Raw genomic sequence first — 134,747 nt, 5'->3', positions numbered from 1 at the left:
CTATAGCTGGGGGAACCTGCAGCTCCTTTGCCAGGTCCCCAAGGTCCCCTCTCCAGGGAACTTTGCAACCTCCTCCTCCTCCTCTCCACCCCAGCAGGGATGGGGTGAAGCAGTTCTCCCCATGCCAAAAATCCCAGCCTGGCTCAGATCCACCCTGAGCATGGACCCCGCAGGGTGCTGCCCTGAACTGGCTCGCAGCTGGCTCCAGTGCTGCAGGAGCACCCTGAAAGGCCAGGGGACTTGGGCATGCTGCCTCCACCCTGGACATGCCAGTGGGATGGGAAGGGTCCATGAAGGTTCAAACCAGACCTCTTTTGTGCCCTGCTATGGGGCTGGTGGGCCTAACCAAGCCCTGCTGGAGGGTGGAGGGTCCTGGGTCCCACAGGGTCAGCTCTGCAGTCCCCATCCATAGAGGAGCTGTGGGCTCCAGGCTGCTGCAGGCTCCCATGCTCACCCACAGGCCACTGCTGCCATCACATACCAGGAGACTCCTGTCACTCCCTCCTCCTCACGTCCCTAGACAGGCAGTGCTCATCACCTTTGCACCCCTGCCCCCCATGGAGCTGTGCTCCTCTGGCACGGGGCTGCAAGCTGCACCCCCCATATCCATGGCTCTGCCTGTGTGAATGCTGCTCCACCGTGAGCCAGAGGGGTGCTGGGAACCCCTCCGCTCTCCCAAGCAGGACCTTCCCCCCCACAAAACCACCCTGCCTGTCCCTGTGCAGGCAGCAGAGGTTCAGGCTCTCACCTCCGGGCCCTGCGGGGCAGGATCACGGGAACGCCAGGCTGCGCCGCACGGACGCCCGGGGCAGGGAATTTGGGACAGCGCTGCCAGACGGGCTCAGACAGGACCAAAGAGCTGCTCATCTTCCCAGCCTGCTGTGGCAGGAAGCTGTCCCCCCACCAAACAAAGCCATGGAGCAGGCAGGCTGGCGTGTGGGGTCAGCCACCCAGCACCGCGGGCACCGGCAGCTCCGCGCTGCGGCGGCCAGATGCCACCGCCAGCAACTCGTGGTATCAACAACCATCCTTCCCCTCAACACACACAATCCTCCCCCCCACACACCCCGCCCCAAACACCCCAGGCTGTGGTTTCCCAACATTTCCTCTGATCTGAGCACGGGTTGCCACCAGACGAGCTGCCCCGCTCCCACGCCAGGCATCACCCCGCAGCGTGACCCAGCCGAGAGCGGTGCCGGCACAGCCGGTTCTAACGGGTTTGCCGGCCCTGCTCGGTCACACCGTGGTCAGCCAAGGGAAAGCAGTGGCTGGTAGTCCTCACTTTCTAGCAATAACCCCAATAACCTCCCCACTCCAGCCTCCAGCCGCGTTGCCACGGCGGGCCAGGCCGTGCAGGGGGCTCTGAGGAGTGAAGCCCACCAGCCCCGGCGCAGGATGTGATTCAGAACTTCCCCCTCGGTGCGTGCGAGTCAGCACCCAGCTGGAGCCGACCTGCTTGGGGAGGGGGGAAGCTCAGCTCTGGCCACTTCCCTAAATCTAGAGCACAGATCTAGCTGACACGGCAGCTGGGAGGGGAGGCTGGGGCCCCCCCCTCACATCCCTGGGTGTGTTTAACAGATGGGGAGATGAGGTGCTCAGGGATCTGGTTCAGCACAGGATGGGAACGGTTGGACTTGATGAGCTTAAAGGACTTTTCCAACCTTGTGATTCTGTGTGATTCTCACCCCACTATAGCCACCCTCCCCAGACTCCAGGGAGATCAGCCACCTTATCAGGCTATTGTTCAGTTGCAGGAAGCGGTTGGCCAAGATAAATTTGGAATCAAGATAAGAGCACCCACACTACAACCGTCCTCTCTCTGCACTGCATGGGTCCAACTCTGGGAGAGGTGGCACTCAAGACATCACAGTTATGGGGAGGAAGCATCGAGGGTCTTTATCTCTGGCTGGCCTGGATGCTTCTTGGTGCTAATTGCCCCGTTCCCCATCACCAACCCAGCAGGGATGGATGGGGTAATGGCACCAAGGACCCACGTCCAGGTCACACTGTCCCCTCAGAGGGGGACCCCCAACACCTGTGCTCCACTGTATTTTTTGACCCCAGGGTGCAATGCATGATGAGAGCCTGTTAATTCACACTGAGCTGGTGCCTCCTCCACATCCCCACAGGTTCCTCACTGGGTGCCAGCTGCCTTCCCCTGCTGCAGCTGTGAACCAAGCCTGTGGGGTGCCAAACCCCAGCGTCAGTGGTCCCGTGCCTGAGAGTCACCCACAGGGACTCACCCGTGGGGACAACCAAGAGCTGCCAGGCAAGTCCCCGGTAACCCCCTGGGCAAGCCCCTATTCTGCTCAGTCTCATTTCTGCTGCAGCATTAATTGACTCCACACCTGGCTCTGCCCTGACTTGATGCTACACCCATGCAGGGGGACACAGGGACCCCCCTGCAGCCCCTCCTCACCAAGGAGCCCAGGCTGTGAGTGCCCAGGCAGCTGCAGTATGGGCCACCGGGATGGGGACAGTGCCCAGGCCAGATGGGGACACTGTGGTGCCCCTTCCCCATCCAGGCTGAAGCTGGGGGATCCCAGAGCACTGCACCCCACTGTTCCTTGCATGTGGGGAACCCCAGTCCCTAGCTTGCTGCTGTGGGGGATGCTGACCCTCCCTCAGGAGCACCCCAGAAAGACAGCCCCTGTTCTGCCCCCTCCCCCCAGGGCACCCCTCAGGGTGTCCCCCCTCAGGGCACCCAATTCCTCACCCATCTCTCCACCTGGGGGTCCCCAGTCCCCACCCAGGGGCTGTTGCCCCCCTCCAAGTAGGGGGTCCAGGAAGGCTTCCCTGGGGCTAAACTCCACCCCAGAGAGGCAGCCCCGGGGCCGACCCACCCCCAAAGTCAGCACAGTGCAAAACAACACCCCTCTCCGCTCAGGACATCCTAAAAAAACACCCGTGGTCCCACTTTCCCCTTAGGGCATTCCAAAAAGGTGGCCTGGGGCTGATCCTGCACCCGAAAAGGCTCCCCCAGAGCTACCCATCTCCTCCCGGAGCACCCCAGAGAGGCACCCTTGGTTCCCCCACCCAGGTCACACCAGTCGGTTCCCCCATCTCCACCCAGGGCATCCCAGAGAGGCACCCTTGGTTCCCCCGCCCGGGTCACACCAGATGGTTCCCCCATCTCCACCCATCTCCACCCAGGGCATCCCAGAGAGGCTCCCCGGTTCCCCTCCCACCCACAGCATCCCAAGGGCTGCACCCCACCCCAGCAAGGCACCTCCGGCCTGATCCCCCCCCCTTCCAACTCAGAGCACCCCAAAGAGACACCCCATTCCAATCAGAACACCCCCCAAAACCACCCTCCGTCCCATCAGTCCCCCTCCCCATCCCCGGGCAGGCCAGAAACGAACCCATCCTCCACCCCACGACCCCTCCCCGGGGGGGGACACCCTAGAAAGCGCTTCCCCCCCCCTCCCAGAAGCAGCCAACCCCGCCGGGTCTGCCCCCGTACCCACCGGCGAGGTGCCAGGACTTCCTCCGCCCGTAGCGGCCGCAGCCGGTGGAGCGGTCGGTCTCGTAGCCCAGCAGCGGCGTGCAGAGCCCGTCGGCCACTTGCCCGGCCAGCAGCAGGGCTCCGGCCAGGCGGTGCCCGTAGCCCAGCACGGCGTGCAGGTACAGCAGCAGGTAGGTGAACCACAGCGAAGCGCACAGGTCGTTCAGGAAGTGTCCGGCCGCGAAACTCAGCCGCGACCGCAGCGGAAGCTCCGCGGTACCGGCACCCGCACCGCCGGGCAGGGGCTCCGCCATACCGCCCGGCCCGCAGTGCCCGGGACGGGGCGGAGCTGCCGAGCTGCCCGGCCCCGCCATCCCCGGTGCTTTCCCCCCCCCTCAACTCTCGCCTCCCTTTTTCTCCTGGCCGGCTCTCCCTCCCTCCTTCCCTCCCTCCCTCCTTCCCCCCCCCTCCCACGCCCCCGTCCCCTCCCCGCCGCGCCGGGGGAACGGGGATGCTCCGAGTGCTGCTCCTCGCCCCCGAGACCCCCTCCCGGAGCGGGGCGGGTGGGCCGGGGGATGGGGGTGAGGGTAGAGGGGCGCGGGGGTCCTGGTGGTGGGCACTGGAACCAGTGCGGGGGTGGGGGGAGGAGTGGGGTCACTGGGATGAGTACTGGGGTGACGGGCACCCCGCTTTGGGGGTTGTGGGGACACACTGGGGTGACTACTGTGGTCACGGGGCCCCCACTTGGGTGCGTGCTGGTGTTACTGGGGCTCTGGGCCGACTACTGGGGTCACAGGAGCCCCTGCTCGGGGTGACTGGGAGCAGTATGGGCGTATTGGGGTGACTGGGACCTCCTCTTCACTAGGCACCAGGGGGACTGGGACCAGTATGGGCAGTACTGGCATCACTGGGTGCAGTGGAGGGCAGTACTGGGGTCACAGAGGCTCTGGGCTGACCACCCCTTGGGCGGATGCTGGGGTCACTGGGAGCGCTGTGGGGGCGCTGAGGCGACTGGGGCTTCGTCTTGAGCAGGAACTGGAGCCACTGGAACCAGTATGGGCAGTGCCCGGGGTCACCGGGGCCGTGCTGCTGACCCCGGGTACGGCCCGTACTGGTTCCAGTACTGGGCTCCCTCGGAGGGACTGGGGGGTCACTGGGAGCATGGAGAGGCGGCTCGTGGCCGGTGGGCGGGCGCTGGGGCCGCTGGGAGCAGTCGGGCGGTACTGGGGTCACTGGGAGTGCTGGGGGGTGGCGAATGGGGTCACCGGACCGGCTCTGAGAACAGCACCGGGCGGGGGGGGGCACGCTGAGGCCTTTAGACACCCTTCTGGGGTCCCTGCCGGGACTCCCCCGCTCCGGACGCCGCCGGGGTGGGCGCTGAAGGGACCCCCCGAGGGGCCTCCTGGGGTGGGCCCCACTCCCGGCGTTGCCCCTTTAAGGCGCGACACTTCCTGATCCCGACGCCGGTCGCTGATTGGCCGAGCTCAACGTCGGCGAGCGCGCCGCGCCGGCCGGCCTCCCGCTCCCCTCCCTCCTCCCCGCCGCTTCACCCGTGACGGTTTTACCCCCATTGGCCGCGCGGCCAATCGGCGTCAGGCTGCGCTCGCGGCGGCTCGGAGGGAGCGGCCAATGGGAAGCGCCGAGGCCGATGCTAATTTGCATAATAATAGAGGGGGCGGGGCCGGGTGAGGAAGAGCGGCGGCAGCGCGCGGGGCGCCAGGGAAGCGGGGTCGGGGGATGGGGGGGCGGGGGGGGGGGGGGGGAAGGCGGGACGGGGGGCTGGGCTGGGGAGGACAAGGGGGGGGGGGGGAGGAGGAGCTGTCCCCTCGGGAAGAGCCCTTAGGGAGGGAGGGAGGGGGGGGCCGGCCGAGATGCCCCGTCCCGGAGCGGCCCCGTCCCGGAGCGGCCCCTTCCCGGTTCCCCCCGCCCCGGCCCTTCCCCCCGGTGCGGGTGCCAGCTCCGCTCTGTCCCACAGCGGTGCCGACCCGAGCCCCGCCGGACCCATGGCTCACAGCGCCAAGCAGCTGCCCGCCGGGATGCTGTAAGTGCCGCCCCCGCCCCGCCCCCGGCCCCCTCTGTGCCTCGTCGGTCTCTTCCCCCCCTTACCCCCCACCCCACACCGACAGCCCCGGGGTGGGGGGGGGGGGTCTGGAGGGATGCTCCCTGGGGTCCCCCCACCCCCTACTCCCGCCCGCTCAGCCCCTGCCGCCGCCTCGCCCCTCGGGGGCGGCACCTCGGAAGAGCAGCGGCCACCGTGCCGCCCCGACGGGCGGGTGAGGGGCGGCGGGTGCCGGAGCAGCCCGGCCGACGGAGACCGGGCTGAGAGGAGGGAATCCTGCCCCGAATAACTCTCCTAAGCATCCTTCGGAAGCCGGAGGCAGGGAGCCGCCGCTTGGTCCCTGGCCGGGCATCACCAGGAACGCGTCTCTCGGGGCGGGTGGAGCCTGAGGCCGCCTGTGCTTTGCGGGGGGAGAGGGGGGGGGGGGGGGGCGGGTTGTACCCCCGCAGGGCCCCCGTGCAGCACCAGCCGGTGTCCCCCAGGCCTCCCAGGAAGGGCTCCCGACAGATTAATTGCAAGGGTGGCTTTTTCTCCCCTTTCCTGGGACTTCTGCTCGGCCCTCTGCTTGTTCCTGTGTCTTGTGACTTGGACGGAACCCAAGTGAAGGCTGGAGCCCTTCGTGGCTCCCCCCATGCCGGGGGGCCCAGCCGCCCTCCGCCACGGCAGCCGGGCTCGCAGGGAGCGGGGGCTGCGTCAGGGCCTGATGGCTACAAGTGGGATGGGACGTGGGATGGAGCTGGCTGCAAAAGGGGCCAGGGAGGCTCAGGGAGCCCCAGGATGGGGCTGTGGGTGCTCAGCCAGGGGGCAGGGAGGCTCCTCCAAACTGGGTGCTGGACCTGAGTCCCCTGCTGAAAGGTGCTGGTCTGTAGGGATGAGGCAGCGAAGGCGGAGAGCGGGCGTTGGGGCTGCCAGCCCTGCTTTAGAGCCGCTCCGTGCGTCTCGGAGGCGGCTCAGCGAGTTCTGGGGGCAGAGCAGGCGGCAGGAACCTGATGGAGCAGTTGTGGCTGGATGCATCGAGCTGGCACTGGCACCCTGCTCTCGTCCTCAGCCTTGAGGCTTCTCCTTACCCCTGGCAGCGCTTCCAGGCAGTCCACACAGAGCCAGGATCTTCCTCTGCGGCTCCTCTTCCTCGCAGAGGAGGATCGACTGGTTTGTGCCGCTGGAGACTCCTCGCTGAGGCGTGGGCCTGAGCCCTGGTAGCACGCAGGGGTGTGACTGGCACTGTTACCTGCCCCAGGCACAGCACCGGCGGCTCCCAGCCCCCTTCTAAATGTCACTGAAAGTCCCTGGGCCTTGGGGCAGCTCTTGGGTGTCCCTGCTCCCCCACGGCTGGGCTCTGCTCACACCCCAGCACTCAGCCATGGCCTCCCCCTCGCAGAGGTTCCAGGGCTGGAAGTGGTTTTGGGGGGTGTTTGGGTAGGTTGGGAGGCTCGGGGATCAGGTGAGCGTGAGGCCACGCTGCCAGGGCAGCTTCCCAGCCCATCCTCTCTGGCTGCAGACATGCCACGGGCAAAGCTCAGCACGGAAACTTCCTGGTGGCCATCAAGCAGGAGAAGGGAGAGTCGGCACGGCCGAGCGGCGAGAAGCCCCACGGCGAGGAGGAGGTGAGCTCTGGTGCCCCCGGCCCTCCCCACGCAGTCCCTGGGAGAGGGGGCTGTATTGCCTGGCCTGGGGCTGTCCCACGAGCCTTGTCAGCCTGAGGAAAGGCCCAGACTTTCCCCCAAGGAATGGGGGGGGTCTGGGTGGGTCTGCGGGCTGCTCCCCTGTCGTGGTGATGTGCCAGGCATTGTGTGCTCTGACCCTTGTCCCTTTGCCTTCGTGGGGTGCCAGCCGGTGAAGAAGAGGGGCTGGCCCAAGGGCAAGAAGAGGAAGAAGATCCTTCCCAACGGCCCCAAAGCCCCCGTGACGGGCTACGTGCGTTTCCTGAATGAGCGGCGTGAGCAGATCCGCACGCAGCACCCTGACCTGCCCTTCCCAGAGATCACCAAGATGCTGGGGGCTGAGTGGAGCAAGCTGCAGCTCTCAGAGAAGCAGGTACCAGCCTCAGGAGAGGCTCCCCCAGGCTGGGCAGCGCCCTCCCGACCCCACACCACACACACCCCTTCGCTTGCTGCCTGCCTGCAGCTCCACAAAGGGAGCTTGGCCTGATACTGGGTGGGCTGGTGAGCAGGAGCTGGGCCTTGAGTAGTGGGGGGGTGGTCATCAGCACCCTGGGGAGCCTGGGGCTGGGCTGGGCTGAGGCCCCTCTGTGACCGTAGCGGTACCTGGACGAAGCAGAGCGGGAGAAACAGCAGTACATGAAGGAGCTGCGGGAGTACCAGCAGTCAGAGGCCTACAAGATGTGCACAGAGAAGATCCAGGAGAAGAAGATCAAGAAAGGTGTGTTGGGGGGAGCAGTGGCTGCCGGGACCTGGCCAAGAGCTGCCAGGACCGTGTGAGCGATGCTGCTCTGGCTCTGAGGGGTAACCTCCTCCTCCCTCTCCTCCAGAGGACGTGGGCTCCACAGCAGTGAACACCCTGCTGAACGGGCACCCGCACAAGGTAAGTGCTGGTTTCCTCATGCGTGGGGAAACTGAGGCACGTGTGACTCTGGGTTCGGCCAGGGGGCCAGGCTGGCTGCAGGTTTGGCTGAGGAAGACTCAGGGGTTGTGCTTTGAGGTGCCAACTTCCCATTGAGGCAGAGCCTGACACAGCAGGAGGCAGAGTGTGGCTGTCCTCTGCCCATCCTCCCTGCCTGCCCAGGCAGGGCTGCCCCCACCTTGTCCCAGTGCCTCCAGTCTGCTCAGCCCCAAGCAGATGGAGTCCCCTTTGGTGGGCTCAGCCCTGCCTGATCCATCCCCTGCTGACCCCCAGGCTGGCGAGGGCAGCGACACCTTCTCCACCTTTGATGTGCCCATCTTCACAGAGGAGTTCTTGGACCAAAACAAAGGTGAGGGGCTGGGCTGGGGGCTGCGGGCGCCGCAGCATCTTGGGGGGGCTGGCTGGATGTGGGGAGCGATGCCGCTGCAGGGCAAGGGACCAGGAGCCTCACCATCCCTGGGCAGATTGGACAGAGGGGCCAGATGCTGGCTGGAGCTTGGGGGTGGGTGCTGCTGAGCCTCTTGGGAGAGGCTGGGATGGGGAGGGGGCTTGGGTTTGGAGTGAGGGGAGGTGTCGGAAGGGCCACCCCTCCTGACGCTGCGTGATGCCGGCAGCCCGGGAAGCCGAGCTGCGGCGCCTGCGGAAGATGAACACGGAGTTTGAGGAGCAGAATGCCATCCTGCAGAAGCACACGGAGAGCATGAACTGCGCCAAGGAGAAGCTGGAGCAGGAGCTGGCCCAGGAGGAGAGGCAGACCCTGGCCTTGCAGCAGCAGCTCCAGTCTGTGCGGCAGGCCCTCACCGCCAGCTTCGCTTCCCTCCCCATCCCCGGTGAGTTCGGGACAGCTGTCGGGACCAGCCTGCGTCCTGGAGCACTTTGGGGGCTCTCTGAGGAGCCCAGGGCTGTGAGCACCAGTTGATTCCCCTGTAATAGAGTGGGGGGCAGGCTGGGAGCTGTCACACTCTTGGGCTGTAGCTGCAGCTCCATCCACAAGGCCGAGACCATCCCAAAGTGTGTTTCTGGGCTTGCACCCCTGTGGCCTCCCTCCTGCTGCGGGAGGTGGCCCTTCCCCAGGCTGGCTGGGGACTTGCTGGCCCTGCTAACTGGGCCACCACCTCCTAGGCACTGGGGAGACCCCGACGCTGAGCACTCTGGACTTCTACATGGCCAAACTGCACAGCGCCATCGAGAGCAACCCGCTGCAGCATGAGAAGCTGGTGGTCCGCATCAAGGAGATCCTGTCCCGGATAGCCAGGTGAGGCGGTCCCCACCCTGGGGCTGGCACCAAGGGGCTCTCCTGGCCCACCAAGTGCTGGGGACCTCTGGGTCAGCCCAGGCTGGGTGGGTGGTGGGAGCCCCCCCTGCCCTGCACTTCAGCTTTGCTTTCTTCCCGCTGCAGCGAACACTTGTGAAGAGGACCAGTCCCTCCCAGAGCCTGGGCTGGCTGGACCACAGCCCTGTCCCTTGGAGCCCACGCAAGGGACAGTCTCTGTTGATGGTCCAGCTGCTTCCCCCTCCACCCCACGCCCCTCGCTGGAGAAGTGACCTGGGACACCCCCCCCCCCCCCCCCCCCCGACAGCCCCGGGGGTGCCTGGGCCCCTCACCGGCACCATCTCCAAGGACCTTGAGCTTCTGGGGACCAAGCCAGGGGGACAGGGCAGGGGGGACCCTGCAGTGCTGGGTGAGGTGCTGAGCGGTGGCTGTGAGCTTCCCTGCTGCTGTCTGAGCTCCCCAGCTCCTGCGGCTTCACCTCACCTGTGCAGTGAGGCACCGAAGGCTGTCGGGGGGCGGATGAGGTCCCTGTGGGTCACTGGCCTGGAGGGAATCGGCCTCTTCCAGCCTGGCCCAGGGGCTGCCCTTAACCGTGGCCTGGCCAGTGCTGGGAGGCAGCCGGGTGCCCTGAACCCTGGGGGCTCAGTGCTGGTTGGCCCAGGGAGCCCCTTGGGCCCTGTTCTGCAGCGGGTGAGGCGATGGGCTTCCCTCCCCTGCCTCTTGCTTTATTTAATCTTCCCCTTTCCCCTCACTGCTCGCCCGTGGGTGCCTTCAGCCCTTTCCCATATCACCCTTCCTCTCACCTCTCCTTCCCCCGTGCCTCTGGGACCAGGCAGGGCAGCTCCAGCCCTCTGCACCAGGTAAAACACCTTCATGTTGGAGCTGGGCCCAACCCCCTTATCCTCACAGCCAGCAGCCCCCAGGGCTGGCGTGTGGACTCTGGGGTCCCACCTCCCTGCCCAAGCCCATCCTGCATTGTGGGACCACCGTGACGGCAGCCCTGGGCTGGCTGTGCTGGGGTCGGCCGCCCCGCACTGCCCGTCACTAATCTCAGGCTGTGTAATTAGAGAGTGTCTTATTTTCTTACTAGCACTACATTGATCTGTGGCCCCTGGTTTAACCCGGGGCTGGTGTACGACCCCCCATCTCTCGCCTGCAAGGTCCGTGCTCTGTAGCTGAGTCTCCTGGTTGGCATCTCCCCGTGGCCTCTTGGCTTGGGATGGAGGGGGGAGTCAATAAATAGGGGGCAAATAAAATGTGGGACGAATAACCAGCCTTGGGCTCTGGGTGTTTGTGCTTGGAGGTGGCTCTGGAACAGCTCCCAGGGCTTTGTGGGGGTGGAGCGAGGGTGGGTGATGGCCCTGAACTCCTTGCTGCAGCCCCCAGCCCCAGCTTGGAGGGGGGTGGGGGTGGGGGGGGGTGGCCCTATCCCATGTGGCAGAGCTCACTCGATCCCAGGGGGTGACCTGTGCTGCCAGATCGAGTTCCCAGGCCCGGGGGTCACCTTACAGCCGAGCTGGGAGCCAGCACCCATCTATAATTCAGCAGCGCCGGCGGTGGGATGCGGCGGGCGGGCAGGCGCGGCAGGCAGGCGCAGGAGGCCAGCCCCATGGAGAATGGCGTGGGGCAGGAGCCAGGGACCCCCGAGCTGCCAGCTGCTGAGGGTGGTGTGGCCCCTCGGCCCCCCCGTGCCCGCCCTCGGCTGGTGTTTCACACCCAGCTGGCCCACGGTAGCCCCACGGGGCGCATCGAGGGCTTCACCAACGTCAAGGAGCTCTACGCCAAAATCGCTGAGGTCTTCAGCATCTCCCCCACCGAGGTGAGGGGGCTGCTGGGGCTTGGGGAGGGAGACTTTGCACCCAAAGAGGCGGGGGGGGCATTGGCCCTGTGGCCCCAGCTGTGGCCAGGCCTTCTATGAGCTGCCTGATGATGCATCCCCCAAAATGACCCAGAGAAGGGGGTTTTACCGTGTCCCGGGGGGGAGTGGTTGGGTGACCCTGTGCCAGTTCCCCCCACCCCATTCCCTGGTGGGCGAGCAGGGAGCTGGGGCTGATGGTGACTGCTGAGGGGGGGGATGGTTCATGGTGATGGAGCAGCACTCGGTCCCTGGCAGCCTGGGGGCTCCCCAACCCCCTTTGCTCTGGCCACATCCACCCACAGCTGATGCCCCTCACTGCCCACCCCCCTGCCCCAGGGCATCCCCAGCCCCTGACCACAGGGCTCCCTGGGGCAGATCCTCTTTTGCACGCTGAACACACACAAAGTAGACATGCAGAAGCTGCTGGGGGGGCAGATTGGCCTGGAGGACTTCATCTTCGCCCACGTCCGCGGCGAGACGAAGGAGGTGGAGGTGACCAAGACGGAGGATGCGCTCGGCCTCACCATCACGGACAACGGGGCCGGCTACGCCTTCATCAAGGTGAACCCCCTTCCCCCTGGAGCCACGATGGGGCCAGGGGCTGTGACCCCCCCTGCACAGTGATAATCCCACCCATGGGACCTTCCCCAGCTCCCCCACCCCCAGGTTTAACCTGGCCCTGGGGGGCTCCCCTGCCAGAGTGCAGTTTGGGGGGGCCACCCCCCTGCTCTCCCCTTTCCCCCCCCAGCCTGACCTGGTTGCTAAAGGCCAATGGCCCACTGAGGTGGAGTGTACAGGGTGGGAGAGGGGTGTGGGTCTGTCTGTCCTTCCCATGGTGCCACCCTGGTGTTGGGGGGGGGGTGTGTGTGTCCCATCCCCAGAGAATCAAGGAGGGGAGCATCATCAACCGCATCCAGACGGTGTGTGTGGGTGACAGCATCGAGGCCATCAACGACCACACCATCGTGGGCTGCCGGCACTACGAGGTGGCCCGGATGCTGCGGGAGCTGCCCCGGGCTCAGCCCTTCACCCTCCGCCTGGTGCAGCCCAAAAAGGCCTTTGGTGAGTCGGTGGGATCCCCCTGCTTTGCCCTGGGGGTGGGGGGTACCCTGGGATAAGTATGGAGAGACTGGTTCCCTGTGCCCCCCATGCCCTGCAGTCCCCTCCTCAAGGACTGGGTGCCCCCCCAGAGCCCAACACCCCTGGGTGTCCACCCATCCTGTGCGTGCCCTAGGGCACCCCTGCATCACACCCACCTGTGTGTGCATTCCTGGGGAGAGACACAGCCCCCCCACCCAGCTTGTGCTCCCCATGGGGGTCCCTCACACCCACGCTACCCGTGAGCCCCCCCCACCATGTGCTGGGACATGTGTGGACTGAGGCTGGGTGATGTCTGGGGTGGTGGGCAGTGAGGGGGGGCAGGTGCTGGGTGCTACCTTGTCCCCCCCACCCTGGGGTGCAGACATGATCGGGCAGAGGACGCGGAGCAGCAAGTCCCCGGGCGAGGGCAGAGTGACCAGCGGGAAGGAGACGCTGCGGCTGCGGGCGCAGGGCACAGCCACGCTGGAGGAGGGGGTAAGACACCCCCCCCACCACCCCAAGACCCCCACCCTGAGCCCACAGGCACTCGCACTGTGCCAGGGATGGGGATAAGCACCCTGATGCCCCCGGGTCACCCTGCACTGTGGCTCTACTGGGTGCAGATCTGTGGGCACAGCTCCATGCGAGGGGTCCCTGGGCTGTGCCCCCACCCCCTGGCACACACCCCTCTAGCTCTCTCATCCCCAGCCCAGCCCCTTTGAGGAAGAAGCTGCCCGTCGGGTGGACGACCTGCTGGAGAGCTACATGGGCATCCGAGACAGCGAGCTGGGTGAGATGGGGACCCCCAGGGAGCGTGGGAGGGGGTGACCATCCCGGTCCCCCACCCCTGGCTCACCCTGTCTCTCCTCCTCCCCAGCCTCAACCATGGTGGAGGCAGCGAAGGAGAGTCCCAGCGTGGCCCAGCTCGCCCGTGGCCTGGACTCGGTGCTGGGCGAGTTTGCCCTCCCCCAGGAGTTCGTGGCCGAGGTGTGGGCGGCCGTCTGCCACCCCAAGGGAGGGCAGGAGTAGCTGGTGGGGGGTGGCTGCCCTTGCGTGCGTCCCCTTTCCCACATCCCCACCCCACCTGGGGCTGGTGATGCTGGTGAGGGGTCCCCATCCTGCTCCCACCCACTCCCGTGGGGGTTGGGGGTGGGTGGGTGGGTAACAACAGCAGGGCACCCAGACCCTCTCCCCCACCCCCTCCTCACGCACCCCCCAAACATGGTGGGAAGTGGTCGTGGCTCATTAAAGCAGAGACCAGAGAAGAAGGGCTGGTGCTTCATCTGGCAACAGACCTGGGGGCCCCACCCCAGCCCCCCCGGTGCTCACCCCAGCAGGCACAGAGCTGCACAAGCTGTTTTATTGGGGTCACTCAGATGGGGGGGAGAAGGGGGAGGACCACTCAGATGGGGATGCCACCCCCTCAGGTACTGGGTTTGGGGGGGGGGGTCGTGGGGAGCCCATGAATGCAGGTGATGGGGACAACCAGTTAACCGGGGTGGGGGGTGTCCCTGGGGGGGGGGGGGGTCTCTACTGCAGGACGGAGTCGGCGGTGAGCTTGCGGTGCAGGGAGGTGTTGAGGACGGGGTAGAGGGAGACGATGGAGGGCCGGGGGCGCAGGCTGGGGTAGATGCGCTGCAGCACGGCCCGGCGGAAGAGGATGTAGACCCAGGGGTCCAGGATCTGGTTCCAGGTGACCATGCGGATGTAGATGAGCAGCATCTTCTGCGTCTCTGGGAGCAGCATCTGGGTCTGGCCGCTGGCTGGCAGCTGCTGCAGGACTGTCTGGACAATGAAGATCTGGGAGGGGGGGAGGAGGGCAAGGTGTCAGTGGGGAAAGGGGGGGGGGTCCCTGAGGTGGGGGGGGTCAAGGCTGGGTGTCAAGCCTGTCGGAGTGGGGTCCCAGGCTGGTTTGGGGCACTGGGGAGCAGCTGCTCTGCCTGTGAGTGGGGCTGAGCCCGAGCCCATCACCCAGGTACCAACCCAGAGCGGTGGCAGGGGGCCACCAAAAGCAGGGGTGGGGCATGGTGGGGGAAGCACACCAAGACCTGGGACCTCACCTGGAGCAGCATGAGTGGAGGGGACACACTAAGACCCAGGAGGGACATGGAAGGCGGGGGGGGGGGGCACCAACACCCAAAGCCTCACCAGAAGCATGGGAGGGAAACCCACCAAGACCCAGGTCCTCACCAGAAGCGGCATCCAGCAGATGGTGGCGATGAACATGATGCCCACAAGCTGCACCATCATCTCCACCTCGCTGTCCCGGCGCCGCTGCACCGACTCCCGGTTGTGGTAGACGCGGCAGAGCGTCACCACGCTCACCGTGTTGAAGACGAAGGAGAGCAGCACGGAGAAGATGCCCAGCAGGGCGAAGAGCAGGCAGAAGACGACGTTGCCGGTGTCAGGCAGGAGGGTGAGGAAGCACCAGGAGCCGGGGTACTGCAGCGTGTACCGCCCCAGCCCCAGCACCGGCAGCAGCCCCAGCAGGCAGGAGAAGCCCCACACCAGCCCCACGATGGACCAGGCGCGGCGCTTGGAGATGCTGGTGGAGCGGGAGAAGGGGTGGTTGATGCCAAAGAACCTCTCGCCGGCCATGGTGGCCCCCAGCAGCAGCGGGCACTGCCCGAAGAAGACCATGGAGAAGCCGAGGAAGTTGCAGAGGTGGCAGCTGGGGTCCACCTTGGCCCACGTGAACTTGATGAAGTGGTAGGGGATGATGACCGAGGCCGTCACCAGCAGCCCCGTGAAGTCCGTGATCACCAGCCCGCAGAGGAAGACGAGGAAGGAGGAGCGGGTCCGGCTGGACAGCTTGCGGGAGGAGCTGAGCAGGACGCAGAGGGCGAAGAGGTTGGAGCAGAGGCCGATGAGGCCGAAGGCCGTGGAGAACCAGGGCGAGGTGATACTGGTCTGGGTCTGGTTGTGGCCACCGCTGGCATTGAACGCCCCGAAGCACGTGTCCGGCTGGCCGACTGCGCTGCTGTTGGGGGTCTCCATGTCCCCCAGTCCCATCCCGCTCCCTCCAGCAGCCTCAGGTGCCCTCCTGGCTCAGCTCCATGGCCCGTGCTGGTGCCGGCACCGCTCCTGGGGGCACAAGGAGGGGGGGGTTAAGGCCAGTGCCTCAGGGCCAAGCCCGCTTACCACCCAGCCTGAGCCCGCAGCCGTGGGGCACCGCGCAGCCAGGGAGGGGGACGCTGCACCAGACCCCCGGCACGCGCCGTGCTACTGCCACTCCGGGCGCCGAGGGCCCCAGCGCCACAGCTGGATGGGATTAACCGTCCCCGGCTGCGAGCCACGTGGAGCTGGTGCCACGAGGCTGAGATCCAGCGTGCTGGGTGTTTGCACAAGTGCTGGACTGACAGCTCAGCTCCTCGGCGACACGGCCAGAGACCCCATGGCACATCCACTCTCTGACACAGCTGGAGGGACCTGGCTGGGATGGGCAGGCACAGGGTGGCTGCATCGGGGCCTGATCCTGACCACCCATCCCTGGGATTTCCCCTCCACAACCCCAGCTCGATGGAGAAAGGTCCTGTTGCCACAGCGTGGTGGGGAAACTGAGGCAGGGGAGATGGGAAGCCATGGGCCATGCCCTGGGCATCGGCACTGCGGCCAAGCCACCGCTGTGGGGGACACAGCTGACCTGCACATGTCACATCCCTGTCTCCCCACTCCGGCCTCACTGCAGCTGGAGTCAGGGGCTCGTCACCAGGACGTTGGCCCAGGGGCTGTGGTGCATGGGGACAGCTGCGGTCATGGGCAGCGCTGCTGGGCGATGACCGGGGCGCAGGGAAAGGCATCCGGGATCTGGGAAGCCAGAGAGCTGCTGGTTCCAGCCTTAATTAGTCCTGGTTGCAAATGGGGTGATGTGGGGTGGGGCAGAGTCATGGCGACAGTGGAGACCAGACCCCCCCCCACCGTAGGGACCAGACTGGACCAGTCCCCCTCTCCCCCAGGACCTGTTTCTCCAGGCTGTGGCTGTCCCAGCTGCTCTTCCCCAACCCAGTGGCTCCATCAGGATACCCAGCTGCATCCTGACCCACCGACCTCCAGCCATGGGGGTCCCGGCACCTCCCCCTCGTGCAGGGTGCACTGCCACCTGCCCTCCATCCCCATCCCCAAGAGAAACCTTAAACCAACCCCAGCCAGTGCCAAAACCAGCAGCTGGTCCTGTGCCTATCCCCACTCTGCCCCCATGTCCCTGTGCCAGGTCCAGCAACCTGGCACCCCCAAGGACCACCCCCCAGGACCACCCCCTTCCCGGTCCCCAGCCACAGGGCTGGGAAGGGCTGTGCACACCCAGGCACACGCCAATCCCACAGCCCATCCCGGCGCTGGGATGGGGCCAAGCATTGCAACATCCCCTTCCAAGGCCACATCCAGCGGGTGCAGGCACCCATCCGGCACGGCAGCACCCCTGCCCTCACCCATCACCAGCTGCACCACGGGTCCTGCAGCCGCTGGGGAGCAGGGAATGGGGTGGATTTGGGGGAACATCCCGATTCCCATGGTGGTCCCAGTGCCGAGGGGGTGGTGACGCAGTGCCAGGGCGTGCAGGCAGCCCTGGCTTTTTCCATGAGACACGAGCCAAAACGTGTCACCGCCTGTCCTGCCCGGTCCCCAAGGGGTGGAGGTGGTGGCCTCAGAGGCGTCAGGTCCCTTGAGACAAGCCCTCAGAGATGGTTTCAGGTCCCCGAGAAAGCCTCTCCCACATCCCCTGGGATTTCCCACCCTGGGAGGTGGCAAATAACCTCCCAACACCCTCCCCCCGCAGTGACGCTAGGTGGGTGCCACGAGGTCCCACTCCAGCTGTCCCATGCCATGTGCCTGCCCACACTCTTGGGGTGCTGCTCCCAAGCACGTGCCCCCTCCCCCCACCTTGGGGGTGGGGGTTCCCTGAACTCCCTCCTGCCTGGCTGGGGATGGAGCCCAGGGGGTGATGCTGCCCTGCCATCCCCATCTTCCCTGGGGACTTGTGGCCATGGGATGCTCTGGCTGCTCTGGGTTTGGTGCGGCAGGATCCACTCCCCTCCTCATAGTGAGACCCTGAGGAAGGGTCTCCCCATGGTGTCCCCACGGCCTGGCAAGGATGCCACAGCCCTGACAGCTCCACACATCCCAAACCCACTGTCAACCACATCCCCTCCCCTCCTGCCCCTGGCCTGTGGCCACGACCCAGACCCTTGTTGCCAGCAGGGCTGGGGACAGGGGAGGCTCTGCCCCAGGACCACCTGTGATGCTGGGGTGGGTTTGGGGGGGCTGAGCAGCTGGGTGCCGCCCTGCACAGAGCTGCCTTGGCCGGCCAGCCTGGGACCATGCAGCACTTAGAGGGAATCAAATATTAAAGAGGGGCCACTTAGCGCCAGCAAGGCTGGGAACACGCCGAACCCCACGCGCCAGAGCAAAGCCCAGGCACTTATGGAAAGGGTTTCATGTGGGGGCTAAGGAATGAGCCCTTGCCATCTCCCCATCACAAGCAGCCACCAAGGAGGATGTGTGTGGGGGTCAGCAGGTCCTGTGGAGGAGAGACACACCCCCCCCACACCCCCCCAAAGTCTGGTGCCAGGCCCCACCAGCCCCGTGCACTTGGGTTTGGGATTATTTGATCCCAGGGAGGTCCTGTGGGAGCGAAGGGTTTGGCAAAGGGTGTTGGGGTAAAAGCCCAGCAGAGGGGAGCTGTCTCCAAGACAGGCTGCTGGAGAGGATGGGTGTAGGTGCTAATGGGGTTCTTGGCACCTCAGGAGCCCCTGGGTCAGTGTCACACCACGCATGCACCACAGGCTGTCCTGCCTCAGCTGGGCACTGCTTCCTGCCCTGGCCACATCCGAGGTTAGTGAGGGACAGGCAGGAGGCTAATGGGGAGCATGGGAGGCTGCTCCTTATCAGCACAGCTCCCATCCCAGACCATTGGTTCCTCAGGCTTCCTAGGGCAGGGCTGGGCATGGGGCTGGTGGGCTCAGGCTGGAGGGGCAGAGCTGGGGAAGGAGGTTTGCTGGGCAGTGGGACACCACATACTTGCAGAGGGACCCCCAAACCGGGCAGCAGCAACTGCCCCTGCACCCACAGACTCCTTGGGCCTGGACTCTGCTTCCTGAGACATGGTGCTCGGGCACAGGGTGGCTGTGCAGAAGATGCTGCAGGGTGTTTGCCCCTTCTGTGTTTTGTCCCTCCTGTGTCCAGTCCTGTCTCTTTGCTTGCTGGACCTCTCCAGGGACAGACCTGTCCCACCTCGTCCTGGAAGGACTCTGCAGCATCCCTTCTGCCTCTCCAGTCTGATGTCCCTTGTGCAGGTCCCCAAGGTGGGGAGTCACCACGGGATGCTGTTGGGTGAAGCTGACTCTGACAGGGGTGGACATGGCATGGTCCCACCGCTAACTGTCCCCCCAGGCAGGGGGTCTCTGGGCAACAGATCAGCTCAAGACCATCAGCTGGGACAGAAAACAGAATGGCCTGCCATGGGGACGGGGACCTGGCAGGGCCCCAGTGTGTCCCCCCAGACCCACAACCATCCCTGACCTTCTGGCCTGGCCTGGAGTAGGGATATCCATGGGACACCCAGGACACTCGTGATGCCAGCACAGACAGTCCCTGCCAGATATAGTGGCTGTTCCTGCTTCAGCTGATGGCAGGGTCCCCAACCCACTCATCTTCAGAGCTCCTCTGTGCAGGGCAGGAGGAGGCTGCCCGGGCCCCTTTGGGTGCTGGGACCAGGGCTTTGTGTCCCCCATGGACGGGGTGGGGGGCAGCCGGGGCTCCCCCGGCCCCAACATCGCGGCATCTCAAGGGCTGTGAAGCTGCCGCTGGACCGCCCAGTCCCGCTGCCCAAAATAGACCGGGTCCTGGTCCTTTCCCGGCCCTTTCCCGGCGCCCAGCACGGCGGAGCCGGCAGCACTTTGCCGGGAGGGCAGCGGCGGCGGCTGCGCTGGCAAAGCCGCTCCGAGGGGCAGGGGCGGCCCCGGCGGGGGATGCCCCGAGACTGAATCCCGGTGCCCGGGACGCCCGAGCCAGGGGACAGACAGCCGGGGAGCAGCGGGGGCACCACGTCCTCTGTCCCCCCCCTTCCTCCCCCGCCGTGTTATCGCTTTCCGCCCCCAGAAACGCAGCTGCTACCCGGGGCTCTGGGCGATCCGGGCGGCTGAACGAGCCCTTACAGCCCCGGCACAGCCCCGCCGCCCTCGCAGCCGCCCCGGCCAAGCCCCGCAAGTTTGTCCGTCTGTCCCAGCCGCTCCATCCGTCCATCCCAGGCTCGGTCGCGCTGCGGGCTGCCTGTCCATCCCCCTCCGTCCGTCCATCCCAGCCTTATGGGCTTTGTTCTCAGCCCCTCCGGCCGCTACACCCTCCCCCCCCCACCCACCCCGAGCATCCCCCGGCCCCCCCATCAGCGCCTCCCTCCCCCATCCCCCGCCGCCCCGGGCTGTACCTCGCTGCCGGCAGGACCCCACCCGGCTCCGCTCGGCTCGGCTCAGCCCCGCTCTGCCGAGCCCGGCCCCGCGGGAGGGCGGGGGGGGGGTGTGTATGTGTGCGGGGGGGGGGGGAAGGGCCGGGCTCGCAGCGCCCCCCCGGCTCCGCCCCGCGCCCCCCGGAACTGGGTCCGGATCCGGCCCCGCTCCGCTCCCCGCCCCCGCCGCAAGACGGGGCTCCCCGGCCGAGCTGCTCAGCCCGGTCTCGTCCCCATCACCCACTTCCCCGCCTGGGGCCGCCCGCGCCGGGCTGCGCCCCCAACCCCCGGCGGCGGCGGCATCCCCCGGCCGCGGCCCCGCTGGACTCGAGAGGCTTCGAAGGCGCCGCGTCCCCCCCGGGCTCACCTGTCCCCGCGGGCTGTGCGGGATGGCGCGGAGACACGCCGGCCCCGCGCCGCCCGGGCTATATTTAGCGGGGCCCGGCTCTTATCCGTGTTACTCATTTGTTTACCCGGGACGGATTCCTGCGTTTGGAGGGGGGGGTCAGTCCCGCCGCCGTCCCAGCGGGACACTCAGTCAGCCTGGCACCGCAGCCGGGCCTCCTCTGCCAGGCGATGGCGGGGGTGGAGGGGGGCCCTGCACCCCCCCCCTCCAGCGGGCCCTGCGACCTGGGAATGGGGAAGCAGCGGCTCCTGAAGGAGGGGAGGGCCGAGGTGCCACGCAGATGTGAGCGGGTGTCCCCCCATCCCCCAGGTCCCCCCCACAGCCCTAAGCTGTCTGTCCCCATCCAGGAGCTGCGGCTGGGGGGTCGGAGCACTGGGGGTTCTCCCAGCCCGGCTGCTCTGGGCTCGCTGTGTCCTTGTGCCTCCCAGAGCCAGGCTGGTGGGGGGTGGGGAAGGCTGGCTCCCCATCCTCAGGCACCATCCTGCCGAGGCGTGGGAGCCTCAGTGTCGGGTCACAAGCAGGCCCCAAGCAGGAGGTGTTCCTCCCCCGGCCTCGGTGGTGCCAGGCTGCAGACCACTTCCCTCCTTCCCTTGCCGTGGAGCAAAGACTGCCAGAGCAAAGTCCTGGGAGTGCCATGCTGCTTCCCTCCTTCCCTTGCCATGGAGCAACAACTGCCAGAGCAAAGTCCTGGGAGTGCCAGGCTGCAGACCACGTCCCTCCTTCCTTTGCCGTGGAGCAAAGACTGCCAGAGCAAAGTCCTGGGAGGAGGGCGATGGCCGGAGCAGGAGGGACAGGCTGCAGAGCTGGAAAATGGCCGGCCCCAGCAGCGGGATGTGCCAGGAGCAGGAGCGGCGTCACCGCGAGTGGACCCGGGCTCAGCAGCCGCCAGCTGTGCCCAGATGCTGTTTGGCCCTGTGGACCAGGAACGGGCGCAGCTGGTTTCACAGAGGATGTGGGCACAAGGCACCACCCTGGCGTGAACCTGAGTGAGCTGCTGCCGCTGTCTCTGGGAGCGGAAAAGAGCGGTGCCTCTCAGACCCTGCCGGGGCTGAGCCATGGAGGCTCCCCCCAAAATATAGGGGGGATGTGGAGAAGAGCACTGAGAGCAGCCAGGGCTGGAGGAAAACATCCTGTCTTCAGCCAGATCCAGCCCTTGAAGAGTCCCTGGTCAAGGCCCGACAGCAGCAGCTCCCGGGGTTCTCACGCTCGGTCAGTGGCTCCATCCAGGGCTCCTTGTCAGGGGTGCGGGGAAAAGGCAGCACCGGGGACTGAACACGGACCCTGCACAGACTGGGGACACAGGGGGAGGTTTCAGGGGCTGTGCCCTGCTCCCCCCCTGTGTGTGTGGCTCATGAGGGCTGGGGGCTGTGGGCTGCAGGGGCAGCAACCGCTTCGCTTTGGGTTTTTTTTCCTGTTTCCTCCGGAGCCATCCCTGGCTGGGCCTTCACCCGCTTCCTGTGCTGAGCTCAGGCCCCAAACCCCGCTGCGGCAGGCAGCCACTCAACAGCTTTAAATAACCCACAGGAAGGAGAGGCTGGGGGACATCTCCCCCCAACCCTCCTGGGCCCCAGGGGGGTAACAACAGCTGTAGGGGAGCCCCCAGGGACACCTCACAACAGGGCTGGCTCTGCCCCAGTGCTGGGGACCCCAGGCAGCCCCATAAGCCCTCAGCAGTGGGGCTGTGTCGGGGGCAGGATGCAGAGCGGCCTGCGGGGGAGTCACAACCCTGCAGCGACAGTTCACAGGCGAGACGAGGTTTCCTGGAGGCTGCGGTACTGGGCGTTGCTCACGGACCAGCATCCTCCCGGCAAGCATCAGCTCAGAGGGGGGACAAGCTGAGGGTCTGGGAGCTGCTGGGATGATCCTGCACAAGCCTGGTTGTGCCACCCCCCTTGAGGGAATGCCCGCTCAGGTCTGAAGCTCTCCCCCGAGGTGCCCAAATTCCACTTGAGACCCCCACTCAGGGGTGGGGGGGGGGCTGGGGAGTGGAGCTGCCCCTAAGCCCAGGGCAGCAAGAGCCACTCTGGCACTGGGGGGGCTGGGACTGCAGGCCACGGAAACCGGATTTCCCCTGCAAGGAGATGGCTCATCTGACGCCCCTGCTCTCTGCCCCGGCAGGGGTGGGTCCCTTGCAGCCCTTGAGCCCTTTCATCCGGCGGAGTCGAGCCGAGAAGGAGCCCAGGGAGGGAATGTGCCAGCAGTGGGGTGGGCTGGGAGGGTGATGAGCCTGGGGAGGGAGAGAGCAGAGGGACCCTGGGGCCAGGGAGTCACAGCTCCCACAGGGAAGTGTCTGGGCTGGACAGTGAGGGTACCATGTGGAAGAGGGCCAGTGTAAGCAAGGGGAGCGATGGGGCTGGAATAGGCACTGGGAACATGCAGCAGCTGGGAACAGGGCAACAGCCCAGAGCTACAGGCATGAGGACACCCCCCAGCACTACCCTGCCCCCAGAGGAGCTCCCACTGCTGTGCCAGTGGGGCACTGGCTGCTGCTGCGCAGGAGAAACACAGGGTACCGAGCAGCACAGGGAGCCCACACACAGGATGCCACAGCTGGAACAACCCCTGTTTATTTGTACCAAAGTCTCACGGTGCCTCAGGATAAAAGGAAGGATGGGGAAAGCCCCAGAAATAGGTCCTGTGCGGGGCTGGGCGCTGGGGAAGTCCGTGGGACAAGTGACAGAGCACGAGACACCCCGCCACTGCCCACCCCTGGTCCGGAAGGCAGCTGAGCAGCCCCTCATCGGCGGTAACGGTACCGCTTGAAGTGGAACCAGAGCTGGAAGATCCCATTGGCAAACTGGCAGCGGAAGCCGTGGCGGTGGGAGTACTCCCACTCCCGGTTGACAATCTTGAAGGCGATGTCCTCGTAGGGCGGCCCGGCGTGGAAGCGCAGGATGGCGAAGTCCTTGTTGTCCTGGCAGGCCTCCAGGAAGTACTCGGGGGTCGAGCGCTTGTCGATGAGGTCGGGGTAGAAGATGTTGAACTTGTAGCCCTGCACGATCTTGGGAGGGGGGTTGTCGAAGTCGTAGTGGGTCTGGTTGTACTTGTTCCACTCGAAGCCGGTGTGCACGCGGTTGAAGAAGCGGGGCTTGCGGGGCCGGTACTTGTCAGCCCAGAGATAGGCCTTGCCCGTGAGGGGCATCTCCACGCTGAACTGCGCCTCGTCCGCGCCCATGCCCTCCTTGGCCTTGCGGAAGAAGATGTCATCGGCGCTCTCGGTGGCATCGCCTGGAGGGAGGAGAAAGTGAGGTCCCCGGGCCCAGGCTGTGGGGATGCTGCTCCTGGGTGTGCAGAGGGGAGGAGCAGCAGGGGCTGGGCAAGGGGCACGTCGCCCTGTGGACCTGGGGTGGGCACCAGGCTGAGCCGTGCTGGGAAACTCATCCAAAACTGCCCACAGCCCAAACAGCTGGGTGGCATGGCTGGCAGTGGGGAAGGACTGGATGCAGGTCCATGCTGGAAACGCCAGCCCTCTGAGCACCATCTCCCTGCTCCTGTCGGGGCCACAGCACCCTTGGCTGCCTGGGGGCATCCCTCTGCCAGGCCAGCTCTGGATGTGAACTCCTTCACAGAATCACAAGGTTGGAAAAGACCTCTGAGGATCATCAAGGTCCAACCGTTCCCATCCTGTGCTGAACCAGATCCCTAAGTACCTTATCTACCCTTTTTATGAACATATCCAGGGAAGGTGACTCAACCCCCTCCCTGGGCAGCCTGTTCCAGGCCCTGACAACTCTGCCAGTAAAAAATTCTGTTGTAATGTCCAATTTAAACCTGCCCTGGCACAGCTTAGTGCCATTTCCCCTTGTCCCATCTCCTGTCCCCTGGCTGAAGAGACCATCGCCCACCTCTCTACAACCTCCCTTCAGGTAGTTGTAGGTGGGGAGAAGGTCTCCCCCCTCAGCCTCCTCTTCTCCAGGCTGAACACCCCCAGCTCCCTCAGCTGCTCCTCAGAGGATTTGCCCTTCTCTACCCCCAGCCCTGCCCCCCGATACACAGTGTCCTCCCGTACCAGGCAGGCTGTGAGTCTGGTGGGCACAGGGTCTGCCTGTGGGGCTCCTACCTGTGACCTGGAGCTGCTGACGCAGAAGCAGCAGCCGATGTGTGTCCTCCTCAGCCTCCAGCACGTGGGCATCAAAGGGCAGCTCGTTGGTGCCCAGCAGACGAGGGCTGTACTTCCCTGCGTCATAGTCATCCAGGCTCTGCTGGATCAGGTCCTCCTCCATCAGCACAGCTTCCCCCTCCCCCTCTCCTTTGGTCTCTGCATCCTGCTCGGCCTCTGGCTCAGAGGATGGCCCAGGCTGTACCACGATGCTCTCTTCTGGATCCAGCCTGCACAGGAGAGAGAGCACCAGGATGAGGGTGGTAACCTTATTCTCTGCTCCCCGGAGCTCTGCCTGTGGGAGGATGGGAGCACAAGGCTGCATTTCAGCCCTGGGTGCCCCATGGGGGAGGCCTGGATGGCTGTGCTCCCCAAGGAAAGGGCTGCCTACCTGTCGCTGGGGGAGGCCGGCTCTCGCTTGATGATGGGGAAGAGCGGTTCGCTCTCCACACCCTGCTCCTGCTTCAACTTGTAGAGCTTCTGGCGCAGCACATCCTGGTGCCGCTCCCGCAGCCTGCAAGAGGAGAGGAGCCATCAGGTCCTGCCCAGCAGAACTGCCACATGCCCACACAGCTGGGACACCCACCACATGGGGCAGAAATCTGCTGGGCTTTGTACAGTTTTGGGCTGAATGATCCTCCAGCTTGGTTCCCTCTCTGAGACCTTACTATAAACATCACCACTGGAGAATGAGTGTCCAGCCCTTTTCCCCTCTTAGGAAACCAACCATCTCAGAAAAGGTCTAAAACCCCTCCACCACTGACTCTGGGTTTGTGCCTCCCTAACCCTGCTCACAGCGGGGTCTGCGCTGTCCCTTTCCCCAGCCCTGGCCAGGGGACAGTCCCTGCTCTCACCTGGCCCGTGCCATGTACGCCTTCAGCTGCTGCAGCAGGCTCTCCCAGTACCCGATGTCAAGGTTGGGCCCTCCTGCCCGGATCTTGCTCTCAATGCCCTGGTACAGCACCTGCAGCTGGTTGTACGTCTTCCCCTTGAACACGGACTGCACGTCTGAGCTGACAGAGGCGTTGACCCCATCCCGGCGCTCCCCTGGGCAGGGGAGAGCAGCAGGTCAATGGACATGGGCAGGACATGGCTGCAGATCCCAGAGAACCTCCCTGGGCCTGACACACGTGGCAGACCCTCCCTCCTGCTTTACCCACTCCTGTCGACTCTCACCCACCCCTGGCTCTGCCCTCCTGCTTACCTGGTCCTCCTTTCCCAGAGGCCTCCAGTTTGCGGAGCTTGGCTATCTCGTCCTCAGTGATGATGGTCATGTCCCTCCAGAAGTCCACGTTCTTCCCTTGCTCCAGCTCCATGTAAACCTGCAGACAGGAGACAAGCCGGACATCAGGCACCTGCTCTGCACCACGGGCCGGGGAGCAGAGCTGAGGGGAGAAAGTTGGGAGCTGGGGCCCCTCAGCCAACCCTGGCACAGGGGCAGCAGCTGGCACCTGGATGTCCTCCACCAGATCCTCCATGTCAGAGACAGTCAGGCCATTCAGGAACGTGTAGGGTTCGTGCATCTCCACAGCCAGGTCATCATCCTCTGCGCTAATGTACTTGGCCAGAAGGTCAATGGGTTTTGCCCTCCCATCCCGAATCCGGATCTTAGACCTGGGTGAGAGGAGAGGGGCAGTGAGAGGTGTCTGCTGTCCTCTGCTCCCTGGAGGCTCTGTCCCCGTGGAGCTGCACACCTACCGCAGCTTGGCCTGCTGCAGGTGGAAGTTGTCCTCCTGCTCCTCCCAGGTTTTGAAGTGCTCTGCCTCCTTCTCCCGCTGCAGCATCTCCAGCTCCTGCTCGCGCATTGCCTTCTCCCGCTCCCGCTCCAGGCGCAGCTGCTTCACCTGCCCGGGACAGAGGGAGATATGAGGCCACTGTGAAGGGGGCACCTATGCAGGACACCTCTTGAAGACACAGCTGTAACCTGCTCATTTGACTGTGTCAGCTCCTGTGGTCAGCCTGAGGCTCCTGGGGAGACAGGAAACACTGGCACAACCGATGGCCTCAGTGCCACGACCTGGCACTTGTTCTCCTCAGCTCCTCCTGAGCTGGACTCAACAACCCCAAGAGAAGAGTCTTCTCACTCTGCAATAGCACAAGTATGCTTCCCTACAGCCTATGGGTACCCCCAGTGAGAAGAACAAGGGAACTTCCAGTAAGAAACTGGGAGAACTGGGCTGTCCACAGGGTTCTCGGTCAGCTGGTGGGAGGGAAGGGACAGCTGATCCCACCTTCTGCAGCTCCAGGCGATTGTCCTCCTGGATTCGCTTGTTCCTTTCCTTCAGGTCCTTCTCATCCAGGTGGCTGATCCCTTTCTTTTCCAGCGCCTGGAACAGAGTGGCCAAGGGAACATGTGAAATCCAGTGACCTCCACACCACCGGCCAGCAAACATCTCCACAGCCACCTGCTTTCGCTGCTCCAGCACACTCTGATCCTGTCAAAGGTCCCCAAACCCCTCAAATCCTATTCCTGAAGCAGCTCAGGGAAATGCAGGCTCAGCCCAGTGGGGCCACACAGCAAACACGGCCCATCCTGTGGCTCCCAGCAGGTCTGGGTCCTTCTCTGCACCCTGACCCACCTTCTCACCCCAGGCCCCTGACTTCAGACTTTGGGAGAAAGGAGGAAAACCCCACAGAGCTTGTCAGAAACACCCAGCTGCTACCCTAGATGAGGACTTTGCTCTTGAGCAGCTGCCTTTGGTGCTACAGAAGTTTCCACCTCAAGCAAATGTGCTGCCCCCACCCCCCCGACACCCCACTGCTCCTGTGTCCTGTTCCATGGTGAGGACAGGGGAACGATCTCCTTTGAGCAGCTTCCTGCAACACACAGGCCGGGGGAGGAGAGCTCACCTTGCTCCAGATGAAGGTGCCCAGCAGGTTGTTGTCCCCAAAGGGATTGTCGGTGTTAGTGTAACCCATATACTCCTCTCCCCACCCCATCTTCTCCCGCTTCTTTCTCTCTTTGGCTTCCTTCTTGGCCAGCCGGCGAGCCCGTTTCTCCTCGGGTGTCTCCAAGGCTTTCATGAGCGCAGCCTGCTTCTTCTTCTCCTCCTTCAGCCTCAAGCGCTCCTGGAGGCTCAGCTGCTGCCCCGTCTCTTCCCTGCCCCGTGTGCGTGGTGGGGAGGGAGAGCTGACAGAAGACACAGAAGACTTGGAGCCATCTCTCCTCCTCTGCCGCTCTCTGCTCCGGGCTCTCCTCTTGTCTCGCTCACGCTCGGAGCTTGAGCTGGAGGAGCGACTCCGGGAGCGGGAGCGGTGTTTCCTCTGGCTTTTATGGTGCTGGTCCCTGCTTTTGCTTTTCTTCTTCTTCCATTTCTGTCTCTCATCGCCAGAGGTAGAGCTGGAGCTGGGGGAAGGGGAGGTAAAGCCGCATTTCAGCTGGGAGATGGGTCGCTGGTTCCGTGTCGCACAGCAGAGCTCCCGAGCAGAGCACATCCCTGCGGCGAGACCCGGCCCAAGCCGCAGCCAGTGCTGCCTGCTCCCGGTGCTCCCCTCCGCCCAACAACCCCCACCGGGCCGGTTCTGGGTCCCGGACAGCACTGCCCGACGCGCCCATCAGCCTGGCTGCGGCCAGGCCGGCCCGGGCCCCGGCCGAGGGGACCCGCGGCCTCCGCAGCGGAGCGGCCCCTCGCACGGCCCGAGGGCTGGGCCAGGCCCCGCCGCGGCCTCTCCCGGTACCATCGCCCCGGCCGGGCACCGCGCGGGGCCGGTCTGCCCCCCACACGCCGCGGGTCCCCGCTCCGCCGTTCCCAGGCCCCTCAGACAAGGCCCGGCCGCTCCAGGGCCCGGTCCCGCCTCCCCCGTGACGCGGCCCGGCCGTTCCGGCCCCGCTCACCTCGAACTCCGCCGCCGCCGCTCCTCGCTCCGGCGTCGCCGCCGCTTCTCCCGGCTACGGGAACGCTCCCGGCCCCGTTCTCGCCTCGGCGAGCGAGACCTCCGCCGCCGCTCGGGGCTGCGCGATGCCGAGTCCATTGGCCCCGGCTGCGGCTCCGCCCCGGGGGCCTACGGCAGCGGCCGGCGCACAGGGCGGGCTGCCCGGCCTGCCTGCCCGGCCCCTCGCCTCGCTGCCCGGCCTGTCTCCCTGCTGCCCGCCTGCGTGCCCCTGCCCGGCCTGCCCCGCTCCCTGCCCGCCCGCCTTCCCTCTCCCGGGTACCGCAGCCTCCCCACGGGGCTGGGGCTGGCGGCAGCTCCCTGGGGAGGGGCGGAGATGAACCGCGGCGGCCCCGCACGCTTGAGTGTGATCTCGAGCAGCGGGGGATTGGTAACCAGGGCGATCTGGAGCCTGAACGTTAGAAGAGCAACTCTGATCTCTTTCGGGACCTAATAGGAGTTATCCCATGGGCTGGGCTGATAGAAGGAGCCTGTGAGAGCTGGGGACCATTTAAACAGAGCTTCTTCCAAGCCCAGGGTGGGTGCATCCCTTGGAGTAAGGCATCAGGGAAGGGTGGCAGGAGACCTGTGTGGATGAGCAGGGAGCTCACGGGTAAACTCGAAGCAGAAGGTCTATGACCTGTGGAAAAAGGGTCTGAGCACCTGGGAAGAATATAGGAATGTGGGGAGGTGCAGGGATGTGACTAGGAAGGCTAAAGCCCACCTGGAAATGAAACTGGCAAGGGACATGAGGGATAATAAAAAGGGTGTTTTTAGGTATATGAATAGTAAAGGGGATGACCAGGGATAATGTGGGTCCCCTGCTGAATGAGGTGGGTGTGTTGGTAACGGGGGATGCTGAGAAGGTGGAGATACTGAATGCTGCCTTTGCTTCAGTCTTCACTTCAGAGACCCCTCGGGATTCCCGTAAGAAAGAGAGAGAGTTTGGGAAATGAAGAGCTTCTCTCTGGTTGAGGAGGGGCTGGTCCAGGAGCATATCAAAGGGATTAATGTACACAAATCCATGGGCCCGGATGGGATGCATCCATGTGTGCTGAGGGAGCTGGCAGAGGTGATTGCTGAGCTGCTCTATCACCTTCAACAGGTCTTGGAGAACAGGAGGGGTGCCTGAGGACTGGAGGATAGCCAATATCACTCCGGTCTTCAAAAAGGGCAAGAAGGCGAATCTGAGTAACCACAGGCCAGTCAGCCTCACCTCTGTCCCTGGAAAAGTGATGGAACAGCTTGTTCTGGTTGCCATCTCCAAGAAATTGGAAGAATTGCTCTGCTCTGCCCTGGTCAGGCCCCACCTGCAGTGTTGTGTCCAGTTCTGGGCTCCCTGGGATAAAAGAGACAGGGATCTCCTGGAGAGAGTCCAGAGGAGGCTACAGAGATGATGAAGGGCCTGGAGCATCTCCCCTGTGAGGAAAGGCTGAGTGAGCTGGGGCTGTTCAGCCTGGAGAAAAGAAGGCTGAGAGGGGATCTGATCAATGGGTATCAATATCTGAAGGGTGGGACACAGGGGCACATGGCCACCCTCTTCTCAGTGTCTGTGGGGACAGGACAAGGGGCGATGGCCTCAAGTTGGAGCACAGGGAGTTTCCCACCAATCTGGGGAAGAACTTCTTCCTGGTGAGGGTGAGGGAGCCCTGGGACAGGCTGCCCAGGGGGTGTGGAGTCTCCTTCTCTGGAGAGATTCCATCCCCATCTGGACACCGACCTGTGTGACCTGTCCTAGGGAGCTGCTTTGGCAGGGGGTTGGATCTGATGAGCTCTGGAGGTCCCTTCTGACCCCTTGTGATTCCCCCCCCCCATCCTCTCCCCCATCCCCCTTTTTGCCCCCTCAAATGGGGCCCAGCGGTGAGCGCAGGAGAGAGGAGGCAGAGCCGCCCAGAGTGAGCACAGCACAGACTACAGAATGCTTTATCACAGAGCCGAGGACAGATAGCATCAATTTACAGTTCTCTGGAAAACAAAAAGGTCTCCCTGGAGAGAGGGGGTGGGTGGGGGGGGAACCCTCAAACCCACCGAAAAGGAGGAGGGAAGAAAAAAGAAGGGTGCACTCATGACATATCCCACCACCCCCCTTAAAAAAAACCCCAACAAAACACAAAGGAAAGAAAAAGAAAGGGGAAAAAAGAAGTGAAACATGACAAGACCCACGGGCTGGTATCACATTTCAGCTGCCAGCCCCCCACACCCCCCTACTTACATACATTCAGTACATGGTGCACGCAGAGAGCGGACACGCGACATGAGTGGGAAGAGGAACATCTGATAGAACAGACTTGGGTCTAATGTAGACATCAACAGAAAGGAAAATCAGACACGATCCCTACGCCTGAGCCAGGGCTTTGCCTTGTCCTTTTGGGAAAGAACTGGAGCACGACGGTGGCCAGGACTGAGAGAAGGGGAAGGTCGGGCTGTGCCGTGCTTTGGGAACCCAGCGAGGACGCGGGGTGATGGAATCCATGCAAACACCACTGTGCCAGCCCTGTGCCAGGACCTTACGAGTGCTCTGGCTTCACTAACTGGTCCCTTCCAACCCCTGTGATTCTGTGAAATGCTTTTTCACTAAAATCCCTCCCAAAGTGCCATTTCAGCACACGTGGCACAGGTGACAGGAGCTGGATCCCTGGCTCCTTCATTTGTCCCATGCATCTGCTCTATGAAGGGCTGAGCCTTGATGGCAGCTTGACAAGCAGCTTTCTCTTGCCAAACCTGTACCTGGCAGGCAGCAGCCACCAGCAGTTTGGTGAGAGCCTGAGCCAAAAGCTCACCAGCAGCCCCAGTGCTGCACGATGCCCAGGGCACATCCCACAGAGTCAAGCTTGTCCCTCCTCCTGGATGATGGGGATGGAGAAGAGCAGTGTCAAACTGAGCTACACAGGAACTGGCTCTCACAGGGATGCTCTGCTCAGGTCTTGGAGTAGGAGAAATGTGGTGCCTCCTTTTAAGGATGGAGAGAGCTGGGGGTGTTACACCAGGGACAGCACCTGCCAGCGAGCTGCTGGGTCACCAGAGAACGCCCTGACAGAGAAAGGACTGACACCACACATTGCAGATGAGCTACAAGTACAGCTCCAGGGGCATTCATACCAAGGGCAGCTGGCAGTTCTCCTCCCTGGAAAGGGGGAAGATCTAGTCCTGCCTTCCTCCAACTCTGCGTGTCCTCCACAGGCTCACACTGACAGCGCTTGGGAAAGGCTGGCGAGCTCCCCAGTGCTCTGGTGCTGCAGCACGGAGAGGTGGGCTGAGAGCCAGGTCTGAACTCTGAGGTCCTTCCAGCCTCCATGGGAAGTGAAGGCCAAGCAGTTTTCCAGCGCTGCACTAACCAGACAGTCAGTGACCCACAGCAGAGAGCACATGTGAGGCCTCAAAAGGTGCAGCTGCCCTTTCAGATCAGCATCTCTCTAAAGGAAGGTTCCTCCTGTCCCCTCATGTTGACAAAGTCGCTCTAAGCCCTTTGCACATCCCCTCAGAGGACCAACCTGCCATGGCCAGCCCTGCTCCCTCCAAAAGCTTCAGCATTGCAGAACTGCACAAGGATTGTCTCAAAAAAGCCCAAATGCTTGAGGAAAGACAATGCTTGGAATGGACATGCTGCAAAAGGTCTGGGTTTCCCCACATCTCCTGGGACTCCAGCTTGCAGAGTTCATTCACTGAGATACCCCGTGACGGTGGGGGCTCAGATGCTCCCTGCACAGAGGCGAAGCAGCTTTAGAGACCCCCAAAACAAGGGGAAGGAATAAAGTCTCCATCAATGATGCTTTGACTATCTTAAGATGCTTGATGTCGGTTGGCTGGAAAGTCCTGATGAGGCTGAAGCCACCAGCCCACAAAGACCACGGTACCAGGGTGGCTGGGCCTCAGAGTGGACAGCCCAAGCCCAAGCTCCCAGGTTCCTCCCCAGAGCTAAGCTCCTCCAGAACACCCAAGAGCAGAGATGCAGAAGGGATGTGGCTCCCTCTGGCCTCTCTACACACGACATCGCGCTTCTGGAGGAGAAAAAACCCCAGCAAAGGCTGAATTTCTGGCATTTGGAGGCCTCTTGCTTTCCAGCCAGAGGCAGAATAGTCTGTAGGTATTGCACTCCTCCCCCCTGTGCCCCTGCCAAACTCTGGAGCCCCTGCAGTGCTGCCCACGCTGCCCGTGGAGCTGGGGTAGGATGGGCACAAGCAGATGGCATGGGCCAGGAGCTGCTCCCCAGCCTACTGCAGGGAGCAGCACTACTACCTGGGTGAATGTGCCGGCGAGTAGTGACCGAGAGTCGCTCGAAAGACTTTTGACAATTATTTGGTAGATACATGGATACATCTAATGGCAGCAGCTCACAAGACCCCCAGCCCGTGCTCTCCAGAGCAGCACACCGTACAGCCGCCTGCAGGCAAGGGGTGAGGGGACACCTGGGTCCCATACTAGGCAAGAAAACTTGTGAAGTTCCTCACCAAGTGCTGCATGGTGCAGAGGGGAAGAGCTTCCCACCAGCCCAGTTACCTCCTGGGACCCGAATCAACCCATCCTGGGTGCTGCTGTGAGGACAAGCTTGTGGGGGGGGGGATGAGCCCCAAGAGAAGGGTCCCTCTTCCCCACTCCTCTACAAGGAACCCCAAGGACAGTCTGAAGATTGAAATGAGACTAAAGTGGTTTTGACTTTCTTCTTCCTTCCTCAAGCCCACGAGTCAGACCTGCCTCCCCCGGCTCTAAAGGATTTCCTTTCTCCTCTCTGGGAGATGAGGGTTGCTGGAGCTCAAGACAACGCTACGGCGTGTATCCTGCCGACACATGGGTGAGCCTAGTCTGAACGCTCCCCAGCCACACCACCTCCTCTCCCCTAAAGCCTCCAGCCCTCCCAAAGCAAACTCCTCTGACCTCCAAAGCAGCGATTTCCCGCAGCCGACGTTCCCGCAGGCGCCATCCCAGGCACCCAGCTTTGTGTCCAACCCAGTCTGTGAACACGAGGCTCCCACTTCCACTTCCAGTGCCTCCCCAACTGCCCTGAGGTACGGAGGATACATGTGAACCCCACGTTGGTGACCCCCCATGTACCAGGCAGTCCATGAGCATGCGAGGTGCTAAGTAGGGTGAAGTGTCTGGATGTGCCACACCTCTGGCTGGGCAGAGCTGGGAACCCGAGCTCCAGCGCTGTTGGTCCCTGGGGGTGCACAGTTCTCATCTGGCTGTCCCTGGGGGTGCACAGTTCTCATCTGGCTGTGCCTGGGACGGGCAGCGGTGCGGCAGCCGGTAAGACGAAGCGTGGACTCCAAGCACAGAGGGAAGGGGTGACGCAGCAGTGCAGTACGTGGTGAAGGCAGAACCCATGGCGACGTCCGGAGCGGAGCCAAGGTGACCGCGTCACTGGCGCCAGGAATCATTTGCTTCCCCCACACAGTGTTACAGATCAAGAGAAGTCACCAGCGATTTCTGAATCCAAGTACATTGGCATGGCTGCTTTGGGCTACTGGAACATGGGAGCGATTCTACTCAATGGCCTTTAATACATTGCATTTACATAGCACCTTTCATCCCAGGGTTTAAGTGCTTTAACGGGAGTGGGTACCGTACACCCATTAGCACGGGGGAAACCGAGGCACAGAGTGGTTAAGTGACTTTGCCTTTAGGTCACTCGGCAAAACCGTGGCAGGGTCTGGACAGCCTTAAATCTCCTGACTCCATCGGTTGGGTTAGACCACACTACTGCCTCAAATGAAGCCCTGCCCTCCCCAGCAACGTGCTCCTACCAATTCTCCAGTGAGGTCTCACGCTCCTTTCCGATGCACAAATAGATGAGAACAAAACCCACCAACCAAGAAGAAAAAAAGACCAAAAGAAAAAAAAAAAAAACCCAAAAAAAAGAAAAAAAAGAAGAGTGCAGTAAACTAAATGTTTAAAAAAGCACATTTGTGCTGTCTCTGTGCAAAGATAAAAGAAATAAATATATGATTAAAAAATTAAAAAGGTTCACAGTATCACACATGGATAGGTAGCTACGGTAGTGCACGTCTGGAAAACACTGTGTTACTACCCAGGATTCTCTACACCCAGCTGGATGTCTCTGCTGGGAGCTGTGGGTGAGTGGGTGGTTTCTTTGCTGCCCACGTCTGGTAGAAGTAGAAATATATGGTTATAGTTTTGCTCCGTTCTGAACCGCGGTGCCCGGGATCCTGCAGTGCAGCAGTACTGGTGTCAGCAAGCTCTTCCCCATCCCACTGGAACGGCTGCATCAACGAAAAGGGAACACATCGACCTGCAGAGGGAATCGCTGCTCTCTGGGGCTTCCGTGTCTGCATAGAGATTACTGCAAGAGGCAGAGAGAAGAGTCAACACCCTGGTACCCACCCTTGCGTTCCGGGAGGTCTGAGCCCAGCCAACTCCCCAAAATCAAAGCAAATATGAAGAGAGAAGGCTGTGGGCTTTGGATCCTCCAGTAATGACAACACAACTGGAGAACCTGAGCTCTCCAAAGCTTTCACTGCACCAACCGATTTGGAAGAAGCCACAGCATAGGGCTGAGCAGACCAAGGTCTCTGCCAACACAGGAGATGTGCTGCCACAGAGCCGATCCCAGAGGCAGCAGGGCTCTGCCTCAGCCATGCAAGAGCCCCAGCGGCTCCTTCCGCAAGCTGACCTTGCAGAGGCAGCACAAGCTCCGACCTCGACCCACCGGGGCACCCGGCACACGTTTGTTTCTTGCACACTTACTGTATCGCTCTCCTCATCGGAGACAGAGTGGAGCTGAGCGCTATAGTGGAGCGGGGAGTAAACCCAACTCCTCTCGTCTGTCGGCTGCCAGAGTGGCCAGAGACGGCGGGGAGAATGCAAGGAGAGCAGCAGCAGAGCAGGGAGCAAAGGAGAGAAGAGGAAAAAAAAATAAAAGGAGAAAATAAAAAGAGTAGGAAACAATACAGTAAGAACAGCTATCCACCTGGAGGGAGAGAACTGAGCTCAGCGCTGGCTCTCAGCAAAGGAGCCTTCCTCATCCTCGGCACATACCTGCTCCCCACCAGCTGGGACGTGGGACAGCCAGCCAGCAGCTGATGCTGGCCCCTGCTCCAGCTGCAGTGGGGATGGCACAACCTCTCCTCTTGCAGGGATGGGTTTTTAGAGCTTTGGAGGTGCCAGGGAAATCTCAGCTCCCTGCCCTAGCATCACCCCGCTCCAGAGAAACTGGGAGACACGGGAAGTGCCTTTACCTAAGGGCAGGACAGAGCTCTGGGTTCCTGCTCCCCACTCCCAGCTCTCAACCTCCCATTTCCTGGGCCCCGTGCGTGCTACAAGGTGGCATCCTTGGCGTGAAGGAGGGTGTTTAGAGTGAAACCCCATCTGGTTTGCTGTGCTTTCCCCCTTCCCTGCAGGCCAAGCATGGCAGCAGATGGGTGGGTTAGACCATGGTGGGTGGTGGCCACAGACAGGAGACGGTTATCACTGAGACCCTGGGAGACAGTGGGGTGATGGGAACGAGTACAACAAAGAAGGCAAAACACAACTGGATCTTGGAAAGAATGATGGGGAAGGGGATGAGCTTCAAGGAAGCTGCTTGTCACAGCACTGGGCATCAGTGTGATGCAACACGCTTCTGCTGCCGACAGCACGGAGCAGCCCAGGCAGGTTCAAGGGCTGGTGTCTGCTCCCAGTGTTCCCAGAGGGGACCCACTCCCACTGCAAATGGGCTCTTTTGGCTCCAGGGGTGCTCCCAGTGAGGAAACTGCACCCTTTGACTCAGCCTGGGGTTTGCAAGGGAAGAGGAAGGGAGCTGGGTACTTGGCAGGAGCCGGGGGAGAGGGGGTGGTTCCCAGCTTGAGAACCAAGTCCTACAGTCTACGAGGTACAAGAAACTACCAGAAGAGAGAGGAGCTTTGAAGCACTGGGCCCCCCATGCTGAACCTCATCAATAACTGCAGCTGCATTAGCAGAAACCGTTAGGAGGAAGGAAGGAAGAGAAACCCTTGCCCAGAGCTTCTTACAGGGCTCTGCTAGAGGTGCAGGAAAGCTCAGCACTGCACAAAGCCTGCCCCACATCCTGTTTTTCATCCATCCTGACCAAACCACATGCTCCAGCCAGCCTCTTTCAGAGCCTTTTAGGAGCTCAGATGCAGCAGCTGCAAACCCATCGAGGGGATAAAGGAGCGTCCGGTGCCTGGTAGCCAAGCGCAGCCAAGGGGGGCCAGAGGAGCTGTTGGGAGAGTGGTGCTTGTTTGCTCACATAGGTGCAGCACTTTGCTCATGCTGTCAGCACATTACTGCCCCTGCTTCCCCACACACCCTGCCCCATGCCTCCTCCAAGCTTCCTGGCACCTGAAAAGGTGGATGCTGGGAGGACCACGCTCTACAAATGCCTGGGCCAAGACTCTGACAGCACTACTGTCACCCTATGAGAACATCAGCTCTCCTACAGCCTGAGAAGGGAAACATTACAGCCCAGAACAGTCTGAGCTCTGGATTCAGCCCCTGAATCTCAACTGCCTCCCTGAGGGAAAGGAAAACCCTCAGTGCTCACAGAAAACCTCCAGTGAGGAGAGAGCACACTGGTGATGCTGAGAAGGGCTGGAAGCCACCCCTAACCCAGCAGCAACTCAACTCATGCAGCTTTATGAGCTGCTCACCATCCCAGCCACAAGCCTGAATGGTTGTATTTGCAACTGGATTTTTAGCAGCTACAAAATACCTTAATGGTCTCTCTGGAACCCTGTCTGACTTCCTTGGCCAAAGAAGCTGAGCCTGACATCACCTACAAAGGCTCTGGTGCCTCTCTGGCCAGGTCTGGTGCTTACAAGCTTGTCCAGGGGTTGGGTGATACTGGCAGGAGCTGTGTTTCTGCAAGATCCTACGGGCAGATCCATTGGTGTGGTTTCCATCTGCTTCCTGGGTTTCTGTTGGGTTGGTTCCTAACGGCCATGCAGTGCAGAGCCAGAACATCCAAGGGGAATGGAGTGCTGGCCCCAGTGTTTCAAAGCTGCAGCTCTGCTCCCCTACGTTCTGGCATGTTCACTTACAATCCCAGAGGAAAGCGAGGTGGTTCGGAGTCTGCGCTGGCGGGGAGAGTAAATCCAGTACCTCCCATCTGTGAACTGGATGGCCCCAGGGCAAGTGAAGTGAGAAAGGAAACAAAGGAGGGGGGGAAAAAAAAAAGGATGATGTGAAAGAGAGGATGAAAGAGAAAGCAAAACACAAAGGGTTGGGTAACTCCAGGCCTGAATGGATCAGCAGGCAGGAAAGCCATGTGTGGGAAGAGCAGCACCCCTGCCCTGCCACAGCCTCTGCACTTTTATTCCCCTGCGGGTGAGCAGGAGGATAAAGTGCTCTCTGCTTAGGAACAGGCTTCCAGGGATCAGATCACAGCCCCCTGGGACAAATCATCCTCTGCACTCAGCATCCCTTCACCCACCCGCTGCCACCCCTGGAGCATTCCTGCAAGAGAGCAGCTGTGGGCTGAGCTCCACTGCTGGAGCTCCAGTGGTTTTCCAAGGAGAACATCCGTGGGAAACCAAATCAGCTTTTCCCTTCATCCCAGCAGCAACAAACACTCCACAGCACACGACACACATTCAATGCAAAACTCAAGGACTCAGATGAAGTATGAAATGCTGATGAGCAGTCGCCACGCTCTCTGTGAGCACGCACTGGTTTCCTCCAGAGAGAGAGGTGCCCCTCAAATTGAGGGGAGGGAGGGGAGGTCCATATGCCCAGGGATAGGGAGGAAGAGGAGCTGATCCTTGCTAGAAGACACTTCTCAGTGGATCAGCTTGCACGCAGCTGCCATCCACAGCAAAGAAAGAGCAGCCAGTATTAAGAGGGAGCTGTTTGCATTTGAACAGCATGCGTTAAAACCCAAACAGACAAGCTTTTAAAATGGAGCCCATTCCTTCCACAGCTCCCACAAGCCTGGGAGTGACTCGGCAATGAGTGAGCAGCTCTGCAGCAGAATCACACAAGCACAGGGAAAGGCACACGCTGCTGTTTTTTAGGTTAGCCTCAAGGAGCTCATCACAAGGGCTCAACTCATCTCCATCACCAGGGAACCGACAGCAAAGAGTTGGAGCTGGCAGGAGCTGGGCACCTCTTTTCACGAGGAGGTTTCAGCACCCAGGCGTGGGGGAGAGCTCTTGCTTGCCATGGGACAAGGCCATGTTGCTAAAAACTCTTCTCTGGTATGCAGAAGCTGCTCAGACATTGCAAGAGCTGACTGAGGAACACAGCACCAGGCTCCACGGCACTCGGCTGCCAACCACCAACCACCTCACTTACTCCCTGTCTCAGCACTAGATCTCCACTGCATCACCTAAAGCATCTGCCTGCAGGGAAAGGAAAAGCCAGAGTTCACCAGAGCCCGAGGTCAGCCCCACTGCAACTACCTCCCTGCTGGCTCTAGGCCACTCTGGCATGTCTGTGTTCAGGAAAGCAGCTGGGCTCTCTGTCTGAGGAAGGAAGAACCTCTCAGTTGCACCTACATTCACCTTGGTTTGTCCCAGGAGAGAACACACTGGCCTAGATAAGCCCTTCGGTGCTTGTGCTTGGAAGTGGAGCAGCACACCTGTGGCTACCTTCACAGCAGCACCACCACCCATTTGAGCCCCACGGGATGCTGCTCTGAGTTTTCCCAGGGTTCATCTGGTTCCCTGCATTCAAAAACTCATCCAGCGTTAAGATCTCAAGGTGCTCAACATGAAGATGGCACAGGGCAGACCCTACCCTGCATCCTACTGCCTGAAATGGAGTCTTACAGCCCTGTCCTACCTTTCCCATCACACCCCTAATGGGCCAGGCAGAGAAGGAATCTTACAAAGTATATGTCTGTGACTGGCACGTCATCTTCATCCGAGGCCTGGCTGGCTGGTTCGGAGGCCTGGCTGGCTGTCTCCACCTCTATTGTTGCTGTGGATGTTACAATGGCACAGGCTGAAGAAGCTGCCTCCCTGGAGGGGGGAGAAATGACAAGTCTAGTCATTGGAATCAGAAAAGGAGGAAGGCTGCATGATTTATTACAGAGGAGCTGAAGATGCTCCTCTCACATCCAGAAAGATGAGGTTGGGTCAGAAGTAACAGCACCCAACTTCACTGAACTGTCAGGGGGAGCACCCATCTCTCCAGGAATGCTGGTACCTGACAAGTCAGCCTCCAGCCCAGGTTGCCACAGACCCAATGACACTGGGTAGGGCTCTGCAAAGCTGCCCAATGCTCCAAAACACTCACTCTTTGTCATCTTCAGGAGCTATGATCTCAACGTCACACTTGGGCTCCAGCTCGACGCTGATCTGCTGAAGCTCCTCCTCAACCCGCACCTCCTCGTGTGACCTGGGAACCAAAGAGACAGAGGCTCAAAGGCTCAGTGAGGCACTAGTTACACCCAGACCTTGATTTTAGGTCAGCCCAGCCCCTCACACCACAACCTCACACCAGAGTGAGCTGTGCTGGTCTGCCCCAGCACACAGCCCCTCGCAGCACCAAGCTCCCACGGAGACCGAGCTGTCCATGTCGGCTCAGGAGAAGCCATCAGACCTCTCAGTGCTGAGGATCTGGGTAAGATAACCCCCCAGGTGAAAGAGTCAGACTGCAGTGCTCACGACTAACAGGGTGGGAGAGGAGGAAAGGGAGTAAGAGCTGGTGCTGCAGAAAAGATGGGTGGTGTTGAATGAACTACAGGAGGAAAGCAGAGCCTGACCTAGGAACCACACCAGGGCCACAGCCTCTGACTGCTGCTGAGACTCCTGGCACACTGAAGCTGCAGGAACACACTCCAGGGCAACACCAGATCCATCTAGAATGGCTTGTGCTAGTGGGGCCGGCTCCAGAGTCTTTGGGGGGAAGGAGGAGTGGGCACTTGCCAAGCCAAGGGCACAGTCTCAGGGAAGGGATGAGTGCTGGGTTCACTGGCAGCACCGTCCTGCCTTGTGTGGTCGCTGGTTGGGAGCTGGAGTCAGCAAGGTCCTGTCTAGCTTGGTGCTGGGGAACTGTCTCCTCTTCCTTGCAGGATGGATCTCAGCAACCTGGAGGGAATTCCCCAGCAGATTAATCTGAGGTGTGACACATTCTTGAGCAAATCAGGAAAGGTCTTTTTTATTTCAGCTCAGGAATGTAAATCCATGTTTTAATAACTTTGTTCTTGCACTGGGTTTTGCCAGGGGATCAGAGTGCTCTGCAAACACACAGGTCCCTGCTCCCTGAGAAAGGGCACAGGGACACCAGCACCAGAAATGGAGAAACCAGGCAAAAAGTAGCCAAGGAGTCCACACTTCCATGGGGTGGTTGTAGCTGTGGGGCAAATCCATGAGACAGAGCTGCTTCTGTGCAAGACACTGAGCTCCTGTATGGTCCAGGGACAGTCAGTTGGATTCACCCCACCTGTTTCTGGAGGAGCAGTTGTGTCCCACAGCAAGTCCCTCTGTGAGGTACCAGGGGAGGAACTCGGGTGACGCCGCTGCACTTCGCCAGATGGGTCCCACCACTGGCACCTGAGTTGAACTTTGTACCTTTCAGCAGTTTCAGACAAGGGGTCCCACAGGTGAGGTGCTGTGCTGGTCCCTGACGCCTGGGTGGGTGCTTCAAAGCAAACAGCAAGTAGGTCCTCACCTCCAGCGACAGGAATTTACCAAGGTTGGGTGACATGCAGCATCCAGAGGCACTTCTATTCCAAAATACCACTGAAAGGGTGTTCCCCCTACGGTGCATGTGGTGATGTCTGCACCATGGTGCAAACCCTCATCTTCCAAAGTCCTCACCTTCCTCTGAAGCACCAAGCTCTGACTGCAGGGAAAGGACATCAGCCTGTCCAGTAGCTCCTCTGGCTATGGCATGTCCCAAGACCGAGCCTCTGAGGTGTGTTTCAAGGTCTGTGCCTACACCAGAAAGCTGGGGCAGGGTGAGGAGCGAGCGCAGGGTCCTCATGCAGATCCCACTGCCACAGGCAACGGGGTCATTTTTACCAGTGCAGAAATATGCAAGATAATTATATGATAGGAGCCTCTAAATCCAGACATCCATGTGCCACAGGGACTTCTGTCCTACCTTTCTTTGGCTCTGAGCCACCTAACACCACAGGAGGGAAAACAACCTCCAAGCACCTGGGTTTCTGAACCACTGGAAGGTATTTCTCAGGGACTAAGGGTGCTCAGTGCCCAAAGTCTGAGGCCTCTGTTCACACCCAGGCAGCAGCACACAGGAGGAACGTTCCTGCTGCTAAGGCTCACTTACCCATAGGGGTTCAGGGCCAAACTTCCTTGATTCTGATGCTGGGTGGGTAAATTTGGACAACTCTGTTGTCCCCTTTTCTATCACATAACAGGGGGAATATTTAAGATTCCCTGCAAAGCACTGAGAGCTCTTTGTAAGGAAATTCTGTGTAAGAGATGGGCATCAGGAAGGAGCTCATCATGCTCAGAGGACCATGCCAAAACCCTGGGGCTGCCGACATCCACCTTCAGCCCTCCAAGAGACCTCTGTGCAGGAACAAACATGAGGTCTCTGTGCAGCAGCACAAGAGGAGACAAGATGCTTTTCTCACCTGCCATCCTGCCCTGAGGAGTGTGTGCGCCTCCTGCAGAAAGAAAGCAGAACAGTAGGGTTTGAGGAGTGGTTTTAAGACAGAAAACCTACGCTGATCCCAAATCTACCTCCACACCCCATGAGGGAGATGTTCTACTCAAGAGCTGACACTTCTCCCAGCAATAATGAAACCCTTCAAAGCTCTGTCTGTTTGCTCCCAGGACAGAATTAATTAAAACTGGTCATTAGCACTCAAGATTGTAGGGCAGCCTGCTGAGATCTGCAGTGTGAGGAGGAACAGCAGCCACTCGACTCCAATGGGGGCAGGGGATGAGTGTTGTCCTCACCTGTACCTGGGCTGCTCAGAGGTCTCCGAAGGGGATCGCTCAGGAACAGAGAGAGATGTTGAAGATAATGTCGTGGCTATGGAGGCCGTGGTAGCTTCTTCAAAGGAAGGAGGTGTGCAAGGCAGCAGGTCTGGCCTGCCTGTTGGGCAGAGGAGACACAGGGAGAGAAAGATGAGTAGGTCAAACACCAACACCGTACCTACACCAGCCCTGTGCTGGGGTTGTTCCCGCACACCCTCACTGGGACCAGGCACTTAAAACCACAAACAGCAAGAAGTTTAGCTGGGTTCATGAATGCAACAGCTTCTCCCAAGATGTCCTCTAGAGAGAGCCAGTAAGCACCACTTCCAGTGTGAGGTGTGCTACAGGAAACGTATCGCCAGTGAAGAGATCTCACTGGTACCCAAAGCTGGATTAAAGGCTTGGATTGCCAGAGATAAATATCCAAGTGAATTAGGAGCTGAGTCGAGTGCTCACTGCTTTGCACAGGTAGAAATCTAACACTTCTGCACTCAAGGAGCCCGTCCTTCACCACTCATCTGTAAATCCAGCTCAGGGGAAGCAATGAAAAGGCAGCATAGAATCAGTTCTTGTTTTTTTAATGGTGAGACCTTGCCCCTTGTAACAGTCCCATGCTGCTGTTAGAGTCCTGCAGATCCCAGTAGTCATTGTTCCCACCCTTTCTATTTTTTAAAGGGTGTAAAACCTTTCTGATCACTTTTGGGCTACAGCTGCTGGGGCCAGTCAGCAGCAGCTGCCTCACTGCAGTGACACCAAGTGCCATTTTAATCACAGAACCATAGAGAGTTGATTTTCTTCCATGCAGAAGCATCGCTGCCCCAATCAACTAACCGGTGGTGCTGTGACGACACGATACCCTCTCACCTTCTCCCCTGGCCTGGTTAAGTTTAGCACCTGCAAAGCACAGCAAGATGTGCCATGAAGAGTGGTGGATGAGAAGCTTGACATGAGCCAGCAGTGGCTCTTGCAGCTCGTAGGGCCAATGGTATCCTGGGCTCCATCAGGAGAGGAGTGGCCAGCAGGGACAGGGAGGGGATTGTCCCTCTCTGCTCTGCCCTCGTGAGGCCCCAGCTGGAGTCCTGTGTCCAGATCTGGGGCCCCCAATACAAGAAGGATGTGGAACTGTTGGAGAGGGTTCAGAGGAGCCACAAGGATGATTAGAGGGCTGGAGCACCTGCCCTACAAAGAGAGGCTGAGGGAGCTGGGCTTGTTCAGCCTGGTGAAGAGAAGGCTGCGGGGGGACCTCATTGCAGCCTCCCAGTCCCTGGAGGGAGCTTATAGGCAGGAGGGGATTCGACTTTTTAAAAGAGCAGATAATGGCAGGACAAGGGGGAATGGTCTAAAGCTAAAGGAGGGGAGGTTTAGATTAGATATTAGGGGGAAGTTTTTTACAGAGAGAGTGGTGAGGGGCTGGAACAGGCTGCCCAGAGAGGTAGTGGATTCCCCATCCCTGGGGGTGTTCAAGGCCAGGTTGGATGGGGCCCTGGGCAGCCTTGTGTAGATCCAGGCCTGGAGGTTGGTGTCCCTGTCTGTGGCAGGGGGGTTGGAGCTCTATGATCCTTGGGGTCCCTTCCAACCCAGACCATTCTATGATTCTATAAGAGCTGTCTAGCAAGGAAGATGCGTGGCCAGTGCAGAGTGGGGAACTTGATGAGAACAGGGGAGGATCCTAAGGAACTGCTAGGGAGGAGAAGGTTATCACACAGCCACCAGCCACCAAACAAGAGCGTTACCTTCATCGTCAAGCGTGGGGTAACTCCTGGCCGCACGGAGGTCGTACTGCGTATCGTCCTTTTCGGAAGGAAGCTGGCTAGCTGAGAACGCAGCCATGGGGCCGGCTGTCTTGACAGCTAGCAAGGCACTGCGCCCTTTCTTTGAGGGAGACGACTTCAGAGCTGGATGAGAAGAGTTGAAGAGATGAAATCACCACCACCATCTCCCATTAGGCTTCTCCCTTCCCTTCTCCCACCCTCTGACGCACACGTGCCCCCGCAAGTGCCGCCTGGGTCAGGCTGTGGGAAGAGCTCCTGGGCAGCAGCTCTGACAGCCAGAGGGCTTTGCAGTTCTCCACCTTTGCTCTACACTACAGTGGAAAAGCCTGCTCAGACTCCAGCCCAGAAACTCTCCCTGTAGCCTGAAGCAGCAAGGTTGAGACCAGGTTGGTCTGGCGTCACGAGGGCAGCAGCGCAGGGTGCAGGTACTTACAGGAATTCTTTCGAAACACTGTGTTGGTCATGAATTTGAAGAATCTCTCTGCATAAAAGCTGGGTCTGTGTACTGACACCGTGTCCTACAAAGGCAAGAAGCAATTGTTTAATTTAAAAATGATCCCTCCAGGCATCATTTCTGTAACAACCAATGCAGTTGATTTGATTTTATTCCAACATTTAGCACCAGCAGAGACTTGAAATGGAAAGGCTTAACTGGAATGATCTGATTAATGCTAGAGATATGCCTGAAGCATTGCCTTTGATTTGATTACATTCTGGCTGTAATTTTTTTAATGGATTTTGGTGATTTTCTTCCTTGGTAGACTTCCTGGGTTTTTCAAATATCATCCCAATTACGTACACAAAGTTTCTCCTGGCTCTGCTGGCTGACAGTCAAAGCACATCTGGATACCTCTGCATATGACACAAGACACCAAACTTCAGCCAAGGGTCTTCACATATCTGAAATGTTTTGCACTTTTTGTTTAAAACAGTAAAACTGAAGCTGTCTCTGCTTCTGATGTTTGACTGTGCCACTCTGCCTTGGCACATACACACTCCCTTGGCCTTATTATTTAAGGATGTGCAGTGCTGAGAGCCAGTTTATACATCCAAAGTTGCTCTTTTGTAAACACACACCTGGCTGCTGCAGGAAACAGGACAGCAGGGAAACACAGAAAGGGATTTATTAAGAGAGCTTACTGAAGCTGAAACACAGTCAGTCACCAAAGAGAGCAAAAGCAGAGCTCCCCAGCACAGACACGAGCGCTTGCGCCTTGTGCGTACGGCTCCTGGTTTCATGGGGAGGAGGAAGATGACAGATGGGAGCAGAGGAGGGAAGCTGGTAGCACGACAGCTACAGCTAAACATGAGAGGAGGAGGAGGAGTGAGCAAGAAAACCCGATTGGGAATAAGTGGCACTACGCTGCTGTGGAGGCACAAGAGGCAAGAACTATTCCTTCCATCAGCTTCAACTGTGCCAGTTCAGGCACTATAAATAGCAAGGTAATCAGCACCAGCTAGCTCTAACAAAGCCAAGGTAATCCTCAAGAAGGCAGGACAATTCCTGCCTCTGTAGAGGCACTCACCCCATCATGGACAAGGGCCTTCCAGGTATGTTCCAGCTTCTTGATGAACCTAATGTCAGGAGAGAAGAGAGAAAAAGATTCAGGCACACAGTGTGTATCTAAGGTGCTTTTCATGCCCCACACAGGAGGGAGCACTGAGCTGCCAATGATTCCTCCTTCATTTGGAGCTGGGCTTTGCTCCAGCCAAGAGAGGTCGGCTGAGCACACCAGCATCCCTGCAGTCAGGTCAGGACTGCCTGGGAATGCTACAGGGAGGGAGGAGCTGGGCTAGAAGCGGGGCAGGAAGTCCCCTTCTGCCCCTGGAGACACAGTACCTGTCCTAGGCACAGAGACAGGAAACTTCTGTATGAGCAACTCAAACTATCTTAGGGAAATGGCTCTGTGTCACCAGCTGTTCTGAGGACAGGATAAAAATCCACAGCCCCCACCACGCATCAACAGACAGCTTTAGGCAGCCTGCCTACTCATTAGCAAACTCTTCGTGAGAGGAAGGTCTTCCCCATTTCATTCAGTGCTAAAATAGATGTTAACAGGCTTAAAGGACAGAGAATTGTGAAGTTACCTACCTGTATGACTGAAGGATGTCTATTATTCCCACGTGCAGCAGGAGACGCTCTCCTTTGCCATTCACTGCCGGGATCCCTCCCATCCTGCAGGTAAAACAACACCTCAGTGGGTGAAGTTCTGGGCTCCTCACCATCAGAAGGACATTGAGGTCCTGGAGCGAGTGCAGAGAAGGGCAACCAGGCTGGGGAAGGGGCTGGAGGGCAAATCCTCTGAGGAGCAGCTGAGGGAGCTGGGGGTGTTCAGCCTGGAGAAGAGGAGGCTGAGGGGAGACCTTCTCCCCACCTCCCCTACCCTGCCAGGAGGGTGCAGAGAGGTGGGCGATGGTCTCTTCAGCCAGGGGACAGGAGATGGGACAAGGGGCAATGGGCTCAAGCTGCCCCAGGGCAGGGTCAGAGCAGATGGGAGGGAAAAGTTCTTCCCTGGCAGAGTTGTCAGGGCTGGAACAGGCTGCCCAGGGAGGGGCTGAGTCCCCTTCCCTGGGTGTGTTTAGAAAAGGGTAGATGAGGTGCTCAGGGATCTGGGTCAGCACAGGATGGGAACGGTTGGACTCGATGATCTTAAAGGTCTTTTCAACCTTGTGATTCTGTGATTCTGAAGCCTCACAAAGAGCAGCTGTTGTTACCCTGAGACCTGCAGGAGGGTGGATGGCAGCCCTGAGAACAGCTCTCTGGTGCGGTGGTCAGACACAACCAAAACCTGCACAGTCACTTTGTGCCCACCCGTGGGGAGTCACAAACCTACCCAGGACCTCACACACCTGGTGTCCATCCCCAGGGCTACAGCCTGCCTGGATCACCCTGTGTTTTGTGCCCAGAAAGCACAACATCATTTTTTATTATAGCTACGGGGCGTTTTATTCTGGGGGATGTATTATTTATCAGGCCAGTGTGAACTGCCTGCCTATTAGGGCAGCAAAGCTTGAAGGATGATGGTATTTCCAGTCTCACCCACATGAACATCAGTTCTACTAAAGGTGCAGCAGCCACCAGCACTAGCACACCCCAAAAGCACGCAGGTATCCAGCAGGCCACCACAATTAACTTGGCTAATTGGAAGAATGGAACAACCAAAATATTCTCCTGGCTCAACTGTGACTCACTCTCCCACTAAACTGGTTTCAGAGCACAACAAACCACAAACTCCACCACTGGTTACCAAGCTGGGTTCTCAGAGCTGGAGACACTCCCAAGAGCCACCTGCAGTCCAAGAGCCAGGGATCTGGCAGAGCATGGATAGTTTTGGGGCAAATTCCCCCAACTCCCAGCTCCACCAGTTACTCCAGCACTTTTCTACCTTGCTGTGTGCTGATTGCACTGGAATGGCCTCAGGGGTTCCAGTGGGGGAGTGATGGAGAACAAACTCCAAATTCTAGGGCAGGCTGATCCCTGCTTCCACTCACTTGGATGCAGAGCTAGAACTGAGCTAGTTTCTCCTTCCCAGAGCACGGGCAGGTGTTTAGAGGCTGTTAAAGGAGCTGACAGCCTAGGAACTGGTCTGAGAACAGAGCTTGCTGTGAAGCTGGAGTCTCACAGAAGTATTTCCCACACCAGCTTCCCCCTGACACCCCACACTGGGGCATCACCCCCCAGGAGAGCTGCTCGCTCTCAGAGGGGTCTGAGTGAGGCTCCACCTCCACCCCTCCCAGCAGCACAAGAGAACCAGGTTTCCACCTACGTGTCATCTGTGTCTATGGACTCCCCCCGGGCAGCCCCACCCTGGATGGACTCCATGGCTGTGGAGTAAAGTGCCTTCTGCCCCACGGGACGCTTCTCATCCGACGTGCTGTGGGCTCCCTCAGACTGTCGCTCCCGTTCTTGCTGGTCTATGTTATGAACCCCAAGCAGCAGGCTGTAGTCCATGATTTTAAAGCTTTCCAAAACCTACAGGTCAGTAATGAGTTTAAAAACAAAGGCAAAAGATCAGGCTAGCAGCTCACACACAGCACAGATCCCAAAGCATGGCACAGCCCAGCCACATTCCCACCAGCAACTCCTCTGCTAGAGCTCCAATGTTCTGGAACCAACAGTCCATATCTGGAGTTGATCACATAGAGTTTATCTACAGAGACAGACCACATGGAGCTTGGCCATCCCACACTCAACCCAAAGGGCTGAAGGCCTGCAGATAACACTGTGGTACTATGTATCTGCTGCATGTCGGGTAGGAAAACTGTGTTCAGTCCCAACAGCCCAGCTACAAGCAGAGCAGGCTGCCACAACGTGATGCAGCAGGCAAAGGAACACAGCCCTAGTCCTCAGAGCTGCCCTGAGATCCAGCTGCCCTGCTTTGCTGCCAGGGCAAAGGGCACTGTATGGGCTTTTATCCTGCTCTGGGGTTAGCAGATTAGCCAGGTGCTCAATCACATGCTCAAAAGCCACAGAACTTCATCACCCCGCTCCCCACACTACCCCCCTCCTTACCAGGCAGTCTCGCTGCAACGTTTTCACCAACGCACTGAAGGTGTCTGCATCCAACATCAGCCCCTCAGGCATGTCTTGGATGAAATCTAGATCCTTGTACGTAGGGCTGGACTTCTCCTTTTCCTTCTTGGATGCCCGGCGTTTATAGGTGGAGCCTTTCAGGTCGAATTTCAGGTGCATCTTCACCACGCGAGGCAGGATGTTGTTCATCACCACCACGCGGATGTTCTTGCCCCCTGACTGCACACAGTAAAGTCCATAAAACTTGGGCAGCAGGGTCCGTGGGTTCTGGTTCAGGTTCTGCAGCAGGGTTAGGGAGGAGGGGGTGGAAAAAAATACCAAAGAAAGGGGAAAGGTCATTTGGGAGAAGACTCCTGAGGTGCTCAACACAAAGCGTCTTGGAGAGGTCACACTAGGGGGTCTTCATCCATCCAGAGATTTCCTGAGCTTTGCGTGAGAGCTTACAGAGCACATTTGATAAACTCCTGCATTTCAGAGGCTTTAGGACCTGAAAATACCACTGTGCTTTGAATATGGGGAATGAGATGTTCAGCACTCACTGGGCAAATAACCAAGTCCGGAAATTCCCTGCTCTCCCCATCAACAGCAGCTAAAAAAGGGAAACCAAACTGGAAGAGAAATAAACACAATAAGTGGGAACTTTAAGTTTAAAAATAACATCTATCTCCATCTCTTCAGAAGTGTCAGAAACCAAGAGCCGTTCTCTGGCCCAGAATAAACCAGGGATGAGGTATTTATATGTGTGTTTTTTAAACAAAACAACTGAAATTTTCTCCTCTTTTCAGAGAGTTGCTTTATAAAACACAGTTGGCCAGAGAGCACGGATATCCTGCTGTGTGATCATGGCCCTTTTTTAGGCAGTGGTATTATTAGGAATGACATGACAGGCATGATTTGCTTGTTCAGCTTTCTGAAGGTTTGGGAAGGAAACCGAACGTCTCTGCACGCTCTGAAAGGAAGGACAGAGCTGTCAGATGCTCTGACAGACAGCAGAAGCACAGCTGCATTAAAATTTCATGCCCCCCCCCCAACCCTCCCTTCACCTCATGGGGTGCAGGAGCGAGGAGCCCTCTTGTGAGTGTGTTCTCCCTCTGTGACCCACGCTGGGGAGGCTGAGCACAAACAGCACTTGCCCAGCTTTAAAGTAACAGGGGGTGAAACCGCCCCCCCTTCCTTCCCAGCCTCCTCTTACAGGGGTGAGCTTCCCATGAGCAGAGAGATCATGCACCATGGGAACCCCAAACCGCAGAATCACACAGCTGGAAAAGACCTTGAAGCTCATCAAGTCCAACCGTTCCCATCCTGTGGTGAACCAGATCCCTGAGCACCTCATCTCCCCTTTTTTAAACACCCCCAGGGAAGGTGACTCAGCCCCTCCCTGGGCAGCCTGTTCCAGCCCTGACAACTCTGCCAGGGAAGAACTTTTCCCTCCCATCTGCTCTGACCCTGCCCTGGGGCAGCTTGAGCCCATTGCCCCTTGTCCCATCTCCTGTCCCCTGGCTGAAGAGACCATCCCCCACCTCTCTGCACCCTCCTGGCAGGGCAGGGGAGGTGGGGAGAAGGTCTCCCCTCAGCCTCCTCTTCTCCAGGCTCAACACCCCCAGCTCCCTCAGCTGCTCCTCAGAGGATTTGCCCTCCAGCCCCTTCCCCAGCCTGGTTGCCCCTCTCTGGACTCGCTCCAGGACCTCAATGTCCTTCTGATGGTGAGTAGCCCAGAACTGGACCCAGCACTTGAGGTGTGGCCTCACCAATCCCCTCCCCAGCCCTACTGGCCACACTATTCCTGACACAAGCCAGGATGCCATTGGCTTTCCTGGCCACCTGGGCACACTGCTGGCTCATATTCAGCCTGACAAACTGCACAGACAAACTGACATGACAAACCCAAGCTAGTCCCAGGTGCCAGTGAACACCCACCATGTAGTAGCCAGGAAGGAGCTTCTGTAGGAATTCAGCTTCCTTGTGCATCACAGTTTTTATGATGAATTCATCGTCGCTGGTGACATAGAAGAGGGAGCCGCTGGCACCAGGGTTCGACAGCTCTATCAGAGGCTCGTTACACAATGAATACTAGGGAGAGAAAGAGGAAAAGGTTATGTTTATAGCCCCCCTCTCCTTGCACACTGAGTTCCATGCCCTTGAGGGCTTTCCCCAGCACACCATCTCCCTGCAAGATTAAGGGGCAGCAAAGCTTAAGCGAGACCTGTTTTCATTATAGGTTAGGTCTGAGCAGCAAAGCTGATGGACAATTTACAATTAGAGACTGAGATTACAGTTCAGAGCATCCCAACTGCTCAGAATCAAGCTAATCATCCCCTTCCAGTGACATCCAAGCTGCATAATGACATCTTATCTGCTCCCATTGTGCATGTAGGCACAGAGCACGCTGAGGCTCCTTTCAGCACGTTACCGGAAGCGCAGACGGGATTTTAAGAGACGTGACAGTCTGCCCAGGGTATCACTGTGCTGGAGGGAACACAATGCACTGGCTGTTTCCAGCAGCCTCCCTTGGCATTGGGGTCCCTTGTTACAGAGGGTTTTTTACAGCCCCATCTTCCCTCCCCCCATCAATCCTGCTAGAAACACATGAGATGTAGTAGACCAGGTGTTGAAAGGACAACGAGGGGTACTGCTTTGGGGACTGGAGCAGGAGGCTGCTTCCAGAGGTTGGTATGCAAAGAGCAGGTCCTCATTTGAGTGAGGACATGCCCAGCAGCCAAGGAGAAGGAAAAATCAGGTAAAAAAAAAAAACAGCTGTGTGCACTTGGCAGTGAGGAACCAACCCCAAAGGGACTGCACAGGTCGAGGGCAGCATCACATCAGCTGCCACAGCAAGAGGTAAGGTGGGGAGAGGGAGGTAAGGTATGCAAGGGACATAATCAGAGCAATAAATTAAATGTTCATCATTATGTACTGAAAACAGCTTTCAGCCCTGCACAGATTAATGATCCAAGATGTTATCAAGTTAATTATCTCATGCATAATTAAAGGAATTAGCTGCCGTGGCAGGCAAGGGAGAATCAGGGGAAGCAGAAGCAACGCATCAGAGCCGTGACCTTTGCAAGTGAGGCAAGGCTCTTTGCCTCACCCAAGTTTTGAGGCACTCATCAAATCAGCCAGCATTATCTTGGATGGCACAGATGGGGACCACGGTTACTGTCAAGCCGTGCAACGGCACAGATTTGTTTCTACTGGTAGGTGTTCAGCTATGAATACTCCTGTCTACAGCTGAAGTCAGAAAAACAAAAAAAAGGGCTATTAAAAAAGGGGGAGGGCATACAATTGTTTGGACATGTTCCTTCCTTGGTTCAACAAATGTCCTCTTCTGAAGAGCAGGATGTCAGTCACGTGCTGGGGACCAAATTCAACCCCAGTGTACTCCAAGCAGCAGCCTGTACTACTAGGTATTTTAAAACCAGCCTTTCCAGCTCTGAGGAGCTTTTGGAGCAAAAGAACAAGCTGTATTTTATTCTGCCTTTTGTAAGATGATTAAAATAACTACTCTGGCATAGCTCTCGAGTGAGTACACAAGGAAAAATCCCATCTTTGTCCTCAGAGCCCCAGGGGACGTTACAGGGTTGCACCCTGCAGAACACAACCCCTTTTGCTTGTAAACACACTGAGTTATTGTCACCCACAAACAACAGCGAGGGAACCCCACCGCGTCGCTGACACGGCACATGCTGGGTGCAGATCACTTCATTTCCCCACCTCTAAGCAAATGAAGACTTGGGCTCAGTGGTGTTGGTCTTGCCTGGACCAGCACCAGATCTCCTCCAAAACTGAAGAGAATCCCTAAATCCACAGCCTGTTCCCCACTCCTTGCTGGGATTGGAACGATTCCTCAACTCTTTTAGTCCTTTTTAGGCAGGAATAAGCTGGCAGCCTTGGAGGTAAATTTCTTGTCTTGCTCTAGACCATCCCAAATAAAGGAGGAGAGATGGAGATAGCCAAAAAATCCAGCCATACCAAATAATCATCTGGACGAATCCCAAAGAGCTCTCGGAAGTACCGGAACGCCACTGGTGCATAGGTCTTGAACCTGAAGTCAGCGTAATGATGAGCTGGGGTGAGGTTACTTCCTTCACTGCACAGAACAGACAGGACATGAGCAGGGTCCCTGTGAGGCTACAGGGTATTTAAGATATATAAAGCCTTGTAAAGAGACATCTTAGTAACAACAACGACAACCAACCAACCTTCTGTGGCAGGACAAGGAGAAAATCGGTTTGAAATTATCTCCCAAAATCTACTTGCAGAGTGCAAGGAACAACTGCTTGCCAAGGAGAACATATTTACACAGAGAATACACCTTTTAAGAGCTCAGTTTCTTCAGAGAGTTCAAGAGATCCCATGATTAGTTTCTTCCATCTCAAACACAGATAATTTTGTGGAAAAAAATAATCTAGGTGGACAGGGGGAAAGCCAAGCACGTGGGAGGGCTAACAAACTCAGGCATGTACTGCTGCATCTTACATTGCACCTCCTTACAAACCACTGCAGGATCTCACACTTCCCACTGCTATGTTTGCATGCAATGGATGCATATTTTAAACACTCAGAGCATCCAACTCTGATCTGGAGACAGATGGAAGGTCTCTTGGAAAAAAATCTGTGAGAGGGGAGAGAAATAACTCATCCGTTCATTTTGTTTCTCCCATCTCTTTTACCTTGGGAAAAAAATGCTCTCCACCACGTAGAAGTCCTGCATCAGGACATCCCTCTCTGGCTTGGAGCTCAGATTGCCCACAGTATATCCAATTCCCAGCTGGATGGCTCCCTTCAGCGTGGATGAGGTGGTCTGCCAGGAAGACAAGAGTGGTCAGTGGGCATTTTGCAGCAGATGATCACAATAACATCCCCGTAGGACAACACAGTCACATCTGACTTCTGCGGGGTCATCTCAGGCACTACCTACTGCTAACCAAGTTCAACCAGCTGCTGAAGGGATGGATTAAGGCTTCCAGGTTTGCTGGTTGCACCATTACACAGTACAAGGGTGCAGCATGAATCTAAATCACATCAGTAGCTGCTGGGCCCCAACTTCTCTCCCCAGCCTCCCACCTACCACAACGGTGCCACTTCCCACCCCACAGAGCCAAACCTTTTTGTAGGTGGTTTCACCAGAAGCATCAACGCCTCGATGACCTATCTTCTTTCCTTGGCCAGGCTGTCCTGGTCCCTGCAATGAGAGAGCACAGCTAAAGCCCAAAGTGGAAGCTGACCTGGCTGACAAGGACAAGCAGAGCAGCACAGGCACAACCCCTCCACCCAGGATCACTCTCCACCACTGGAGAGAAATCTGCAAGCAGGTGTAACTGGCACTGGAGAGCTTTAAACAAGGCTGTTTGAATTATACATCCATCCCTCAAGACAAGAAGGGTTGCAATACCCAACCATGCCATCTGATACCCTCAGTGCTGACTGGGCAGAGATGCTGAGCTTGGGAAAAATCCGCCTGTTTCCCAGCTGCTGAGATTCCCCTGCTGCCTGAGTGTGATTTCTCACTGATTTGAGACAGAGATGTCTTAAATCCAACAGCAAGAGAAGTTTATTCTTAAAAACCCCACGCCCTCAGATGCCACAGTGACGCCTCGTGCTTCACTGGAGCAGCAAGAGACAGATAGAAGGGGCAGCATGACCTCGCTCACACCAGATAACCCACTGAGTTCTCATCAGTTTACAACCCAAAGGATGAGCCTGCACAGGGTGAACCACAACCACAGCTCCTCCTGAAGTGCTGCACAGTGTTCATAGGAGCACAACGACTGCTGGCACGTCAGAGGGACAGCAAACCTACTCCTATCCCATTCTCCTTCTCTTCTACCTCCAAGCCTCACTGGGCCTTTTTTGTGCCCCTCCAGGAGGTCAGATGGCTGCTGCACCCTTTCACAAGCATATCTGGCCATGTTCCATACAGTTCCTTCTGCAAGCCCAGGGCAGGGCCTCTGTACTCTGCTATGGGGCAAGGTTTCATCTGCTCTTTGGCTCTCCCACCCCCCCCAGCAGACCTGGAGCTGCTGGTAACGTCTGGGGGTTTGTGATGCTGAAGAACAGCCAGGCTGTGGCTGCTCCTTTAAAGCAGCACACAAAGAGACCCAAGGTCATTTCCCAAGCACCAGCATCACGTCGCTGCCTCTGGAGCGCCGCTCAGCCCCATCTCTCAGGGCTGCTGGCTGCTGCAGACAATGTCTAATTTTGCTCAGACTACAGAAGTTCGTTTGTTTTAGAGCTTTTAATCAAGAGCCTGCAGCTATTTCTGGGGAAAACCACTTGTACTTGTGGCACTAAGGGGCAGCCTGAGTTTTCCTTCCAAAAAATCTTCTTTCCTACTCTGGTTTCAGTGCGCAGCACAGCCCAGGCTGCTCCTGAGTCCTCCTCCTGCATGCAGTGGTGATTAGCAGCCAGCTTATCCCTTCCTCATGGCTCTGAACCCAGGAGCTGGAGCCTATTACACACAAGCTCAAGCTGTATTGTCCTGCCTCGTCATGTAGCTCATCATCATCCTCTCAAAGCGATTAACAGGCACAGGTACTGGGTAAGAGATTGCCAACAGATGAAACGCAGCAGGAAAAGGCTCTTCCCAGTGCCTTGCTCTACCTATGACTGTGTTTCCAGGGTGAGAATGAAGTGATCAACTCTGACAGGAGCTGAGCTTCCTTCTACACACATTTCTGTGGAGGAGAAAAGAAATCCAAGCAGCATATTCCTGGTGGCTTTATGGGAGGGTTTTGCTATTCGTGTGTACAAATGCTCCTCATCCCAGGTGAGCAATGTAAAGGGGCACATCAGAATTATAGAAGGGACCCCAAGGATCACAGAGCTCCAACCCCCCTGCCACAGGCAGGGACACCAACCTCCAGGCCTGGAGCTACACAAGGTTGCCCAGGGCCCCAGCCAACCTGGCCTTGAACACCCCCAGGGATGGGGCACCCACCCCCTCTCTGGGCAGCCTGTTCCAGCCCCTCACCACTCTCTCTGGAAAGAACTTCCCCCTAAGATCTAATCTAAACCTTCCTTCCTTCAGCTTTAATCCATCCCCCTTGTCCTGCCATTATCTCCCCTCTGAACAAGCTGATTCCCCTCCTGTTCCTCTGCTCCCTCCAGGGACTGGGAGGCTGCAATGAGGTCCCCCCACAGCCTTCTCTTCTCCAGGCTGAACCAGCCCAGCTCCCTCAGCCTCTCTTCATAGTGGAGCTGCTCCAGCACTCTGATCATCTTTGTGGCTCCTCTGACCCCTCTCCAACAGTTCTACATCTTTCTTGTGTTGAGGGCCCCAGATCTGGACAGAAATTTAGAGCAAACAAAAATCGTCTGAACGTGGTGCCCTGAACCAAGAGCGTGGGCTTCGGGGAACAGCTTTTAGGCACAGATCCTCCTACCAGATTCCCTGCTGCCAACTGCAGAGTTTTGCTCCAGAAGGTAACAGTGATTCAGCAACCTGGATTATGTGCGAGGGAAGATCAGTCCCTTGAGATATACCCCTGGTTTGTGGCTTCACACATCACTTTGACTCCCAGGAGTAGGTGAGACCCAACACAGAGCCCTGGAGATGCCCAAGACATGGATTCTCCATCCATCACCCTCAGGTGCCTCCAGCCACTTACAGACGTTACAGATCACACAGCTAAAACTGGCCAGGTCGTGGACATAATCCCTTCCCATCCCCTCTGTGACCGTGGTGATGCCAACACAGGGACTCCAGAGACCTGCCACTGTTTTTCATTCACCCAAATCAGAGAGATCAAATTTCCAGCGATCTTAAATGGGTTTTGAAATCGAGATTGGCTCAAAAAAGGCAGGCAGGAGTGTTTTCTAGAGCTCTGTGTTCTCAGTTCTCAACATGGGATTTTCGAGGCCAGCTTTACAGCTCTCACCTCAGTGATGGCTGTCTTCTTCAGTCCCAGACCTAAGGAGAGAAGAGAAAAGCATCAGTAAAAGTAGGGACATCATTAAAAAACCACCCCAAAACAAATCACTGAGGAAAAATCCATATGCTTTTCTCTTTCAAGCCAGCTGGGAAGTTTTTGAAGCAGCTGGTTTTGCTCAGTTTTCAGCTTCACCAGAGCAGGAGGCTGAAGTTATATGGGTCACCTGAACAATTCCATATTCAGAAGCACAAAGAGGCATGATTTTTCCTAGCAGTCATGTTTCCTAGAGGCTTCAGGAGAGGGTTCTTGCAAATCCCTGCTGCACCATAAGTAATAGGTCCGTGCTGCACTGAAGCGTCGGTTACATGCACAAGCCCAGAGAGACACTTATGAAGCTGCTTTCCAGCCACTCAGAAGGCACTTGACGAACTATATTGATAATTGAATCTATTTATAGAATCCAAGGTCCAAATATATCACAAAAATGAATGCATCATTTCTCTCCAGCACTGCCTTTGGGAGAAGCCACCATTACTCCGTTCCAGTGAACGGTGAGAAATCAGCATTTTGCCTCCAGCTTTTAGAGCCACAGGCAGGGGCAGCAGCAGGGGCACGAGCCCTCCTCTAGCACCAGCCCAAGTTTGAAGCAGCTCCTTATTTTTAGGCAATGGTGAGAACAGGCTCCTGCCCAGACCCTTGCACCTGGGATCACCTCTGGAGAGCCACCATGAACAAGGATCGAGACCTGATGAAGAAGAGCAGCTTCCCACCCCAACCCAGCAGCACAACATCCCCCACCAAAGCAGCTCCCCAGCCTCCCCAACCAGTTATTAGGTCAGCCCAGTTGCTGGGAGAGAAGCCCACGTGCAAAGAACGCAAACCCAAGTGACAAATGTAGGACCACCTCTTTAAGGGAGGAACCCATTGCCCCCTGCTCCTGTCTAAGACATTTCTACAGACACAGATCATCACACAACTCACAATCCCTTAAGACAGGTTTAATTTTGCAGGAGATTGTCTAGCTGAGCTTGAATGCTTTGGTTGTGAAGAAGAAAGGCTTTTCCAAGGCCTCCCCTTTTCTCCACTTGAGGACAATGATTCATAGAATGTGTGAGGTTGGAAGGGACCTTTAAAGGCCATCTGTTCCAACCCCCTTCAGTGAGCAGGGACATCTTCACTAGAGCAGGTCACTCAGAGCCCCATCAAGCCTGATCTTGAATGTCTCCAGGGATGGGGCCTCCACTATGTCTCTGGGCAACCTGTGCCAGTGATCTGCAACCTGTGCCAGTGATCTGCAGCATATTCCTGGTGGCTTTATGGGAAGGTTTTGCTATTCGTGTGTACAAATGCTCCTCATCCCAGGTGAGCAATGTAAAGGGGCACATCAGAACTGTAGAATCATAGAAGGGATCCCAAGGGTCACAGAGCTCCAACCCCCCTGCCACAGGCAGGGCCACCAACCTCCAGGCCTGGAGCTACACAAGGTTGCCCAGGGCCCCATCCAACCTGACCTTGAACACCCCCAGGGATGGGGCACCCACCCGCTCTCTGGGCAGCCTGTTCCAGCCCCTCACCACTCTCTCTGGAAAGAACTTCCCCCTAATATCTAATCTAAACCTTCCTTCCTTTAGTTTTAATCCATCCCCCTTGTCCTCCCTTTGTCTACTACAAGAGTCACTTGGGTTTTGTTTTAAACTGCCCTCTCTAGTGCCCAGGCTCATGGCAGGAACAGAACCATGGGCATGCAGCAAGGGTCTCAAATCCTGCTCCTTCTGTGCAAGCTGTGCTGCACAGCCCCCTCCCAAACAGGAGGATGGGGTGAGCAGGGTGGGACCCCCTCACCAGCACAGAGCAGCTCCTCTGTCACCCACCATGCTTGCACATCCCTCAGCCCAGGGGTCATTGTGATGGGCAACGTGAAACCCCATTAGTCCCTCCTGCTCTTCGCTGCCGCCAGCTCAGGCTCCGCACAGCGACACCAGTTCTTGGGCCAAACTGGGCAAGTTATTGTTCCAACACAGAGCCCCACAGCGGCCACAGGAGCAGGAGATACAGCATGAGAGGGAGCAGCAACTTGAGACCACAGAGGAACCCAAATGGGAAATGCTGCTGCAGGTTGGACACTGGAAATTACTGGGAACCCAATGCAGTCCCAGACCAGGGAGGCTGCGCTGTCCCAGCCACGGCTGTGACCACTCTCTGACTGTGCTAATCTCTTTTCTGCACTTTGTCACGAGTCCAGAGCAGGAGATTATCTTTAATTTTGTGATAATTACCACAAGCTGCTTTCATTCCCTGCTTTTAAGTGTCTGCTGCTGTCCATGTACCAAATGTGGAATCAACACCAACCGCTTGCGCGGAGGAAAAGGTACCAAAGCTGAGGAACTGGTGGCTCTCCAGGAGAAACGATGCTTCAGGTGGACAAGAGCATCACCAGCAAAACCCCTTCCCCACAAAGAAAGTAAAAAGAAAAGAAATAAACCAACCAATTTTACAAAATCAACTTGTCCAGGCAGGAAACATAAAGATCTTCTGCTGGCTAGTCGGTGTGCAGCACTCATCTGTGCTCAAACAAGCTGACAGATGGCCTTGCAAACACTGAGTGAACTCCAGCTTTGGGGGTTATAGAGCCAGGAGAGACAGCACCGGGGTCTGTGGGGAGTGGGAGCTCTGCTGAGGGAAGTTTCAGCACTCCACAAGCTAATTGAAGTGATTCTTATCCGATTTGGTGCAGCTTAGCAAGGGTGAATTCAGAACCGGGAGGAGCGGCTCTGGAAGGGGAACCCAGGGCTGAAACCCCTCGTGTGGGGGGTTGTGCTGCATTTCATGCACGCCTGACCTGCTGCCATCAGCTCCTCTTCTCATCTGCCTACGGCTCTGAATCAACCCCAGCCCAACACTTGAGCTCCTCTGGAGCCTCACAGAGCAATGGTTTGGTTGTAGCATTGGGCCATCCTCAGCTTTGATTTAACACTTATTTATTTTCATACCCAGAACCACCAGGTTGGAAAAGACCCTTAAGATCATCAAGTCCAACCATTCCCATCCTGTGCTGAACCAGATCCCTGAGCACCTCATCTCCCCTTTTTTAAACACCCCCAGGGATGGGGCACCTACCCCCTCTCTGGGCAGCCTGTTCCAGCCCCTCACCACTCTCTCTGGAAAGAACTTCCCCCTAATATCTAATTTAAACCTCCCCTCCTTTAGCTTTCCTTTGGCTGGGAAGTTAAAAACAAGGGTTTCATGTTCCATTTATACACAGAGAATTTTTTTTTTTTTTTTTTAAAAATCTAATCAAGGGGAGTTAAAAGAAGTCACTTGGCTCTCTCCAAGCCAGGTAAGGCAAGGTGACCAGCAGAACTCCTTCATCCCAGGAAGAGCCATGGAAACCCTCCAACCACTGAGGAGGAGCTGCTTAGGAAAGTTTACAATCGTCCAGAAGAAACCTCTTTGAGGCCTGATTAAGGAGCCTTACAAAGGAGACAGATGTATATACACACACATGTGTGTTTATGATTAATTACCTGATGCTTTACCAGCTCTAGAGAAATCAAAGTGAGTTTCAATAACCAGCAATTTATCTGGGCTCCTTTCTCTGGTCAGACTGTGCTGCATCATTAATAAAACCTTCATTCTAGGACACTGCTTACTGGGAGATACACAACAGGACCACAACTAAAAATACCTCAGGCTATCAACACCACAGAAAGCTCTTCAGCTGGAGGCTGTACCAGTGGGATCCCTCCAAAAACCTGACCCACTGGAGGCTCTGCCGGTTGCTCCCAGTCAGGGCAGCAGGAATTGCAATCAAAGATGGCTAATTTCAAAGCACAGTTCTCCAGAAGCCCCTGACCAGCAGTTACAGTCAGTGTTTTGGTTCTGGTTTTAAACTACTGAGGTGACAGCAGCCCTGTCAAAACTGGTATTTAACATTAACCCAGCGTAATCACAGCATCAGCGAATGCGTTGGGTTGGGAGGGACCTTTCAAGTGACCTAGTCCCATCCTTGGAGTGACCAGGGACACCTTTAACTAGAGCAGGTTGCTCAGAGCTTCATCCACCCTGACCCTGAATGTCAAGGAGCAAGCAGCCCAAGGCAGTGAGAGTGGATGGGACATGAGTGACCAGAAGCCAGACTATCAGCAACCTCCTGGAAAAAGCAGCTTCTCAAGCACCCAGGATGCTCAACTTCTGATCATTAAAGACATTTTCTTCCCATAACACAACACAATTGGACCAGGATGAGAGACATCAAGTAAGCCCCAATGCCAAATAAAATGTCTGGGGCTTTTCCCCCCTAAATGCAGCATCTCTCAGCAGAAAGAGCTGTAGGGAATGGCCCTGGGCATGGACAGCTGCTTCTGCCATCGGAGAGCTTGGAGAAATAATAAAGCAATCTGAGATTAATTCTGCTTGTTATATAGAATCTAAATACAGCTTTGATACCAAAATGTACCCTTTTAGCCATGGAGCACTGAATGATTTTGGGGGCTATCTACACACAGCCTGAACTTGTGTCCCCCACCAGTTAGCCCCAGCCAGGCTGGTGCCTGGGCAAGACGGGCCCCATCCCTACTGGCAAGCAGGGCAAGGGGAGGAGAGACCCTGCGCCCATCACCCGCAGCACAGGGAGCTCCATGTTCCTCAGGGCTGCTTGGTCACCATCCAAAGTCCAGCAGATATTTGCAGATGGATAGAAATGCAGGCAGCATTCAAACCAGACTTCCAGGAGCAGCTAGAGAGCGGTAATCCCATTTAATCCCACCTCTGCTCTCCTCCCTGTCCTCTGCTCCCGCTCGCTGCCCACGCCAGCTCCGCGCCGCGTTCCACCGTCCCCAGCGCGCAGGAACCACCTCCACTCTGTGAAGGGAAGATGACATTTGCAAACCATGATCTGCTGCACCAACTCCACGTGCCATGCTCTTTTGCCATGCCCTCTGTCTCTTTTATTTGAGCATAAACTCGTTAGGGAGAGGAACGGCAGGAAGAGCTCGATGTGGGGGTGAGGCAGGACGGGGCCTCGGGGCTCTGCTGTGACACCTGCCCTGTAGCAGCCACACAGCTCCCCTCCACTCTAAGCAGTTTCTATTTCCAAGCTCTTCAATAAACCTGAGGTGGGCAGGCTGCAGAAAACCCCCAGCTTCCCTCTCCAGGTTTGTTTGGGGGTTTTGAACCCCAAACCCCAGCAGCTGCTCCCCTGGGGACAAAACAATATGATGAGCCCTGCACTATATACAGCCCAGTGAGGCTCAACGCCAAGCATCCAGCATCGCCGCTGCCAGGGGCTGCCACAAAGAGATGGTTCCCCAGCAAAGCCACCCCCCCAGCCTATTTAATTTTTTGCTTTTTATGCAGAAACTCTTCTCCATCTCCAAATCTGTCGCTCCAGCTCAGGAGGCAGGGCAGAAGCTGAAGATGCAGGCGGTGAGTTAACACGTTCCTCCCTCGGCTGCAGGTGCGGGAGCGCGTCCGGGGTGCAGCCCTCCTCCTCCTTGGGGAGCCACGCTGCTGAGCCAGGACATACCATGCTAAAACGTTTCCTTGACAACTCCCCACAAAAGTGCTTCCAGCACGGAAGCCCAATTACAGTGGGGAAACAAGCAGGACAAGACCAGGGAAATGAAATTTAAAAAGGGACTGATTTGTTTGCTTGTCTCAGATCAGCTGCACAGAGGGGAAAAAAATCCCAAACCCTAATAATAAAAATAAAAGGAGCATTTGGGAGTGCCTAGCCCAAACTGTGTGACACAGCCAACAAGAAAAGCAGCCCCAAAATCTCATCAAGAGAGGCACAAACAATAGCTGACACCCAGGAGCGGAAAAGGCTGCAGCAGTTCGGCTCCGCGTGCAGCTCTGGCATTATGCAACCCAGTGCGATGGTCGGGCAAACATCTGCTGGATGGGGAAGGTGCAGTGTTATCTGAACACAGTGTTCCTGACTCCCTTCCACGCCGCCGGTCACAGGAGGATTGTGAGTGGAAACAGCACACACTCCTCGGCACGTCCAGAGCGGCTGAGCCCACGTGGGTGGTGGGGGGCAGAGAGGTGAGATGCTCCCAAGGTCAGGGACCCCGGCGGCGGCTTTAGAGACACCAGCCTCTGGCTGTTCTCTTTATTACAACCTTCAAGTCCAAATCTGCCAACCAGAATTCCCAGCCAAGCTTGATTAAGAATAATTAGAGAGCAAACATCGCGGCAGGAAGCGTAACCTCTGCAGGACAGAGCCAGCTCTCTGTACCTGTGATGACATCCAGGCACAGCGGCACCACCTTAAAACCACGGTGCCTATTTCCAGCGAGGTCAGAAAAGGCCAAGGGGCTTTGAAGTCACATTCCTGGTAATTAGAAGAGCCAGAGCAACACCCAGTTGTCCCCTTACCTTTGCTCAAGGGTAGGACAAGTCTGGCATCCCCTAATAGCAGGTCCCAACGCACCCACACAGCCCATGGGAGCATCTCCTGGCTCCTGGGAGAGCTGTACTTGAGCAGCAGGAAGACAGGGAGCATCCTATCGCCTTTCGAGTTGTGTTGCAAAAACAACAGGGACCTGGATGACCCCAGGCAGCCCCTGGGACTCTTTGTGTGTCCAGATGGAGTTGTCAGTTGCCACAAGATCCCAGAGAGCCATTTCCCACCCCAGGTCAGAGAAGCACAAGACAGCTTTGCTAAGGCTCGGTCCAGAAGTCACTTCCCTCCTTTGTTTGCTGAGTGCCGCCGTCTCCCCGCACACTGAGAACCAGGATTTGGCACTTCTAACTCATGCAGCATCCCCAGCATCCCACCTCTGGGGCAGGGAGAGAACACTCAGCTGCATCCACTGTGCTGCTACCCTCCAGGGACCACTAATGAAGAAGTGAGGTGACTAATCCGAGGTTACACACTGCTTGCCAGGGCCAGAGCAGTTATTCTGCCCCAAATACAGGGGGTTCATAGTGAGGCAGGGCTTTTAGCTGCATGAGTCTTACCAGCAGACCTCCACACCTCCCAGACAGGTAGGGATTAGTGCTGCTGGAGGTTCTCCTCCACCATCCAACCTTTGCAAGGTCCCTTTGCAACTCGCCTTCGCTGTGAGGATGGTACCAGGCACAGGACAAGGATCAGTGGCTGGGAAAAGGATAACTTCACTGCAGCCAATCCCAGAACTTTTTAAGCTGATAAATAGCACAGGATGTTGTTACTGAGAGGGCAAAACCCCTTTAACCTCTGTAACCCTCTGAAGGACCTCAACCTGTCTTGGGAGAGCGCTGGCAATTCAAAGCCACCATTCAGGCTGCTTTTAAGAGCAGCACAGCAGCTACACAGAGCACAGGATTGCAAGACAAACCACTCCCCCTAAATTCTCTCCCAGCCCTTTCCCACAGAGGGCTTTGCAGCTAAAGGAAGTCAGCACCTCTGACCTAGGAGGGACGGGTCAGCTTGTCACGTAACACTTATAGAAGACGCTTTTAAACAGAAGTGATAAACAGGGAGGTTGTTCCCCTTGCTCATTCACCATCAAGGATTATCCCCAGACTAAGCCACGTTAAAACAGAAGAATGCCACTCAGGGAAGAAAACTGCATCCCCAAATTTTCCAGTTTCTGACCCTTCTAAAAGACATGTCCAAGTCCAGTTACAACGGTCACAGCAGGTAATGGCAGATAATGGCAGAACAAGGGGGAATGGACTAAAGCTAAAGGAGGGAAGGTTTAGATTAGATATTAGGGGGAAGTTTTTTACAGAAAGAGTGGTGAGGTGCTGGAACAGGCTGCCCAGAGAGGTAGTGGATTCCCTGTCCCTGGAGGTGTTCAAGGCCAGGTTGGATGGGGCCCTGGGCAGCCTTGTGTAGCTCCAGGCCTGGAGGTTGGTGTCCCTGCCTGTGGCAGGGGGGTTGGAGCTCTATGATCCTTGGGGTCCCTCCAACCCAGACCATTCTATGATTCTATGATTCTATGATTCTAAAGAAATCCACCTGAAGTCTCACAGCAACCACCTCCCACGCCACCAGGACAGAGCCTGAAACTGGGGGAGCTCAGCATCCCAACTGACTGCAAGCTCCAAGGGAAAAACAACTGCTTTGCCTGCAGGCCACCCTTCACAAGTGATCCTGAAGGCACACCTGGGTTTTTTAAGGAGTGGGGTATTTCCTGATTTACTCCGTAGCCAAAGCTGCTCGGGTAAATCCTTTAAGATCCTCTCGCTAATGTCGCTTGACAAGAGATTTTCTGGGGGCTGCTCCAACAGTGAAGCCTTGAAAGGGGATTTCAGAATGGGGCCACGTACAACATGCGTCACTCGATGATATAAAGTCCTTTTGCTGGGCTGCTCACAGCAGGTTGAGTAACCTCTCCCCTCCTGAAATGCTTCCAGGCTGCTGTGGGTGCTGCTGACAACACTGCACCACACACACACCCCTATGGAGAGATTTGCATCATGCTGCTGAGGACAGGCTCTGGGTGGGAGAGGAGATGGGGGACATGGATGATTCAAAGAGTCAAAAGCATCAGGTTGAGTTTCTGGATGTGTTTTTGAGGCTGGGTTTGTGATACAGCCCTTCAAAGAGCATCCCCTCCACGCAGCTCAGAGCTTTCGAGCTGACCAGGTCCCACTAAAGACATGCAATTCAACAGACCAGGAAGAGATCTTTGTTCAAGGCCTACTTCTAAATAAACCCAAGCTTCTGCTGCTGTGCTAACCAGAAATTAAGCTCTCCAGCTGCACACATGGCTCATCAGAGCTTGTTCAGCACCAAGCTATCAGAGATTTCACAGCCTTATTCAAAATGAAACACCCCGACTCACACGCAGCCGGGGCCGGCGGGCGCGTCACTGCTTCCCACAAGTCTGTCCTCTGCCCTCGCTGCCTGTGCCACACACCATCCAACCCCTACAGCAAATCCCAGAATCCCAGGCTGGTGGGGGTTGGCAGGGACCTCTGGAGATCCCCCAGTCCCACCCCTGCCAGAGCAGGGTCCCCTCGAGCAGGCTGCACAGGACAGTGCCCAGGATCACGGGGTCTGAGTGTCTCCAGAGATGGAGACTCCCCAGCCTCTCTGGGCAGCCTGGCCCAGGGCTCTGCCACCCTCCCAGCACAGAAGTTCCTCCTCAGGCTCAGGTGGAACTTCCTCTGCTCCAGTCTGTGCCCATGGCCCCTTGTCCTGTCCCTGGGCCCCCTGAGCCCACCCCTCAGAGGTTTCTCAGCACTGAGCAGATCCCCCTCAGCCTCTCTGCCCCAGAGAGATGTTCTGGTGCCCTCAGCATCTCCACAGCCCTTTGCTGTCCCCTCTGCAGGAGCTCCCTGTCCTTCCTGCCCCGGGGAGCCTGGCCCTGCACACACTGTTCCCTGTAGGGCCTCCCTGGGGCAGAGCAGAGGGGCAGGAGAACCTCCCTGACCTGCTGCCAGCATCTCCTGGGAGATGCCAACACCTTCTCTCTCCCCTGATGGAGGGGACTGGTTCCCAGGAGGGGCACCCAGCCTCCAGACCTCCCCCACACAGGGGCTCAGTGACCAAAGGTCCCCTGCAGCAGCTCAAGACAGACCACGTACCTGTGTTGTGAGACAGGGGAAGGACCTTTTGGGCAAAAGATCCCCCCACAAGGCATGGGGGGCTGTAGGTTAGGAATAAATTTAAATTCCTGCTGACCAGCTTCTCCTTTTCCAACCAGCTTTGTTAGGCCAGCTTCTGCTCTCTGTGGCTCCTGTGCTTCGTTGGGTGCTCCTGCTTGGCTCTAACAAAGGCACCTGAACAGATGGAACAAAACAAGCCAGAGCAGAACAAGCTCAAAAGATGAAGTGTGCTGCCAAAAACCCAACTCAAAGTTTCAGCAAGTAGTCCCTTCTCTCTCCCTGGGCTGCTGGCTGTAGCATGGCAGCATGACTCAGCTCAGCGGGAAACAAGTTCCTTTGAAAATAAGGAGATTTGTAAAAACCCTCCTAGAGCTCTGAGCAGGACATAAAATGGGTGAGATGTGTGGATGGCCCAGAAGAGAGAACCTGGTGCCTAGGATGCTACAAGGACATTTCAGTTGCACTACACTGATGATCATGGACAATCTTCTTCAATACAGGTGACCAGAAGCTGAAGGATGGGCTCTGACAGACCTATAGCCTGTTCAAATGCTATGTCAGTGAAGCTGCTCCTGCAGCCCAGCCTGGAGGAACTGCACTTGAAGGTTGAGCCAGGCATCTCTTGTTTCTATTTTACAGTGCAGCTGTGTCCACTTAACTCTGGAGCACAAAGAGGACATGGGCCTCTTGGAGCAGGTCCAGAGGAAGCCACAAGGATGATCTGAGGGCTGCAGCACCTCTCCTACAAAGACAGGCTGAGAGAGCTGGGCTGGCTCAGCCTGGAGAAGAGAAGGTTGTGGGGAGACCTTCAAGCCCCTGAGGGACCTACAGGAAAGCTGGGCAGGGCTGTTTGTAAGGGCAGGGAGCTATGGGACGAGGGGTGATGGGTTTAAACTAGAGCAGGGCAGGGTTAGATGAGACCTGAGGAAGAAGTTCTTCCCTCTGAGGGTGGTGAGACCCTGGCCATGGGTACCCAGAGAGGTGGTGGAGGCCCCATCCCTGGAGACACTCAGGGTCAGGGTGGATGAAGCTCTGAGCAACCTGCTCTAGCTAAAGGTGTCCCTGCTCTCTGCAGGGGTGGGATGGGATGGCTTTAAAGGTCCCTCCCAACCCAACCCAGTCTGGGATTCAATGATTTATTCACTCATTTGGGAACAAGCTCTGCTCCAGGCTCTGCACAGGTACGTGTCCAAACCAAAGATGCAAAAGAACAACGAGTAAAACCCAAAGGAGCACTTTGGCTCCTGAAGATCTGCAGCACTGCTCATCCCCAAACTCCCAAAGGCATCTGGGGTGCTGAGGACACTTCACATTCCTGGTGATGCCATGAGCCCTTCTGCAAGCAGCAGCACTGTTTTGGGTTCAGAGGAATGGAGACCATGGTCATTGCATGCTGAGCTTACCCTGTGGATCCTGTGTTTGCACGGGATACAAGAGCAGCCATGGGCTTTCTGAAGTGTCTGTCACAGTTTTTAGACTGTGTTTGACAGCAGATTTATTAGGTGAGAGAAAACCAGTTACTGTGGAGCTGAACCACAGTCCTGAACCAAGAATATTTAACTCCTGAGCCCTTCTCAGGGCTTCATTCAACATCAGCCTGATGGGAGGAAAAACTGAGGATGCCCTTTGAGGAAGGGGTATGAAGGAACTCGAGACAGCAGCATCCAGTGAACCTCAGGCTAACATGGCTCAACTATGTAGGAGAATCACACAGGACCTTTCATACTGTTGGTGGAGACTTTACTAAAACCAGAAGTGAAAGAGTTTCCCCGCACGATAAACGTGACGAGGCTGGATCAGCCACACGCTCTGCCACTGCCTGGGGAGAAGTGAGGGACACTGTGCTCAGAAAGAAACAGAAACCACAGCCAGGCTCTGAGAAGCATCTCCAGGAGGACAACCCAGCTCAGCCTTCCCTTCCCAGCTCAGCTGCAGGGACGTGCTGCTGGCTGTGCTTCACACCAGCGCTGCGGGGTCGGATACGGACGGGTGTGGTAACACCAGTCAACAGCCACCTAACAGCTCTTGCTGGGGAACCCAAGACACCCAGGACTGGCAGAGGATGTCCCATGGCTTAAACTCTACAACTCTTGGCTCCCCACCCAGTCAACCTCCTGCAGCTCAGATGGCTCGAGCCCACCGATCTGTACCCACCCCGCAGCGGGGCTCCTCCAGCCTCCCCAGGGAGATTTTAATGGGAGAGTTACTGTTATAAAGCACAACAAAGTGGGAGTTAGGAGGCTGAAGAGCAGGCAGGCATCGATGGCTCTCCATGGGCAGAGGAAAAGGCAGGTCTGATGGAGCAGAACCATCCCACAGGTACTGCAATGTCATTTAAGGATGGACCTGGCCAAGGTTTTGGATGGAGAAACACCTCTCAGCTTCATCTTTGCCAAAACGGGTGTGTGGGTATTGCCAGGACATAAAGGCTGCCTGTCTGTAAGGCAAAGGTGTTTGGAGACCAGGATTGAGCCAAAACAACCTAAAAGCAGGAGCTTGAACAGGCAAAGTGAAGTGACCCTCAGCACTGCTGCTTCTGCCTGTAACATGTTCCTTTTCCCTGGAGACGAGCAGCTGCTGTTCAGCTCCAGCCCAGCCCTCCCACAGGCCTTGGATTAAGTGGGTTTTCATCCTGCCTCACCCTTACAGATTTGTTTTCCATCCCACCTCATAGGAAAATCTGCATTTAAATTTCATCTGCCCTGGTCAGGCCCCACCTGGAGTGTTGTGTCCAGCCAGGGATCTCCTGGAGAGAGTCCAGCAGAGGCTATGGAGATGATTAAAGGGCTGGAGCATCTCCCCTGTGAGGAAAGGCTGAGTGAGCTGGGGCTGTTCAGCCTTGGGAGAAGAAGCCTGAGAGGGGATCTGATCAATGGTTCCCAATATCTGAAGGGTGGGACACAAAGGGAAATGGCCAGCCTCTTCTCAGTGTCTGTGGGGACAGGACAAGGGGAAATGGCCTCAAGTTGAAGCACAGGGAGTTCCACACCAATCTGGGGAAGAACTTTTCCCCAGTGAGGGAGCTCTGGGACAGGCTGCCCAGGGGGTGTGGAGTCTCCTTCTCTGGAGAGATTCCAGCCCCATCTGGACACCAACCTGTGTGCCCTGTCCTAGGGAGCTGCTTTGGCAGGGGGTTGGACCCCATGGGCTCTGGAGGTCCCTTCCAACCCCTGCAATCCTGTGATTTCTTCAGATACCCTGAAAATTCACCTTGTTCCTTCAGGCTACAGTTTGCTCTTCCTGCTGGGTGCTGGGCACCTCCAGCTTCCTGCACTCAGCCTTTTCAGTTTAGAAAAACAGAGATTGAAAATAAACCCAGTTGTCCCTGTGTTTTACAGCCCAGGAGCTGGGGAAGCCAGAGCACCTGAGATCAGTTACAAACCTTAAATCTCAGCAGCTCACAGAAGCTCATACACTGCCATCCTACCAATACAGAACCAGAGCTGGCACCTGTTCACTGAAGTTCCTCCCAAATTGCAACATCCTTGGCAGCTGATGGAGCCCTGTCAAGCAGTCTGGTGCCAACACTTCATCCCAAGAGGGTCTTCAGTTGAATACCTGCCAATATTGGCCAGCTCTGCTGGATGTACATGATGGACAAGCTGGTTTATTATGCTGAAGCAAAACAGGTGAAGCAATTGCTGTCTTGAACTGAAACAGAACTGTGGCTCACAAAGCACACAGCCTTTTTGCTTCATTTTAAAGACAGTCCCATGATTATCAGCACTTTGAGGGTCTCCTCAAAGGAGCTGCAGTGCAGACTGCAATTAGACACAGGAAAGGCATGGGGCTGGTCCACGAAGAAGCTGTAGAAGCAATTAGCAGCTTCAGCATCTTGGCTCCTTGAGTTTATTTTCTTTAATAAGCATTTTCTGGCACTACCAGTCCTGAAGGCTCTTTCTCAAAGGAGTGTCCTAGATAGTTAATCCCCCAGTGACTCCTACTTAATACTGAAGTGAAACCAAACATCCTCTGAGTGCAAGGTGGAGAAAGACCAGGTCATCACTTCCCTTCCATCAAAATTAATTTGAGGCTGAAGAGATGGTGCTTTGAGAGGAAGTATCCTGGAATTAAAATAAGCAGTGTGCCTATCAAAAGGTCCAAAACACAGCACAATAATGCACCCCCTTAGAAAGGCTTAATTATCTCCCAACATAAGTTAGCATTAGAGGAGAAACAGGAGTAAATTAAGCAAAGGCAATTGTTAGCCCTGCAGATTTTCAGTTCTGATCTTGGAACAAACTGTCCTTACCTCCACAAAAATTATCCTCTAACATGTGTTATTTAAACCCACAAATAATCACCACCTGTTAGGCCAAACCAAAACACTTTGCCTTATTTCTGGATTCCACCTAGGCAAGCGCCAGCCCTGGAACTGAAGAGCACCCGTCATCATGGAACGCTGACAAGCACAGCTTCCAGACAGTGTCCTTATGTGCTGCCTTTTGATCCTGCTTTCAAGTTTGGGACTGGTTTACATGTCTATAGCTTGCATTTCTGCCAGGGAATTGATGGTGTATTCCACGCTGCCCCCATCAACACGCACCCAGACAGATGGCGAGAGCAGCGCCGAATACAGACAGAGAGGAAAACTGTCAGTGTAAAGACAACACCCATTTAAAAGTGACATTTAAAGGGAAGACAAGCGGTTTCAGGTATGACACCTGCCCTCTCAGCGGTGTGTAGGACTTCTGAGCACACCACCCCTTCCTCCTGGTGTGGGGATGGGGATGCTGCAGGACAGGAACTGCGGAATCAAGATATCGGAGAGAGAACCAAGACTCACATCAGCATCTAAATGGGGAGGCTGACTGCATGAAGTGCCATCAGGCACACGTTCAGGAAGGAGCACTCGGCTAGATGAGGATTTTCAGCCAGCTGCCTCCCTTGGAAAAATGCAGAGATGGACAATTTCCCTTGGAAAAACCCACAGAATTTGGGCCATCAGATGCGCAGAGAGACTACAGCAAGAGAGCCACTGCAGCAGCTCAGCTCTGGCACCGGCTGCCCTATCCTGCCCACACTAGAGGCTGGGTTAATATTTTGCTTGTGCTACTGCCCAGGTCACAAAAAGCACCAAACACAACAAGAAAACATGAAGCCATGGGCAAATCTTTGCTGTCTTTTTAGAGCAGTTCACAAAGGACCAGCACCAGCACCGTGTGTTTGAGTTTTCCCTCTCCACACACGCCATCGGTGTGGCAAAGCCAGTATGAGCTTCAGTTCCCAACTCCAGCTTGGAACACTATACAGAGAGGAAAACTTCATGCATTCTGCAGGAAGAAACCAGGCCACTCGACTGGTGGCACTGGGAGAATCCAGCTAATCACCTTTATAAAATAAAACCTTGTGTCCCCAGGCTTCATGCCAAACCTGAAGGCTTTTCCTTCACTCCTTCAGATCTTCAGGGCATCGAGTAAAATCAATGAGCAGTGATGACACTTATCCAAAGTTGGGCTACCAGCCTCTGCGTGGCCAAGCGCTGACACGCTCCAGCTCCCTCTCTACTCTGTCCTCATGAGGCTCCAGCTGGAGTCCTGTGTCCAGAGCTGGGGTTCCCAACACAAGAAAGATGTGGGGCTATTGGAGAGGGTTCAAAGGAGCCACAAAGATGATCAGAAGGCTGGAGCAGCTCCCCTATGGAGAGAGGCTGAGGGAGCTGGGCTGGGTCAGCCTGGAAAAGAGAAGGCTGTGGGGGGACCTCATTGCAGCCTCCCAGTCCCTGGAGGGAGCAGAGAAACAGGAGGGGAATCAGCTTGTTAAAGGGGAGATAATGGCAGGACAAGGGGGATGGATTGAAGCTGAAGGAGAGGAGGTTTAAATTAGATCTCAGGGGGAAGTTCTTTCCAGAGAGAGTGGTGAGGGGCTGGAACAGGCTGCCCAGGAAGGGGGTGGGTGCCCCATCCCTGGGGGTGTTCAAGGCCAGGTTGGCTGGGGCCCTGGGCAACCTTGTGTAGCTCCAGGCCTGGAGGTTGGTGGCCCTGCCTGTGGCAGGGGGTTGGAGCTCTGTGATCCTCGGGGTCCCTTCCAATCCAGACCATTCTATGGTTCTATGAAGCCATAACAGAACTGAACAGGCTCTGAGAGCAGAAAACCAGCTGTAACCCCCCAGATCTTCCCGGCTGTATCGACACACCAGGCGAGCAGCACAAACCGCCGCTGGCGTTTCCATCACGTCGATAAGATGGGCTGGTTCAAAGCACAGCAGCCTGCTGTGAGCCTCACTGAGCTCTGGGAGAAGCATCTTGAGCTATGGAAAGATTTCACAAAAGCCTCTCAAAACTTGCCAATTACACAAAACCACTTCTGGAGTGCTCAGACCCTTTGTGAGCGGTATTGATGCACCAACTAAAATTGCACCCAACACTCAAGCTGCTCAAAGTAGCTTTAATTACCTGATCTCATGCAGCCCTGAATGAGAAATGAAAATCCATATGTAGCTCTCCTGAAGTAACTTCTGATCACCAGAGGGCTGAAAGGACTAGAATTCAAGAGGTGTTTTGCACAGGTACTCACACAGTTACTGAAGCAGTACTGTGACTGCACCACTGCCCGACTTCAACTGGAGAAACCTCAAGGAAATAGCCAAGAGCTCAGGAGGATGCTGATAATTTGCCTTTTTAAAAGCCAGTTCCACCCACAAATCAGGAATTCCACCCTAAAAAATAACTGGCAACACCCTGAAGCCATTTGTTTCACACACAGACAATGGTATTCTGCTCTACTGCTGGAGATGATGCAATCACAGAATGCTTTGGGTTGGAAGGGACCTGAAAGATCATCCAGTTCCAAGCCCCTGCCATGGGCAGGGACACCCTCACTAGACCAGCTTGCCCAAAGCCCTGTCCAACCTGGCCTTGAACACTTCCAGGGATGGTGCTTCCACAGCTTCCCTGGGCACCCTGTGCCAGGGCCACCCCACCCTCAGAGTGAGCAATTTCTTCCTAAGGTCTAATCTCACCCTGCCCTCTTTCAGCTTGAAGCCATTGCTCCTTGTCCTGTCCCTGCACTCCTGGGGAACAGCCCCTCTCCTGTTTTCCTGTAGGACCCCTTGAAGTACTGGCAGGTGTAATTAGGTCTCTCCACAGCCTTCTCTTCTCCAGGCTGAACCAAGCCAGATATATAATTTTTTTAAGGTAATAAACCAGTAGAAAATCCTGCAAAGACCTCAAAATGCTCCCAAGGTAGAAAGCAGCAAAGCAAAGGCTCTCCCACCTCACCACTGCCCTGCTGCACACACGTCTGGGACCATCTCCTGTCCCACAGGAAGGGGAGGAGGGAGAGCTGATTAAGATGACCTACATTACTCCTGCTTTAAATATAAGGTAGCAGCACCTTTATTCTACCTACCTCCTTCTCCTCATCCTTCCTGTCCCATGTGGGGCTGAGCAAGACAAGGTCTGCCCAGGTAAAGCACATCCTGCCTGACCAGGGAGACAGACAGTAAGTCGATGCATCAAGTGTGAACTCACAAGAGACCGAACGTGCCAGCAGTGCTCTTTTTAATGGGGGTCACACACGGTTTTTGGGTTGATCCTCAACTCCATCAGGTTGTCCTGCACCAGTTGCAGAGCCTCTGGAGATGTGGACCTTAAGACTTTGTTGGGGCAACAGAATTTAAAGCAGGGACTGAGAGAGAGGGAAAATCCAAGGGGAAGAAAAGTGTAACCAGCAACTTCATATCTTGCCAGGCAGCAAGTGAGAGTGTATCACAGAATCCCAGCCTGGGCTGGGTTGGAAGGGACCCCAAGGATCACACAGCTCCAACCCCCCTGCCACAGGCAGGGACACCAACCTCCAGGCCTGGAGCTACACAAGGTTGCCCAGGGCCCCATCCAACCTGGCCTTGAACACCCCCAGGGATGGGGCACCCACCCCCTCTCTGGGCAGCCTGTTCCAGCCCCTCACCACTCTCTCTGTAAAAAACTTCCCCCTAATATCTAATCTAAACCTCCCCTCCTTCAGCTTTAGAACAACCTTGACTAGTTCTACTCTTGCAGAACCATACCATGGTCACCAGCAAGGTCCAACAGGTTCAAGACACTCATTTTGAAGGGCAGCACTGCAACTCATCCAGAGTTTGAGTCAGGTTAAGGACAGGCTTCCAACAGCAGCAGACTTGAAAGCAGCAGATCCTTTGCCTCCTAAGGAAGGACCAGGAAACAACTGGGGAATCACTCTGAATTACTGAAGTCAAAGAGGAGGGACTCAACTGGCTCCCAGCCCTTTCCCTGCTGCTGGGCCACCTTTCCTCTGGGAGCTGAGTGCTGGTTGAGGTCAAAGTGTTACCAGATCTTCTGGAGAAGAAATTAGGATTTATCTACCAGGCTACAGAAACACAGGGAATTTGAGGAGCCAGTGGGTTGACAGAGCTTCACCAGAGAAAGCACTGCTGAGTTTAAATGAAGAGTTATGAACTGCTCTGGCTACAGAGACCCCTGAAGCACACAGAACTGCTTCTGCAGGAGCCACCAAGCCCACGTGAAAGCATCACTCAGCCGGCAGGACCACTGCAAATCCCAGCGCAGCAGCAGGGAAGTGTGAGCAGCAGTGGGGAGCAGCTGAATGAAAGGTCATTCCCCTGCATGGCTGGGAGAGATGTCATGGCACGCAGGGAAGGGAAAGCTCTGAGTGGTACCAAGCTCCTCACCACCCCACAGCCCCATCCACACTGCGCCGCTACGTCTTACCGACCACAAAGGAGGCAAAGCTGCCCTCCTCTTCTAATCCCTTAATTCCTCCAAATTCAGGAGATTGAGCCATTTCACACAGAACAAAGGCACGAGCTAGCTGCATGTGGTGTTCCCATGCTCAGCTAATCTCCAGGCCCTTTCAGAAGTGGCAGCCTATCTGTCCACATCGGTCTTGTGACGAGCCCTGGGCCGTGACCCAATTTCCTTTGCTGGCTCAATGAGCTCCTTGTGCAGCAGAGGCAGCTACAGGTGTGTTCCCAGAGCCTTCCTGCACCCAGGGAGGAACAACCCCCCACACCAGAACAGGTTAGGGGTGACCTGCTGGGAAGCAGCTCTGTGGAAAAGCCCTGGGAGTGCTGGTGGACAAGTTGTCCATGAGCAACTATGTGCCCTTGGGACAAGAAAGCCAACAGCATCCCAGGGGGTATCAAGAGAAGTGTGGGCAGCAGGTCAGGGAGGTTCTCCTGCCCCTCTGCTCTGCCCTGGGGAGGCCCCACGGGGAACAGTGTGTGCGGGGCCGGGCTCCCCAGAGCAGGAAGGACAGGGAGCTCCTGGAGAGGGGACAGCAAAGGGCTGTGGGGATGCTGAGGGCACCAGAACATCTCTCTGGGGCAGAGAGGCTGAGGGGGATCTGCTCAGTGCTGAGAAACCCCTGAGGGGTGGGCTCAGGGGGCCCAGGGACAGGACAAGGAGCTGTGGGCACAGACTGGAGCAGAGGAAGTTCCACCTGAGCCTGAGGAGGAACTTCTGTGCTGGGAGGGTGGCAGAGCCCTGGGCCAGGCTGCCCAGAGAGGCTGGGGAGTCTCCATCTCTGGAGACACTCAGACCCCGTGATCCTGGGCACTGTCCTGTGCAGCCTGCTGGAGGGGACCCTGCTCTGGCAGGGGTGGGACTGGGGGATCTCCAGAGGTCCCTGCCAACCTCCAGCAGTCTGCGATCCCTTCCCTTCCCACTGCTCACACAACAGGCAAGTCCCCAACAGTGCAGATGCAACCAGCTGGTTTCCAACTTCTCCTTTCCCACCCTCTCCAGCAGCAGTTTCTGCAATGGGAACATGCAGATTCTGCTAATTACAGGAGATGAGGACTCTGCCCCCTCCCTGAGCCTGCAAAGCACTTTACCTCCTCACACTGAGTGTAAACTGTACAGCCAGCGACCAGACACCGCAAAGTTTCTTGGGGCTTTTTTTTTAACAAACTAGGGAAAGTGGTGGGTTTGCTGCCACTTTTCTTTCAAACCAAGCTGGGAGAGGAGCAAAAAGGGCTAACTCATGCAGTGAAAAGCCTCGCAGCCTCTCCCCAGAGGTGCTTAGCAGTGACCAGTGGCACGGCACAGGGCACCAGTACCGGATGAACCAAACAGGTTGAAGCCTCCAGATTCCCTCAGTGCCCCAGCACGTGCTCTGACTCAGCCTGGGTTATTCACCACAAGCCAGTGCAGAAACCCACACGTAAGCTGGGGAAGCCACAAGAACACATGATGCAAGACGACGACACCTAATTAGGGGTTGACAGCGTTTTCTGCTTAACTATGTGGGTGAGAAGAGACAAAGTGACAGGAAAGCTGCTCCCATCACTTGTAGCTTTTTAATTGTGGAAAACCTTTCCCAGAAGGTCCCAAGGTTAACTCAGCTACTGGCAACACCACAAAACTCAACCAACCAAGTGTCAGGCTGCCCAGGAACTGAGTATTTCTAAGACCTACCTAGAAAAGGACACAGACCAACGTTACCTGAGCATTGCTGGCTCATTTAGGGTTGCTCAGGGAAACCAGGCTCCCCCTCCCAAGGCCTCTATCTGCTATGTATCTGGGAGGGCACAGAAAGCCTGGGAAGCCACCAGATGCTTCTCCTTTTGGCACGAAGCTCCCCAGGGAGGTAGATGAGCAACACCAGGCTGCTCCACTGAGCTGGTCAGTGCCGATAAGGAACAAGACACTTCCCACAGGCCACAGGTTTGGAGGGTTTTACAAGACCACCTCCTTCCTTGTGCTTTTTGTTTCACTTCAGTGTTAAACAGCCTTTTGTTTCCAGTCTCACAGTGCCTTGATTTCCCTTTCTGCTGAGGAAGGGATGGGCAGGGGCTCAGCAGGACAGCATCCTTCCCGTTAAGAGGAGAACACAAGCGGCTCGGTGCTCCATCAGCAGGCAGCAAACCCACAGGGTGCCCGTGCCAGGAATTCCTCTTTGCCAAAGGCTTATAAACAATGACAATATTTTTGCTCCTTTGAGCGTCTGCACCACTCACAGATGGATTTAGAAGCAGCAAAATACCACTGGGGGGTATTGCCCTGGTAGTAGCTACTTACAGGGAATCCACACCAAACAACTAGGGGCTTACACAGAGCTTTAAAGAGCTTCTGCCCAGCTCCGTGGACACAATCACACACACCCAGTCTGACATGACTAAGAAATTCTGCTCTTGGGCATGTTCCCAAGGTGACCCAGCTCACAGGCCTCAAAGCAACAGCTTGGGAGATAGCTGAGGGAAAGCAACACATGAAACTTCAATGGAACTCTCAGCAAATTTTGTTAGAGACATGGAAAGGCTTAATGGGAAACAAACCCCCTCACCTAGACCTTCTACTGTTCTGTTGCTGGTCAGGAGTTCGTACAGTCACCCCTTGTGCTGCATGTGCATCTTTAAGGAGGTGCCAAGGCCTCTGCTTTATCCTTTCCAGGGTCTGGAGAGCATGTCCCAAGCCCGTCAGCCTGCTCCAATACTCTCTGCTGCCAGCTTTGCCAGGGCTCTGGGGGAGGTCAGGGAGGGGGCTGTCACTCATGGGACCCCACTTTGGCTCCTGCTTTCCAGGCTGTGAGATGGAGCATCACCAGCAAGCAATGCACCCAGCAGCTCTGTCTCCACGCTGCTGGTGGGAGCAGAGCCTGTGAACCAGCCTGCTGAAGGTCACTCCCACCTAAACACAGCCAAATCCTCCTTGTACTGGGAGCTGGCAAACATTTCCCCCCTCCAACTCCGCACTGCAGTGCACAAGGTGCAATGTTTTCTGACTTAATTATACCCATGTAATATCTGCAGTTCCCCCCCACCCCATGCAGATGGGAACTGATCTCATGCTGGTGAGGTCCCAGAGAGAGCATGTGGGTACCACATCCCTGTCTGGCCTCTGTAGATCAATCCCAGGCTTCAGGAATACTCCTGGCAACCTGGAAAAGGTGGAGGGGAATAATCCAACGTGACCAAGAGGGAAGCAGCGTGTGAGGATGAGGAGGGCTCCCTGAGCCTTTGTCAAGGTATCAGACAGCCGTGGCAGACCTATTTCTGGCCTGGAGCAGCTGAGATTGAGACGTGCTCACGGAGGAAGCGAGCACTGGAATTCCTGCTGCTGTTTTTCAGGCTCCAACCACCTTATATGGGAAAAAACAAATCGTATTTAATAAGACCGTGCATCTGGCTAGAGCCCATGATGGTCACGTCAATGAATCACTTCAATAATTGCTCCCAAATTATGTGCTGCTCATGCTAAATCCACTCTGGTCATTCCCCAGGGAGCTCTTCTGGAGCGGCCCAGTGAGCTTCCCAAGTGGGACGCGGCAGCTCCGCCAGCCGCAGATCCAGCGCCGGCGTAACCGGCTGTTATATACAGGTCAATGCCAAATGCTAGTTAATGAAAATTAGATTAATCATTCTTCTTCTTCTTCCAGGCTTCTTGGGGATTCGTTCTTCCAGCCTGTCCTGACACCGATAGAGACAGGCTCAGCACCCTTTGGGGCAGTGCCCAGACCTCCCTGCCATACAAACACCACCCTTCACAGCTCCCAGGCCCCATAATCCCAGCTTCCCTATTTGTTTCCAGTCAATTCACATCTTAAAGGACAATTAATTTCCCAGAGCAGCCTGGATTCTATTTTCATTGCCTTCCTCCTTCCCTGCGGCTGAGCCCTGACTTATTGACTGTGAAGTAACTGCAGGGTCTTTAGAAGTTCAAGGCACAGGGTGTTTTTCTGTCTGTTTTTGCCTAGCTGACTCCCTCTGTCATCATCTTCCCTAGCACCATTTCACGGGAAAGAGGCATGTGACATCCAACTAAGCTGTGAACCATAATCATGCTGGGGATGATGTTTACATTTGATTTTTCCTCAAGCTGATAAGCTCTCTCCAATTTCCCTCTCCATCACGTTGGTATGGATTGAACTGCTTGTGCCCCACGGGGTGGAATTCTTCTCTTATCTCTAATCTGCTCGCTGAAAAAATTGCTTCCAGCAAGCCTTCAAAAGTCACTTCAAAGTTATCACTGAAAAGAGGGAAGAGCTGCAACAGTGTTCTTCATCTGTCGCAATCAACGCTCTCCCAGGGCTGTCTGCAGATGGCCTTACAGGTGCCACCAGCTTCCAGCACACTCAGCACCGCTGGCTGGGGCTGGGATCTCCACTTTGTTATCTCCAGCTCTGGGTACAGTGAGACAACTGTTGAACAGGAGCATAAATACTTGTTAGATCGTTTCAGCTCCCTGAAAGCAGAGGAACTCAACCATGAAGAACGTGTTGGAGGCTTCTGCCCAGGCTCTAAGCCATAAGCGATGGGCACGCTGTAACCCCTAAGAGGCAGCGACATGAGAAATGGAAACAAGTCAGACATGGACTCTGCTTCCCCATCAGGCTGAGGATTTTCACCTTTGCAAGGAGAGATGGTGGAGACCAGCTCTGCCAACAGCCCTGCAACAACTCCAGTGCCCTTAGATAAAAGGGGACTTCCAGACCCCCTGTCTCAAGACTGCACCCAGGCAGAGGGATGGTGATGTGCTCTCTCCTCACCCAGCTGTTTCTGGGGTCAAGGCACCCCAGCCTGAACAACCCCAGTGCTCTCCCAGCACACCCAGTGCCTCCATGTCTCCCTGCAGCTCTGTTCCTTGCACCAACACCAGCCGACAGCCCCTGACACTCCCTGCAGCCCCTTCCCAGGCCAAGGAGTTCAGGGAGGAGGCCCAGCGGCCATTCACACCCCTCAGATTTGGAAAGTCCCTTTTCAACCTCACTGGTTGCAAAACCTCTAAAATCCTCAAAGCTGGGTTCTTAGAGAGCCAGGAACTGGCTCTGTGAGCCCATACACAAGCCTGGCCACTGGCACTAAGTGACATTTTCTCCCCCAAAGCTCCCTATTCTGCGTCCAGTTCTGGGCTTGTCACCATCAGAAGGACATTGAGGTCCTGGAGTGAGTCCAGAGAAGGGCAACCAGGCTGGGGAAGGGGCTAGAGGGTGAATCCTCTGAGGAGCAGTTGAGGGAGCTGGGGCTGTTCAGCCTGGAGAAGAGGAGGCTGAGGGGAGACCTTCTCCCCACCTCCCCTGCCCTGCTAGGAGGGTGCAGAAAGGTGGGGGATGGTCTCTCCAGCCAGGGGCCAGGAGATGGGACAAGGGGCAATGGGCTCAAGCTGCCCCAGGGTAGGGTCAGAGCAGATGGGAGGGAAAAGTTCTTCCCTGAAAGAGTTGTGGGGCTGTGGCACAGGCTGCCCAGGGAGGGGCTGAGTCACCTTCCCTGGGTGTGTTTAAAAAAGGGGAGATGAGGTGCTCAGGGATCTGGTTTAGCACAGGATGGGAACAGACATGACCTTAAGGGTCTTTTCCAACCTTGTGATTCTGTGATTCCCTTCAGAAGCCTCACCATGCCATAAGTCAACCTGTTGTCAAGGCTTCCCTGACTTCCAGCCCCTCGCCTCCACCCCTTTTACTCCCGTACCAGACCAACCGGCTCCTCTCTCCATATTTACCCAGCGCGTGGGGAAAGTCTCTTGTTAACATGACAGAGTCTGAATTAACCCCACCACACTCAGTAAGAGCACAGCACACAGCCACCCTCACTCTCTGTCAAAAGGCCAGGGAGCAGGTTTTGGCTACGCTGACAATCCTTCCTCAGGGGCACCCCTACATGTGGGTCACGAGCACTTCACCACCTCCATGGCTGCTCCAAAGAGCACCAAAGGCATGAATTGGGTTTATTGCCATCACCTTCAAGACACTGAGCATTGAACACAAACCCCCTCTGCTCCTGGGCACATCACTCTGGTGTGTAGTTCTCCCATCTGCTGCAGTGAGGACCACAAAGCTCATCGATGAGCTCTGTCAGCCGGCAGCCCGGACCTGAGACCCGCAGCAGAGCCCCCTTCACACACGGCCCATGGAGGGTCACTTCCAGCCACCCCAGGCATTGCTCTCTTCCCAAAAATACCTGTTAACCCCCACACACACTGCCCCTGGCCCTCCTGGGAGCTCCAGTTGCGAGCGTGGCTGAGGCCAAGCGATGATTTGGATGCTGACCAAGCGAGGGGGAAGCCATTGGCCTCGAAGAAATCAAAGCATCACTGAGATTACTGGCTCGGGTTCAGCTGTTTTACTACCAGCATAAGGGAAGACAGCCTTCAGGTTTGGAAATTCAGGTTTACCTGCAAAGCAACCCCCACACACACACACACACACTCCCTCCTGAGCAACAGGCTCTGCGGACACCTCGTCTCATCCTCAGCAACAACCTGCCAGCCCCTCAAGACCTGAAACGTGATGGAGACCTGAGGAGGACGAGCAATATTTCAGCTGTTCATCGGCAAGAGGCTCCCTGCTTCACTCCCTCGGTGTCACAAGCTGAAGCCTACCAGCCCGCTCCCAAAAATGGGGTCTGGGCAGCGGGCGGGGGGCGGCACGAGTGGCCTCGGGAAAGGGGAGCCCCGCACCGCCAGCCCCCCGTGTGCCTTGCGGGAAGGCCGGGGACAGCGCGCCGGGCGCCTCAGCCCCCCGCCAGCAGCCGCACGTCACGCCCGGCCCCCAGCGCGGCAGCTGGCGGCTCCCACCCCATCCCGCGGCCGGTCGGTGGGGATCAGGAGAGGGAAAGACCCCCGCGGGAGGCCTGAGGACACGGTGGTCGCTGCCGCGGCGCGGCCGCAGCCCGCAGCCGGCCCTGAGCGAGCTCCAGGCTCAGGCCGGCGCCGGGACCCGCCGGCCCAGGGCCCGTCTGCGGAGCTCCGGCCGGCGGCCGGCAGTTACCAGGCGGCGCAGGCCGGGGCACCCGCCCGGCCGCTCCTGCTGCCCCGGGAACCGCAACCGCCGGGTAAGGCTGGCGGGGCCGCTTCCCCTCTCGGCAGCCCAGGCGGATCCCGGCGCGGCAGCACCAGCCGCCCTCCCGCCACCCAAGGGGCTCGCCAGCCCGTTACCTCCTGCCGCGTCCGGGCCCCCCACGCCGGCCTCCGGGGTGATGGCACCGGCACCCGCAACGGCGGAGCCTTCCGCCTCCTCGGGCGCCTCCAGCTCCATGGCTGCCGCGCGGGGCGCGGGCCGGGCAGGGCAGGGCAGGCCCGGGGCGGGGCAGGCCCAGACCCAGGCCCAGACCCAGACCCGTGCCCGCTGCCGCCGCCGCCGCCGCGCTCCTCCCGGCTCCGGCCGCCGCTGAGAAGACTGGGAACGGCGCGGACCATAGAGCGCGGGCGGCGCCGCGGCCAGACACGCCCCAGCGCCGCAGGACGGAAGGAGCCGCGGCCAGCGCCGGAAGCGGAGCGGCTTTCCCTGCCCTCCCCTACCCCCCCCCCCTCACCCCCCGCGCTGACGGGAAGGATCGCGATATGGGACGGGCTGTCGCGATAACCCGCCCGCTGCGGGCCCGGCACCTCCCGCGGCTGGGAGGGGCGAGGGGTCGGAGCAGGGGAAAGACAGGCACCCCCCTCCCTTCGCCCCCCCGGTGCTCCGCAGCGAGCGGGAGGCACCGGCGGGCGCTGGTTGCCATGGCAGCGGGGCCGCCCCCACCCCCCCGGCGCCCTGAGCCCCCAGCATCCCGAGCCCCTCCAGTGATCAGCCCTGTGCCGAGCCCCAGCGCCCCCCGCTGTGGACCCCGCGGGCCCGGGCGCCGCTTCCTCACCCTCCCCTTAGTGGTTCCCCCCCCCTCCTCCCCTCCCCGGGGACTGCGAAGACTACCGGGCACCGGGCACACTCCCTCCCCCCCTCCCCCCCCCGAGCCGCCCCGGCCCCGCTCAGCGCCTCCGCTCCCCGACACGGGGACCGGCTCCTCCCGGCCCATGGCACCATCTAGTGGCACCGCGCCGCAGGGCCCGGGTCAGCCCCGGGGTGCGGGTCAGCCCCGGGGTGCGGGTCAGCCCCGAGGTGCGGGTCAGCCCCGGGGTGCGGGTCAGTCCCGAGGTGTGGGTCAGCCCCGGGGTGCGGGTCAGTCCCGAGGTGCGGGTCAGCCCTCGGGTGCGGGTCAGCCCCGAGGTGCGGGTCAGCCCCGGGGTGCGGGTCAACGCGGACCGGCCCCTCCGGTTCTCCCCGGCCGGTCCCTTCACGCCAGCACGTCCCGATGCCTGCGGCACAAATGTGTCACGGACGGGGCCAGCCCGGCCGGGAGCCCCGTGGGCAGTAACGCCCAGACCGCGGAGCAGCCGGGAAGGTGCCGGCGGCCCTAATGATGCTGCTCGGTGGCGTCGCCGTTCCCCCGCCCCAGGTGGTCCCGGCCAGGGAGCAGTCCCAACGCCGGGGAGCAGCCAGTGGCCCCAGAGCGGCTGGGCAGGCCGCGGCCGGGGCTGCGGACCGGCTCCGTCCTCCCTTCGGGGCTGGCGGGGGGCTTCGGGGGGAAGGAGCCGCTGGATGCCGGCCTGCCGAGCGTGCGGGAAGTGGCGGCTCCATAGCGACGGCTCCATGGCTCCCGGTCCGGGGTGGTGGCTGGGGGCCGGGGGCTTCAGGAGGAACTGGTCCCCCCACAACGCCCCGCCGGGGGCCTTCGACCTCCTCCTGCGGCATCGGTACCAGCCCCGGCTGGAAGGAGCAGCCTGGACGGAGAGCCGAGGCGTGGAGCTGATTTCTGTCACTGCGGGAAAGCGAGCCCACGGAAGGAGGAAAGGCGTGGGGCCGGGCACCAGGTGGGGGCAGCGGGCAGGGGCGGGGGGGGGGGGCAGCCGTCAGCAGGGGCAATTTTTCCCCGTAGTCCCGCCGGGACGAGAAGCCCCGGGCTGGCCAATGGGGCATTGGGTGAAGCCACTTGGTCCCCCCGAGACTCTCGAGTAGAGCTGGTGGGGGGTTGCGGGGCTCCGGGGCAGTGCGGGGTGGCAGAGCCCCACCACCTTCTTGGAGAAGGTCAGGCTGGGGGGGGGGGGCGGGGCAAGGATCCTCACCCCCCCACACACCCCCCGCGCCACCACCCCCTGCATCCCGTGAGTCTGCTCTTGCCAGGACTAGGTGGGGGTTGAGCCGCCTTGTAGGACAATGGGGACAGCCCCCCCCAACCCCTGCTGTGCCCGGGAAGCTGCCCCGGGACCCCCTTCCTCCTCCTTTCCTCCTGCAGGCAGCGCCTGGCCCACAAAGGGTTACGCAGAGCGCCCTGGAGTGACACCGCTGCCACCAACCCGGGAGCTCAGCTCCTTCCTGGTCAGACCCGAGGCTCGGTGAGTACCTAACCCTGTCCCTCGGGACCTGCCGCCCCGCTTCCCAGCCGGGAACGAGGACCCAGCTCTGCTTTCACCTGGGGAACCGGCCATGCTTTGTCCCTCTTCAGGTGGCTCCAGGACCCAGTGACCCTCCTGGAGTCCTGGCCTGATGGCAGAGAGATACCCCTGGCCGAGCAGAGGTGGGGAGGGGAATCCAGGGACTTCTCCGGCACAGCTCCGTTCCCTGAGGGCTGGGGGACAGGACTCCATCCTACTGATTTCCACCCTGGCTGGGTCAGACCTTCTGGAGACCCTTTCCCCCGAGCAGGGGATCAGGATCAGCCCGTCGCGGTGTGGGTGGGGTTGGGTTAGAGGAGCTGCTGGAGGGAGATCCCTCACTTGGGTCCTGCACAGCCAGGACCAGACAAGGGACAAGTGGTTTTGCAGCAGTGGCTGAGCTCAGGGACCCCGCTGATCCTGGGAAGGCATCGGGGTCCCAGACTGAGGACCCCCCATTGGCGGAGGGGCTGGGAAACAGTTATGGGTGGCGGGGATGACCGTGGAGTAAGGCTGGGATGGGCAGGGCACATCCCTCTCTGTGTTGCGTCTGTCTCCAGGTGTTGCTGTCCCCATGGTGGGCACTGCCGATGGTGTCACCTGGGGCCAGGCTTAGCCCTGAACCAGAGACCCTGCAGTGGGAGAGGCTGTCCCAGCACAGCCCGGGCTTCCTTTGGCATTAAAAACCATGGGGGATGCTGGCTACAGTGCGTGTGGGGGGGGCAGTGTGTGTATGGGGGGGCGTGTGGGCCCACAACACCCCGTGCTGCCGGTGCCCGGGTTGGGCCAGGGTCAGCTCAGCCCAGATACTGCTTCTCCTGGCGGGGCCGTTCCAGGTGCGGGTGGTTTCTGTCGGAAACCGGCCGAGCCGGCTCCTCCGGCTGCCAACCTCGGCCTTTGGCTGGGGCAGGCCCTGCGCCGGTCCCCAGGGGAGACTGGGGACAGGACTGGGGCTTGGCAGCGCTGCGGGCCCGGCCTGTGCCGGCTGGTGAGACAGGAGCTGCTGCTGTCCCCACGCTGTCCCCCAACCCCGGACAGCTGCTGCCCACCGTGGCTGGTTTTGGTGCCTTGGTGATGGGACAGCAGTGGGAGCCGGTTGGGGACACAGAGGTTGTGTTGGGTGGCAGTGGGGTCAGCACAACGGATGAGCCATCACCCCCAGGAAGGGGCTGCTCTGGTTCCCCCACAACCAGGGTCCCTTGGACCAGTGGCTCACACCGCATCATCCATGGGGTGTCCAGGCTCCTCCAGCCCTGCCCAGCTGGCACTGGTGACATACTGAGTTGGGACCTGTAGTTCAGCCTGCTGTTCTGCTGTGCTGGGGCCTCCTGTTTATTACTGGTCCTACAAGCGCTGGGACAGAACCCAGGGTGCCACCACACCAGAGTCCTGCTCCATCCTGGGCACACGTGTCCCTGCACATCAAGCCCTGGGGGGTGTTGGGTGGGTGCTCAGGCTGGTTTCGGTGGCTCATGACACAGAGTGGAAACCTGGACTCTGCCCTCCAGGCGTGCTGGGGCTATTTCTGAGGCCCGGGTGAATCATTACACTGTCCCTCCCTGGGGCTTCCTCAGCTGGGTCTGCTTTTGGAGGCCCAGTGGGTGTGTCGGTGTGGATCTGGCTGAAGGCTGGCCATTGAAACCCCCCATGCCATATAGTGGGGGAATAGTGCCAGTCAGGACTGGGGAGACCCCTCAGCTGAGCTGCTGGCCAGTACAAGGTGATGGCAGTACAAGGGGGCCCCACACCAACCCCAGCACTGAAGGGATGCCCTGGCCCTTTGTGCCTGTGCCATGGCTGTGCCGTGCCACGGGTGGGACCAGGATGGGTGCTGGCAGCCCCAGGGTGGGAGCAGCACAGGATGGCTCGACAGCCTGTCAGGGAGCAGGGTGTGTTTCACCTCCCTCCAGCTGTGGGCTCAGGCTGGTGCAGGCAGGCAGTGGGTGTGGGGCTGCTCTCTCTGGTCCCTGCACCAGGAGGTGGGTTGAGTACCTGGTCCCTTGGCAAGCTGGCTCATCCCACCCCATGGGAAGTCACGGGATGCTGTGGGCCCTCTGTCCCACATCCCACGCAGGGATTCTGCATCTCTCCAGGTTCACACTGATGTTTCCTCTGGGGAGCCAGGAGCTGGGGAAGGGCATCCCTGGGTCCATCCCCAGGGACATCAGTCAGACTCGTCTGTCCTAGATGGAAAATGTTGGGTATGGGGAAAACCCGGGGAAACCAAAGGGTGAAGCTGGGGCACTGGTGCTGCTGAATCAACTGGCAGATTGCTCTGCTATCATGCTGGTCCCAGAGCAGGTGGGTGGGAGGGCACTAAAGCACCATCTGAAGTGGCACCCCCAGGTCTGTTGGCTCCCAGGAGGAGCGAGGTGAGTGGGACCGACAGGACAGTGTGGGCAGGTGGTCCCAGCCATGGAGATTGGTCCTCACCTCCCCTTCTGTGGACATACATCTGAGGGGAAGAAGGTGGACCTCCCAAGGGGGATTTCACACTGCATGGAGGCAGCTTGGGGTTTCAGAGCCAGCTCTCAGCTGGGGGTACCCGGCGTGCAACACAGCTGCAGGTCCTGGTGTGGCTGGTTGGTGCCTGGGCATGGCAGGGTGGCTCATCTTTGCTTCTGCTCTTTCTTACAGCCTGAAGTGGGATTGAGGAAGGTGCCAGCGGCTGCAAGGAGGAGACGGAGTCGGTCCCTGTCCCCGGCCACCGGGCAGGGGCAGCCGCACCGGCTGGCCCCCGCTGCTGCCGTCCCCCGCTTGCGTTGGCTCGTGGCCACCATGGAGGAGATGGTGATCTGGGAGCAGCACACAGTGACCCTGAGCAAGGTGAGCGTGGCCCAGGGTAGATGTGGGGTGGGACGGGGTCTGTGGGGCTGGCTCTGCCTGACCCCTCTCTGCCTGTCCCCACCAGGACCCTCAACGGGGCTTTGGCTTTGCTGTCTCCGGTGGCCGGGACCATCCCAACAGGATGACTGGGGACACAGCGGTGTTTGTTTCGGACGTGGTGTCTGGGGGACCGGCGGTGGGACGGCTCCAGTGAGTGCACAGGGATGTGGGGACACAGGGAGGGGGTGCTCACTGCAGCGGGGGTGGGAAGAGCAGTGGATTGCTCCTTTTGGGACAGTCCCAGCACCGCTGCCACCATGCCTGGCTGGGATGGGGTCCCCATGGGGCAATAGCTGCCCTGGCCCCCCCAGCAGCTCCTCCCTGCACCTGGGGCAGAGCCATGGCTGCGTTTTCCCTCCTAGGAAGAAGGATCACATCGTGATGGTGAATGGCCTTTCCATGGAGAATGTCTTGTCCTCCTTTGCCATCCAGACGCTGAAAACCTGTGGCAAGATCGCCAACATTGTGAGTCTGCCCTGTGGCAGGATCGGGGCTGGTGGCTTGAGCGGGACCCCACTGTGCCTGTCCCCATCCCAGCTCCTGTCTCACCCAGGGTTCCTGTTTGGGGCTTGGAAATTGCTGGAGAAACATCTGGGAGAGGTGGCTGCACCCACCACCCTCTCCCTCTCGCTTTCCACCTGCAGACCCTGAAAAGACCAAAGAAAGTCCACCTTCCTGTGACCAAGAGCAGCCCCGGGTCCCCCGCTGCGCCCCGGCGCTGTGACTCGGATGAGGACTGCGGGTCCCGCGGTGCAGACCCAGCCCTGCACCGCTCTCGGGATGACCTGGACCACAGCCGGGGCTACGATGGGGACTCGTCCAGCGAGAGGAGCTCTGGCCATCACCGCGATGACTCCCGCCACCACAAGCCAGTGTCCCGGAGCCGGAGACGAAGCCAGGACAGCAGCCGCTGGAGGCAGAGCCCCGGCAGCGGCTCAGATCACAGGGGCTACAGCCGGCACCGCTCCGCCAACGGCTTCGGCCACGAGCGGGACACCAACGGGCTGGCCCTGATGTCGGGCTTCAAGCGGCTGCCACGCCAGGACGTGCCCATGAAGCCCATCACATCGGTCCTGGTGAAGCAGAAGCAGAATGAAGGTGAGGACCTCACACTCCCTCTGTCCCTGCGTCTTGTCCTCTGGTTTGTGGCTGTGTCAACCCCCTGGGGACGAGGCACCCACAGGGTTGGGGCCAGGGTCTTGCATGGGCCAGTGCATGCTGTGCTGGGGGCACCAAACCCGCCTGGCCTCAGCTTGTTAGTGCCCCAAGGGCACCAGGGGTGGGCTTGGGGGGTGGCAGCAATAGGGGACCTCGAGAGGGTCCTGCCTCTGCCTGGCTGCACCGCTGTCACGGGCTCTCTCTGGTGCAGAGTATGGCCTGAAGCTGGGAAGTCAGCTCTTCATCAAGCACATAGTGGAGAGCGGGCTGGCGGCGAAGGGCAGCTCCTTGCAGGAGGGAGATCTCATCCTGAAGGTAGGGCCCTCGGGGCACACTGCAGTTGCTGGGGGTCTCTTCTCCCCACTCTTGGAGTGGCTTTACCCTGGCTAGTGTCACTGAGGGGACAAGCCACACGCTGGCTTCTCTCTGCTGCCTACAAAGGATGGCAGCTTGTCTGGAGGCAGCTTGGCTGAAGGCAGCTCCGTCTGGTGCCTGCACCCTGCCCTGGCTCCCCAGCCATCACCTGGGAGCCCGTGGGGCTCTCGGGGACCAGCTCCCCGCAGCGCCAGGACTGGCTGGCTGAGGCAGCTCCACAGCATTCAAGTAGGGATGGTGGCTTGTCCCACTGACATGGTGGGATCGCATCTGCCCCACTGTCCCCACATGGTCTGTGCCGTGTGTGTGTGTCCTGCCGGGGGAGCGGTTGATCCGAGGTGCTCAGATGTTCAGGGTACATCAGGTGAAACGGTGCTCAAAGTATTTGGGGAGGAGGAAATGAAGGAGGGAGAGGCTTCATTAGCACACGTGGGCCAGTCAGAGCCTGGCTGCTGGAACTGGGGCTGCTGCTGGGTGCAAACAGGAGGGAATTCATCCCAGCATTCCCATGGGAAAAGCTGCTGTAACCCTGGGAGGATGACAGCCCTGTGGTCTGCTTGGGCCTCACTCCCCATCCCAGTGTGTGCAAGGACAGCGCTGGGCCAAGGTCAAAGTCAAACTGAACTCCAGGCAGCATCTGAGCAGGTCTCTGCACCTCCTGCCTCCATGCAGGGCCCCCCTGCAGCCAAAGGTGGGAGTTAATTAGCCTTGCTAATTTGTTTCCTCTGTGCAGGACGAGGCCCCTCTGGGAGGCAGCCAGGAACAGGGATGCAGGCCAAGCCGTGGGAGCTGGCCTGGCTGGAGGGGCTGGGGGGGGGGGACCAGGAAGGTGGCAGTTGGAGCATCCCCTTCAAGCAGGGCTTTCCTGGGAGCACCTTTCCCAGGAGTGAGCGCCCTGAGGCCTCCTGCTCTGCCCCTTCCAGATCAACGGGGTGGCCAGCGAGGACATGTCCCTGGCTGACACTCAGGAGCTCATCGAGCGGACAGAGGGGACCCTGACCCTGCTCATCCTCCGGGACCACCGGCAGTTCCTGGTCAACATCCCAGACATAGAAGACAGCCAGAGCGACAGCTCCCGGATGGATGGTGAGGGGACACAGTGACAGGGCCGGAGGCAAACACGCTGGGACTGGACAGTCACTAATGTCTCCTCCCTCCCCTCGCTGCAGATATCTCTGATATTGACTCTGAACTGTCCCACCCACCATCCCCTGAGAGCTCCCCACGGCCTCCTGCCAGGAGGAATTCACCGTAAGTCCCACTCTGGGCCCACGTCCCCCTTTTCCCCTGTCAGATCCCCCCGTGTTCTCTGCCTGTCTGGAGGGGCTGGCTCTCCTCCCTCCCACAGCCCCTTCGCCCTGGGGGTGGGACTGACATGGGCAGCTGTCCCTGCTGCCCATGTAGCACTGTGCCCATCCAGCGCCTGCCTAAATCCTGCCTGACTTTCTTCTAGGGAGAAGAGACAATCCCACAGGGACCCTGCGGCTGTGGACGATGCTCGGGGGCCTGGTGAGTGAGCTCACACAGGGATGGGGGACCCAGGGGCACCGGGTGGGCTCTGGGCTCCTGTGTGTCTCCACTGTCTGACCCCCCAGCCCCCAGCAGAGCTCTGCCAGGTCTCCCCGTGCCGTGGGGCGGCGTGGCTACTGCTGCTTCCTGGAGCAGCCCTCCTTCCCTGCAGACCTGCTGGAAGCCGTGGAGGGGGATGGCTGCCACAGCCCCCATGCCAGCCCCACTGCCCGAGCTGCCTGCGAGGATGGGTGCGTCTGTGTGAGGCAGTGGGAAAGGGCTGGGAGAGATGGGGAGCTGCTCCAGTGCCAGGCTGGAGTCACAGGGCTGGTGATGCCCTGTGCTGTCCCCAGCTTGTCACTGCCAGGCTGACAGTGGCTTCCCTGTGGCAGGTACAGTGCTGACTCCAGGATCGTGCACTTCGTGAAGGCCAAGAGCATCGGGCTGCGGCTGGCTGGGGGCAACGATGTGGGGATCTTCGTGTCCAGTGTGCAGGAAGGGAGCCCAGCTGACTGCCAGGGCATCCAGGAAGGGGACCAGATCCTGCAGGTACTCGGGGCTGGGAACAGCACCCAGTGCTGCTGCACCCAACTGGCCCCATCCCTCTTGGGTCTGGTTCCCTGGGTTTGGGTTTCTCCTGCTGGACGTGGTTTTGGGGCAGTGCTGACACCCACGGCTGTATCTACCAGGCTGGCTCTGCAGGCACTGTGTCCAGCACCATGCCAACCCCCAGTGGGGTCCAGGCCCTACTTCAGCTGGCCCAGATGCCCTCCCCAAGGTTATCAGGGTTGTGGCCGGCACTTGTGGGTGACAGGGACCAGTTCCCACTCCCACCTACCCCTGGGCAGTGCCATCCCTGGGACCCTCAAGGGAGTGGTCCCTCCATCCTGCCCGCAGGGCTGCAGCCAAACACGTTTCCACGGCAGGTGAACGACAGGAGTTTCCAGAACCTGACCCGTGAGGAGGCCGTGGAGCATCTCATGAGGCTGCCACCCGGCGAGGACATCACGCTGTGGACACAGAGCAAGCAGGACAGTGAGTGAGAACTGCACTCACCCTGGGCTTGTGCCTCTCCATCCTCTGTCTCTTCTGAGCAAGTTGGACTTGCCATGCAGGGGAAGTCTCTCTGCCTCTGCAGGGTGGCTCTTCCTCCCTGCACCATCCTCCTCCTCCTCCAGAGAGGTGATGTGAGGGGACCGGACCATCTTGGTCCCATTTGTGCTTCGGCATCCTGGAGCACAGGGGCTTTCTGGCACCACAGCTCAGCCTGGAAATGCCAGTGTGTGCTGGGGTCTCAGGTCCTGCTGTCCTCAGCATGCCTGAGAGCACCGTGGGAGGAAACAGTGTCCCCAGCACCCTCCATAGCAGCAAGGGCTACTGTGGGGGCTCCCAGGCAACCCAGCTCCTTCCTAAATCCCTCCAGCACCTTCCTCCTCAGCTACCTCTTCCCCTGACGGTCCTATTCCCCCTGGGCTCCAGTTTACAGGAAGATGATTTCATCCAATGTGGGTGACTCGTTCTACATCCGGACACACTTTGACTTCGAGAAGGACACGCCGTCAGGGCTCAGCTTCGTCCGTGGGGATGTCTTCCATGTGCTGGACACCATGTACCGGGGCAGGCTGGGGAGCTGGCTGGCTGTGCGCATGGGCAGGGACCTGCAGGAGCAGGACAAGGGCATCATCCCCAACCAGAGCAGGTAGGGATGGCACCAGAGCTGGGAGATAGCTCCCCAGTGAGATGGGGACATGGATGGTGGGCCCAGGAAGAAGCAGGGTAAAGGCTGGTGGAGCAGCGGTGGGAAGTGTGAGCCAGAGAAATCCCTTCTTGGGATATGGGGTAGTTGATGTATTGGTTGTCCAAGGTCCTGGAGGGAAGAGACTACCACAGCCTCATCCAGCTGTGCCACTGAGCAGGGATGCTGGCTTCTCCTGCCCTGCTTCTTGGAGCGCAGAGAGACAAAGTGGGAGGAAAATCCAAAGGCTCCATGTCCTGAGCCCTTTCCTCTCCCAGGGCCGAGCAGATTGCCAGCCTGGAGTGGGTGCTGAAAGGCACATCTGGTGCCAATCCCTCCGGGGCACGGGCCGAGTTTTGGAAGCTGCGGGGCCTGCGGGGAGCCAAGAAGATGCTGCGGAAGAGCCGGGAGGACCTGTCTGCCCTCACAAAGCAGGGCCACTACCCGCCCTATGAGAGGGTGGTGCTGAAGGAAGGTGGGCACCAGGGCTGTGTCCCCATCACCCAGACCCACCCAGGGGACGTCAGCCCCTGCTGCGGGTGCTAGTGGGCTCCACTCTCCTGGGAGGAGCGGGGTGAGTTCCAGGCCCATGGGCGCCTCAGGGCGTGGGGCTGGACACCTGGGTGCTGCAAGCTCTGCTCTTACCCCCAGCCTCCCTGTGCTGGTCTGTCCTCTCCCCATAGCCAGTTTCAGGCGGCCGGTGGTGATCCTGGGCCCCATCGCAGACATTGCCATGCAGAAGCTGAGCACGGAGCTGCCTGAGCTGTTTGAAATTGCCCGTAAGTTCCCTTCCAGCAGCCAGACCCTCAGCATCCAGAACCTGTGAGAGCTCTTTACCCTTGGTCTGTTCCAATCCTGTCTCAGTGCCCTCTGCACATGACCCCCCAACATGTTCCCAAACTCATTCATGTGGCATATTGAAGGGCACGGACTCTGATTGTGGTGGCTCAAAGACAACTTTATCAGCAACACCCATGACAAAGCACACCGTGCCACCTCCCTGCTAAAGGAGAAACAAATTGACACCTCTACATGACCCCCTTTCCTGCTTTTTCTCTGGCTGTTGCAGCTTGTCTCCAACAAGCAAGGGCTGCTCTGCCTTTTCCCACACATTCACCTGTCCCCATGCTGCCAGCCAGGCCCCAGCCATTCCCCATCCCTGAGTGACACAGCTCCACAGGGCTGGGCATGGCCAAACCCAGCCTGGAGCTGCTGAAGAGGCCACATTCCCCAGCCCTTCTCATGCCACATCTCCATGTCCCACAGCAAGTGTCCCCCGAGATGGGGCATCCTCCAAGGTCATCAAGTTGGACTCGGTGCGGCAGATTGCAGAAAAGGTGAGACCCTCCCCGTGTCCTTGGAGCTGGGTGGGCCAGGGCCTGGGGGTGAGCCCACGGTCCCCATCCCTGTCCCCAGTGGGGCTGATGGCCGTGCCTGCCCCAGGACAAGCACGCCCTGCTGGACATCACACCCTCAGCTGTGGAGCGCCTCAACTACGTGCAGTACTACCCCGTGGTGGTGTTTTGCGAGCCCGAGAGCCGTCAGGGCATCAAAGCCATGCGCCAGTGGCTGGCTCCCGACTCCAGGAAGAGCTCCCGGCGCCTCTACTCCCAGGCCAACAAGATGAAGAAGTACTGCAGCCACCTCTTCACCGCCACCGTCAGCCTCAGCGGCAGCAGCAACGCCTGGTACGAGGCGATCAAGGGCATCATCAGGACGCAGCAGAGCCAGCCCGTCTGGACGTCAGCAGAGCAGGTACAGGGTCCCCGCGGCCAGGCTCGGCGAGCCAGGGCTGCAGCCTGGCGAGTGGCGGCCACGCATCCGTCCCCATCACACCTGGGGTCCCAGCTCTGTGTCATCCCCACCCCGCAGGCAGATGTGGCACTGGAGGACAATCTGGAACTGCTGAACCCACCAAGCGCGACCTCAGGCTACCTGAGCTGCGACAGTCACGCCAACAGCGACTACGACACCGACGGCGAGGCCGGCGCCTACACCGATGGGGAGGCAGAGGATGCCTATGACCAGCCCGGGCTGGCCCGTTCCTCCGAGGCAGCGCCGATGTCCCCAAGCCACGGCCTAGATGAGCAGGTGGGTCCCCCCATACTGGTGGGGTGGCACAGGGCCAGGCTGTGGGGGCCATCTCCTGTGGCACAGGCGGGGTGTCACCTCTATCTGCTGCAGGGTCCAGCTGCACAACCATGCCCAGCTCCCCATGGGGGAACGCAGCCAGCCCCAGTCTGGCCCTGTCTCTGACCCCCCCATCTCTGGTCTTCTGCAGGTGACCAAGCAGCAGTGGCAGGGCCAGTCCAACAGCAGCATCAGGTACTTTGTGTGCTGGGGCGAGTTGGGGGCTAAAGGAGCCAGCGCTGGGGCAGCTCTGCCCAGGTGGGGACACTGGTCCTGCCTGGGTGGCAGAGGCATCTCATCCCCCACTTCTCATTCCCCAGGGACTACGAGCACGATGCTGTGAGGAAGAGATTCACACAGGCCAGGGATGACTCGGACCAGGACGAAGGGTACGAGTGGGGCCCAGCCACAGATGTGTAGGGCACTGCTGGCATGTCCCCCTGGGCAGCCCCACATCCAGAGGACAGCCCAGGGAGCACCACACACACCAGGGGCCAGGCTGGGCCTAATCCTGCTGTGCACCCCCTACCCCAGCACCACCAAGTGCCTCCTCCTGCTTTTGGCCACAGCCTCTGCTGCAGGAATAAAAGGGATGCTGGATGTTTTCATGGGGATGGGCTGGTTCTGTGCACACTGGCTGGCAGCAGGGAGGGGAACGCCCCATGGCAAGGTGCCCGTGCTGGCACCCAGACACCTCCCTGCCTGGATGGGTGCCTGCTTGGAGAGGTGCTGGTGCAGGAATTGGGTGTGGATCGTGCTGATGCCTGGCCCCACAGTGGGCTCAGAGTGCACGTCCCAGAGCTGAGCCAGGGCTCCCAAAATGCAGCTGCCTCTGTTCCCCACCACTTTTATTTGTACATCAACCAAGCACACAGGCAAAGTCAGGGCAGTGCTGCCTCAGCTGCAGGGGATGAGAGCCCCCCCCCCACAACCCCATGAAAAGCACAGCACCAAGGGGGGGGCGGGTGTGACCCCAAACTCCCTGGGGGGTGGGATTAAGCACTGCCACCTTCCCTTTTGCAGCCCTGAGGGCCGTGACCCAGTGCTGCCTGCGGCTGGGGCTGGGCTGTGTGTGCAGAGTGGTTCAAGGCAGCACTGGGAGAAGCAGAGGTGGTCCCCTGCTCCGTGTGACAGGTCTAATGGGGCTCTCTCTGCACCCCAACATGAGGAGCAGGTGCTGAGGGCGCTGCTGCCCTTACAGCCAAGTCCAGGAGCAGCCAGCTCACCCTCAGGGGTGCCAGGGTACACCCATGCACTAGTTTGTGGGGTCAGCACTGCTCTGGGGCTGTGGTAGGGTGAGCTCTGGAGCTGAGCTTCCAGCACCATCCCTAGGCAGGGAAAGGCACTGTTGGTGAGTGTAAAAGCACTATCTGTGCTGACTGGATGGGGTGACTGTTCCTGTAGGGTCCCCTCTCCTTGGGCCAGCACCAGGCAGAGGTAAATGACGCTGTGAAGCAGTGGGACAGGCACCACACAGGCACTATGAGGCGAGGAGGGGTGACTGGTAGGGGGCAGGTGCCCAAACCAGGACAACATAGGCCCTGACACTGCTCAAACTGGGTATCAGCCCCCCCCGGGGTCTCCCACTGTGTCCTGAGTAAAACTGAAGGGATGCAGGATTAGGCCCTTCTGGGGAGCAGAGGGCTCAGAGGAGGGCCCTGGGGCAGGAGGCAGAGCCTGTCCTGCTCTCACAGCCCCAGGCTTGCTCCTGCCTGGCCCCAGGCACGTGCAGGGACAGCTGAGCAGGGCCAGCAGCTCAGAGGAAGATGGGCTGCTCCTGGCCCGTCAGCAAGCGGTACGTGGAGGCTGGCATGGTCTTGATGTGGACCTAGGCAGAGACACACACATCAGCCAGGAGATGCCACAGCCCAGGCTGGAGGGAGCTGAGACAAAACTCCCAGTCCAGCCAGAGCTGCCCCCAGCACCGGGCCCCCAGCTGCCACACAGCCCAGGCCCAGCTCACCTCGCTGACGGCCTGTGTGAGGATCTGGATGATCTTCTCATGGGGTGTTGCCACCACGCTCTGCCCATTGATCTCGATGATGCGGTGCCCCACGCGGATGCCGCCTCTCTCTGCGATGCCTCCACGCATCAGGCTGCAGATCTGGGGAGCAGGAGCGCTGCTAAGATCAGAGCTGAACCACAGCCCAAGGCCACACACAGCCACCTCCCCACGCCCTCGGATACGTGCCAGCTCCTGGCCTCAGTTGCTGCCTGCTCCAGTGCATGGGCACTCAGCAAGGGCAGGGATAGCACCCTGTGCTGAGCTGCAGGGTGAGGGCAGCCCACAGGCTGCTCTGGCTGACAGAGCTCAGGACCCCACCAAGCCTGGGCTACAGAGCCAGAGCTTCTCCCTTGGGCAGCAGCTCCTGTGGGCTGAGTGTGTCTCCAGTACTACTGGGACCGCTGGTTGGTGTGTGATGCAGCCATGGCACTCCCTCCACCACCCACCCACCAACTGCTCCAGGCCTGGAAACACTCCTCTCTGCCTTGCTTGACATGGAGCTGTGAGCAGGGAGTGGCTGGGGCACTGGGGACACCGACAGGACTATGGTCACACAAGAAAACCAGGAAGAAACCACCACCCTGAAAGCAAACAGCTGGGGAGCACCACAGAGACAGATTCTGTGCCATGGGAGAGCCCGGTGACACCGCAGCCCTGGCAGGCACAAGGAGCACTGCAACTGGGTGTCCCTCTGCCAGGTGGGTGGCTGGAGCCCTTGGCCAGCCCCCCCAGGCTCTGGTCCCAGCCCTGTGGGCACTCACCACGCCATTCTCCACGCAGAAGCCCAGCTGGTACTTGGAGTCAGGGCGCCGGATGACAGCTGTGGTGACAGGGGGACAGTGTACAATGTTCAGCATCACCTCGGTCTGGTGCTTGAGCTCCTGGAAGATGGGATGGGGCTCTGTCAGCTGGCATTGTAAGGGGGATGCAGCCACGGTGCTCGTGGGAGGGCTGAGGATTAGCAACCTGTTTTCAATGGGGAAACCGAGGCACAGGCAGGGGTAGTGCCATGCTCTAAGACAGGGAAAAGGAATTCTAAATCCAGCCCTACATCGCCCTCTGACCCTGAGGCCACCCTGTCCTTGCTTTCAGCTCCTTCCTGCCCAGGAGGTAAAAGGTACAACAGGCTCCCCCAGGACACGTGCCTGTCTCCTCACCCCAACTCCTCCTGGGGCAGGGCCCCGCCTGCACCCCGCCACAGCAAGTCTAATCCCCAGGTGTGTGGCTGCCTTGTCACACCCCTTCTCTCACACATTCAAAGCAGTGACTATCGCAGACCACAGGACGGGGAACGGCCCCCCACATTCTACCCCCATCAGCCAGGAGCCTCACAGGGACCCCAGCACTGACACTCTCACCCAGTCCCCCACCTCTGCCCCCCAGGGCTGCAGCTCACCCGGATGATGCTCTGGCAGGTGGCGAGGGGCAGCCCCACCAGGCTCGTCCCGTTGACGGACATGAGGCGGTCGCCGATGCTCAGCTCGCCCGACCGCTCCGCCGGGCCCCCGTGCATCAGGTTGGCGATGACCACGGTGGGCAGGATGGAGCCCCAGCCCGACTCCACCACAGCGATGCCCAGGATCTCCCCCTTCTGCTTCTGGATGCAGACCTGGGCAGGGGAATGGGTGGGTTACAATCCTGACCAGAGTCATGGGGCACGTGGGGTGCCCTGTGCTCAGCTCAGGGTGCACAACTGCTCAGGGAGCCCTGAAGGGGATGACGTGGAGGTGTCAGTGGGTACCCCACACTATCCCCACCCCCAAAAAGCGGCTCTTACGTCCTTGCAGTTCTCCTGCCGGCAGAAGTGGGTCAGCTCTGCATTGTATTGCTCCTGGTCCTCCAGGGCACGGCTGTACTGGTGGGGGCTCAGCTCACTGGGGTTGATGCTGTTGGCCTCCAGGAAGCGCTGGTAGGCCACGCTGAACGCCTGCCCGATGGCCTGAGCGATGATCTGGGCCTGGGGAAAGAGAGGGAGGGGTTTGTGCGCTCATGGCTCAGGCCAATGGTCTCCAAACCAGAGCCAAAAGCAGCCAGCACCCTGAAATGCCCAGTGCAGTCACTGTGCCCAGGGAGCCACAGGGCATCCTGGCTCCTTCCCCACCTGAACAGGCCCCTTTAGGGTGTCAATCCCGCTCCCTTTTCTCGCTGGGCACCTCTATGTGGCTGAGGTGCTCAGGCTGGGCTCCTTCCCCCCAGCAGCCCCAGAGCACCCGCTCATTTCTGCAGAATGGAGCCCAAGACCCCAACACCCCCCTGCCCTCCCGAGGAGCTCGTGCGTTGCCTCACATCAGCTGAGTGGAAGACGTGGCAGATCATCTTGTAGAGCCGCTTCTCTTCCGCCTCCTCAGACCTCCGAGGCAGCTTCCGTCGCGCCATGAGCACCACGAGGGAGCCGATGTCGGCGATGTAGGAGATGGTCTGGAGGGAGTGATCCATCATGGCCTCCTGGCAAGGGGGACACGGCAGAGACGTTGAGCCCTCCCTGGCCTGAAGGACCCATGGGCAGCCTGCGAGTCAGCCACACGCCGCCAAAGCGGGGAGCGTTGGGGATCAGACACCACCACGCCAGGATGTGGCTCAAGTGCCCGGCACTGGGCAGAAACCATGTCCTACACTAAAAGCTACACACAGCCTCCTCCATTGAGGACTCATCCGTGCCCTCAGGTGCCACTGGGGGACGAGACGGGTCTTCCCTCTTACTATAAAGCAGAAACTAACCCTGAGACAGAGACCAACAGAAATCTCCAGTCTCAGTTCCCTGGAATTTGGCCTGGGAAGCCAACAGCTCCCATGAGGCACAAGAAGCCTGGCGTAACCACGTGAGCAGCCAAGGGACATGACAAGGCTGTGTGGCATGGCTATGGAGTGAGATGTCCCCTCCCAGACACATGTCCTCACCCCGAGGCCATCCTTGGACACAACCCCACTGGTCTCAGCTGTCCCAAAGCAGTGTGGGTGCTCTGTTCCCCTTCCCTGCTCACCTGCGTGTCAGCTGTGAGCACCTTGATCCTCTGTGTGGAGACAAACAGATCCACCTCGGTCATGGGCTGAGACTCCCCCTCTGGTGCCTGCGGAACGATGCGCCCAGGAGAGGTCCCTGTGGCTGCTGGGGCTCCTCTGGGTCCCTGCCACACAGCCGAGAGGTCCCCAGCCCACGAGGGGCATGGCTGGTCACATCCCACTGCCCTCCTGTACCTTAATCCTGTCCACTGCCTCCTGGGCCTGTGCCATGCGGACGCTGGTCGGGGGGTTCCTCTCTGAGACCAGCTGCGTGGAGCCCAGGTACTTCGCCCCAAATATCACACCCTCCAGCAGATCCTCTGGGTCACAAGGGCCTGGAACTGAAGCATCAGGAGGGACTAAGCAAAGGCTGGTGTCATCCATTGTCCCCTGAAAACTAGGGGTACCAACACCTACTGCCTGTTAGCTGCACTTCTACACGTGGCAAAGGTCAGTACTTGGGAGACAGGCTCCTGGTATTGACTGGGGGACCCCAAGGCTGCTTCCCCCTTCCCTCTGGTGTGGAAGGGCACACCCTTCCCCCTTCCTAAGCCTGGGCATCCCCCCCTGGGGTCCCCAAGTACCCTCATTCATTCAGTGACAGGTGAGCTGGTATCAAACAAGCCACCCAGAGCCTGTGGCCACATTCCCATCCTGCATGAGCACCGAGCCGGGTGCTCCCTACCCAGCTTGAACCCTGGCCACCCTGCCTTCAGAGCAGGACACAGAGGGTCAAGACTCTTGGGTACTTTTGCTGCTCAAGCGTAGAACAACTCACCGTCTTTGAAGGCTGGGTAGGAGGACAAGGGTTCCCTGTTCTGCAAAACAACAAGAGAGCAGGTGAGGCTCTGGTTGGGTTCCCAGGGATTCAGCCTGCCCAACCTCCCAACAGGCTGCCCCTGGAGCAACAGGATGGTGATGGCAAAATGTCCTGGGCTGTGGGTGGGGTGGTGCAGGGCCCTGGGGCTGGAGCAGGGGACAACACAGGGTCCTGGGGGGGCTGTTCAGACCCACCAGCCTCTTCCCTGGGGCACCTATCGATCAGACAGCCCTGCAATTATTCCACCCCCCTCCCAGAGTAGCAGGAACCAAAGCCAGTTCCAAGGGTCTTGTCTGGGCACCCTCAGCAGCATGAGACCCCGTAAGACCCAAGGAAAAGACATCCCTGGCTCCTCTATGCTCCCACCCAAAACCCCATGAGGGAGCAGAAGCCAAGCAGCATGTCCTGGCTTGCTGCCACACCGCCACGGCCCATGCGCGATGCACTCACAGTCACATCGCCTTGGGGTGGCTGCTCTGGCTCCGGGGCCGGAGCGGGAGGCAGAGCCTCCCAGGCCGGCTCTGGGGAACCATCCCGATTGCCCTTGCAGGCAGAGTTGACCTTGCAGAGCCCCTCTCCATAATACCAGCCACCAGAAGGTCCTTCCTCAGAGCTCTCCAGCCTCCCCAGCCCTTCAGGCTTCTCCACAGCAGCCGGTTCCTCCTCAGCCTGCAGCATCTCCAGGTTGGTCCCAGCCAGGATGTCAGAGCAGGCCAAGGGCGTGTCAGCGCTGGCCTCGGGCAGCCCCCCCTCGTAGCACAGGAGGCTCAGCAAGTCCTCTCGGTCGGCCTCAGCAAAGAGGAGGCCGTGGCAAGGCCGGGAGCAGGCTGAGTGCTGGGCACAGCAGGGCCGTGTCTCCAGGCCCTGGCCAGTGGCCACATGCAGCGGGCAGGGCCGGCACTTGCCCTGGCACACCCCGTAACTCCGCCGGGCCTGCTCACCCATGAGCAGAGCTGTGCCAGCACCCGAGGAGGGCGCTGGGCCCTGCTCCGAGCTGGGCGAGCGGTCACACAGACTGGGGTCCAGAGTCTCCAGCCGGGCCAGCAAGCCCTGGATCTCTGAGGGTTCATCCTCCGCATCCTCAGCCTGCCCAGCCCTGCCCAGGCAAGTGCTGGCTTCAGGGGCCTCGTCCAGCTCCATGCCTGTCGGGTCTCCGCTGCTGGGGGCTTGAGGGTGCCCCGCGTCCTCAGGGATGCTCCCGGTGCCGGGTTTCCAGCCGGCTGAGCCCCGCGGCCCCGCGGTCGCTGCCTTTGCATCCATCTCTCTTCCCGAGCCCCGGCACAGCTCAGCTCGCCCCCCTCCGCCGCGGCCCGAGGCCGGAGCAGGCCCCGAGCTGGGCCCGGGGCCGCTCTGCAGAGCCTGGGGGACCGCCAGGTCCTGCCCGGAGCAGCAGCCAGGGGCCAGGCCGACGAAGCGAGGCTCCTGGGGCCGCCCGCCGCCCGCTGGCAGCTCCGGGGCACCGGGCCGCGCTTCAGGCTCCTCCTCTGTGTCCATGGACGGCGGCTCCGGAACCTCGGGAGCGGCCAGCGCAGCCGCCTGGAAGTCCATGCTGCTGTCCATGGCGTGGCGCCGGGGCGGGGAGCGGGGCCGGGGGGCGGGGGGCGGGGGCCGGGGCCGGGGCCGGGGCCGGGGCGGGGGCCGGGGCCGGGGCCGGGGCCGGGGCCGGGGCCGGGGCCGGGGCCGGGGCCGGGGCGGTGCTCGGGGCTGGCGGCCGCCAGGTCCCGCCGGCTCTTCCGGGAGCCGCGGCGCCTGCGCGGCGCCGCCCCCCGTCCCGGCGAGTCCCGCGGCGGCGCAGCATGGCGGCCCGCGCGCTGCTGCGGGCGGCGCGGCTGGTGCTGCTGCCGCTGCCCCCGGCCCGCGGCTACGCCAAGAAGGCGGGTGAGCCCCGGCCCCCAGCCCCGCGGCTCCGCCCGGCCCTGCGCCAGCCGCCTCCTCACGTCCTGGGCCGCCCGGCGCTCCTTGGCACCGGCACCGACCCTCGGCCCCGCACCCCCCCCCACCCCGGCCCCGCTCTGCCCGCGCTCTGTCCTTCCCCACCCCCGCACACGTCCCCCTGCCCTGTCCTTCCTCACCCCTGCCCCGTCCTTCCTCACCCCTGCCCCGTCCTTCCTCACCCCTGCCCCGTCCTTCCCTCCCCCTGCCCCGTCCTTCCCTTCCCCTGCCCCGTCCCCCCTGCCCCGTCCTTCCCCCCCTTGCCCCCGTCCCCCTGCCCCGTCCTTCCCCCACCCCCCGCACCCAGCTCCTTGCCCCGTCCTTCCCTCCTCCTTCCCCGTCCTTCCCCCCCCTGCACCCATCCCCCCGCCCCGCCCTTTCCCCCCCACACCTGTCCCCCTGCCCCATCCTTCCCCATCCTTCCCCCCGCACCCATCTGCCTACCCTGTCCTTTCCCCCCCTGCACCCATCCCCCTGCCCTGTCCTTTCCCCCCCTGCACCCATCCCCCTGCCCTGTCCTTTCCCCCCCTGCACCTATCCCCCTGCCCCGTCCTTCCCCATCCTTCCCCCCTTCACCCATCCCCCCACCCCATCCTTCCCCCCTGCACCCATCCCCCCGCCCCATCCTGACTCTGCTCTTGTCCCCGCAGCCGCCAAGTCCAAGGGCAAGAACGTGCCGAAGGAGGTGCTGAAGGGGCCGGAGGTGTGCACGGACCCCACCATGCTCGCCACACACGCCATGGGGGTCAACTACTTCAAGGACGGCCCGGAGGTGGCCCTGAAACCCGACTCCGAGTACCCCGACTGGTGGGTGATGCCGGCTCCCCGCCTGGGAGCAGAAGGGGGGTCCCTCCTGCCGAGCTTGTCCCTACAGAGGTGCCATCCCAGGGGCACAGAGACGGGCAGCTGTTCTGGGAGGGAGGAAACTGCTGCTCTGCAGCCCAGAGACCTTCCCTGAGGGCTGGGCCAGGGGAGCAGGCTGCACCCTGGATGTGGTGGGTGAGGGATCGACTCACCCCAGTCCCACTCTTCCATCGCTCCATCCCACGCTCGTCCCTTCGCCCTTCCTGCTGCAGCCTCACCCCCCTCTCTGCTCTCCCCCAGGCTCTTTAAGATCCACCTCGGGCCCCCCAAGAAGCTGGAGGAGATGGACCCCAACTCCATGGAGTATTGGAGGCGCCTGCGGAAGTACAACACGTGGCAGCGCAACAAGCTGAAGAAGGGCAAGAAGCTGTAGGTGCCCCCAGCGGCACCACGAGTGGGGCTGGGACAGAATCTTCTTGTATAAAGTGGTAATAAAGCTCTGGAGAGGTGATACCTGTTTCTCCCTGGTGCCAGGGGGCTGGCAGGGGGTTGAACAGCATGGGCCATGAATTCTTGATGTGTTTGGTAAAACAGAACTTCATGGTTTTGGTCATAGAGGGGACCCTACACCACCAAATGGGTCCTGTGCCCTTGTCATGGTTTTGCCCCAGCTGAGAGCCAGGTACCACACAGCCACTTGCTGTTTAAGGCCAGGGAGGTGGGGGATGTGTGGGAATTAAGGAAGGGAAAAGAAAACCAGAAAACCTAAAACCTTGCAGGTTAGGCTAAGGAGAGTTTACTGGGGTAGCAGAGAGAGAGAGAGAGAGAATAACAGTAACAGGGCTTTGTAGCAAAATAGATGAGACGGGTGGCACATGGTGCAGTCTCTCACCACAGCTTAGAGGCATCCCGACACTGGACCCTCCCCAAAACCACAGGTCCAGGAGCTGCCTGCTCCTCCCCCACCAGCCCCCTTCATCCTGAGTGTGATGTAATTGGCGTGGAATAGCTTCTGTTCTGGCTGTGTCCCGTCCCAGCTCGCTGGGTGCCCCCTTTCTCAGCAGGGCATCTGAGCAGCATCTCACATCATCCCAGAGTTACCAGCGCTGCTCCCATCCTGACTCCCAGGCTGCCAGACCATTAACCCCACCCCAGCCGAACCCGGGACAGCCCTGCGCTGTCACAGCCTGCGCTGCAACAGGGGGTGGGGGCAGTGGGTTTGGGGGGCAGGGGGGCAGTGACTCTGCAGGCCCCATGTCCCCTGGGGGGCAGCTGGGGGACTGTGCAGCCTGCACTCCCTGAGAAGTGACCATCCTCTGGTGATGCCACGGGCAAGGTGAGGGGGATGTGGTGGCCATTCACAGTACCACCCCTGGCAGTGCCACCCCTCCATGGGCGAGGTGAGGGGGTCATTGTGGCCCCTCAGTGCCACCCCTGGCAGTGCCACCCCTCCACGGGCAAGGTGAGGGGGTCATTGTGGCCCCTCAGTGCCACCCCTGGCAGTGCCACCCCTCCATGGGCAAGGTGAGGGGGTCATTGTGGCCCCTCAGTGCCACCCCTGGCAGTGCCACCCCTCCACGGGCAAGGTGAGGGGGTCATTGTGGCCCCCCACAGTGTCACCCCTGGCAGTGCCACCCCTCCACGGGTAAGGTGAGGGGGTCATTGTGGCCCCTCACAGTGCCACCCCTGGCAGTGCCACCCCTCCATAGGCGAGGTGAGGGGGTCGTTGTGGCCCCTCAGTGCCACCCCTGGCAGTGCCACCCCTCCACGGGCGAGGTGAGGGGGTCATTGTGGCCCCTCAGTGCCACCCCTGGCAGTGCCACCCCTCCACAGGTGAGGTGAGGGGGTCATTGTGGCCCCCCCCAGTGTCACCCCTGGCAGTGCCACCCCTCCACAGGTGAGGTGAGGGGGTCGTTTTGGCCCCCCCCAGTGTCACTCCTCCTCTGTGCTCTCACTTCCTGGCAGTGGGGCAGTGGTGGCTGCTGGGGCTGCAGGGTCCCAGCTCGGCTGGACTGGGTGGTGGTGGCAGGGTGGTCCCCACAGCAGCTTGGGCCTCGCTGCCCCATCCCAGCTCTGTCCTGGCAGAGCCCAGCAGCTTCCCCATGGCCTCAGTCCTGCCCTTGCGTTGGGCTCCCCTGGCTGATGGGTCTCCATCCCCTTGGTTTATCTATCCTGGACCCTCTGCCCTGCAGCTCCTGCCTGGCCTCAGGTTGGGCAGTGGCGACAAAGCAGCTGCCTGGGGGGTCCTCCTGCAGCCAGGAAGGGGCGATGCAGCCAGGAAGGGGCGATGCAGCCAGGCCCTTGGCCCAGCAGCATCCCCAGTGCCCCAGAGCCAGGGCTGGGGGCCCAGCTTCCCCGGGGCCACTGCGTGGCATCCGCGTTGGCAGCTGCAGCGCTGGCTCGGCAGGCTGTGGCACAGGAAGCGGTGGAGGAAAGCAGAAGTGCCGTGCTGAGGCGTGGGAGGTTGGGGGAGGTTTTGGGTTCAGCCCTCATTTCCTCTGCCTGGGGCTGAGTGTGCACCCTCGGAGCTGACGGGGCTCAGGCCGGGCTGTACCCAGCGGTGAGTGTCCTGTCCCCGCCGTGTCCGTCCTGCAGCTTGCCCTTCTTCCCTTGCACCCCCCCTCCTCAGAGCATTCAGGCACCCCAGTCCCTGCCCTCTATCTCAGATCCCCCCTGCTCTGGCAAGTGTCACCCAGCTGCCATGGGTGGCTTGGCCCTGGGGACAGGTGCCCACCTGGGGTGGTCAGTGGGGAGGGACCCAGGGAAAGGAGAAGAGAGCCCCCTCCCCCCCACCAGGTCCTGCTTCCATCCAGGGTGATTCGTGCCACGGTCCCCTCACTGCTGAAGCCTTTGTGAGGGGTCAAGGGGAGGCCCCAAGACCCTCACGTCCCCTCCCCTGATCCTCTCTGCGGTCTCCTCATGGTGAGCTGGCAGATCTGGCTCCAGAGCCACTACCCAGAGGTCTGATGATGGTGAGGGGGCTGCTGCTGACCCACTGGGGTCTCTTGGCAGGAGGAGGGGGTCCTTAGGCTCAGCCCTCCACGGCGGGCCCTGTTTGCTGTGTATAGGACGAGCAAAGTGACAGGACATCCCCTCTTTCCAGCTCCTTGGACCCCATCCTGCAAAGGTCCCTGTCCTGGGGCTGGGCTAATGGGGCCCTGGCTCTATGCCCAAGGCTGGGGGGTGAGTGGGGTCCCTCGTGCTGTTGTTATGGCTCTGGTCCTCCGGGTGTGGAGGGGCAACATGTGTCGTTCCTGGCTGGATCCAGCAGCACTGCCTGGCCAGATCCAGCAGCACTGCCTGGCCGGATCCAGCAGCACTGCCTGGCCAGCTCCTGGCAGCTCCTGGTGGGCAGAACCCTCCTGGGCTCCTGCTGGGAGGTGACCCAAAGCTGTGGAGCTCATGCTGGTGCTCTCTCTCTCTCTCTCTCTCTCTCTCTCTCAAACCACCCTGTGCTGGGTTGGAGAAGTGCTGGGCAGTGTCCAGGGGTGCAGGCGCCTGTCACCCCATCACCCACTGATGGCTTGTCCCCTCTGTGTCCCCAGGCAGGTGGTGGCAGAGCTGGGGTGGGATGGGGGACTGGAGCATGCCCATCGGCTCGCTGGGCGAGGAGGCGGTGGCCCGGCTCTGTGAGCTCCTGGATAACGCCAGCCGGGGCTGGCGCAAGCTGGCCGAGCTGGCCGGGGCAGAGAAGCGCTTCAAGTGCAGGTGAGGGATGATGGGGCATCTCTGGGTCAAAGCTCTGTGGGCACAGCCCCCTTGGGGGCCCTGCAGGGTCCCCTGGCCAGGGTCCCCATCCTCCCCAGGTGGGAGGAGGCACTGTGGTGCTGAGTGCTGTGGGTGCCTTGCAGCGCGGAGGAGCTGGAGATGTGCTCGCTGAAGGTGCTGGAGCCCCATGGCAGCCCCACACAGTGCCTCCTGCAGCTCCTGGCTGAGCGTGACTGCACCCTCAAGTACCTGCTGGGCTGCTTGGAGAGGATGGGGCATGTGCAGGCCTGCCAGGTCCTCAGCAGTGCCGGTAGGGACCCACAGCGGGGTTCTCTGGAGCCTGGAGAGGTGCACCAGGGGGTGGGGGCTTGGAGAGGGAAAGCAGGGAGAGGTGAGGAGTGGGCAGAGGGGATGGGATGGGGGATAATGGGATGGGGTTGGGAGGAATGGGATGTGATGGGACAGGAGTGGACAGGTTAGGATGGGACAAGAAGGGATAGGATGGAACAGGGTGAGATGGGGTGGGTGGGATGGCACTGAATGGCACAGGGTAGGATGAGATTGTTGGGACTGGTTGGGATGTGATGCGATGGGATGGGACAGGCTGTGTGGGCGGCTGTGGGACAGGGTATGATGAGACAGGACAGAATGGGACTGGTTGGGATGGGATGGTGTGGGACAGGGGTCTCAGCCAGCCCAGGCTTGTCTCTCTTCTCCCACAGTCCAGAACATGATCCGCATCACAGTGCAGCCGGAGTCGCAGGTGGTGCCGGAGGGGATGCGGGTGGCCCTGACCTGCTGGGCAACCGGCCCGCCGGGGCTCACGTACCAGTGGTTCTGTGGGAGGCAGAAGGTGAGGTCCTGCTGTGCCACATCAAGCACACTCCCAGGCTCCACCCACGGCGAGGACACCTGGATGGGTGGGACCCCCGACTCCTTGGCCCCCTCCTATCTTGTAGATGCCTGGAGCCACGTCCCCGGAGCTGGTGATCGACACAGCCGCCCCGCTGGGCCAGCCTGAGTGGTACATCTGCCGGGTGAACTGCGGGGCCACCTTCACCTTCTCCACGTGGGCCCACGTCCAGGTGGAGAAGAGCAGCAGCCCCAGCTCAGGTGGGCCCCAAGATTGGTGTCTCATGGGGCTCTGCGTGTCCCTTTGAGACCAGGGTGGCTCCTACAGGGCATTGCTCACCCCTGGGGGAGTGGGGTGGATCCCGTAGGACATTGCTTGCCACGTTCTGCCCTGGCTCAGCCACAAGGCTCCTGGGCTGACAGTGCCCAGTGGCCTGTGTCTTCCTGGTGCCTGCTGGCTCATGCCACCTGCGGGTGCCAGGAGCCTGGGCACAGCGCGATGGAGCCGGCTGTGGCCGGGTGCTGGATTTGCCACCCCATCCCTCCCCAGCCAGCGGTTACTGTCCGACCATGGCGGGGCTGCAGATCCTGCAGCAGCCGCGGCCGTGCTGCCTGGCCGAGGGGGACACACTGGCACTGGAGTGCAGAGCCATCGGCAACCCCCCGCCCCAGTACCAGTGGTTCCGGAACCGGCACCCCGTGGAAGGCGCCCGGGCACCCCTGCTTGAGGTATGGTGGGACCCCCCCCAGCATGGCACGGCGTGGCACTGCACAGCACGATGGTGCGGCACGGCACGGCGTGGCGCGGCGTGGCACCCCAGCTGCCTGCTCCATCCCGCTGGCAGGTGAAGCTGGTGACGACGGCGGAGCGGGGCAGCTACTCCTGCCGCGTGTTCAACCTCTTCCACGAGGTGTGGAGCCGGGAAGTGGATGTGGAGATTGGTGAGGGCCCTGGACAAACCTCCACTGCTCCCGCACCATGGGGGCTGTCCTGGCTCTGCTCCGCGCTCCCGTAAAGCCCTCCCATGGCTGCCCTGTTCTGGGGGCTTCAGCCTGCACCGGCTGCTGCTGCCGTGCCCGGGGCTGCCTGACTCCTCTCTTTGCCGCAGGCCCACGGCTCTTCGCCTCCGGAGGCTCCTGGCAGGAGGGGGATGGAGGTAGGTGGGTGCCGAGGGGGCATGTCCCTGCTGCTCTGCCAGGCGCTGCAGGCCCATGGCCCAGCATGTTTCTCTTTCCAGGCTCCCCAGAGCACGGCAGCCCTGGACAGCTGTATGGTAAGAGCCTGCCCAGGAGGGGCTGGTGGCCCTGTGGGGCTGTGACTGTCCGCAGTGTCACCCCACGAGGCTCCGCTCAGCTGGGGGTGCTGGGGGTGCAGCACCACCAGGGAGAGCAGAGCAGCGAGGCAGGGATGCCATGGGTCACCCCTGTACCTGGGAACAGCGACACCAGCCTCAACTGGGTGTCATATCTGTGGGCTGAAGGTAGTGGGGACAGCAGGAGCATCCTCCTCCACCCTCAGCACCTCACTCTCCCGTCCCAGCAGCCACTGACAAAGTGGCCCTGCTGATTGGCAACATGCACTACCTGCACCACAAGCAGCTGAAGGCGCCCATGGTGGACGTGCACGCCCTCGGCGCCCTGCTCCGCCAGCTCGACTTCAAGGTGGTCTCACTGCTGGACCTGTGCAAGGCCGAGATGGAGATGGCTGTCAATGAGTTCCTCCTCCTCCTTGACAAGGGCGTCTACGGTGTGTGGGTGCTCGCTGGGCTGACCCCAGCCAGGGGAGAACCAGCTGGTTTTTTGCTGGAGGGATCTTGGGGGTGCAGGGGATGCAGCTGGGCAAGACGTGAGGACCAGGGGTGTGACCCGCTGTCCGTCCCTCCCAGCAGGTTTGCTCTACTATGCCGGGCACGGCTATGAGAATTTTGGCAACAGTTTCATGGTGCCCATCGACGCCCCCAGCTCCTACACCTCAGCACACTGCCTGTGCGTGCAGCAGGTGCTGCAAAGCATGCAGCAGCGCCACACCGGCCTCAACATCTTCCTGCTCGACATGTGCCGCAAGAGGTGACCCAGCTCTGGCCACCAGCCTGGGGACAAGCTGCCACACTGGGAGGTCCTAGCACGGGGGTGCCCATGGGTGCTGGCTCCTGGGGAAGCAGAGTGGAGTGTTCTTCAGGGTCTCATCCAAACTCCTTGGCTTTTTCTGGATGCCCAAAGCATCACTGTCCCAGTGGAGCCAGCAAAGGCCACAATGGGTGTGCAGAGGGACACAGGGAAAGCCCTGGGGTGTGGGGTCTCTTGGGGTGGGTTTTGGGGGGGGGGAAGGTAGTGGGTCCCAGCTCTGCCTAGTGTTACTTCTCTTACAGGAATTTCAATGACGACGTCATCCCGCAGGTCGGTGCGCTGCAGGTCACGGCCAACATCGTCTTCGGCTACGCCACGTGGGTCCCCCTACCCCTAAGTGCAGACAGGGGGGCTGAGCATCCCTCCCTGGCGCAGCGTGGGGCTGGGGCTCAGCCCCCCCCCCCCATGGCTCATCCCCGCGTGCAGCCGCGTCTCTTCCCCCACGTATCGACAGCCTCTGTCCCTTTGGTCGATGCTGGGCGAGCAGTGGTGCCCAGTCCCTTGTGGGGCACAGAGGTGCCCGTGGTGGCTTCAGGCAGCACCTAACCAGACGCAGCCCCGAGGCATCGGGATACGGGCTGACAGAGCATCCAAGATGTGGCTGTGCTCCCACCTCTCCTCAGCAGGGAGGCTGGATGGGTGGGCAGACCGTGGGTAGAGCCGTGGGCTGGTGGCTCTGGCTTCTCCAGGGCTGTAACTTCTCCAGGGCACTGGTTCCTGGGGGAGGGACAGAGCCTGTGGGGGCCCACCGCTGCCCTGTCCCCGCAGGTGTGCAGATGCTGAAGCCTATGAGCTGAGCCAGGGTGAGCTCTCCAACGGCATCTTCGTCACCTTCCTCAAGCGCTGGCTGCTGGAGGACGAGAAGATCACGGTGCTGCTGGACAAGGTGGCTGAGGGTGAGTAGGGAGAGGTGGGAGATGGTGATCCCCCCCCTCTCCCCCAGCAGCCCCTGCTGATCCCCCATGCCCCCCACAGACATGGGCACGCTGGAGATCACGCGGGGCCGGCAGGCACTGGAGCTCCGCAGCAACCTCTCGGAGAGACGAGCCCTGACAGACCCCATCCGCCCTCCCGGCCAGGACGAGTCCTCTGCCAGGAACCTGCAGTGGGCCAAGGCTCACGGTGAGGGTCGCAGCCACCCTGTCCAAACCTGGCGCCTGCCTGGAGGAAAGAAACTGCTGGCACAGAGCTGCTGGCTCAGCGGCAGGAGCATCATGTCAGCACCCCTGCTTCAGGGGGACCCCCGGTGTCACCTCACCCATGGGTGCAGCTCCAGTTGGAGCACCTGCAGGTCCCAGCCCTGTGCTCACTGTTCCCCCTCAGTTCTGCCGGAGAGCCGGCACCTCTGCTTCGACTGCGGTGTCACTGTCCAGCTGGGCTTTGCTGCCGAGTTCTCCAACATCATGATCATCTACACCCGGGTGGTGGGCGTCCCCGACGACATCACCACGTGTGAGGCCAAACTCACCGACATCCCAGAGGTGGGAGTGGGCTGCCGAAGTCGGGGTGACGCTGGGGAAAGGGGCGGCGGTGGGACCTGTGGTGTTTCTCATGCCTTGGGTGCCATCCGTGGCAGGAGCTGGACGTGGATCTCAAGTGCACCAATAAGGAGAGCCCCGAGGAGGTGGGCAGCCCGCTGGCACCCGTCTGGAGCCTCGGCTGCCCCTCCTGCTGCCTCTACAGCCGGCTCTGCGGCCTGCAGAAGCTGCGGGTAAGAGCTGCGCGGCGTAGCCAGCGCGGGACTGCAGCGTGGCCGTGGGGGGTGGCCCAGGACGGGTGCCCACGCTGCCGGTGCCCCCCACAGCAGGAGCTGGCCTTCACCATCTGCCTGCAGTACCGCTACCGCGGCATGGATGACTTCGTGGAGGAGAGGCGGACGGTGAGCGTGGGGAAGCCGCTGATCGCCAAGCTCAACCTGCGGCTGGCGGGCTCCCCCTCACCGCCCGGCAGCCCCCTCTCCACGTCCCTCCCCAGGACCTGGGGGGCGGCGGGAGAGTCTTGGGTCAACACCCCCGAGGAGAACCTGAGCCCTGAGGGTCCCAGCTCCCACAGCCTTTAGAGGGACAGCACGGCCCCCCCTGCCCTTGTCACTGCAGCCCCTTGGGGCCACGTCTGCCCCGCTGAGGTGGTGAGTGCTGGGTGGGGTGAGCCCCATCCTGGTCTGTGCTGGGGGGGGTGCAGGGCTCACCATGGGGCATGGCTGAGCCTCCTGCCTCCGGGGACTGCAGCTCTGTGCTGCCCTACGTACACAGCCTCGGCAGTGCCAGTCCCACAGCCCCGTCAATGCCAGCCCCATAGCACCTTGTACCAGGGTGCTGCCAGTCCCGTGTCCCCTGACACAGCGGTGCCAGCCCCACGCCCCAAGTTAGTGCCAGCCCCACGTGCCAGGACACCACCTGGCAGCCTGGGGGGCAGAGTGCCCGGGCCCCACAGCTCAGCTGGCGTGAGGCGTCGCGCCAGGGCACTGTTGGGTTCCTTCAGGCCTAGGAGAAATAGAGAGAAATAAGCAGATTAGGGGGCAAATCCCGCTGGAGGGGATTAAAGGGGGTGGGAGCTGGAGGGCTTCTGCGCTGCCACGAGGGGCTGGGAGAACCCCCTGGTGCCCCCAGAGCTCCCAGTCCTCCCAGTACTACTGCGTGCACAGGGCTGTGCTGCCCCATCCGAGCCAGGAGCCATTTCAGGTTGGGATTTAGAAGGAAAACACACCTTTTGGCTTGGATTTTTCCCAAACATGACCCCATGTGCCAGCATCCACGGGTGATGTGGGGTGTGCTCCACTGGCTCTGAACCAGGGAAAGCCCCAATAAAGGGGGAAGGGTGGCTGGCTCGGTGCTCCTGTGGTTTTCCTGCATTTAAAGGGACTGATATATTTTTGGCCAGAAATACTGCGTTTCCACACCAAGCACCAGGGCACCCACAGGAGGGAAGGGTCGACTGGCCCCCCGCCCCAGACAAGGGCACCCTTGCATGATCCGATAGCGCTGCCCATGCAAATCAGCTCATTTAAATAATTTGCATAACCCCTCAACCCAGGAACCTGGAGAGACTCATCCTCTTGTGGGGAGGCGGGAGGGGTGTGGGGAGGAGTGTGTTTGGGGAGGCGGGGGGGGGGTCCTCTCCACGCTCTTGCTTTTGGGTGGCGGTTGCAAGGGGGGGGGGGGGGGCAGAACATCCTCATCCCAATTAGGCTCCGATCAAACGGGTCGGGGGGGGGGTGGGGGTGGTGCTGAGCCTCCTGCTCTCCACGCCAGCCGGCTTTTGTTGGTGCTTGGGAGGCCGAGGGGTGCCCCGGGCTGGCGCCAGCCTTGGCAATTATGTCATGTGAAAAGCGCAGCCCCCATTGAGTGCGTCCCTTCCCCCGGATCAAACCCCATTACTTCCGCGGCCGTTGCTTCATTATCTCCCCGCCGGAGCACGCCTCTGCCGGGGCCCAGTTCACCTCGGCCCCGGCCCATTAGCAGGCCTGGGGAGCCAGGGGGAGCATCGATTATGCATTTAATGGGTTGTTAAAAGTTTAATTGTCACTAACGAAGCAGACGAGCAGCAGCAGCCCAGGGAACCGGGACAAGGAGAAGGGTCTCGTCGGGGTCAGTGCCTCGCCTGGCCTGGTGGCATCCTGGCCAGTCCTGCCTGACCCCAGGGCTCTGAGGATGTTGGGGTCTGGCACTGGGGCTTTTGGATTGGGGTGAGGAGGGGATGCAGATGGGTGTGCTGGTGCTGAGAGGGGTCTGGGCTGCGTGGGGGCGTGGTGGGGATGCTGGGGACCCAGGGCACCTGCTCATCCAGGGCTGGGTCCTTGTCTCCTGCTATCCTGGCTGTGCTTCAGTACCTCAAAGCCACCACAGGCTGGGTCATCTCCTCTGGGGCTGCGCTGGCCCTCGCTGCCACCGTTGCTGTGAAGGTGATGCTGGCTGTGCCCTAAGCCCCGTGAGCTGGGCATCCCTGGGAGTGCTGAGCCACGCTGGGCACTCCAGGGCCACAGCACCTTGCCACCACCTCCCCGCTCCCACCAGACAAGGGCAAACCAGCCTTGGCACAACATGTGTCCTCCGCCACAGGGACCTCAGGGTTCCCAGCTGGCCCCCTCCTCTTGCCAGCCCCATCTGGGGGCTGCGGGATTCCCACAGCCACCCACCCTCCTGCCTGCACAATTACAGCAGCCAACATGTGGCCGGGCGGGTGCCCCTGGGGAGCAATTAGGGCTGGTGGGTGACAGGCACAGCCCCAGAGTGATGGCTGAGCAGACGCCCCTTAACAAGCTGATGAGGAATCGGCACGGCACAGAGCTGGGCCCGGCCAGCAGCCAGGGCTGCATCAGGTCACCCACGCCTGGATCTGACCCCAGCCCCGCACGCAACATCCTGGGGTCCCCTGGGCTGTTATCCCATGGTATATCCCGCATCCCCCTGGAAAGCTCCTTGCTGGTTAAAGCTCTGCAGCCCCAGCACACTAACGAGCAGCCCTGCTAATGAGCGGCATGGTGGGCAGGGCCCTGGCAGCACCGGACTCCAGCACGCGGCACCGTTCAGCTTATCTCTTTACTCATGATACAACCGTGGCCTCGGTGCCGGAACATCTACCAGCACGACCGGCACGTCGTGCCCTGACGTGGCTAAAACACACCCTCCCCACCCCCCTCCCCACCAAAGGACTCCCTACAAAACTAGAGCTTTTCTGTTCGGTTTTGTTTAAATCTGCAGCATTAAAAAAACAAGAATAATAATAATGGGTGTGGGGAAAGGAGGTGTCCAACCACGGGCAGTGGTGGCCTGGTGGGATGCCTGAGCCTTGGCCAGATCCGCAGCCTCGGCCGGTGTCTCAGCAAGGCAGAGGAGGGGGGGGGGCTGGGCAGCTGCTGGGGTGCTTCCCTGTAGCAGGGTCCTGCCAGCGCCCCAGTGTGCTCCCCCAGCACTGCTGGTGTTGGTTCAATGGGGGGGGAGGAGGGGGGAGATGCAGGCTGGCATCCCTGCCCCGCACCAGCTTTGGTCCTGCTGAGCATCCCACCGTGCCCCCCCTGGCTGAGCCGACGCTGGGAGCAGGAGCCAGGGGCCGGCAGGGCCGGAGGTGACTGTTCATCAAATGGGCTGCCAGGTCTTGTCAATGGTCTGAATGTGCTCCTTGGCTTTCATGCGGAGCGAGGCGATGCTGGAGCTCCTCTGGTCTACCTCCTCCAGCGGGTACTTGTCCACAAAGGTGGTGCTGCACTGGTAGGGTGCCGGAGCCATGGGCTGCATGCCCTGTGCCATCGGCGGGGGGGTGTTGAGGAAGGAGTGCCCACCGTAGGGGGGCTGCAGGGCCTGGGGGGCTCCCATGAAGCCGGGGATGCTGTGGACCGTGGTGGCGCTGGAGATGGGGGACGTCAGCCATGGGTCAAGAGGGAGGGAGTTGCTCATGGGCCCCACATTGGGTGTCATAGGGGGTCGGTTGAAGGAGAGCACAGGGGTGTCGTGGAGCTTCATGGAGCTGGCCTCCATCTTCTCCTGCCGCCTCCACTTGGCCCGTCGGTTCTGGAACCAGACCTGCGAGGTGAGAGCCAGGGTGAGCCCCACCATGCCCAGCCGGTCCCTTGCAGTGTGCCCCACATGCTGTGCCCCATGCAGGGTGCTCCAGGTAGGGTGTCCCATATAGGGCATCCCATCCCACGTGGGATGCCCTGTGTGTGGGGTCCCATGCAGGGTGCCCCACAGGGCTCCAGCAATGCCCAGCCACCCCCACACCTCTGCCAAACCTCTCCCACACACCCCAGAGACCGAGGGCATCTCTGAGGGGGTAGAGAATGAGAAGGTGCCACCACACAGCCCCTGTCCTCACTGCTCCATGGAAACACCACCCCAGCCCCATAAACACCCCCACAGCCCTCAGGATAACATTATCCGGCCTTCCAAAGCCCCTTGGTAAAACTTTTAGAAGCCAAATTTCCACAGTTCCACCAAACCCCAGCAGGAACAAGAGGGACCAGTGAGCCAAGGCCAGCGGTGATGTCTTGCCCCATGGGAGCTGCTTCTTAGAGCACTGGTCCGTGTGTCCCCAGTCTGAAGCAGCACGGGGCATGGGCCATCTGCCACACGATGCAAAGGGGGAGTACTGATGGATGTTTAGGCTGAGAAGGGGGTGTCTCCCATGAGCTGGTCTCAATTGTTGATGGACATGGGGCTACAGAGATGTAAACTCTATGTCTGAAGAAGGGCAACGAAGCTGGGGAAGGGCCTGGAGCTCACATTCTGTGAGGAGCAGCTGAGGGAACTGGGGTGGTTTAGTCTGGAGGAGGCTGAGGGGAGACCTGAGTCCCCTCTACAACTCTCTGGAAGGAGGGTGTAGTGAGGGGGGGGTCGGTCTCTTTTCCTGAGTGACAAGTGAACAAGAGGGAACAGCCTCAGGTTGCACCAGGAGAGGTTTCTCTTGGATATCAGGAATCATTTCTTCATGCCCAGGGTTGTCAAGCGCTGGGACAAGCTGCCCAGGGCAGGGGGGGAGTCCCCATCCCTGGGGGGATTTAGAAGATGTGTAGATATGGCACTTGGGGACAGGGTTTAGTGGTGGCCTTGGTTGTGGTGGGTTAATGGTTGGATCTTAAAGGTCTTTTCCAGCCTAACCAATCCTGTGACTCCGTGACACTGGTCACTGCTCAGAGCTGTCCCTGGGTTGGACCCCACAGAACAAGGCTGTGTTTGCTCGCCCTGGAAGTGAGGCCTGGGAAACTCAGTCCATTTGTAGGGGGATTCCTGCCTGGCTTCACAGCCTGTTTGTCACTTCAGCTCCCTGACCCTTTCCTTCTCTTGCCCCCTCAATCCCAGGAGCAGGGGGGAGCAGACCAGTGGGACCCCAAGCTCTTCCCTGGGCTGCGCCTTCCTCGTAGACCCTTCTCCTGCAGCCCAGGGAGTGAAACCTTGTCAGCCCTTCTGCCTCCCCCTAGAACTGCCCCCCTCCAAGCTTAACCCCCCCCAAAACCATGATGATCTTGTGCTCTCCCAGCTCTAAAGCTGGAGCTGGGAGCAGAGCAAAGCTCTCCAGGCCCAGGGTGGTCCCTCTGCCACCGCTCAGGGGACAGGCCCAGGGTCCTCCCTACCTGCACGCGGACCTCCGGCAGGTTGACCTTCATGGCCAGCTCCTCACGGCTGTAGACGTCGGGGTAGTGGGACTTCTCGAAGGCGCGCTCCAGCTCGTGCAGCTGGTAGGTGGTGAAGGTGGTGCGGTTCCTCCGGTGCTTCTTCTTGGGCTGCTCCTCCTCAGTGGCGGCTGGCGGGGTGTCCTCGCCGTCCCCCGGCTTCCGCAGCTCACCCAGGTCCCCCTCACACTTATTCAGGAACATGGCGGCGCCTGCGAGGGGATGGTGGCTGTCACCTGGGGTACAGGGACATGGGGAGACCCCGCGCAGCCCCAGGCACAGGACAGGTGGACGAGTGGATGGGAGGAGGACGGGGCTGCCCCAGAAACATGTTATGCAAAAGCATAATCCTGTCTTCTGCCACGGCGTTATCTCGGGGCCGCAGTGTCCTGGGGACGATGCCCTGGGCACCCCACGCTTGGCTTCACCCTGAGGTGCAAGAGGCCAATGTGCCCGTCTGAAGCCCAAAGCCAAACTTCACCTCTAGTCAAGGGCTTTATGAAAGTGCTCAACGCCCACCTGACCTCCACCCTGCTGCGGCGTGGAGGGGACCAAGCCCAGGTCGGCTCCCTCCTTCCAGCCCAGCTCCTCTCCTCCAGCCCCTCTTCCCCATGGGCTGCATGTCTGGCCCCAAACCACTGGAGAACCAGCGTCGGTCCCCAAGTGCAGCTGGAGCAGCCTGGCACCGGCCCCCAGCTAATAACCTTTTTTCTGCACCCTTATAAGCATTTTCAACCCTCACAACGTCTCATCTTTAAGCTTTTTATCCGGCATCTGAAATCTTCCTGCAGTATTTACTGGGGATTAAGGGTCCCTTTCTACCACAAGGATGCAGGCAAACATGGAAATGGGGAAGAAATCCATAATCCTGGGGCACTTCTGCCAAGGGGAAGGTGCTGCTGCATCACCCAGACCCGCTGGCAAAGATTTGGTTAATGCCCAGTGGGTGCTGGGGGGGGGGGGGAGAGGGAAACGTGGGTTAATTCTGGGAGGGGATAAACGGGGGTCCTGAGGGGGTGGTGTGCAGGGGTGGGTGTTGCATATGGGAGGCTGTCTGTGTGTGGCATGCACGGTGTGTTGTGCAGCACGCCTGGTGCGGGATGCCCGGGCTGTGGGATGCCTGGGCTGCGGGAGGGACGTGCGTGTGGTGGGCTGAGTGTGGGGTGGAACACGTGAAGCGTGGGGGTGCGTGTGCAGGGCAGGTTGTGCCGCGTGATGCGGTGTGGATGTGGTGTGCGGTGTCCCTGTGCTCTGTGTGTGTGTGTGTGTGGCACACATGGTGAGCGTGCAGCGTGCCCAGCTCACGGTAGGCGTGCAAGGAGCACAGTGCAGTGTGTGGGCACAGCGTGAGCCCATGCAGGGAGCCTGGAGGGATGCAGCGTGCACGGTGCCTGCGCGGTGCCTGCGTGGTGCCCTGCGCCCCGTGTGCGCAGCGGAGGCACCTGAGGAGCGGGCAGCACACCCGGTGCAGCACGTGTGTGGCATGTGCAGTAGGCCCTGCGTGTGCAGCGTGTGCCTGGCATCTGTCAGTGCTGTGCCCGACGTCTCGGCACCGTGGGACATGCGCAGCGGGTGTGCGGCTTGCGCAGGGTGTGCAGCACAGGCCGGGTGTGCAGCGGGTGTGCAGCCTGTGCAGGGTGTGCAGCACAGGCCGGGTGTGCAGCGGGTGTGCGGGTGTGCGGCCTGTGCAGGGTGTGCGGCCTGTGCAGGGGGTGCAGCACAGGCCGGGTGTGCAGCGTGTGTGTGGCCTGCACAGGGGGTGCAGCACAGGCCGGGTGTGCAGCGGGTGTGCGGCCTACGCAGGGTGTGCAGCACAGGCTGGGCATGCAGCGGGTGTACGGCCTGCGCAGGGTGTGCAGCACAGGCCGGGTGTGCTGCGGGTGTGCGGCCTGTGCAGGGGGTACAGCACAGGCCGGGCGTGCAGCGGGTGTGCGGGTGTGTGGCCTGCGCAGGGGTGCAGCACAGCCCAGGCGTGCAGCGGGTGTGCGGCCTGCGCAGCGGGTGCAGCAGAGGCCGGGCGTGCCCGGGGGCTGTGTGTGCAGCGTGTGCTGCGGGCACGGCGTGTGCAGTGCATGCCCGGGGCTGTGTGGTGCTCACGGTGTATGCGTGGTGTTGGTGTGTGTGGCTTTGGGGGCTGTGGGCCCCCCCCCAAACCCCCTGTGTGGAGTACGTGGCAGCCCCAGGGGCTCTGTCCAGCCCCAGGTCCAGCCCTGCTGCCACAGCGGGGCTGCAGTCCCGGGGTGCCCTCGGGGGGTTGCGAGCCAGGGCAAGGGGTGCTGGGTGCTGTGCCCTGAGGAAGGGGTGAGTGGGTGCTGGGGGGAGCAGGGGGCCTGTTGAAACTGTGTGGCCATCACAGCGTGTCCTGGGGCTGGGGACACGGGGAGCAGATGGGGTCCCCCACCGCCATCCCACTGGCACTTACCCGCTTCTCATTTGCGCAGCTCCGCACCTGCAAAGGAGAGGGGAGAGGGGGTGAGTCCCCAGAGCCTCCAGAGCCCCTGCCTGGGGCACAGACCCCTCCTGGGGTCCCCCTGGCTGCCCTTCCCACCCATGTCCTCCGTGGGGCAACAGGGCAAGCTGGGCTGGGTCTGCAGGAAAATTAGGGGGAACTGGGACGATGGGAACCAGGGAGATGGGTACTGGGGTGGCAGGGGGTGGGTGGGCTAGGGACAAGATGGGGCAAGCAGGAGAAGAGAAGAGGTGGGGCAATTGGGGGCCAGGGATACAGTGTGGTGACAGAGGTCAGGGCCAGGGCTGGGGCACCCTGATCCCATCTGAAAGCAAAGTAGGACGAAAACTCCCGGGCCACAGAGCGTGGGAGCAGGGATAAAGGGGGAAGAACAGCAAAACAAGCCAGCAGGAGCCACCCAGCAGCAGGGCAGCCGCACCAGACCCCACAGCATGGGGGGGTGTGACAGCTGGGGTTCCCCCCACCATACCCCACTCCAGCCAGGAGCCGGTCATGGATGTCCCAGGCCATGGACACAGGATCCTGGTGGGGTTGAGCTGGGGGATGTTGGCATCACCCACCCAGTGATCCCCATCCTCTGTGGATGGGCCCCGGGGTGCCCTGACCCTTCGCTTCCAGCATTTCACCAATCCTGCCTAAAAATGGGGGGCAGCGCTGAGGGGGTGCTGGGGGAGGTGGGTGGGGGGAAGGGGGAGAACCGCCTCCCTGCTCCTGCCAGACATTTTCCTGCAGCTGCCCTTATCCCAGCAGCAATTTTGGCATTTAAACCCTGACATTTTAACTCGTGCTGGGAGCTGTGGGGACCCCCAGCCTCGGGGCGGGGGGTGGGGGTGGTTTCTCCCCTCTACTCGACGCCCTGACCCGTGGTTTCCCCATGGGGGCTCCCAGCTGGGGAAGGTGTGGGAGGGGTGCCTGTTTTTAAGACACCCAAAAAGACAACAGCAATGGCATCAAGCCCTGGTTGAAGTGGGTCAGAAAGATCACTTCCCCCGTGCCAGAAAGCAGCAGAGCATCAGCTACAAGAAGTGACCTCCCCCGGCCATGGGGTCCGTGGTGGGGACAGCCCAGGGACAGCCCCCATTTTTGCTGGGTCCCATTTTTTGGCTTTCAGAAGCCCCCCTGGGTGTCAGGCTGTGGCCCTCCAGCCTTACACCACCCATGCTGGGCTGTTCACGGTGCCCGGCGCGGGCGGTGGGGACCGTAGGTGGCTCCTACCCTCCGACCCCAGCGTAACTCAACACGAGTGATGCTGAGCCCAGCACCCGCTCCCAAACCCGGAGGGAAGGGTGCCAGCCCCCACCCCAACCCCTGGTATCCCCCCCCCACCCACCACCACCACCCTGGGGGGACACCCCGCTCCCTTTTTCAGCCCCTTCCCCCAGCACTGGCGCTTCCTCCCGAATCGGAATAAAACGGCATTTACCTGCTGGGCCCAACTCGGCTTCTCCAGGAGTATTTAACTTTGCCAGTCCCTCCTGGGAACCAAACAAGCGGCTCAACCTCACCAATCTCGCAGCTTTGGCAGCCAAAGTTGCCTCTAGTCTTCTTATTTGTCACAGAACCACCGTGCTAAGGCTCGGGAGAATCTTTATTTAGTGTTGCAGATGTCACCAAGGCCCCGCAGATTGGAAATGAGTCCAAAGGATTAAGACGAGGTTATTAATTGGAGGCCTTCCCCTTTAAGAATGATTGACAGTTACTTTCTGGACAAGTAATTGCTCTAAATGTCCCCCCAGCGCGGGTCCGGGGGGGCTGCGGCGGACAAAGCCCCGAACTGCCTTCCCCACTCAGATTGTCTCCCCACAAAGGCGTCCTGCTGGAGTTTGCCTTGTAATCCCCTCATTACGGCCGAGGAAAAAGAATTAGAAACAGGGGGAGAGGAGAAGAAAGGCCGGGGCAATGGGGGGGGAGGGGGGGAGGATTTCCTTCGCCTGCCCAGGCTCTGCTCCCGGGATGGGGTTTGGGGCAGGCACCCCAAGACTGGGTGGGATGCGGGGTGGGGCTGCTGTGATGGTTGGGGGATGTCGTCGTCCCCCGAGGTGGGGATGGAGAGCCTGGGGTGGCCCCTGGGACGGCGTGTGTGGCCCTGTGATGCTGCTGCAGGGCGATGCTGCCTGCGGAGCCCGGCCCGTGTGTGGAGCAGGGATGGGGACCTGGAGTGGGAACAGGTGTGACAGCTGGTGATGGGCACGGGGTGTGGGGACGGGGGTAGGGACCAGGCATGGGGTCCTGCTGTGAGAGCTGGGCATGGGGTCAGGGCACCTGGAGACCTGCTGCGGGCTCTGGTGGCCTGCTGTGGGGTCTGGTGAACTGCTGTGGGGTCTGGAGACCTGGTGTGGGGTTTGGGGACCTGCTATGGGTTCTGGTGACCTGCTGTGGAGTCTGGAGACCTGGTGTGGGGTTAGGGGACCTTCTATGGGTTCTGGTGACCTGCTGAGGTGTCTGGAGACATGCTGTGGGGTCTGGGGACCTGCTATGGGTTCTGGTGACCTGCTGTGGAGTCTGGAGATTTGCTGTGGGGTCTGGGGACCTGCTATGGGCTCTGGTGACCTGCTGTGGCGTCTAGAGACTTGCTGTGGGGTTTGGAAACCTCCTGGGCTCTGGGTGTGGGGACCAGCCATAAGGACCAGGTACCCTGAACAGCACTGGGGATCTGCTGTGGAGACCAGGCGTGGGGAATGGCCATGGGGACCAGGGGTACAACTAGGCAGGGGCACCGAGTGTAGGAACCAGCAGTGGGGAGCGGGCACTGGGCATCATCCATGGGACCAGGCGTGGGGATAATTCACGGACATGGGGCTGAGCGTGGGGACCGGGCATGGGGACACGCTGTGGGACCAGCTGCAGGGTCCAAGCGTGGGACTTGCCTCCATCCTTGGGAGCTGCCCATGGGGGTATGAGGTGCAGGGAACCTGCCCTGGGGGGTATCCCAGCCCTCTCCTCTCCCCTCCTGCTACCGCCCTAGGGACCCTGGCCCAGGAGACACCAGGAAGAGCACGGCGGGGGTCCCGAGGCCCAGACCCCATCCTGCCATGTGCATTTTGCCCTTTTCTTTCTCCGCTCACTTTTACTTTCTCCGAAAAGCCTCTTCCTGCCACCTGCGACGCTGCCACCCCGGCCGCCGTCTCGGCCTCCTCCCACTCCCTTCCTCTCCTCGCCCTGGTTCCGGTTCCCCTTTCAGCTGGCAAATGTACCCGGGGCTTTCGGCCCCCGCACGCCCCCGTGCCAGGTGGCTGCCAGCCCCATGCAGATCCCTGCCCTCCTGGCTGGAGCTGCTGCCACAGGACCCCACAACCAGCCCTGCGCCCCAGTTCGGGCCCAGTTCAGGCCCTGAGGCCATTTTGCTGTCCCCCCCCATGTCGGGGCCGTGCCTTCGCCGGCGCCGTCTGGCACCGCTCTCGGGGCAGCGTGACGTTGTCTTTGGGGTTCCACGGCACCGTGCCAGGGACAGGCTGTCCCTACACGCGGCCCCTGGGGATGGGGTGACACCCCCAGCCCACTCCGTGCTGCCAGGGCCCCACCTGCAGCCAGGACACCCCCAAGCACAGGGCTGGGGATGCAAACAGGCACCTGGTGCTGCAGCTCCCTCTCACCCATGAGGGATGCTCATGCCACAGCGGCGGGGGCAGAACCGGGGTCCCCAGCGCTGGTGGCCCTGGGTGGCTTCCCCCAACATGCTCCCACTGCACCAGCGGGCACTGCCATGCCGGGACCCACCATCCCCAGGGCGCTGGAGATGAATTTAGGAGCAGGCCAGCGGCCCAGCTGTCCGGCTTTGGCTTTGCCCACCGGGCAGCGTGCGTGGCGCCGGCCCCGCCGTAAGGTGTTGGCTCGCACGGAGGGGCCAGCCCAGCAGGCTTATTTGCCAAATGATTATAATTGCCTTTTAGGAGCAGATAGCAAATTGATTTGCTTCCTCGTCCAAGGCCCGTAATCGCTTCATCACTTTAAAATATTAATGCTATACTTCTTTGCTAGTTTCCCAATTACCCTAATTGAAGGCAAATTGGTTAAGAAGGTGCAATGCAGAGTATCAGGGGGTTTAGTTCACTCAAATGACAGTTTTAAACCTCCCTAATCCTATTAGCAGGCAAAGCTGCTAACGCTTAGAGACGCTGCGTCAGCTTACCGGGGCGGTGGGGCCGGAGGCGGGGGTCGGGGTGGGGGGCGGCCGGGGGCCACCGGCCTCACGTGACCAGCTCGGCCGGGGATTTATCACTTTTTTAGTTCATTAAGAGGCCTTGGGCAGGCGGGGAGGCGGCAGGGGTGACCCAAAAGGGTGCTGAGCGGGAGGCAGGTGGCAGCGTGGGGAGCGCGGGGGCGGGGGGGGGGTGGGGGGTGGCAGGATGATTAGCCAAGGAGACCTGGCGGAGGGTCCTGACCCGAATCCCAGCCAGTGCTGGGAGCCCCTGTGCAGCCCCGCTGGGAGCACTGGGAACCAGGCTGCCCGTCAGGGTGGGATGGGGCCCCGCTGCGCAGCGTGGAGCCAACCATGCCAGGGCGCGGTGGGGACCTCGGTGCCACCGCCGCTGTGCCTGGTACTTGGTGCTGGGCACCAGCCCTGGGTAGAGTGGGGATGTGGGGTGGGAATGGAGCTGCACCAGGTGCTACGGCTGCTGCCACCCATCCGGGACCTGGCTGGAGACTGGTGGGGGCAGAGACAGCCCCATCCCATGCAACATGGGTGGATTTTTGGGAGATTTCACAAGTTCTGAAGAAAGGCTGGAGAGTGAGGATGGCAGGGGCAGCAGGGATGGCAGGGGTGGCAGGGATGGCAGGGACAGCAGAGCCACAAGCTGGAGGAGGAGGCTCCCACATGTCAAGCCCTGATGTACCCATCACAGCAGTCACCAGCCCCTTGACTTGTACCTGAGAGGGGTGGGTACACAGCGGGGACACCAAGCACTGCTGCACCCAGAGACCCCCCCTTGCTCTTGCATCTCCAGGTCCTCCAGCTGTGGCAGCTGAGACCTGTGGCTCTCGTGACGACGATGAGCTCCGTGGCACAACTCCCTCACCTGCGCTGGATTCGGCTGCTCCCTCCCAGTCCTGTGGCCCTGGGCAGCCCAGGCCGGGCTGTGGCCACAGGCCTTTCCTGAGCAGATGGCCCTGGCGTGGGGAGGATGGAGGCAGCTCAGCGCGTCCTTTCTTTCATGCAGACACAGCGTGACTCCCCGGCCGCTCCTGCTCCGGTGGGGAGGTGCTGCTGGGGCCAGGGCTGGTGCTGGTGCATTTTACAAGGGTTCAGCTAGCTTAGTCCTCGGGGACAGGCGACTCAGGCAGATTAGACCTCGCTAAAATAGGCAGGTATTAGTGATCTCAGCAGCCCCCAGCCTTCCGGTGCGGCGGCGTTTAAGCCAGTGCTGCTGCCGAACACCCGGGAGCAGGGAGCAAGTCCCTGGAGGGACAAGAGACAGAGGGGCACCCCGGCTGAAGGGACCCCCCTCACTGGTGGGGGGAAGCCCAAGGGGAAGGGTTAAATGGTGCCACAGCCCCCACGAAGCCTTTGCCCCCAAGGGATGCCCTGGTGGGAGGGGGGGGTCCAGGTCCCACTGGCCCCCATGCACTGCTGGGGTGCGGCCATGCCTGGGTGCTGCTGCAGAACATGGGGATGGCAGCCAAGTGTAACAGGCTGGGGTTTGGCTTAGGGGTACCCAGCATCTTGTTGCCCTCCCCTTCATGGGCCAGGGTTTGTTTGGCTGAGGGGTACAGCAAGAAGACCAGATTGGTGCTGGCAAATGCTGTGTTTATTGAGCCAAATGATGTATGAGGCCATGGGGCTTGTGCCTGGGGGTGACAGAGCATCAGGGACCCCCCCCCCCCACATCCCGCCTGGGGGCTCACACCAGGGGCACCGAGGGAAGGGGAAGGGACTCAGGCATCCTGCATCCCAGCAGCCACTCAGCACACCCCAGAAAAGCAACAGGGAGTGGTTTGGGGGGAGAAAATCCCACCCCCAGCACATGTATTGGGACCCCCACCCCCAGGTAACGGTAACCCATAGCACCCACATTCCACTGGGGCTGCCCCCCAATGCTGGCATCAGCTGCTGGCAGGGTGGGCAGCGATGCTACATCAGGGCACACTTCTCCTTCACGTCATCCACGGTGCCCAGCGCGCGGTCCCGCAGCGCCGGCAGGTCCACCTCCCGCAGCTTCGTCAGGAAGGCAAAGGCTCCGGCATCGCCATCCTCTTCCTCCTCTTCCTCCTCGCCCTGCGCCATGGCAGCCAACTCCTGCGGCAGCTCCACCGCGCCGCCAGCCACGTGCAGCTGAGCATCGTCCCGCTCGTCCTGCGCACGGGTGGGATACAGCAGAGGGGTTGTGGGGGGCAGACCTGGGCATCCACTAGCCCTAGGGCAGGGGATGGAGGGCAACAGGTCCCTCAGGGAGGATGCCTGTGTGGGGAGGACTTGGGGATGTGGGGGGATGCCAGGACTGTCCGGTTCCAGATTCGGATGGCTGGACAGACACGTGGGCAGACGGATGGTGCGGCCGTTTGCTGCCCTCTTCAGGAATCACCTCCCGTCCCAGGGGAGGCCTGGCAGCTGCTGGGTTGGGGGTGTCTCATGGCACGGAGGGTCTGAGGGAAGAGCCCCGAGGTCCCGCCGTGGGCAGGCTGGTCCTTACCTGGGCCAGGTGGTACTTGTCCCGCAGGTGCATCCGCACAGTGGCCCGTTCTGCCTTCTTCTGCGCAAAGGCTTTGTCCCGCTCGATCCTGCAGCAGCAGGTGCCACACTGTCACCCACCCTGTCCCCAGCAAATCCCACCCCTCCACCCTCCAGTATCATCCTGGTCCTCCAGCATCGTCCTGGTCCTCCAGCAGCAGCGTGGCTGGGCCAGCCCCGGGCTGGACTTGGGGGGAGGAGGGGATGCAAAGGTCTGCAGGAGGGTTGTAATAGGAACCTGGGGGTAGGGGTCACATCCTGCCCTGCCGGCCCCAGCAGAGATGCTCAGTGAAGGTGCCCATTGGAGGGACTTGTTCTTCCTATGGCCTCTCAGCTGCTGGATGCTGAGGGGCCACCAGGTCCCCACAGCGCCCAGACCCAGCGAGGTGGGACCTTGGTGCAATCCCATGCTGGCCTATTGTCCCTCAGCTCCCTGGGTGCTGGGCTGGCACCAGACACCCACCACTCCAGGGCACTGACACCCAGGGGTGCTTCTTGTCACCCACGATGCACTGAGCTACTGGTCCGGCCCTGTGCCAGCACCCACGGGGATCTCCTGTGCTGTGGGGAGATGCACCAAAGGGCACCCCCTCTACTCTGTCCTGGCTGCCTCTCTGTCCCTGTCCCACCCCAGGGACAGCCCACGAGTGGGTGGGACCCCAGCCTCAGTGCATGAGGGACCCAGTGATCCCCCAGCCCTTACTGGTAAGGAAGGTTTGCCTTACTTCTCCTCCAGCAGCTGCCTCTGGTACTCCTCAAACTCCTCACGGGCCATGCCGTTGGGCAGCACCGTCGCCTTGCCATCCTTGGGGGGCCCCTTGGGTGGCTCCTCCTCGCCCCCCCGAAAGCTCTTCAGGGCGGCCGTGAAGAAGGTGGCCATGGGCACCCAGTCCTGTGCCTGGTGCCACCAGGTCCCTGCCCAGGGCCAGCGCCTGCAAGGTCAGCGGGACCGGCTGCCCCAGGGGCGCCGCGGATCAGGGGCGGATTAAGGCATTAGGAGGGGAAGCCACAGCCAGTGGGGTGGAAAGACCTTCCTGCACCACTCGCTGCACCCAAGGGTGCTTGGGGAGGGATGGTGGTGAGGGAGGGGACAACGGGGTGCTGCCCCATCGGGGTGATGGGGAGGTTGGAAAGAGCCACCACCCCCAGTGGCCCCTGGATTGGGCTGAAAGACCCCCCTCCACTGCACAGGCCCAGTGAAGGGCAGCAGGCGCAGGGCTGGATCCTGCTGTGGGGGAACCCTGTGCCGTGGGCACCCTGAGCCACCCACAGCGGTGCAGGGGGACTGGAGGTGCAAGAAGTCGGCGTGGAGGAGCCGCAGGAGGATTAGCTGACAAACCCCAACTGAGGGTCAAAGGAGCTGGGGGGGGAAGAGACACACACACACACACAGACACACACACACACACACACACACACACAGGACCCCAGGGCCCCGTTAATCCCAGCTCCACCAAGGCCTGGAGATTGCTTGGGAGCCGGCGGGGCCGGGGGCTTCCTGCTGCCCGAGGACGTGCCCCGCTCCTGTAATCTATATGCAAGCAATTCCCATACAGCCTCTGATTAAAAGAATAATCCCTGGCTGCAGAGCCCCAAGGGGAGAAGGGGATGGGCTCCGAGGGAGCTCCGAGGGCTGGAGCTCTTAGGCCTCCTGCGCCCTGCCAGGCGCTGAGTGAGGGATAGGCCTAATTTGAGCCCAGAGGCTTAATGATGCTGTTGAACTAATTTCCTTAGTTTAATCAAAAAGCCCAAATCTGGGTGGTTTAGCTGTGCCCAGTGTCTGTGTCTGGGTTTCATCTTCCAGCGAGCGGAGATGTCCCATCCTGTCCCTGGGAGGAGCAGCTTGGAGGGACCCCATGGGTGGCACCTGCTGTGGGGGGAGCTTAGCCCCCCCCTGGGGCCGCTCCCCAGTGGGTCAGGGGAGATGGACCCCATGAGAACTTTCAGTGGGCTGTGTGGGGGGAAGGACCCGTGCCTGTTTCCTCCTCTTCAGGTGCCCCAGGGGAGGACAGACCCCACTCAGCTGCTGCCTCATGTCCATGGAGAGAGAGCAGCACCACGGGCCACCCCACTGCCCAGCTGCCCCTTGCTGCACTGCTCCCAACCCCGGTGGGTCTGAGGGGCTTCTCCCCATAGGTCCTGGGAGCAGGCCAAGGGTTAAACGTCCTTCAGGTGCTTCAGCTCCTTCTGCAGCTTCTCTGTGAGTTTCTTGAAGGACGGACGCTTGCTGGGCTCCAGCTCCCAGCAGCTCCTCATCAGGGCGTAGACAGTGGGCGGGCAGCCCTCAGGGGCCTCCATGCGATACCCCTGCTCCAGCACCTCTGTCACCTCCTTCAGCGTCTGCAGGATGGAGAAACCCACTGGGACCCTTTCCCTTCCCTTCCCTTCCCTTCCCTTCCCTTCCCTTCCCTTCCCTTCCCTTCCCTTCCCTTCCCTTCCCTTCCCTTCCCTTCCCTTCCCTTCCCTTCCCTTCCCTTCCCTTCCCTTCCCTTCCCTTCCCTTCCCTTCCCTTCCCTTCCCTTCCCTTCCCTTCCCTTCCCTTCCCTTCCCTTCCCTTCCCTTCCCTTCCCTTCCCTTCCCTTCCCTTCCCTTCCCTTCCCTTCCCTTCCCTTCCCTTCCCTTCCCTTCCCTTCCCTTCCCTTCCCTTCCCTTCCCTTCCCTTCCCCACTGGGGACTTGCCCTGGCCAGGGGACAGTGGGTTGTCCCTGTCCCATCAGAGCCAGCAGTGTGTGGCCCACAGTGGCCCCCAGCACAGCACTCACCAGCTTGGGGTAGGGTGCTCGGCCGAAGGAGAAGGTTTCCCACAGGAGGATCCCATAGCTCCACACATCCGACTTGGAGGAGAATTTCTGCAGTGGCAGGAGGAGGGGGGGAGGCTGAAGCCAGCCAGGGGCTGTGCTGGGCCCTCATCCCTCCCCAAGGACAAGACAGTGCCTGTTCCCAACAACCCCCAGCTCCCAGAACTGTGACCCCCTCCCCATTCCCATCCCCTGGGTCCATCCTGCTGCGTCCCACCGGAGCTGCCCCAATTCCCACCACGCACCAGGGTGAGGAGTGGCCAGGAGAGACCCTGAACTCTGGGAGATGCAGGGCTGATGTGTCAGAAGCCTGTGCAGGGCAGGGAGGGGTTGGCAAAGGGGGGGAGAGCAGGGGAACTCATGGGGGTGAGATGATTTGGGAGGAACCCCCATCCCTTCATCCTTCCCCCCCATCACTCACGTTGTGTTTCAGAGCCTCTGGGGCCGTCCACTTCACAGGCAGCAAATGGGCATCTGCACCCTTGGGATTGACCCGGGCCAGGCCAAAGTCACTCACTTTGGCCACGTTCTCCTCAGAGATGAGGATGTTGCGGGCAGCCAGGTCCCTGTGCACCAGCTTCTTTGACTCCAGGTAGTCCATGCCCTGAGCAATGTCCCTGCCGTGGCCAAGCAAGGAGGAACAGTGTCACCATGTGTCCCCTGGGATGCAGAGGATCCTGCCCAGGGGATGCAGAGCACCGGTCCCCAGCCCAGAGGGAGGGGGATGGACTTACAGAGCGAACAGGAGGAGCTGCTGGGTCGAGACCTGCGCCCGGCCCCGTGTGCGCAAGAAGTTCACCAGGTTTCCCTGGCAGAGGAGGAGGAAGATGTAAGGACCAAGAGGATGAGGCTGCCCAGCGAGGGCTGCAGCACCTGGCATCCATCCAAGGCAGCCCCAACTGGGGTTTTGTCCCCAAATCTGAGCTGTGATAAGTCCCACTTGGCTGAGGAGCCGCTGGGTGCTCTCACCTTGCTCATGAACTCCATGACGATGTAGAGGCCGTTGTGCAGGATCACGCCGTGCAGACACACCAGGTTTTTGTGCCTGACCTTCCTGAAATAGAGGGTATCTGGGTCAGGGGGTTCCCTGCTCACCCCCAGGCCACGGGGTAGGGTTGGGCTGTTTCCCCCCCACGGGGTGCTCACGTCATGGCAGCGGTTTCAGCAAGGAAGGCCTGGGCGGTCACGTCGCACTTGATGTTCTTCACAGCCACCTTCTGCCCCATGTACTCACCCTGCAGGACATCTGGGAGGGGGTGTGGGGGGTCAGGCTCAACCTGGCACCCGACCTTCTTGTGTCTGAGGCTGAGCTCTCCATGTCACAGGATGGGGATGCCAGGGGGTGCTATATGGTGAAGCCCACAGCCAGTAACCCTCCAACCCCATCTCCTCACCTACCTCCAAACTCTCCTTGCCCGATGCGGTCTCCCAGTGTGAGGTGCTGCAGGTTCAGCAACCAGCCAGCTGGGCACAGGAACAAGGGTACATTAGCAGGGGCCCACCCTGAGGCCATGCAGCTTTGTCCCTAAAACCCAGATCACTACCCTCTCCCCCCCATCCCCCTACCTTTGGCCAACTCCTCCTCAGCCGACTTCATCCCGGGTTTTGGCTTGGGCTTCACCAGCTTGGTGCAGATGGCTCCCTGCTCCTTCATGTAGTGCTGCCGAGGGATGGACAGATGGAGGCAATGTGGCAGTGCCACCTCTTAATCCCAGACTCGGGGCATGGAGCTGGGAGACAGTCACAGGAGGCTCCACAGGACATCACCATCTCCACCCTGAAGGGGCCTGGAGCCCCTTCAGATTCACAGCCCTGATCCCCCGACCCCAGGCACAGCCAGGGAGGTGCTGTGATGGGCCATGGGTGCTGTGGGATGCTACATGCGAGCTGGACAGGAGCTGATGGGGTTAAAGCCCAGGGCAGGAGCAGCTGAAGGCGGTTTGCAGACAGCAGAGAGGCGCTGGCAGAGGCCACGCAGAGCGGAAGCGACGGGGCGGAGCAGCGAGAAGGGGAAGAGACCCATCTGAAAGCAGAAGTTGTGTCTAAATGAGGAAAACATATGAGAGTGCAACCTCCTGGCCATGGGAGGTGGGTGGCAGCTATGAGACAGGGCAAGGATGGGCTTGAGGAAGAGCTTGCTAGAAAGGCAAGAGCTGACACGGCAGCCTGGGAGCCCCACGGGGTCACCAAGAGAGAGGGGGCTTGGAGAGGAGAGAAACCTGGCAAAATGCCTCAGAGCCTTGGTGAGGCTCAGACCTCATCCAGGATCCAGGGCTGGCAGGGGCTGCCAGCATCTTCATTTTCCAAAATGCTCTAAGCCCTGCTGCTGTGTGAAGCATCAAGTGACCAGGGATGGGGGCAAATGTGACCTTGGGCAGGGGACCAGGGCTACTCCCAGACACCCCAGATCTGTCCACTGCAAACTGGGTGGGAACCACCAGCTGTTGGCAGGGCTGGAGAATTACACCAGGTAATGAAACCCAGTGAAAGCCATGGGAGAAAGGGACAGAATCACAGAGTCACAAGGTTGGAAAAGACCTTTAAGATCACTGAGTCCAACCGTTCCCATCTGGTGCTGAACCAGATCCCTGAGCACCTCATCTCCCCTTTGTTAAACACCCCCAGGGAAGGTGACTCAGCCCCTCCCTGGGCAGCCTGTTCCAGCCCTGACAACTCTGCCAGGGAAGAACTTCTCCCTCCCATCTGCTCTGACCCTACCCTGGTGCAGCTTGAGCCCATTGCCCCTTGTCCCATCTCCTGTCCCCTGGCTGAAGAGACCATCGCCCACCTCTCTGCACCCTCCTGGCAGGGCAGGGGAGGTGGGGAGAAGGTCTCCCCTCAGCCTCCTCTTCTCCAGGCTCAACACCCCCAGCTCCCTCAGCTGCTCCTCAGAGGATTTGCCCTCCAGCCCCTTCCCCAGCCTGGTTGATCTTCTCTGCACTCGCTCCAGGACCTCAATGTCCTTCTGATGCTGAGGAGCCCAGAACTGGACCCAGCACTTGAGCTGCAGCCTCCCCAGTGCCCAGTCCAGGGGCACAATCCCCTCCCCAGACCTACTGGCCACACTATTCCTGACACAAGCCAGGATGCCATTGGCTTTCCCACCCACTCAGGCACACTGCTGGCTCATGTTCAGCCAACAGGGACCTGCCACTGCTCCACGTGACCCCATGAGGTTCTTGTCCTTGCTGCCTGGGCATGGTGGGGCTCACCTCAATCATGTCGATGAGGTTGGAGAAGTACTGCTCGTTGTCGATGCTGAGCGTGTGCTCCTCGTGCACCACGCGGTAGTGGATCACCTCCTTCCCAAAGCTCACGCACAGCACGTAGTCACCAGGATGCCGGATGGACTCACGCACCAGGAACAGCCCATCCTCGGGGGGCTGCAGCTCCTGCACCGCTTCATGCCCTGAGATCTTCCCGTGGAACCAGCTGGGGAGAGGGGCATCAGGGAGAGGGGTTTTTGGGAGAGGGGTACTGGGGAGGGGGCATCAGGGAGAGCGGCCGTGCCAGTGGGCTTCCCCTGCTACCAGCAGTGAGATGGGAGTAGCAGAGCCCCTGCCAAAGTGATGTAGCCCTCATTGCATAACCCTCCCCCTCCCCATGATGTCCATCCCAGCGAGCTGGACACAACTGGGAGTCTTTAAAGCCAAGTGCTGGCCCCAGCAAATCCCACCATCACCAGGTTGTGGCTATGGGCTGCTCTGCCCTCCCACTGCCCACCCAAACCCTGGCTGGGGGGAAACACGCTGGACTCATTGGCTGTCACAGCTCCCAGGGGCTGAGCTGGGCTGCGGCCACCCCCACCCCAGGTCCCCCCTGGGTGTACTCACGGCATAAGGCTGAGCTTGGGGTCGGCGCGGATGGCGCCGCGCTCCCGCAGCGCACTGGCTGCCACCAGCCCCTCCTGCCCCGTCTCGTTGTGCTTGGCACGGTACCAGCCCTTGCCCTGTGGGTGAGAGGGTCTCAGAGTGGGGCAAGGTGGGCAGGTAACTGCTTGGAAGGGGGGGGGGGGGGGTAATCTCTGGTGGCTTAGCCAAGGCACCAGGGTGGTCCCATCCCCTCCGTGCTCTCCCAGGGCAGCGCACCCCCCGAGCACCCACTGGGCTCACCTCCACGGCCTCCACGATGGTGACCACGTCGCCCTTGTGGTAGGCCAGCTCCTGGGCCTTGGGCTTGGTGTGGTCGTGCTTGGTGACACACTGTGTCCCCGGGCACCAGTGCTTCTGCAGGGGGAACACAGCGTCAGCAGGGACAGCGAGAGCTGGACCCCCTTTGCCTCCCACAGCCATCAGGGCCCAAGGACCACCAGAAGCCCTGGCTGGCAAGGGGCACTGGGTGTGAGCCCCCCCCTGCACCCCATGGTGGTCCTGGGGGGACATGTCACCCCGATGCCGGCAGGGGAAGGGTGGACATCCCTGTGGCAGCCCCACTCACCCCGGGCATGGTTGGCTGTCAGCGCCTCAGGGACTCCCTGTCCTCTCCTGCTGCTGCCTGCAAAGGAACCACAGGGGCTGGGGCAGGGGCTGGGCTGGCCGGTCCTGGGCCACCGCTGCAGCCCCCACAGGCTCCTCCAGCCAGTGCAGCCCCTCACAAGCCCACCTGCCACCCACAGCAGCCCCTCACCGTGGGAGGGAGAAAAAGGCTTCGAGCAGGCTGCAAGCCCTGCGGTGCTGGCTGCACCCACAGCCAGGGGTGGGACCCACCAGACCCAGGTGGGAGCAGGACCAGCAGCTGTCCTGGCCCCTGCCCCTTCTCCCTGCCTGGGAGACCGCAGATGCCCCCCACCACCCACCAGCACTGCTGGCATGACACGAGCCCATTGTTGTGGCCTCGGGGCAGGGGGGAGGGAATGTGGTTTTACCAGGAACTTGCTTTTCAACCTCCTGTTTCAGCAGCTCCATGTCATCAGGGCTGCAAGAGGCACCAGCCTCCAGCCCTGACGTGGGGTGCGGGGGTGGGGACATGACACACACAGTGACAGGCAGGGCTGGGCAGAGGTGGGATGGTCCCATCCCCTGGCTGAGGGGTGATCACACAAGGTCCTTGTGTTCCCCTCCCCACCAATTTGTCACGCTGGGATGCATGTGACTGCTTTCCAACTCAAATCTGTGGGTCTTCTCTTCCTGGAGCCTTCATCCCCAGTGTCACTTCCATAGAAGATCCCAGACTGGTTTGGGTGGGCAAGGCCCTCAGAGCCCCCCCCCCCCCCAGTGCCCCCTGCCACGGGCAAAGACATCCCACCAGCCCAGGGTGCACAAAGCCCCATCCAACCTGGCCTTGAGCCCTGCCAGGGATCCTAGGGCAGCCCCAGCTTCTCTGGGCACCCTGTGCCAGGGTCTCCTCACCCTCATCATAAAACCTTTCTTATGTCCAAGCTAAATCCACTCTCAATTTATTCCCACTGCCCTTTGTCCCTTCACTATAAGCCTTGGTAAAAAAAGTCTTTCTCTGTCTTTCCTGGAGCCCCTTGAGGGATGGGAAGGGGCTCGGAGCTCTCCCCAGAAGCAGCCTTCTCTTCCCCAGGCTGAACCAGCCCAGCTCTCCCAGCCTGGCTCCATAACAGCTGTGCTCCAATCCTTGGATCATCTCCAGGCCTCCTCTGGACACACTCCAACAGCTCCGTGTCCTCCTTGTCCTGGGGACCCTTGAGCTGGATGCAGCACTGCAGGGGGGTCTCCCCAGAGCGGAGCAGAGTGGCAGATCCACCCCCTCACCCCCCAAGACCTGTTGGTCCTGCTGCTGGGGATGCAGCCCAGGACATAGTTGGCTTTCTAGGCTGTCAACACACATTACTGGGCCATGTCCAGTATGTCAGTCACCAAGTCCTTCTCCTCAGGGCTGCTCTCAATCCATTTGACCCCCCATCTGTGTTGATATGAAGGGTTACCCCGACCCGTGGGCAGGACCTTGCAGTATTCTCCCTGGGATACACCTCTCTGGTTCCACCTCCTCTGCATGTCCTTCTCACGCTCTGGTTTGGCCTGGAGATCCTTACTGGTTTCCTGCCTTCCTTGCCTGATCGTTTTAACACAGAGGAATCCAGAGCTCTGTTCAGCTCCTTTATCCAGGGGGGGAGTTTTCCAGAAGGTCCCATCCACTAATTCCTTGAACAACCGAAACTGGGGGTGGTGGGACTCAGTGGGCAGGTCCTCTCCTGCTGCCTTAGTGGCACAGGGACACAGCCTGTGTCCTTGGTGGCACTGCCTAGGCTGCTGTGCATCCCCACACCATGGCACTGTCCCCAAACCCACTGTGCTCTTAAAGAGCCAAGCTGTGGCTTCTGGAAGCTTCATTCCAGATCCAGTTTGCAGCTGAAATCTCTCCCTCTCACCGTGCAGCAGATGCTTTGTTTCCTTTCCTAAAGGAAGGGGGGGACTTCTCAGCGCTCATAACTCTTCAGTTTTGCCAGAGATGCCATCCAATGACACCCACATCCCACAGAGGTGAAGCTGCTTTGTATCCACCTTGCTCCCTTGTACCAGAGAGCCAGGCAGTGGGAAGCCACCCCAGCAGCTTGGTGCTCCTCTCTGCTTCCAGAAAAGAGAAACATCTGAGGAGGGGGAGAGGTGGTTTCCCTCATGTGCTGGTTTTCTGGGTGCTCAGTGAACACAGGAGCCCGGGCTGAGTGTGCTGCTCTCAGGAAGTCCTGCTCCTGGAAACCTGTAGCCAGAGCAGGGTGATGTTTTCCTGGCAGAGGCGTGGGAGCTCTCAGCTCCTTGGAGCAGAGATGACAGTCTTTGCTCTATTCCTCTTTTGGTGGTGAGTCAAGGTCACTCCTCTGCATCACTGGTGGTGAGCCCTAGCCTGTTCCATGACAGCAAGGATCTGAGGACTCACGGTGCCTGTCCCTCTTTAGAACAGCAAAGGGACGACTGTAGTTGTTG

The 134,747-nt window shown here is 59.8% G+C and overlaps 13 protein-coding genes across 14 annotated transcripts in view; 5 read left to right on the top strand and 8 right to left on the bottom strand.

Moving 5' to 3' along the window:
* MFSD12 (major facilitator superfamily domain containing 12) overlaps positions 1-3,759 on the bottom strand; it is a gene marked incomplete at its 5' end in the record, with an annotated part of 9,645 nt that extends 5,886 nt beyond the window's left edge. The window contains one exon of the mRNA XM_084276379.1: positions 3,468-3,759. Coding sequence (XP_084132505.1) covers positions 3,468-3,759 — 292 coding nt within the window. The remainder of the gene's footprint in view (positions 1-3,467) is intronic.
* Positions 3,760-5,425: 1,666 nt separating this feature from the next.
* HMG20B (high mobility group 20B) lies at positions 5,426-10,623 on the top strand. The gene is made up of 9 exons (XM_084276245.1): positions 5,426-5,486; positions 7,003-7,108; positions 7,335-7,538; positions 7,763-7,883; positions 7,993-8,045; positions 8,358-8,433; positions 8,699-8,914; positions 9,207-9,339; positions 9,484-10,623. Exons 1-9 carry the CDS (start codon positions 5,449-5,451, stop codon positions 9,494-9,496), a joined length of 960 nt encoding a protein of 319 aa, XP_084132371.1. The 5' UTR covers positions 5,426-5,448; the 3' UTR covers positions 9,497-10,623.
* Positions 10,624-10,918: 295 nt separating this feature from the next.
* On the top strand, positions 10,919-13,324 carry GIPC3 (GIPC PDZ domain containing family member 3; the record flags this gene model as incomplete). Its single annotated transcript, XM_084276468.1, has 6 exons — positions 10,919-11,176; positions 11,591-11,776; positions 12,097-12,277; positions 12,678-12,790; positions 13,004-13,085; positions 13,173-13,324. The coding sequence occupies 6 exons, from the start codon at positions 10,919-10,921 to the stop codon at positions 13,322-13,324; spliced, it is 972 nt and encodes a 323-aa protein (XP_084132594.1).
* Positions 13,325-13,676: 352 nt separating this feature from the next.
* Positions 13,677-15,297, bottom strand: TBXA2R (thromboxane A2 receptor). Its single transcript, XM_084276361.1, has 2 exons — positions 14,486-15,297; positions 13,677-14,095 (listed from the first exon to the last, which is right to left on the bottom strand). The coding sequence occupies exons 1-2, from the start codon at positions 15,290-15,292 to the stop codon at positions 13,826-13,828; spliced, it is 1,077 nt and encodes a 358-aa protein (XP_084132487.1). The 5' UTR covers positions 15,293-15,297; the 3' UTR covers positions 13,677-13,825.
* Positions 15,298-22,681: 7,384 nt separating this feature from the next.
* On the bottom strand, positions 22,682-28,212 carry CACTIN (cactin, spliceosome C complex subunit). 2 transcript variants are annotated; one of them, XM_084276448.1, is made up of 10 exons: positions 28,074-28,212; positions 27,089-27,584; positions 26,470-26,565; positions 25,937-26,082; positions 25,690-25,852; positions 25,443-25,560; positions 25,093-25,285; positions 24,630-24,752; positions 24,200-24,468; positions 22,682-23,367 (listed from the first exon to the last, which is right to left on the bottom strand). In XM_084276448.1, the coding sequence occupies exons 1-10, from the start codon at positions 28,208-28,210 to the stop codon at positions 22,877-22,879; spliced, it is 2,232 nt and encodes a 743-aa protein (XP_084132574.1). In that variant the 5' UTR covers positions 28,211-28,212; the 3' UTR covers positions 22,682-22,876. The 2 variants fall into 2 exon arrangements, with proteins under 2 accessions (XP_084132574.1, XP_084132573.1); XM_084276447.1 differs by lacking the exon at positions 28,074-28,212 and having other exon boundaries at positions 27,089-27,731.
* A 5,374-nt stretch (positions 28,213-33,586) lies between these two features.
* On the bottom strand, positions 33,587-81,693 carry PIP5K1C (phosphatidylinositol-4-phosphate 5-kinase type 1 gamma). Its single transcript, XM_084276482.1, has 19 exons — positions 81,527-81,693; positions 56,130-56,170; positions 53,366-53,443; positions 52,932-53,062; positions 52,231-52,348; positions 50,179-50,331; positions 48,241-48,540; positions 47,495-47,700; positions 45,820-45,903; positions 45,254-45,302; positions 44,161-44,245; positions 43,689-43,850; positions 41,935-42,073; positions 41,607-41,639; positions 39,299-39,400; positions 38,889-39,021; positions 37,102-37,176; positions 34,811-34,894; positions 33,587-34,406 (listed from the first exon to the last, which is right to left on the bottom strand). The coding sequence occupies exons 1-19, from the start codon at positions 81,624-81,626 to the stop codon at positions 34,404-34,406; spliced, it is 2,076 nt and encodes a 691-aa protein (XP_084132608.1). The 5' UTR covers positions 81,627-81,693; the 3' UTR covers positions 33,587-34,403.
* Positions 81,694-82,764: 1,071 nt separating this feature from the next.
* On the top strand, positions 82,765-94,158 carry TJP3 (tight junction protein 3; the record flags this gene model as incomplete). Its single annotated transcript, XM_084276479.1, is given in 23 exon segments — positions 82,765-82,821; positions 82,823-82,957; positions 82,959-83,218; positions 83,641-83,740; positions 86,417-86,605; positions 86,691-86,815; positions 87,028-87,130; positions 87,310-87,763; positions 88,035-88,138; positions 89,122-89,284; positions 89,368-89,449; positions 89,652-89,707; positions 89,880-89,958; positions 90,100-90,256; positions 90,634-90,742; positions 91,187-91,406; positions 91,721-91,917; positions 92,126-92,221; positions 92,709-92,779; positions 92,886-93,197; positions 93,315-93,533; positions 93,724-93,767; positions 93,893-94,158. Coding segments are annotated over 23 exon segments (3,432 nt in total). The 3' UTR covers positions 93,993-94,158.
* A 164-nt stretch (positions 94,159-94,322) lies between these two features.
* APBA3 (amyloid beta precursor protein binding family A member 3) lies at positions 94,323-100,957 on the bottom strand (the record flags this gene model as incomplete). Its single annotated transcript, XM_084276480.1, has 10 exons — positions 94,323-95,400; positions 95,536-95,676; positions 96,339-96,458; positions 96,974-97,186; positions 97,355-97,534; positions 97,864-98,022; positions 98,559-98,645; positions 98,773-98,918; positions 99,356-99,395; positions 99,848-100,957. 10 exons carry the CDS (start codon positions 100,955-100,957, stop codon positions 95,329-95,331), a joined length of 2,268 nt encoding a protein of 755 aa, XP_084132606.1. The 3' UTR covers positions 94,323-95,328.
* A 203-nt stretch (positions 100,958-101,160) lies between these two features.
* On the top strand, positions 101,161-102,691 carry MRPL54 (mitochondrial ribosomal protein L54). Its single transcript, XM_084276500.1, has 3 exons — positions 101,161-101,275; positions 101,980-102,136; positions 102,434-102,691. Exons 1-3 carry the CDS (start codon positions 101,194-101,196, stop codon positions 102,564-102,566), a joined length of 372 nt encoding a protein of 123 aa, XP_084132626.1. The 5' UTR covers positions 101,161-101,193; the 3' UTR covers positions 102,567-102,691.
* Positions 102,692-105,704: 3,013 nt separating this feature from the next.
* On the top strand, positions 105,705-111,640 carry LOC311201973 (mucosa-associated lymphoid tissue lymphoma translocation protein 1-like; the record flags this gene model as incomplete). Its single annotated transcript, XM_084276481.1, is given in 17 exon segments — positions 105,705-105,841; positions 105,985-106,151; positions 106,564-106,694; positions 106,801-106,970; positions 107,244-107,328; positions 107,330-107,422; positions 107,539-107,635; positions 107,803-107,850; positions 107,932-107,967; positions 108,237-108,440; positions 108,583-108,760; positions 109,063-109,137; positions 109,589-109,716; positions 109,796-109,942; positions 110,144-110,301; positions 110,397-110,531; positions 110,625-111,640. Coding segments are annotated over 17 exon segments (2,244 nt in total). The 3' UTR covers positions 110,880-111,640.
* A 2,255-nt stretch (positions 111,641-113,895) lies between these two features.
* Positions 113,896-116,129, bottom strand: RAX2 (retina and anterior neural fold homeobox 2; the record flags this gene model as incomplete). The annotated part of the gene is made up of 2 exons (XM_084276495.1): positions 113,896-114,339; positions 115,887-116,129. 2 exons carry the CDS (start codon positions 116,127-116,129, stop codon positions 113,896-113,898), a joined length of 687 nt encoding a protein of 228 aa, XP_084132621.1.
* Positions 116,130-124,465: 8,336 nt separating this feature from the next.
* Positions 124,466-125,942, bottom strand: LOC311201987 (complexin-3-like; the record flags this gene model as incomplete). The annotated part of the gene is made up of 3 exons (XM_084276498.1): positions 124,466-124,687; positions 125,025-125,112; positions 125,788-125,942. 3 exons carry the CDS (start codon positions 125,940-125,942, stop codon positions 124,466-124,468), a joined length of 465 nt encoding a protein of 154 aa, XP_084132624.1.
* Positions 125,943-126,779: 837 nt separating this feature from the next.
* On the bottom strand, positions 126,780-132,152 carry MATK (megakaryocyte-associated tyrosine kinase; the record flags this gene model as incomplete). Its single annotated transcript, XM_084276485.1, has 11 exons — positions 126,780-127,402; positions 127,825-127,911; positions 128,282-128,477; positions 128,595-128,668; positions 128,830-128,914; positions 129,007-129,106; positions 129,259-129,324; positions 129,427-129,520; positions 131,073-131,292; positions 131,694-131,809; positions 131,973-132,152. 11 exons carry the CDS (start codon positions 132,150-132,152, stop codon positions 127,220-127,222), a joined length of 1,401 nt encoding a protein of 466 aa, XP_084132611.1. The 3' UTR covers positions 126,780-127,219.
* Positions 132,153-134,747: the final 2,595 nt, after the last annotated feature.

The sequence above is a fragment of the Gallinula chloropus genome, assembly GCF_964237585.1.
Source record: "Gallinula chloropus genome assembly, chromosome: 28".
Classification (NCBI taxonomy): Eukaryota; Metazoa; Chordata; class Aves; order Gruiformes; family Rallidae; genus Gallinula; species Gallinula chloropus.
The sequence above is the reverse complement of the archived record's forward strand: the minus strand, read 5'-3'. Positions and strand labels throughout refer to the sequence as shown.

Coding starts and splice junctions, on each gene's coding strand:
- HMG20B (XM_084276245.1), top strand. CDS start 5,449: ATGGCTCACAGCGCCAAGCAGCTGCCCGCCGGGATGCT. Junction 7,109..7,334: donor AGCCCCACGGCGAGGAGGAG/GTGAGCTCTGGT, acceptor GTGGGGTGCCAG/CCGGTGAAGAAGAGGGGCTG. Junction 7,884..7,992: donor GGAGAAGAAGATCAAGAAAG/GTGTGTTGGGGG, acceptor CCTCTCCTCCAG/AGGACGTGGGCTCCACAGCA.
- TBXA2R (XM_084276361.1), bottom strand. CDS start 15,292: ATGGAGACCCCCAACAGCAGCGCAGTCGGCCAGCCGGACACGTGCTTC. Junction 14,096..14,485: donor TCTGCTGGATGCCGCTTCTG/GTGAGGACCTGG, acceptor CCCCCCTCCCAG/ATCTTCATTGTCCAGACAGT.
- CACTIN (XM_084276448.1), bottom strand. CDS start 28,210: ATGGACTCGGCATCGCGCAGCCCCGAGCGGCGGCGGAGGTCTCGCTCG. Junction 26,083..26,469: donor ATCGCCTGGAGCTGCAGAAG/GTGGGATCAGCT, acceptor TGTCCCGGGCAG/GTGAAGCAGCTGCGCCTGGA. Junction 25,561..25,689: donor ATCTGGTGGAGGACATCCAG/GTGCCAGCTGCT, acceptor TCCTGTCTGCAG/GTTTACATGGAGCTGGAGCA.
- PIP5K1C (XM_084276482.1), bottom strand. CDS start 81,626: ATGGAGCTGGAGGCGCCCGAGGAGGCGGAAGGCTCCGCCGTTGCGGGT. Junction 45,904..47,494: donor TCCATAGACACAGATGACAC/GTAGGTGGAAAC, acceptor TTTTACCTGCAG/GATGGGAGGGATCCCGGCAG. Junction 42,074..43,688: donor CCCCACGCTTGACGATGAAG/GTAACGCTCTTG, acceptor TCTGCCCAACAG/GCAGGCCAGACCTGCTGCCT.
- MRPL54 (XM_084276500.1), top strand. CDS start 101,194: ATGGCGGCCCGCGCGCTGCTGCGGGCGGCGCGGCTGGTGCTGCTGCCG. Junction 101,276..101,979: donor CGGCTACGCCAAGAAGGCGG/GTGAGCCCCGGC, acceptor TTGTCCCCGCAG/CCGCCAAGTCCAAGGGCAAG. Junction 102,137..102,433: donor GACTCCGAGTACCCCGACTG/GTGGGTGATGCC, acceptor GCTCTCCCCCAG/GCTCTTTAAGATCCACCTCG.